The 133964-nt window shown below is 46.5% G+C and overlaps 1 long non-coding RNA gene across 2 annotated transcripts; it reads left to right on the plus strand.

The window, feature by feature from the left end:
* The first annotated feature begins 25338 nt into the window (after nucleotides 1-25338).
* Nucleotides 25339-121536, plus strand: LOC132207583 (uncharacterized). 2 transcript variants are annotated; one of them, XR_009443595.1, is made up of 7 exons: nucleotides 25339-25790; nucleotides 68212-68421; nucleotides 72030-72191; nucleotides 76988-77047; nucleotides 78560-78724; nucleotides 83145-83257; nucleotides 121360-121536. It is a non-coding gene; the product is annotated as an uncharacterized LOC132207583 (long non-coding RNA). The 2 variants fall into 2 exon arrangements; XR_009443596.1 differs by lacking the exon at nucleotides 68212-68421.
* The last annotated feature ends 12428 nt before the right edge of the window (nucleotides 121537-133964 follow it).

Here is a 133964-nt window from a genome sequence, read left to right on the forward strand (position 1 = left end):
TCCAGAGCAAGTAATAGGACAAAAAGTTTGGAAATGTTCATGACTCTCACTTCAGGTGCAGCAGATAAGAAGGGTGGCTGTAAATGCCAGACTGAAGATGTTGTATTTAATTGCAGGGAGTGTATGAAACTAAGTGAATGAGTTTGTGGTGCGCATTGAAATTGACAGATACATCACTCTGGGTATCACAGAGACAAGGTTGTTCGGGGTAAGTGTTAGGAACGAAATATCCAATGATTCATGTCCGATAGAAAGAACAGGCAAATGGACAGAGATAAGAAAGTGTGGAACTGGATGAGCAGAGCAGGCCAAGCAGCATCTCAGGAGCACAAAAGCTGACGTTTCGGGCCTCGACCCTTCTACTTCTGTGTGTTCATCCTGCTGTGTTCATCCAGCTCCACACTTTGTTACCTTGGATTCTGAAGCATCTTCAGTTCCCATTCTGTCTGATACAAATGGACAGAGATGCCAGGGTTGGCTTGTCAGTAAGAAATGAGGTCGCGCTGAAGGAACCACAGCTCTTGTGCTTGTTTATTAATGACTTGGAGGAAAGAGGTGCATGTGCTGTGGCTAAATTTGTAGATGATTCAAAAATATTTCGAAAGACAAGGCATGACAGAGAAACAGAGATTTACCAGGATGTTACTTGGATTGGAATGTATTAGCTACAAGGAGGGTTTGGTGGAAATGTTGTATCATGATAAATGCAATGAGATCAACAATGACCTCACCGAATGATGGAGGAAATTCAATGGGCCAAGTAACTTTTTTAGTGAGTCTTCTTGTTTGACAATGCATTCATAAGGGTGTTTTTTTTCTCTCTTGAATGAAATGTGAAAATGAAATGTATACACTTCCTTTTCATCTGGGAATAAATAATTGTTCTGAACGATTTCCATTGACTAATAGCAATCTGACAAGCATCACAATGTAAAGAGATTTTTAGCTTCTTTTTAATTGTCAAGTTATTCTTTGGAATTAATTGGGCATATATTATTTGCATCTCAGGAAGTATGTTCATCACTGCACCTCAAAAAGTGCTCTGTTGTATGACAACAGCTTTTTAAAGATCACTTCAATGGTTGTGATTTTCAGTTGCCATAACACACATTAGATTACATTGTTGGCCAATCTGTCCATGATGATTTCATTATCTTACGTTTCAAACAGACAAGGAAATATTGGTGATGCAATGAAGAGTTTGATTCGCAAATATAATTGCTGTTATAGTTTCCACTTGGAAGAAAGATTCACATCAAATTGACTGGTCAAGGAAATGGGACACTGACTGTGAGTACTTTGAATGTTCGAGTTATTCCTAAAATGAAAATCATGACCTTGATGATTTTTCTTGCATGCAGATATGAAGAGACTCTTTTAAAATATCCTCTAGGTTAGTGGTTCAGGCATAAAAGTGTTATATGTATATTTATGTATATACATGTACATGCGTAATCTGAAAAGAAAATGACGAGAAATCACTTGTTGCAAGGTGAGAATGAGTTATCCAGATGGTAAGACCTGCCAATGTTGGTGTCTGAGATAACACATTGTGGAGCTGGAGGAACACAGCAGGGCAGGCAGCATCAGAGGCTCAAGAAAGTTGAGGTTTTGGGTCAGGACCCTTCCTGAGAAATGGAGGGTGGAAGGGAGCTCAGAAACAAATAGCGTGGAGGGGGAGGAGGTGCTGGGGAAGGTAGGTGGGATGGTGATAAGTGAGTACTATCCAGATGAGTGAAATGGGATGCAGTGACTGAGTGAAGTGGGATGCAGCGACTGAGGGCAATGGGATGCAGCGACTGAGGGCAATGGGATGCAGTGACTGAGGAACATGGGATGCAGTGACTGAGGGACATGGGGTGCAGTGACTGAGGGACATGGGGTGCAGTGACTGAGGGACATGGGGTGCAGTGACTGAGGGACATGATGTGCAGTGACTGAGGGAGATGGGATGCAGTGACTGATGGAAATGGGATGCAGTGACTGAGGGAAAGAAGATGCAGTGACTGTGGGAAATGGCATACTGTGACTCAGGGTAATGGGATGCAGTGACTGAGGGGAATGGGATGCAGTGAGTTTTGGAATTTGAATACAGCGTCTGAGAGATACGGGAAACTGTGACTGATGGAAATGGGATGCAGTGACTGAGTGAAATGGGCTGCAGTGACTGTTGGAAATGGGATGCAGTGACTGTGGTGAAGGAGATGCAGTGATTGAGTGAAATGGGATGCAGTGACTGAGTGAAATGAGGTGCAGTGACTGAGGGAAATGGGATGCAGTGACTGTGGTGAAGGAGATGCAGTGATTGAGTGAAATGGGATGCAGTGACTGAGTGAAATGCGAAGCAGTGACCGCCTTAAATGGGACGCAGTGACTGCGTGAAATGGGACGCAGTGACTGAGTGAAATGGGATGCAGTGACTGACTGAACTGGGATGCAGTGACTGAGTGAAATGGGATTGCCATGACTGTGGAAATGGGATGCAGTGACTGAGGAAATGGGATGCAGTGACTGAGGGAAATGGGATGCAGTGACTGAGTGAAATGGGATGCAGTGACTGAGGGGAATCGGATGCAGTGACTGAGTGAAATGGGATGCAGTGTCTGTTGGAAATGGGATCCTGCAACTGAAGGTAATGGGATGCAGTGACTGAGGGTAATGGGATGCAGTGACTGAGTGAAATGGGATGCAGTGACTGAGTGAAATGGGATGCAGTGACTGAGGACAATGGGATGCAGTGACTGAGGACAATGGGATGCAGTGACTGAGGACAATGGGATGCAGTGACTGAGGGCAATGGGAGGCAGTGACTGAGGGGAATGTGATGCAGTGACTGAGGGAAATGATATGCGGTGACTGAGGGAAATGGGATGCAGTGTCTGTGAGACAGGGGAAACAGTGACTGAGGGACATGGGATGCAGTGACTGTGGTGAAGGAGATGCAGTGATTGAGTGAAATGGGATGCAGTGACTGAGTGAAATGAGGTGCAGTGACTGAGGGAAATGGGATGCAGTGACTGTGGTGAAGGAGATGCAGTGATTGAGTGAAATGGGATGCAGTGACTGAGTGAAATGCGAAGCAGTGACCGCCTTAAATGGGATGCAGTGACTGCGTGAAATGGGATGCAGTGACTGAGTGAAATGGGATGCAGTGACTGACTGAACTGGGATGCAGTGACTGAGTGAAATGGGATTGCCATGACTGTGGAAAGGAGATGCAGTGACTGAGGAAATGGGATGCAGTGACTGAGGGAAATGGGATGCAGTGACTGAGGGAAATGGGATGCAGTGACTGAGTGAAATGGGATGCAGTGACTGAGTGAAATGGGACGCAGTGTCTGTTGGAAATGGGATCCTGCAACTGAAGGTAATGGGATGCAGTGACTGAGGGTAATGGGATGCAGTGACTGAGTGAAATGGGATGCAGTGACTGAGTGAAATGGGATGCAGTGAATGAGGACAATGGGATGCAGTGACTGAGGACAATGGGATGCAGTGACTGAGGACAATGGGATGCAGTGACTGAGGGCAATGGGAGGCAGTGACTGAGGGGAATGTGATGCAGTGACTGAGGGAAATGATATGCGGTGACTGAGGGAAATGGGATGCAGTGTCTGTGAGATAGGGGAAACAGTGACTGAGGGACATGGGATGCAGTGACTCTGGTGAAGGAGATGCAATGATTGAGTGAAATGGGATGCAGTGATTGAGTGAAATGGGAAGCACTGACTGAGTGAAATGGGATGCAGAGGCTGAATGAAATGGGATGCAGTGACTGAGTGAAATGTGATTCAGTCACTGAGTGAAATGGGATGCAGTCAGTGAGTGAAATGTGTTGCAGTCACTGAGTGAAATGCGATGCAGTGACTGAGGGGAATGGGATGCAGTGAGTGTGTGGAAATTTAATGCAGGGTCTGAGAAATACTGGAAACAGTGACTGATGAAAATGGGATGCAGTGATTGTGTGAAATGTGATGCAGTGACTGAGTGAAATGTGATGCAGTGACTGAGTGAAATGCGATGCAGTGACTGAGTGAAATGGGCTGCAGTGACTGTTGGAAATGGGATGCAGTGACTGTGGTGAAGGAGATGCAGTGATTGAGTGAAATGGGATGCAGTGACTGAGTGAAATGAGATGCATTGACTGAGGGAAATGGGATGCAGTGACTGAGTGAAGTGGGATGCAGTGACTGAGTGAAGTGGGATGCAGCGACTGAGGGCAATGGGATGCAGCGACTGAGGGCAATGGGATGCAGTGACTGAGGGACATGGGGTGCAGTGACTGAGGGACATGGGGTGCAGTGACTGAGGGACATGGGGTGCAGTGACTGAGGGACATGGGGTGCAGTGACTGAGGGACATGGAGTGCAGTGACTGAGGGAGATGGGATGCAGTGACTGAGGGAAAGAAGATGCAGTGACTGTGGGAAATGGCATACTGTGACTCAGGGTAATGGGATGCAGTGACTGAGGGGAATGGGATGCAGTGAGTTTTTGAATTTGAATACAGCGTCTGAGAGATACGGGAAACAGTGACTGATGGAAATGGGATGCAGTGACTGTGGGACATGGGATGCAGTGATTGAGTGAAATGCGATGCAGTGACTGAGTGAAATGGGCTGCAGTGACTGTTGGAAATGGGATGCAGTGACTGTGGTGAAGGAGATGCAGTGATTGAGTGAAATGGGATGCAGTGACTGAGTGAAATGCGAAGCAGTGACCGCCTTAAATGGGATGCAGTGACTGCGTGAAATGGGACGCAGTGACTGCGTGAAATGGGACGCAGTGACTGCGTGAAATGGGACGCAGTGACTGAGTGAAATGGGATGCAGCGACTGACTGAACTGGGATGCAGTGACTGAGTGAAATGGGATTGCTATGACTGTGGAAAGGAGATGCAGTGACTGAGGAAATGGGATGCAGTGACTGAGGGAAATGGGATGCAGTGACTGATGGAAATGGTATGCAGTGACTGAGTGAAATGGGATGCAGTGACTGAGGGTAATGGGATGCAGTGACTGAGTGAAATGGGATGCAGTGACTGAGGGGAATTGGATGCAGTGACTGAGTGAAATGGGATGCAGTGTCTGTTGGAAATGGGATCCTGCAACTGAAGGTAATGGGATGCAGTGACTGAGGGTAATGGGATGCAGTGACTGAGGGTAATGGGATGCAGTGACTGAGTGAAATGGGATGCAGTGACTGAGTGAAATGGGATGCAGTGACTGAGTGAAATGGGATTGCTATGACTGTGGAAAGGAGATGCAGTGACTGAGGAAATGGGATGCAGTGACTGAGGGAAATGGGATGCAGTGACTGATGGAAATGGTATGCAGTGACTGATGGAAATGGTATGCAGTGACTGAGGGAAATGGGATGCAGTGACTGAGTGAAATGGGATGCAGTGACTGAGGGTAATGGGATGCAGTGACTGAGTGAAATGGGATGCAGTGACTGAGGGGAATCGGATGCAGTGACTGAGTGAAATGGGATGCAGTGTCTGTTGGAAATGGGATCCTGCAACTGAAGGTAATGGGATGCAGTGACTGAGGGTAATGGGATGCAGTGACTGAGTGAAATGGGATGCAGTGACTGTGGGAAATGGGATGCAGTGACTGAGTGAAATGGGATGCAGTGAATGAGGACAATGGGATGCAGTGACTGAGGACAATGGGATGCAGTGACTGAGGACAATGGGATGCAGTGACTGAGGGCAATGGGAGGCAGTGACTGAGGGGAATGTGATGCAGTGACTGAGGGAAATGATATGCGGTGACTGAGGGAAATGGGATGCAGTGTCTGTGAGATAGGGGAAACAGTGACTGAGGGACATGGGATGCAGTGACTCTGGTGAAGGAGATGCAATGATTGAGTGAAATGGGATGCAGTGATTGAGTGAAATGGGAAGCACTGACTGAGTGAAATGGGATGCAGAGGCTGAATGAAATGGGATGCAGTGACTGAGTGAAATGTGATTCAGTCACTGAGTGAAATGGGATGCAGTCAGTGAGTGAAATGTGTTGCAGTCACTGAGTGAAATGCGATGCAGTGACTGAGGGGAATGGGATGCAGTGAGTGTGTGGAAATTTAATGCAGGGTCTGAGAAATACTGGAAACAGTGACTGATGAAAATGGGATGCAGTGATTGTGTGAAATGTGATGCAGTGACTGAGTGAAATGTGATGCAGTGACTGAGTGAAATGCGATGCAGTGACTGAGTGAAATGGGCTGCAGTGACTGTTGGAAATGGGATGCAGTGACTGTGGTGAAGGAGATGCAGTGATTGAGTGAAATGGGATGCAGTGACTGAGTGAAATGAGATGCATTGACTGAGGGAAATGGGATGCAGTGACTGAGTGAAGTGGGATGCAGTGACTGAGTGAAGTGGGATGCAGCGACTGAGGGCAATGGGATGCAGCGACTGAGGGCAATGGGATGCAGTGACTGAGGGACATGGGGTGCAGTGACTGAGGGACATGGGGTGCAGTGACTGAGGGACATGGGGTGCAGTGACTGAGGGACATGGGGTGCAGTGACTGAGGGACATGGGGTGCAGTGACTGAGGGACATGGAGTGCAGTGACTGAGGGAGATGGGATGCAGTGACTGAGGGAAAGAAGATGCAGTGACTGTGGGAAATGGCATACTGTGACTCAGGGTAATGGGATGCAGTGACTGAGGGGAATGGGATGCAGTGAGTTTTTGAATTTGAATACAGCGTCTGAGAGATACGGGAAACAGTGACTGATGGAAATGGGATGCAGTGACTGTGGGACATGGGATGCAGTGATTGAGTGAAATGCGATGCAGTGACTGAGTGAAATGGGCTGCAGTGACTGTTGGAAATGGGATGCAGTGACTGTGGTGAAGGAGATGCAGTGATTGAGTGAAATGGGATGCAGTGACTGAGTGAAATGCGAAGCAGTGACCGCCTTAAATGGGATGCAGTGACTGCGTGAAATGGGACGCAGTGACTGCGTGAAATGGGACGCAGTGACTGCGTGAAATGGGACGCAGTGACTGAGTGAAATGGGATGCAGCGACTGACTGAACTGGGATGCAGTGACTGAGTGAAATGGGATTGCTATGACTGTGGAAAGGAGATGCAGTGACTGAGGAAATGGGATGCAGTGACTGAGGGAAATGGGATGCAGTGACTGATGGAAATGGTATGCAGTGACTGAGTGAAATGGGATGCAGTGACTGAGGGTAATGGGATGCAGTGACTGAGTGAAATGGGATGCAGTGACTGAGGGGAATTGGATGCAGTGACTGAGTGAAATGGGATGCAGTGTCTGTTGGAAATGGGATCCTGCAACTGAAGGTAATGGGATGCAGTGACTGAGGGTAATGGGATGCAGTGACTGAGGGTAATGGGATGCAGTGACTGAGTGAAATGGGATGCAGTGACTGAGTGAAATGGGATGCAGTGACTGAGTGAAATGGGATTGCTATGACTGTGGAAAGGAGATGCAGTGACTGAGGAAATGGGATGCAGTGACTGAGGGAAATGGGATGCAGTGACTGATGGAAATGGTATGCAGTGACTGATGGAAATGGTATGCAGTGACTGAGGGAAATGGGATGCAGTGACTGAGTGAAATGGGATGCAGTGACTGAGGGTAATGGGATGCAGTGACTGAGTGAAATGGGATGCAGTGACTGAGGGGAATCGGATGCAGTGACTGAGTGAAATGGGATGCAGTGTCTGTTGGAAATGGGATCCTGCAACTGAAGGTAATGGGATGCAGTGACTGAGGGTAATGGGATGCAGTGACTGAGGGTAATGGGATGCAGTGACTGAGTGAAATGGGATGCAGTGACTGAGTGAAATGGGATGCAGTGACTGAGGGAAATGGGATGCAGTGTCTGATGGAAATGGTATGCAGTGACTGAGGGAAATGGGATGCAGTGACTGACGGAGATGGGATGCAGTGTCTGTTTGAAATGGGATCCTGCGACTGAAGTTAATGGGATGCAGTGACTGAGGGTAATGGGATGCAGTGACTCAGTGGAATGAGATGCAGTGACTGCGTGAAATGGGATGCAGTGAATGAGTGAAATGAGATGCAGTGACTGAGGGAAATGCGCGCAGTGACTGATAGAAATCGGATACAGTGATTGATTGGCCTGGGATGCAGTGACTGAAGGAAATGGGATGCGGACTGAGGGAAATGGGACGCAGTGACTGAGTGAAATGGGACGCAGTGGCTGAGTGAAATGGGACGCAGTGACTGAGTGAAATGGAATTGCCGTGACTGTGGAAAGGAGATGCATTGACTGAGGAAATAGAATGCAGTGACTGAGGGAAATGTGATTCACTGACTGAGTGAAATGGTATGCAGTGACTGAGTGGAAAGGGATGCAGTGACTGAGTGAAATGGGATGCAGTGACTGAGTGAAATGGGATGCAGTGACTGAGTGAAATGCGATGCAGTGACTGCGTGAAATGAGATGCAGTGGGGAATGAAATGGGATGCAGTGACTGGTGGAAATAAGATGCAGTGTCTTCGGGAAATGAAATGCAGTGTCTGTGGGAAATGGTATGCTGGGACTGAGGGTAATGGGATGCAATGACTGATGGAAATGGAAGCAGTGACTGAGTGAAATAGGATGCAGTGACGGAGGTACTGGGTAGGAGTGACTGAGTTAATAGGGATGCAGTGCCCGAGCGGGCTTGGGGTGCAGTGACTTAGGGAAATGGGATACAGTGCCTGAGTGAAATGTGACGCACTGACTGAATGAAATGGGATGCAGTGACTGAGTGAAATGCGATGCAGTGACTGAATGAAATGCGATGCAGTGACTGAATGAAATGCGATGCAGTGACTGCGTGAAATGAGATGCAGTGAATGAGTGAAATGAGATGCAGTGACTGATAGAAATCGGATACAGTGATTGATGGAACTGGGATGCAGTGACTGACGGAAATGTGATGCGGTGACTTTGTGAACTGGGATGTGGTGACTGTGTGAACTGGGATGCGGTGACTATGTGAACTGGGATGCAGTGGCTGAGTGAAATGGTATGCAGTGGCTGAGTGAAATGGGATGCAGTGGGGCGTGAAATGGGATGCAGTGACTGCTGGAAATGAGATGCAATGACTAAGGGAAAGGAAATGCAGTGTCTGTGGGAAATGGGATGCTGCGACTGAGGGTAATGGGATGCAGTGACTGAGGGTAATGGGATGTACTGACTGATGGAAATGGATGCCGTGACTGAGTGAAAGGGGATGCAGTGACTGAGTGAAATGCGATGCAGTGACTGAGGTACTGGGAAGGAGTGACTGAGTTTATAGGGATGCAGTGCCCGAGCGGGCTTGGGGTGCAGTGACTGAGTGAAATGGGATGCAGTGACTGCGTGAAATGGGATGCAGTGAATGAGTGAAATGAGATGCAGTGACTGAGTGAAATGCGCGCAGTGACTGATAGAAATCGGATACAGTGACTGATGGAACTGGGATGCAATGACTGACGGAACTGGGATGCGGTGACTGTGTGAACTGGGATGTGGTGACTGTGTGAACTGGGATGCGGTGACGATGTGAACTGGGATGCAGTGGCTGAGTGAAATGGGATGCAGTGGCTGAGTGAAATGGGATGCAGTGGGGAGTGAAATGGGATGCAGTGCCTGGTGGAAATGAGATGCAGTGACGAAGGGAAAGGAAATGCAGTGTCTGTGGGAAATGGGATGCTGCGACTGAGGGCAATGGGATGCAGTGACTGATGGAAATGGATGCAGTGACTGAGTGAAATGGGATGCAGTGACTGAGTGAAATGCGATGCAGTGACTGAGGTACTGGGAAGGAGTGACTGAGTTAATAGGGATGCAGTGACTGACGGAAATGGGATGCAGTGACTGAGTGAAATGAGATGCAGTGTCTGATGGAAATGGTATGCAGTGACTGAGGGAAATGGGATGCAGTGACTGACGGAGATGGGATGCAGTGTCTGTTTGAAATGGGATCCTGCGACTGAAGTTAATGGGATGCAGTGACTGAGTGGAATGGGATGCAGTGACTGAGTGAAATGGGATGCAGTGACTGAGTGAAATGCGATGCAGTGACTGCATGAAATGAGATGCAGTGGGGAATGAAATGGGATGCAGTGACTGGTGGAAATAAGATGCAGTGTCTTCGGGAAATGAAATGCAGTGTCTGTGGGAAATGGTATGCTGGGACTGAGGGTAATGGGATGCAATGACTGATGGAAATGGAAGCAGTGACTGAGTGAAATGGGATGCAGTGACGGAGGTACTGGGTAGGAGTGACTGAGTTAATCGGGATGCAGTGCCCGAGCGGGCTTGGGGTGCAGTGACTTAGGGAAATGGGATACAGTGCCTGAGTGAAATGTGACGCACTGACTGAATGAAATGGGATGCAGTGACTGAGTGAAATGCGATGCAGTGACTGAGTGAAATGCGATGCAGTGACTGCGTGAAATGGGATGCAGTGAATGAGTGAAATGAGATGCAGTGACTGAGTGAAATGCGCGCAGTGACTGATAGAAATCAGATACAGAGATTGATGGAACTGGGATGCAGTGACTGACGGAAATGTGATGCGGTGACTTTGTGAACTGGGGTGTGGTGACTGTGTGAACTGGGATGCAGTGACTGTGTGAAATGGGATGCAGTGACTGAGTGAAATGCGATGCAGTGACTGAGTGAAATGCGATGCAGTGACTGAGTGAAATGGGACGCAGTGGCTGAGTGAAATGGGACGCAGTGACTGATGGAAAGGAGATGCAGTGACTCTTTGAAATTGGATGCAGTGACTGAGGGAAATGTGATGCACTGACTGAGTGAAATGGTATGCAGTGACTGAGTGGAATGGTATGCAGTGACTGAGTGGAATGGGATGCAGTGACTGAGTGAAATGGGATGCAGTGGCTGTGTGAAATGGGATGCAGTGGCTGTGTGAAATGGGATGCAGTGGCTGTGTGAAATGGGATGCACTGGCTGTGTGAAATGGGATGCAGTCACTGTGTGAAATGGGATGCAGTGGCTGTGTGAACTGGGATTCTGAGACTCAAGTGAATGGGATGCCGTGTCTGTGGGGAATGGGATGCAGTGACTGTGGTGAAGGAGATGCAGTGATTGAGTGAAATGGGATGCAGTGACTGCTTCAAATGGGATGCAGTGACTGAGTGAAATGGGATGCAGTGACTGAGTGAAATGGGATGCAGTGACTGAGGGTAATGGGATGCAGTTCCTGAGTGAAATCGGATGCAGTGACTGAAGGCAATGGGATGCAGTGACTGATGGAAATGGGACGCAGTGACTGAGTGAAATGGGACGCAGTGACTGATGGAAAGGAGATGCAGTGACTCTTTGAAATTGGATGCAGTGACTGAGTGAAATGGGATTGCCGTGACTGTGGAAAGGAGATGCAGTGACTGAGGAAATGGGACGCAGTGACTGATGGAAAGGGATGCCTTGACTGTGTGTAAAGTGAAGCCTTGAGTGAAATGGGATGCAGTGGCTGTGTGAAATGGGATGCAGTGGCTGTGTGAAATGGGATGCACTGGCTGTGTGAAATGGGATGCCGTCACTGTGTGAAATGGGATGCAGTGGCTGTGTGAACTGGGATTCTGAGACTCAAGTGAATGGGATGCCGTGTCTGTGGGGAATGGGATGCAGTGACTGTGGTGAAGGAGATGCAGTGATTGAGTGAAATGGGATGCAGTGACTGCTTCAAATGGGATGCAGTGACTGAGTGAAATGGGATGCAGTGACTGAGTGAAATGGGATGCAGTGACTGAGTGAAATGGGATGCAGTGACTGAGAGACATGGGATGCAGTGACTGAGGGACATGGGATGAAGTGACTGAGTGAAATGGGATGCAGTGATTGAGGGAAATTTGATGCAGTGAATGAGTTAAATGAGATGCAGTGACTTAGGGAAATTGGATGCAGTGACAGAGTGACATGAGCTGCAGTGTCTGATGGAAATGTGATGCAGTACCAGAGGGAAATGGGATGCGGTGACTGAGGTACAGGGAAGGAGTGACTGAGTTCATGGGGATGCAGTGCCCAAGCGGACTTGGGGTGCAGTGAGTGAGGGAAATGGGATACAGTGCCTAAGTGAAATGTGACGCGCTGACTGAGTGAAATCGGATGCAGTGACTGAGTGGAATGGGATGCAGTGACTGAGTGGAATGGGATGCAGTGACTGAGTGAAATGGGATGCTGTGACTGAGTGAAATGGGATGCTGTGACTGAGTGAAATGTGATGCAGTGACTGAGTGAAATGGGATGCAGTGAATGAGTGAAATGAGATGCACTGACTGATGGAAATTGGATGCAGTGACAGAGTGACATGAGCTGCAGTCACTGAGTGAAATGAGAAGCATTGATTGCACTGTCTGTGAGATACGGGAAACAGTGACTGATGGAAATGGGATGCAGTGACTGTGGTGAAGGGGATGCAGTGACTGAGTGAAATGGAATGCAGTGACTGAGGGTAATGGGATGCAGTTACTGAGTGAAATAGGATGCAGTGACTGAGGGCAATGGGATGCAGTGACTGATGGAAATGGGACGCAGTGACTGAGTGAAATGGGACGCAGTGACTGATGGAAAGGAGATGCAGTGACTCTGTGAAATGGGATGCAGTGACTGAGTGAAATGGGATTGCCGTGACTGTGGAAAGGAGATGCAGTGACTGAGGAAATGGGACGCAGTGACTGATGGAAAGGGATGCCTTGACTGTGTGTCAAGTGAAGCATTGAGTGAAATGGGATGCAGTGGCTGTGTGAAATGGGATGCAGTGGCTGTGTGAAATGGGATGCACTGGCTGTGTGAAATGGGATGCAGTCACTGTGTGAAATGGGATGCAGTGGCTGTGTGAACTGGGATTCTGAGACTCAAGTGAATGGGATGCCGTGTCTGTGGGGAATGGAATGCAGTGACTGTGGTGAAGGAGATGCAGTGATTGAGTGAAATGGGATGCAGTGACTGAGTGAAATGGGATGCAGTGACTGAGGGACATGGGATGCAGTGACTGAGTGAAATGGGATGCAGTGACTGAGTGAAATGGGATGCAGTGACTGAGGGAAATGGGATGCAGTGACTGAGGGACATGGGATGCAGTGACTGAGGGACATGGGATGCAGTGACTGAGGGACATGGGATGCAGTGACTGAGGGACATGGGATGCAGTGACAGAGTGAAATGGGATGCAGTGATTGAGGGAAATTTGATGCAGTGAATGAGTTAAATGAGATGCAGTGACTTAGGGAAATTGGATGCAGTGACAGAGTGACATGAGCTGCAGTGTCTGATGGAAATGTGATGCAGTACCAGAGCGAAATGGGATGCGGTGACTGAGGTACAGGGAAGGAGTGACTGAGTTCATGGGGATGCAGTGCCCAAGCGGACTTGGGGTGCAGTGAGTGAGGGAAATGGGATACAGTGCCTGAGTGAAATGTGACGCGCTGATTGAGTGAAATCGGATGCAGTGACTGAGTGGAATGGGATGCTGTGACTGAGTGAAATGGGATGCTGTGACTGAGTGAAATGTGATGCAGTGACTGAGTGAAATGGGATGCAGTGAATGAGTGAAATGAGTTGCACTGACTGATGGAAATTGGATGCAGTGACAGAGTGACATGAGCTGCAGTCACTGAGTGAAATGAGAAGCCTTGATTGCACTGTCTGTGAGATACGGGAATCAGTGACTGATGGAAATGGGATGCAGTGACTGTGGTGAAGGGGATGCAGCGACTGAGTGAAATGGGATGCAGTGACTGAGTGAAATGGGATGCAGTGAATGAGTGAAATGGGATGCAGTGAATGAGTGAAATGGGATGCAGTGACTGAGTGAAATGGGATGCAGTGACTGAGTGAAATGCGATGCAGTGAATGAGTGAAATGAGATGAACTGACTGATGGAAATTGGATGCAGTGACAGAGTGACATGAGCTGCAGTCACTGAGTGAAATGAGATGCATTGTTTGATGGAAATGGTCTGCAGTAACTGACGGAAATGAGATGCAGTGACTGAGGGAAATGGGATGCAGTGACCGAGTGAAATGAGATGCAGTGACTGAGCAAAATGGGATGCACTGTTTTTGGGAAGTAGGATGCAATCACTGATTGAAATGAGATGCAGAGACTGTGGGAAAGGAGATGCTGTGTCTATGGGAAATGGGATACATTGAGTGTCGGAAATTGAATGCAGCGTCTGTGAGATAGGGGAACCAGTGACTGATGGAAATGGGATGCTGTGACTGTGGTGAAGGAGATGCAGTGATGGAGTGAATTGGGATGCAGTGACTGAGTGAAATGTGATGCAGTGACTGCGTGAATTGCGATGCAGTGACTGCATGAAATGCGATGCAGTTACTACGTGAAATGGGATGCAGTGACTGCGTGAAATGGGACGCAGTGACTCAGTGAAATGTGATTCCATCATTGAGTGAAATATGATGCACTCACTGAGTGTACTGTGATTCAGTCACTGAGAAAACTGTGATGCAGTCACCGAGTGAAATGGGATGCAGTGGCTGAGTGAAATGGAATGCAGTGACTGACGGAAATGGGATGCAGTGACTGAGGGAAATGGGATGCAATCACTGAGTGAATTGCAATGCAAAGACTGAGGGAAAGGTGATGCTGTGACGATGGGAAATGGGATGCAGTGAGGGTGTGAAATTGAATGCAGCGTCTGAGAGATACGGGAAACAGTGACTGATGGAAATTGGACGCAGTGACTGTGGTGAAGGAGACGCAGTGATTGAGTGAAATGGGATGCAGTGACTGAGTAAAATACGATGCAGTGACTGAGTGAAATGTGATGCAGTGACTGCGTGAAATGGGATGCAGTGACTGTGGTGAAGGAGATGCAGTGACTGAGGGAAATGGGATGCAGTGACAGAGTGACATGAGCTGTAGTGTCTGATGGAAATGTGATGCAGTACCTGATGGAAATGGGATGCAGTGACTGAGGTACTGGGAAGGAGTGACTGAGTTCATGGGGATGCAGTGCCCAAGCGGACTTGGGGTCCAGTGAGTGAGGGAAATGGGATACAGTGCCTGAGTGAAATGAGATGCAGTGACTGAGGGAAATGGGATGCAGTGACTGAGTGAAATGAGATGCAGTGACAGAGAGAAATGGGATGCAGTGACTGTGGGACATGGGAAGCATTGACTGAGTGAAATGCGATGCAGAGACTGAGGGAAAGGAGATGCTGTGACTATGGGAAATGGGATGCAGTGAGTGTGGGAAATTGAATGCAGCGCCTGTGAGATACGGGAAACAGTGACTGATGGAAATGGAATGCAGTGACTATGGTGAAGGAGATGCAGTGACTGAGTGAAATGGGATGCAGTGACTATGGGAAATGGGATGCCTTGACTGACGGAAATGGGATGCAGTGATTGACGGAAATTGAATGCAGCCTCAGTGAGAAACGGGATGCAGTGACTGATGGAATTGGGGTGCAGTGACCACATCAGTACTGGGTGATGATCCTGGCCAGGTGTTAGATTTCAAAGTCGTTGATCACCTTGGTGATAGCGATCACAATTCTGTTATGTTTACTTCAGTGATGGAAAGGGATAGGTGTACACCACTGTGCAAGAGTTATGGCTGGCGGAAAGGCAATTACGAAGAGATTATGCAAGATTTAGGGAGCATAGGATGGGGAAGGAAACTGCAGTGGATGGGCACAATAGAAATGTGGAGCTTATTCAAGGGAAAGCTCCTGTGTGTCCTAGGTAAGTATGTACCTGTCAGGCAGGGAGTAAGCTGTAGGGTGCGGGAGCCGTGGTTTACGAAGGAAGTGGAATCTCTGGTCAAGAGGAAGAAGAATGCTTCTGTTATTTTCAGATGTGAAAGCTCAGTTAGGATTGAGGGTTACAAGGTAGCCAGGAAAGACCGAAAGAGAGAGCTCAGAAGATCCAGGAGGAGACATGAGAAGTTGTTGGCGGATAGGATCAGGGTAAACCCTCAGGCTTTCTCTCGGTATTTAAGGAATTAAAGAATGACAAAAGTAAGATGAGGCCCAATCAAGGATAGTAGTGGTAAGTTGTGTGTGGAGTCAGATGAGATAGGGGAAGCGCTAAATGAATATTTTTCAACAGTATTCACTCTAGAAAACCACAATGTTGTCGAGGAGAATACAGACATACAGGCTACTGGACTAAGTGGGATTGAGGTTCACAAGGAAGAGGTTTTTGAAATCCTACAGAGGGTGAAGATAGCTATGTCCCCTGGGCCGGATGGGATTTATCCTCGGATCCTCTGAGAATCCAGGGAGGAGATTGCCGAGCCTTTGGCATTGATCTTTAACTCATCATTGTCTACAGGAATAGTGCCAGATGACTGGAGGATAGCAATTGTGGCTCCCCTGTTCAAGAAGGGGAGTAGAGACAACCCTGGTAATTATCGGCCAGTGAGCCTTACCTCACTTGTCGGTAAAGTGTTGAAAAAGGTTATATGGGACAGGATTTACAATCATCTAGAAAAGAATAAATTGATTCGGGATAGTCAGCACGGTTTTGTGAAGGGAAGGTCGTGCTTCACAAACCTTATTGAGTTCTTTGAGAAGGTGACCAAACAGATAGATGAGAGTAAACCGGTTGATGTGGAGTATATGGATTTCAGCAAGGCGTTCGATAAGGTTCCACATAACAGACTATTGTACAAAATGCAGAGGAATGGAATTGTGGGAGATATAGCAGTTTGGATCGGAAATTAGCTTGCTGAAAGAAGACAGAGGGTGGTAGTTGATGGGAAACGTTCATCCTGGAGACCAGTTACTGGTGGTGTACCGCAGGGGTGGGTGTTGGGTCCACTGCTGTTTGTCATTTTTATAAATGACCTGGATGAGGGCGTAGAAGGATGGGTTAGTAAATTTGCAGACGACACTAAGATCGGTGGACTTGTGGATAGTGACAAAGGATTGGTTGCAGAGGGACATAGATAAGCTGCAGAGCTGGTCTGAGAGGTGACAAATGGAGTTTAATGCAGACAAGTGTGAGGTGATGCACTTTGGTAGGAGTAACCAGAACGCAAAGTACAGGGCTAATGGTAAGATGCTTAGTAGTATAGATGAGCAGAGAGATCTTGGTGTCCATGAACACAGATCCTTGAAAGTTGCCACCCAGGGTGACAGGGCTGTTAAGAAGGCATACAGTGTTTTAGCTTTGATTAATAGAGGGATCGAGTTCCAGAACCAAGAGGTTATGGTGAAGCTGTACAAAACTCTGGTGCGGCCGCACTTGGAGTATTGCGTACAGTTCTGGTCACCGCATTATAAGAAGGATGTGGAAGCTTTGAAAAGGGTGCAGAGGAGATTTACTAGGATGTTGCCTGGTATAGAGGGAAGGTCTTAGAATGAATGGCTGAGGGACTTGAGGCTGTTTTCATTCGAGAGAAGAAGGTTGAGAGGTGACTTAATTGAGACATATAAAATAATCAGAGGGTTAGATAGGGTGGATAGGGAGAGCCTTTTTCCTCGGATGGTGACGGCGAACACGAGGGGGCATAGCTTTAAATTGAGGGGTGAAAGATATAGGACAGATGTCAGAGGTAGTTTGTTTACTCAGAGAGTAGTAAGGGAATGGAACGCTTTGCCTGCAACGGTCGTAGATTTGCCAACTTTAGGTATATTTAAGTCGCCATTGGATAAGCATATGGGCGTACATGGAATAGTGCAGGTTAGATGGGCTTGAGATCGGCATGACAGGTCGGCACAAGATCGAGGGCCGAAGGGCCTGTACTGTGTTGTAATGTTCTATGTTCTATGGCTAGCTCTCCCTGTGCTCCGTGTGATTTAACTTCCCTCTTGGAGTACCGTGAGGAACCACCTTGAACGCCTTCCTGAAGCCCGTATGCGTCCATCTTTCTGCCTTCGTCAATGCTCTTGATTACGACTTTAAAAAACTCAATCAAATTACATGAGTTATGATTTCCTGTGCACATGTGTCCTCGGATCCCATGGACTGTTTCCTGTTCTAACAGTCTTCAAATGGGGGATCTTGTCAAAAGCTTTGCTGATGCCCAAGTAGACTGTATCAAATGCATTGCCCTCATGCACACACCTAGTTAGCTCTTCAATCATAGATTCATAGAGTCATACAGCACAGAATGAGGACCTTCAGTCCCAATCATCTGTACTGATCAGGTGTCCCAAACTTAACCGGTCCCATTTGCCTGTGCTTGGTATCCGTCTAAACCTTTCCTAATTGTGTACCTGTCCAAATGTCTTTTAAATACAGCAATTTTATCTGCCTCGACCACATCTGTTGGCAGCTCCTTCCATTCACGAACCCCACCCCCCCACCCCTTGTGGAAAGTTGGTTGAAAGTCAAAGCTGTGAATGTTAGAGATTCATCAACAAACCTCTTGCTGTCAACTGAAAGAAACCAGAGCTGATAAATCTCATTGGTAAACAAAATCATAGTTCTCCAGATTTAGTAAACATTATTTAGTAATTCCTCTTTTAATAGCTCTCACACAGTTGGCTGTCACTGAGGGGACTTCTCCTTGTACATTTCCTGCCATTAACCCAGTGCACTCTACAGGGACAGAAGACAGTAAAACTAAATAAAGAAACTCTAATTGAAAGAAAGAAGAATTATGGAAATGTCCTGCCCTCACCCCTTCTTTCCTCACAACCGCTCCCCACCCCTTTCACAAAGAACGATCAAACGAATGCTGTTGTAACATCTTACTTTGTTCCAATCCCAGTTTATTTGTTGCTGAAACAGACTTTCTTGCAATTGGTCCCTTTGCACTTAATTATTCCAATGCACCCTGCGCACCTCCCGTTTTCTCTTCTCGATAAAATCAGGGTCTTCTGCTGTTTATGTTAACCGTTCATAGCACATCCTGTGCCCCTTGACCTGCATCAATTCCAAGTTCAGCAAATCCTCAATTTTAATATTAATTAATAAACTCTAGTTTCGGTTTCAAATCCCTCCACGGTCTTGAATCCCTCCCCTAATCTCTGTAATCCCCTCCAGTCTCCTAGTTTTCAGAGCTATCTACAGTCTTACACTAACTCATTCCTGAACATTTCCAGTTGTAGTTAGCTCACAGGTGGCATTGCTGTGAGCTGCCAAGGTACTAACACTGGAATTTCTTTCCTCAACCACTCTGTCCCTCAACCAGTTATTCCTCATTTCGTACACTGAGCATGAGTGACCTGCAGTGAGGTCTCAAGGAATTGGTGCCAGTTCACCAGAGGATGAAGTCACACTCCATTTCAGCTACAGGGGATTCAGATGAGAACTGCAATGGGGATGGGGTGGCCGACAGAAGAAGGATTGGTGCATTGGCAGGTTAGAAAGCCTGCCATTAATGTCACGGAGCAGGAAAGACTCTGGCTTCAATCTGGCGCAGTGTTTGGAACCCATCCACTCCAGCACTGAGTTGTGGCCAACCTGATGGGAACAGTTACAGATTGAGTCATGATTGGTATCTCTGCTCCAGAAAAAGCAGAAGCTGTTGTGGTACAGTCGTGGGTGGGCCCTTCTGGAGCTAGAGTTACTCAGGATAAACACAATAAAAATCATCAGCTTTCACCTGCAGTGCCACAGTCACAGGGATCGCACTCTGTGGGAGCATTAAGCAAGAAAAAGGCACCTGTAATACTGGTATGAAGGAAATAAATGAGGGCAGTTGATATTTGCATGCATTATGGCATAGATTGTTCAACATTATTGTTTTGAAATATCGATATTGTGATGGCATTTACTGTTGTTTGTAGACAAGTGGTGCAGTGGTAGTCAACAGCCAAGGAGAGGGAAGGTTCAGCCTTGTTAGTGGAATTTGAGCTTACATTTACCTGTATTACAGTTGGTCGAGTGGATCACAGAAAGTCTGGCAACAAAAAAGCTGCAATGGTTACCTCGTCACTGCTTCCAACTCCTCCTCTTTCTCAGCTGGTGCCCGATCACTGGCAGCGACAGCGTACCCTCATGATGCCAAGGTTGGAGACTATCAAGAATCATGACGACACCGGCCCTTCTCTGTACTGCAGGACTGCCCCAGAGTGCTCCAGGCAGCAGAAGCAACATTGAACTACTCCAGTGGTCTGCACCATTACATTTCCTGTGGTACTTTATGCAGCCCCTCTGAGTGTGTAATACACACTCCCATATGGACCACGTCATCAAACAAAGGCTCTTGTCACCTCCTCATTACTTCAAGTTGTTCAAATGAGGATGGCAGGGCAGAATATTGAAGAATTATTACAAAGTCTTCTGTTCAGTATCCTGCTGCTCTCTGACAAGGAAAACTGAAATGTACTTGATTTTCATGTAATTTTGATTCCCATTACAGGTCCTTATGGGAACAGGAAAAATGACAAGCTGGAAAATTTTGCAAGTAATCTTTGGGCCAGCCTGGAATCTTCCCATCCTCTGGCCATGACCTTGTGACCCTGCTTGGAGGTTGTAGTTACAGTTTCAGAAGTGATCAATTCCAGTGAGGATGTCTGTACTAAGGTGAAAGCTCACGCACAGTTCTTCACGACGGGAAAAATGGCTCCATTCAGACTCTGGAGATTCAGGTATCCCACTGAGAATCGTTGTCTCCTTCATCATTCACCTTATTCCAGTCACCTGTCCTGCTCTGTGTGATTTCTGTCCATTCTCTCAGTCATGCTTGTCTGAGGGGATAGCCACTACTGTAGCCCTGTTGTTGACTTGTGCAGTATCCTCACAGTCAGGGAATGCTTCCCCATTCCTGAGAGATTTCAGCTGGCTTAAACAGCTCTGAAAACCACTAAACACTTTTACAAGAGTCAGCGGAAATCCACTTGCATCTAACCTGTAAGTAGTTGGTGATATCTCTATCCTCACTGCACTGGATTAAGAGAGGATTGTAACTGGAATACTGAGGTCAAAACATATACCATTAGCATCCAAGCAGCATTACGCATACTTCCATCAGAATGTGAATCAGATGACAGGGATTATACCTAGCACTTGGAGAACTGACAGAAACCCCAGGTTACCGTGTCAGGAAAGTTCCAGTGAATGAAGTGCCAACCGAGCACTTACCATTCGGGGGCAGTCTGTGGCTAAAACCCCACTCACTGAGAGATGCTGGCCAAACAGAGACCAGTGTCTCGCCATTGCAGGTGGTGCCACCAGGAAGGGTGGCTGATGCTGGTACTGCAATTAATCCAATGCTATTAGTGAGTCATGAACAAATTGGGGTCGTGGGAGAGGTTTTCTGGCCAGGGAATCAGGAGGTTGTAAGAAAAGGTAGTCAGGTGCTATCTGTTTGCCATCGCTACTAATATGGCATGGCGGATCAATGGTTAGCACTGCTGCCTCACAGCTCCCGGGACCCAGGTTCAATTCCAACCTCAGGTGACTGTCTGTGTGGAGTTTGCACATTCTGTATATGTCTGCATGGGTTTCCTCTGGGTGCTCCAGTTTCCTCCCACAGTCCAAAGATGTGCAGGTTAGATGGCTTGGCCATGCTAAGTTGCTAAGAGTGTCCAGGTATGTGTGGGTTAGGTGGGTTATAGTGGAATGGGTGTGGGTGGAATGCTGCAAAGGTCAATGCTGGGTCAAAGGGTCTGATTGTACACTGTAGGGATTCTATAATTAAGAGTTTTACTTCTCAAACTTTCTGTGTGATATTTGTTCAGCCTCAGTTATTAATTGCCCACTCAGGGGAGTAAAGACCATTTACCAGCCTTCCCAATCGAGACTGCATCAGGGTAAAACTTGAAAGACAGTCAGGTCCGTACTTACACTCTCCAGCTCAAACCCCGCATAAAGAGAGGGGTGTTAAATTCTACCCGTCATGTACAAAATCCAGCACCTACGTGATTGCCTGCAAAAATGCCATCCATCACTGCCCACAACAGAAGAGTGAACCTGGCAGAAACGCAGAATTGCTACAACGCAGAAGGAAGACATTCAGCCCATCATACTTGCCAAGCTCTCTGAGCACTCTAATTTAAGGCCAATCTTCTACCTTTTTCCAAAAACCCTGCATGTATTTTTTTTTCTGTTTAAGTAACCATCCCTCTTGCGTGCCTTCGCCGAATCTGCCACCACCACATTTCCGGGCAGTGGATTCCAGGCCCAGATCACTCACTGGCTGAATAAAGTATTTTTTTCTCACTGCCCATTTGCTTCTTTTGTTAGCATCTTTGAAACTGTGCCCTCTGGTTCTAGATTCATTTTAGGAGTGGGAACATTTTATTCCTAGATAACAAGGTGTACAACTGGATGAAGAGCTTTCTGAACTTTCGTCAGAAAAATGAAGAAGGGTCTAGGCCTGAAATGTCAGCCTTCCTGCTCCTCTGATGCAGCTGGGCCTGCTGCGTTCATCCAGCTCAGCACCTTGTTATCTCAGATTCCCCAGCATCTGCAGTTCCTACTATCTCTGAAGCATTTTATTCCTATCTGCTTTCTCCTGAGCACTCATGGTTTTGGAAAGTTTCTATCAAGTTTCCAAGGAAAGCAGTCCCGGTACCTTGAAAAAATCCTCATAACTGAGTTTCTCATCCCTGAGAATCATTCTCATAAATGGAGGCGTTGTGACAACATCACTGGACTAGTAATCCGGAGATTCAGGTAATCAGAATCAACTTTCACCATGACGCATGTTTGAATCCAATTTCAATTTAAAAACAACACCCAGGAATGAAAGTCTAATGGCGCCCATGAAATGGACCAACGACTGTGCTGTACATTTCTATGACTCTATGTCTCATAACAGGTCGCAGTACATTGGAGTTTTGTGTCATCTGCACAGTACAATGTTGTCCCCTGCACACCCAAGCCTAGATCATTTATGTCCGTATCAGGAAAGCAAGGGTCTCAATACCAGCCTCAGGGGAACTCCACAACAAACATCCTCTCAATCAGAAAAACACCCATCACACTCTCTTTCTTGTGATCAGAGATAATGGGAACTGCAGATGCTGGAGAATCCAGGATAACAAAGTGTGTAGCTGGATGAACACAGCAGGCTGAGCAGCATCTCAGGAGCACAGCAGCTGACGTCAGCTTTGGTGCTCCTGAGATGCTGCTTGGCCTGCTGTGTTCATCCAGCTACACACTTTGTTATATTACACTCTCTTTCTTATCCCTCAGACAATTTTGGATCCCTTTCATTCTGAGATTTTCTTCAAAAATTGTACAAAATGCTTTTGGATAGCCCATGCACAGCACAACAGCATCTTTGTCCTTTTCAACCTTCTCTGTTACCTGCGACTATCTCAAGCATCCAAATGATGTGGGCAAGTGGATACTGACGTTATTGGATCTTAAGACACGGAAAATAACTCATTGATAATGTGGTATCCCAAATTAGAACCATCAGAGATTTACATGTCGGTGATAATTTACGCACATGAGAGGGGTGCAGACACTTAGAGCCATTCAGCCGCTAGGTGAAAACATTTCCGAGTTAATTGCCACCCTGCGCAGAGTGCACATACAAATCTTGATGACAAGCATGACCCCAAGTCAGACAGCATCATTAGCATTGCTTCCAGATTAAAAATAACCCAGGGAGAACAAGACACTGCCTTTCAGACAGGTGTGGAGATAATTCCCAAATAACTAGCTTGATCCCAGACCATAGATGGGATGTACAATTATGGATTGACCAGATAAGGAACCAGCCAGGGTGCTCAATGATAACTGGTTAACATGGCGGGGAAGGGAGTGAAAAAATAACGAGACGTGCTAATCGGAATTGAGCTGTATTTGTGTGTTAAGTATAATTGAAGGGGCGTAAGAAGTGGGAGAGGGCTGTGGTGGCGGGTGCAATGATTGATGGAAGCCGCATTTGCTTCTTGTCCAAGTTTAATTCACTTCCGGAGACGCCGGTATTATTTTCAAATTGGCGCTATTTGCAGCGTAAAATTGCAATCGCCAAATGTTATGCTGACTCCTGAGACAGCAGGTTGGCAACCCCCAGTGAAAAGGGACCAGGTACCAACGCTGCATCACCTTGCAGTTCTTAATCCAGGATGATAGAGAGTTTGGAACAGTCCCGGCCAAGTTGAAGTTACAGCATCCATTTCCATCAGTTAATATTGTGACGAGCATAATGTTTAAATGTGCAGTTTCACCTGTTCAATTCTTGTCTATCGACCAATAAATACAGATATTGCAATGGTGGGAAGGATTAGCGGGATGTTAGAAAGCAAAGCGGTGTTATTTTCAGAAAATGGTTACAAACCAGAGATTTTAAAAGGATTAGTTCCACCCCTTTCCCACCCCACCCCCAACACGCACTCTTTGGTAGGGGTTTCCTTTAAGAGCGCTTCCAGAAATAAACCTGCCTTGGCCCAGGATCTGTCCTATTTGGTATGAGAGGGATGTGATGATTTGGCTCCTGTACAATCTTCCTCCGCCATGCGGCAGGGTAGGAGCATTGAAAGCAGATCTCAGCTCTTGTGGAGAGAGAGAGAGAGCGTGAGGCAGCGGCTGCGAAACGCGATGGGGGTGAGGACGGACTGAAGAACCATGGCATCGCCGCTGTGTACTTAGTGCAGCCACCAGGCTCTCGGGGGAGGACAGCAACGAGAATTTTGTGTTGTCCTTTTTATTTGCAATAATCCGGGGTGGGGAAGGGGAGAGAGCTGAGATAATGGGAACTGCAGATGCTGGAGAATTCCAAGATAATAAAATGTGAGGCTGGATGAACACAGCAGGCCAAGCAGCATCTCAGGAGCACACAAGCTGACGTTTCGGGCCTAGACCCTTCATCAGAGAGGGGGATGGGGAGAGGGAACTGGAATAAACAGGGAGAGAGGGGGAGGCGGACCGAAGATGGAGAGTAAAGAAGATAGGTGGGGAGGTAGGGAGGGGATAGGTCAGTCCAGGGAAGACGGACAGGTCAAGGAGGTGGGATGAGGTTAGTAGGTCGATGGAGGTGCGGCTTGTCGGGGGGAGGAAGGGATGGGTGAGAGGAAGAACCGGTTAGGGAGGCAGAGACAGGTTGGACTGGTTTTGGGATGCAGTGGGTGGGGGGGAAGAGCTGGGCTGGTTGTGAGGTGCAGTGGGGGGAGGGGACGAACTGGGCTGGTTGAGGGATGCTAAATCTCCCCTTCCCCCACCGCATCCCTCAACCAGCCCAGTTCGTCCCCTCCCCCCACTGCACCACACAACCAGCCCAGCTCTTCCCCTCCACCCACTGCATCCCAAAACCAGTCCAACCTGTCTCTGCCTCCCTAACCTGTTCTTCCTCTCAGCCATCCCTTCCTCCCACCCCAAGCCGCACCCCCATCTACCTACTAACCTCATCCCACCTCCTTGACCTGTCCGTCTTCCCTGGACTGACCTTTTCTCTCCTCTCCACCTTCGGTCCGCCTCCCCCTCTCTCCCTATTTATTCCAGTTCCCTCTCCCCCTATTTATTCCAGTTCCCTCTCCCCGTCCCCCTCTCTGATGAAGGGTCTAGGCCCGAAACGTCAGCTTTTGTGCTCCTGAGATGCTGCTTGGCCTGCTGTGCTCATCCAGCCTCACATTTTATTATTTTAGGAGAGAGAGCTGTTTTGGTTTGTGATACAAGAGACGAGGCTGTCTATGCCTTTCACCCATCGGTCGCTCTCCTCCTGTCCCTGCCTCTATGCACACACTCTGCCAGGCATAGTCTTCCTCCCTCTGTGTGTGTGTGTCTCTCTCTCGCTTAAGCTCCTAAAACCTAAGATGCATCGGATATAAAAACACGCACATAAACACACACACACACACACATCAACAAGCCATGGAGAAAGATCAGGAATTACTGCAAGCTGTCAAAACCGAAGATGTAGCTGCAATGCAGAAGCTGTTGCAAAGGCCGAAACAAGGCAAAGCGAGTGAGTACCCTTTACACACTGTTCCATTGGCTGATGTGAATGTGCCTGCGTTTTTTTGTGTGTGTGTGTTTTGCAAATGTCCTGTTATTGTGGAGTAGGAGGGGAGGGAGTTTGGTCTGTTGTTCAATATGGGCTCTCCTATCTTGACCGATGCTGTTCGTGACTCTTGATACAGTGCAATCGGTGGGAATGTAGCATTAGCCTGAATAGTGCGTTCTCTCTCCCTCAGACAGCTCCCCTGCATCCCTTAGCTTCACAAGCCGGCGCTTTCTGCTCCTAACAGCGCAGATTGGACGTTGAGGATAGATAAGGTCAATACTGGGAATCCTAGATTCCCTATCAACCGGGCAAGAGATTGCAGATGGTTTGTAGCGAATCCACGGTTGAGATACAACGCACAGAATCAGTTCGTATAAGGGGAAAGGTGGTTCTGGAGGTTTGCACTGTTCTGTTTCGGCAAAAAAAGTGCCCGACCAGAGAATATCAGGCCAGTGACTAAGATGGTTAAACAGCTAATTCTAGTGGAAAGCTGTCAAGAAGGTAATAGCTCAGAGTCTCGCTTCTGAGGAAGTGCAAACTGGAGATCTTGTTTGACCCACTCTGTGCAGGTTGTTGTTGCTGTGTTGCAAAGAGAGCCTAGAGACGTGAGGGGGGACTTGGATGTGACAAATGCAGTGACTCCACACCCGGGCAGTGGTTTGGCAACATGATTCGGACCCCGTTAGCTTGCAGCCCTCTGACGCTGTTCCCTGACTGCCGGATGCTCACTGGCTCGCACGCCCCAAACAACCGGGGCTATTTTAAATTTAACCCCTTGATTGACGGGCTGACAAGTGCCTGTTGATGACAAAGCAATAGATGCTGCAGATCTGGTAATTAGAAGCAGTTTTGCTGGGAGACGCTTTAATTGATAGATTTCAATTCTAAAATTAACCAGGATTAAACGGGGGAGACCTCGAGCTGGCTGATCTATGATGTAGTAATAACAGTATTTTCGGAAAGATTGTCTGAGACGCAGGAGTGATGTCTCTCCCAGCTATCCTGGCTGCAAGGAGGAGGAAAAGGCAACCCTTTCCGAACAAGGCACAGTGAGGATTTCTGAAACATTTATGTATCGCTTAACTGGAAACTTGATAATGTACGCCACAATGTGGGAGGGGGAATCTTATTCATTTCTATATTTGCCTAAAGCTTCACTCCAGATATTTTGTTAAAAATAAAAGAATAATGGGATTTGAAGGGTACACTGTGAGTAAATCGTGGGAAAATGTTAATTTATTTTGATGTGACTTGCTCCTACATGAGTAAAACATATTGTGATTAAGGATGATGGAATAAACTAAAAGCATTATTTGCCAGGATGAGATTCTGTCATAGTCTGGAGATGCGCTGCTCTGCTATCCAGTTATGAAGAGCTGCTGTAGTTGTGTTCTACAAGACTCCAATTGTTGGATGCAGTGGAAGTCTTTGAGGAGAAGACACCATGTCCCTTTAAAAATAGTTTCTTACTGATTTATCATGTCACACACAGTACTTTGATTTGTAATTTTCTGGCTTATTCTCTGGTGTTGAGAACCTTTGTGGGTTGACTTTCCCTTTGACCTCATGATCCCTGTTGAGTTTAGATTTTGAATGTGTGGCCTGTGCATTTGTTGGATTTCTCTCTATTGGTTCTCTAAGTTCACTGACTGAATGCAACACTGTATCAATGTTTACCAATAATGATCATATCTGTGATGATGATGCTATTTTCCTTGGGACAGATAATGAAAATCTCCATGCTTCACAAAGTCTGTCTTTGTGTCTATTGGTGCTCCATAATTGGTGACCATGCCTTCAGCTGACAATGCCTTAAGCTCTGGAATTTCTTCCATAAACCTCACCACTCCTTTACCACCCCCCCCCCCCCCGACCATGTTCTCCTTTACATTATTGGTTATAAAATACCAGAGCGGTTACCTGTGTTGATATCGCCAGTGTCACGTTTGATTAGATCATTCCTCCTATGAAATATTGTGAGACATTTTACTTTTACCAATGCAAGATGCATACATGCTGTTGTTATTAGACAATAAGTCGAGGTGGGAGGGTGCGGTATCATTGGGATTTAAATGGCTGGAGAGGCCTAACGCCAAATACCCAGCAGGTAGCTGTGTTGGGGCTGGGTTTGAGGGTGGGGTGGCAGATGGTGACTGTCTCTTCTAAATTAGCCCATGCTCCCATTAGAGGATCATATGTAATGCCTTGCTTATCACCAGTCTTCAAAATTCTGACAACACCCCAACTCCCCAACATATCCTCACTAGGGCCTACCAATTCTTCTCACTTGGTGAGCTGAATCTGGAACAATCGTCTAAGTCCCAAGTGCAATACCAGTAATGATCACGTCTTCTGGTGGTGCTGTTGGTACAGTGCTGGAATGCTGCCAATCTCTTACTGGCCTGAATCTCTCTGAGGCAGGACATCTTCATGTATAAGCGGAGCAATCAACCCATCAGATGGTTGCAGAGCTTGGCAGACTTCCCCACCTCTGTGCTTGTAGTCAAAGAGGTGGGGAACCCAGAGTCTTGTGTCATTCAGCCCTGAGGCAGTTGACCCTTACTTGCCTTCTGAAGTAGTATAGCAAATAGTTCATAAAAATGGGCAATAAAATGGTGACTTTGCCAGCATAATCCACATAATTAGAACTTTTCTTTATTAAATTGGGAACTCTGTGTGGTGTGTGCAATGCTAATAGAAGTACAGATCCTGGCTAAGCCCAGTGTTCTGTCTCCACCTCCCATGATAATACAAGGTACTGACTGATTGGTTTCTTGGCTGAGACTGTGGTCACTTAGTTGGCAGCCAAAAACACGAAGCAGTGTTTTTAGGAGAGGATGAGACAAAATATTTAGAGTGTCGAGAGGGTCCATAAAGTTTTGCAACTGAAGACATAAAAGCTGCTAGAGTTTAAAAATAACTTGGATCTGTATTTGAACTAACGTTAATGTAGAGGGCCAAGAGCTGGAAAAGAGGATTCAACTTGATAGTTTTAATTTGGCTGGCAAAGATGCGCTGGGCCAAATGCTCTCCTTCCATTGCTACAAATTTCCACGATACTCCAAAATCATGTCAAAGATTTCTGAAGAAGGGTCTTGGCTTGAAACATCAGCCTTCCTGCTCCTCTGATGTTGCTTGGCCTGCTGTGTACATCCAGCTGTACACCTTGTTATCGCTATTGTAGAGCATCTATGTGTCCCACTGTTATTTTACTATCGTGCCAGATGTGTAGTACATGATTTCTCTGCAAGTTGGTATGACAAATTAAAATCATGAGACATTTTTATTCTCTTAATGATAAAACTCAAAATTCCAACTGCACCTATGTCAACTCCTGTGCTGTAACATGTCTTTACAGATTGAAAGGTGCATTTTATTTCAGTTGGGCTGATTCTTGGATTTCTGCCAGACTTCAGCAGTTTGAGGTTTGCTGTGACAATTCCATGCCTTTTGACCTTCAACACAATCACAATGAAAATGACGTGGAAATTACAATATGGATACTGTGTGTGTGTGTGTGTGTGTGTGTGTGTGTGTGTGTGTGTGTGTACCTTGTGATATTTGATATAATCATTTGATATAATCAGTGGCGTTACTTTGGAGAGGTTTTGGTCTCCCCTTTGAATATTGAAGTAGAATGTAAAGCTCTTCCAGAAGTTTCGCGAATGACATAGAGCATCAGTCTGATGAAAACCTACCTCTTCCCCTTGCTACTATCTACTTGTTATTGCAGTATCAGTTTCTGAGACATGCCTTAGAATCCATTAAAGACGTGAATAAAGGCAAACAGTTGCCACTCACTCTAACCAACGTTTTTGTATAAAGATTTTACCCTCTACATGGACATGAGTCTTAATCCCATGTGCCCACTCTGTTCCAGTGAATGCTTTATTCATCCTTACTTTGACCACTTGCTTAACCTATTCCTAAATATTGACTTGGCTGCCTGTTCAGTCATTAATTCTGGTTGCACATTTTGAACTCTATGTGTTTGATGCAGCAGTTGGAAACAAGCGCTTGTGCTGCTTTAGTTATACCATCAATAGAGACTTTAAATAGTCATTAAAGAAAGGAAGAACTGGCACTGAATAAATTACCTGGGGTTTTTTTGTATTCATTCTTAGAATGGAGCTGCTGCTGGCTGGCCAGTATTTATTGCCCACTCATAGCTGCCCTTGACAAGGTGTTGGTGAGCTGCCTTCTTGAACCATGGCTTGGAGGGCAACTTGCAGGTGGTGGTATTCCCATAAATTTGCTGCCCTTATCCTTCTAGATGGTAGTATTTATGAAAGTGTTGGTTTCTAAAGAGCCTTGGTGAATTTATGCAGGGGATTTTGTAGATGATGTGCACAGCTGCTACTTCCCATCACTGGTGGAGGGAATGATTTTTTCTTGCTGTTGCTTTGTTAACTGTAGCAGCTTGCTGTGCCTAAATTGACTGCTGCATTTCCTGACATTGCAATCGTGACTACACTTCCAAAATATGAATACTGCTGAGAAAAGGCATATTTTGCTCCAGTTTTTCAACTTGCACTTAACAGGACAATTCACATCAAATACAATGTAAAAGGATCAACTATTACAGTAAATAAGAAGTGAGTCCTGGTGTTTTCCCTGTGGAAACACCTCAGAGTCCACTGTAATTGCTTTATTCATCTTTACTTCAACCATTTGCTGTACCTGTTCCTAAATATTGATGTGGTTCCACTTCCAGATGAATCAGCACTCTCTTTGTGTACAGCTTTTCCCTTCACTTCTTGCAAATTGCCCCAATAAGTGCAAGATGAAAAGGATAAACAAAATGTATTTTTTTCAAGTTCTGTATTACCAACTGATGACTGCCAAAATACTTCATTGGCTGTAAAGTGCTTTGGAATGTCCTGAGGCCATGAAAGGGAAGAAAGAGAAGGCTTTCTTTCTTAACATTGTGCATTTCACAGCTTTAGGATATCCCAAACAACTTCTGGCCAAGAGAATAGTTGAGAATTGGAGTCACTGTCGTAATGTGGAAACACGGCAGTCCATTTGTGCACAGTGAGATCTCACAAACGGCAACATCACAGTGACCAGAAAACCCCTTCAGTAATATCAGTTCAGAGCTTAGTATTGACCAAAACACCAGGATAACTCTGCTTGACAACAGAGGCATTACATTACCTGAGAGGGAATACGAGTATTTAACAACTAGACACCTGAAGCCACAATTTCAATGGGTAGAGTGTTGGTTCGAATGGTATCATCCAAAGGTCAGCACCTCCAACAATGGACCACTGGGTATGTTAGCCTAGATTTTCTTCTCAGGTCTATAGATCCTGACTTGAACAATGACATTCTGTCTTAACGGTTGGAGTGAAACCCACTGAGCTGCAGCTAATATAGAACATAGAACATAGAACATAGAACAGTACAGCACAGAACAGGCCCTTCAGCCCACAATGTTGTGCCGACCATTGATCCTCATGTATGCACCCTCAAATTTCTGTGACCATATACATGTCCAGCAGTCTCTTAAATGACCCCAATGACCTTGCTTCCACAACTGCTGCTGGCAACGCATTCCATGCTCTCACAACTCTCTGCGTAAAGAACCTGCCTCTGACATCCCCTCTATACTTTCCACCAACCAGCTTAAAACTATGACCCCTCGTGCTAGCCATTTCTGCCCTGGGAAATAGCCTCTGGCTATCAACTCTATCTATGCCTCTCATTATCTTGTATACCTCAATTAGATCCCCTCTCCTTCTCCTTTTCTCCAATGAAAAGAGACCGAGCTCAGTCAACCTCTCTTCATAAGATAAGCCCTCCAGTCCAGGCAGCATCCTGGTAAACCTCCTCTGAACCCTCTCCAAAGCGTCCACATCTTTCCTATAATAGGGCGCCCAGAACTGGACGCAGTATTCCAAGTGCGGTCTAACCAAAGTTTTATAGAGCTGCAACAAGATCTCACGACTCTTAAACTCAATCCCCCTGTTAATGAAAGCCAAAACACCATATGCTTTCTTAACAACCCTGTCCACTTGGGTGGCCATTTTAAGGGATCTATGTATCTGCACACCAAGATCCCTCTGTTCCTCCACACTGCCAAGAATCCTATCCTTAATCCTGTACTCAGCTTTCAAATTCGACCTTCCAAAATGCATCACCTCGCATTTATCCAGGTTGAACTCCATCTGCCACCTCTCAGCCCATCTCTGCATCCTGTCAATGTCCCGCTGCAGCCTACAACAGCCCTCTACACTGTCAACGACACCTCCGACCTTTGTGTCGTCTGCAAACTTGCTGACCCATCCTTCAATCCCCTCATCCAAGTCATTAATAAAAATTACAAACAGTAGAGGCCCAAGGACAGAGCCCTGTGGAACCCCACTCACCACTGACTTCCAGGCAGAATATTTTCCTTCTACTACCACTCGCTGTCTTCTGTTGGCCAGCCAATTCTGTATCCAAGCAGCTAAGTTCCCCTGTATCCCATTCCTCCTGACCTTCTGAATGAGCCTACCATGGGGAACCTTATCAAATGCCTTACTGAAGTCCATATACACCACATCCACAGCTCGACCCTCATCAACTTTTCTAGTCACATCCTCAAAAAACTCGATAAAGTTTGTAAGGCATGACCTACCCCTCACAAAGCCGTGTTGACTGTATTTGATCAAGCCATGCTCTTCCAGATGGTCATAAATCTTATCCCTCAGAATCCTTTCTAACACCTTGCAGACGACAGACGTGAGACTTACTGGTCTATAATTGCCGGGGATTTCCCTATTTGCTTTCTTGAAGAGAGGAATTACATTTGCCTCTCTCCAGTCCTCAGGTACGACTCCAGTGGAGAGCGAGGATGCAAAGATCTTCGCAAGTGGCGAAGCAATTGCATTTCTCGCTTCCCAAAGCAGCCGAGGACAAATCTGGTCCTGGCCTGGCGACTTGTCGATCTTAATGTTTGACAAAATTTTCAGCACATCAGCTTCCTCTATCTCTATCCATTCCAGCATGCACACCTGCTCTTCAAAGGTTTCATATCCAATGATTGATCTGTATAGTGAGTGAAAGGAAAATGGTGTAAACACCACACTGTGCAGCCTGCTCTCATTCACTCACTCGGAGCAAATTTTCAGAAACTTGCCAGTAGATAGTGAGTGCACCTTCTTATTAAGCTGCTGCTTGTAGCCGCTCCTGCCAGGAGACCTGCTGTCATGGTGTGCCAATTCTGTCTGTCTTATGCCACCCTCATACATCGGTTGTGGTTTGTTGGCAGCCATTCTGTGACCTGTTCCTGGGAAGATAGGGTTCTTCTGTGAGGAAAGGTTGGATCTGTACCAGTTGGAACTTAGAAGAATGAGAATTGATCCTATGGCAATATATAAAATCCTGAGGGAACCTGATACATTGTGTACAGGGAAAATGTTTCCTCTTGTGAGGGAATCTCAAAAAAGGGGTACAATTTAAGAACAGGAGGTCTTCTTTCTATGATGGAGACGAGGAGGATTTCCATCAGAGGGGTATGGGTCTGTGGAATTCTCTTCCCCAAAAAGTAATGGCGGCTGTACCATTGACTTTATTCTAGGTTGAGTTAGATGGTTTTTTGATAGATGTGGGAGACGAGGGGTTGGGGAAAAGGGACAGAGGGGCTTGAGTCCACAAGCAGATCAGCCACTGAATGGTGGAGCAGTGTTAAAGGGCTGAATGGCTTTCTGTTGCTCTCAAATGACATGTTCCTATATTCCGTTCTAACATCCATCATCCAACTGCACATAGGTTGACCCCTCTTCCTGCTGCTGTCCAGAATCTCTTAGCTTGTAAGCTCAGATCAAATAGCCAAAATTGTGACTCTTTTTTTCTGGGTGTCACTTATTAAACTTGGAGAGAGGAAAAAGGAATATATGAGTACCTTTCGTTCTGCTCATTTTAGATTCAATCTTTTTATAATATTTCTGAGAACTGCTTGAGAAACAGAGTCATAGAATCATACAGCATGGAAACAGACTCTTCAGTCAAACCAGCCCGTGCCAAACATATTTTCGAGCTAAACTCGTCCCACCTGCCTGCTCCTGGTCCATAACTCTCCAAATCTTTCCTGTTCATGTACGATTCTAAGTGTCTTTTAAGTGTTATAGCATCTAACTCAGGAAATGAATAGTTTTTTTGTGGGTGCATGTGGAATGTACTGTATCATGGTGAGGGAAAGTAAAAGGTGTATTCAGATTGAGGAAATGAATGCTGGCCTGAACAGAATTGGTTGCTTTGTATGGCCTTATTGATTTTGCTTGCCTCTCGTACCTTGTCATAAAACTGCTTATAACTTCAAGGAAGGAGAATAGCAATTGCTGTGGGTTTTGCAGAACACATTGTAAGTACATACAGATTTATTTTTTAAAAAAGCTATTAAACCAAAGAAATGGAATTGCACAATAAATCAGAAAGTAATGTGGCAGCCTAGCTGCTTGTTGAAGCACTTAGACTTTGTATAGATGGCTTTGTGCTTTGCCATCCACTTTCCACAATGGTTAAAATCATAAAATTGTACAGCACAGAATGAGTCCATTCAATCCGTTATGCCTGGGTTGACTGGCGAAAAGAGATTTCTGATCTGCCCCACTTCCCACTGTTTTCTCTGCACCACTGCAAATAGTTCCCATTTTAAACTACTTCATTCCTCCTGCCTCAGAGCACCTTGCTTTCATTGTGCTGCTTGGGTTGCCCTAGAAACACTATTGGCAAAGTGGGTGGCAAGAGAGGTGATTCATTCTGAATGCCTCTTTTTAAAATATTATTTATTTATTGAATGTGGGCATCACTGATACGGGGCCAGCATTAATTGCTGATGAGCAAATGCCCCTGAGCTGCCTTCCAAAACCACAGTATTCCCAAAGCGATGATAAGGAGGGAGCTGCAGAATTCTCAATCAGTAAAGATGATGGAATGGCAACAGTTTCATGTCAGGATTGTGTGTACATCCAAAGATTGGAGGGAAACTGAGAAGTGATGCCCCCGTGTGCCTGCTGTCCTTGCCCTGCTGGTTGGTCGATGTTGTGGGTTCTGGAGAAACCTTTGAAGAAATGTTGTTGCGTTACTGCACTGTATATTGTAGATTCCAGTTGGAGCATCCACATTAAGGCATCTACTTGCATCCTCATTCGAGATTCTCTATTCTGAGTGTAGGGAGCCACTTACTATGCTAGTATTGTATGGTGCTGACTGTTTGCAAGCTGCCAATCAAGATGAAGTCATGGAGAAAAGAAATAGCTGTGATGTGAAGGTACATGACAGATTCCATTGTTACTGTATTGGCTTAGTAGAAATATCACCATTGCGTCAAATGGTTGTGGATTCAAGTCACTTTCTAGAAATATGAGCACGTTTCACTGCAGTATTGAAGGAGTGCTGCAATGTCAGAGGTACTTTTTTTTGGGTGAGAAATTAAGTTCAGGTTTGGCCTTCACCAAATATTGTACTTATTTGGCTGAAAAAAATGCTTTGGAGATGTCCTGAAGCTCAGAGAGAGATTATATAAAGGCAAGTTATTTGTGGATTTCTGTCGGAGAGTTGGCTCCAGTTATATTTTCTCAACAGCTCATTCTTCTGTGTGATTTGAAGCTAATATTCGTAACTTTCAAATTTTACAATCTATTCCTGAAATGTTTGATGCCCTATAAGGCACTCTGTCTTGTTCATCTTTTTAAAAATGAAAGAAGAGGAATTCTGTTGCATGAGGATTCTCCAGTGGCTTGTATAATATTGGACATAGTATAATTTCATTTAGAAAAATGATGAGATTACAACCATATTTAATAACTAAATACCATGCTTCACTTTGCAGAAGTCATGATAATACAAATTACATGCTTTTTAATAATGTGGGGTACATCGAGCAGTTAAGTGTAATTTGGATGAGTAGGTGCAGCTTTACAGAGTCCTCCTATGATCTAAAATACAGAGATGCTCATTGTATTTGGAGTGGCGATTGGATGGGAGGAGGAGGCTGGCCTTATTTTATCTGTATTTATTATTATTTCCAGAAGCCTGGAGCTTATCAAACCAGAGTAGTGCTTGATATTTCAATGTGTTGACCTATCTACCAGTGGAAAGAAAAGTTATGAAAGTACCAGATGCTGTAATAAAATGAATGAATTACATGTAATTTCTACCCCACACTCTCACAATCCTGATGGTTAATGTGGGTTATAGTTCAGTGAAGAATTTCTGGCAAAGAAAACAAAGTGCTTTATTCTATTGAACTATCAGACAAACATCAGATGAGTTTGTATCATTGAGTGACATGTTTTATTGGTGTTTGAGGAGTGAATGATCCTCCCTGACAGAAGCAAGAGACTCCTGCCCATTGATGCTTGATGACTGGCTGTAGCCAATTACTTGTGAGTGAATTTGAATGACTGTGACATCCAATAGGCAGAGCTGGTGGATGTGTCTTTTTAATATCGCAATTGCATTTCATAACCATATTGGAACACATGTATGAAGGCACAAAACCAATCCTTTTCCCTGACTGAAGACACTGGCATTTACCAGAGCTGTGGTTCATGATGAACCAATCACTATCAAATGACAGAGAAATAATACCATTTCAAAGCGAAGTTCACCCAGCTTTCAGCTGCATTGAAGATCCTTTCTTGTGGAGTGAAATAGAAGTTCTATGTTAAGAAACGATGATTAGTCAAAACATAGCCTTTTACAATTAAATTACAAGCTGAAATGAGGCAGTACTGCAAAGTATGAGCAATGTATTTTTTCACGAGTAAAGCTGAGTCTGCAGTCTTAAATACTAATGTGCATCATTGCATTATCCCTTTGTATAAGTTATTCAAGATTAAGGTTAAGAGTCATGGTATTTGAATGTAGCAGAATGCACACTCATCCAACAAACATCGGAGGGCTCGCATATCTTTCACACATCTTATATGAGGCCAACATTTGAGAAAGAACACCAGCTGCCAGGATTTGGTTCTCCAATTGAGCACCCACTACTTGCAGGAGTGTCATGAGACCAAGAATTGACTTGTTCTCAGTGGGAGCATCACAGGGCACAGAATAGTGACCATACATTCTATCAGGGCTGTAAATCTGAAACGTCAATTTTTCTGCTCCTCTTATGCTGCCCGACCTCTCATGTTCCTCCAGCTCCACACTATGTTGACTCTGACTCCAACATCTGCAGCTCTTGATATCTCCGAGTGACTGTGCATAGCAACCTTTTGAAAAGAGATATCACTTATGAGCAGCGGTTGTGGGTAGCTCTGATTCCCATTCCTTCCTTTAAATCTGGCATGCAGAGATTACTAGTAATGTCTTCTTCATCACTTAGATCCGATAACATATCACAGACTGGTCTGTGTCATTCAATTCCAAACCAGACAGTTTTTGTACTGCCTGAGCCTTTGGTGGATATAAAATAAAGATGGTACTGGGGAAGGATCACCATAGCCTTTTAGCTATTCTACCCTCGTGGCCAAAACGACATAGATTCCCGAAGGTTGTACGTTTGGCATGGTATGTATGAAGTAAATACTAATAGGACGGAAATTGCTCTGAGATGCCTCAGAGCGGAATATGTTGTAAGGAGGAAAGTTGAATTCTAATGCACTTTCCATTACATTCAACTTGAAATATTTCAGCATATACTTGGTTGGTTAGCTGAGTTGGCTGGATGGCTGGTTTGGGATGCAAAAGGATACCAATAGTGTGAGTCCGATTCTTGTACCGGCTGAGTTTACCGTGAAGGACTGTATGCCAGGGAGAAGTTGTAATTTCAATAATATTTGAAAAAACAAAGCTGTCAATAGGAAATTCTGCATTTTCACCGAGTTATCTCTTCAAAAGTCAGGAGGATACAGCGCAGAAACAAAAAGAAGGGGAATGGGTCAAAGCATCGCAATGTGGGCAAGTCTGAGGCCGATCTCCTTAATGATGAGACCAGCAGCTTTAAAAGATTGGTGTGTCAAGACAAACAGACTATTACAGGATAGAGTTCAAGTAGAAAAGATTGCTTTTATCTCAAGGCAGTTCAAATTCATGAAGCTTGGCCAGACTGCATCTGGAATTCAATGTTCAGTTTTGGTCAGCATGCCTCAGAGAAGGCCTTTTGAGGAGGTAAATTGTAGATTCACCAGAATGATAGCAGGGCTTAAAGAGTTAAGTTATGGAGACCGGTTGTCTGGACATAGCTTATCTCTTCAGTTTAGATGGTCCACATTGATCTCAACAAAATATTTAACATGATGAATAGATTCATTAGGATAAATATAGAGGAACTGTTTCGTCTTGGGGTGAATCCAGAACACAAGATTAATACTTAATATTGGAACCCAAGCTGAGCAGGAGCAGCTGTCTATACAGAAGAGAGGGGAAATCTGAAATTCTCTCCAGAAGGCTGTGTTTGTGCATCATTTTAAATTTTCTGATAACATGGTGTGAAGCTGAATGAACACAGCAGATTCTCCAGCATCGGCAGTTCCTACTATCTCTGAAAAAATTTTCTGAGAGTTTTCTTTTGTTCAGTGAGGTTTTGAAGGAATTTAGAGCAAAGCGTGGGAAGATGAAGTTGAGCTGGGATCATCAATAATCCAATTGAATGATGGAGCCGGCCTATTTGAATGTTTTAATGAACATTATTTGTGAAGCGTGTACATCACATAGAGGTTTCAAGGTGATGACGTCTTGCTTTAATCTCTTCAAACTGAGAAAGACAGAACTTTAAAATAAAGCAATGTAAACAAATTAACTCAGTATGTACTCGGGCTCAGATACAATAGTATTTTCAATTGGCAACATCAATGTGATATAAAACCCATGATAATCTCAACGGACATAAGATGAACTGACTACTCTGACACATATCAGTTATGGTCAATAAAACTTGTGATCAGCAGTCAACCCACAATTGAAACTGATTCATGTCATTGGGTGCCTTTGTTTCCGATTAGTAGTAAACCAAAGGACATCTACATGCTACTGTAAATGTCAGCAAAGAAATCACTGGTGAGGAGTGAAAAAGTTGACGATGTGAAGACTAAATGCAAGGGTGCCCGTTATAATACCTTAAATTACAGGAAGAATAAAGTATTTGTTTTTCTGTGATATAAGATGCTCAAACAATGTGTGTACGATACATAGGTCAGGGTGTTTTCGATTGCATGCAAATACCATAGACTTTTGCCTTTATTCGGAAAAGATAAAAAAAAAGGTGTGCAGTAGTATTTCAGTGGGAGGACTCTGCTTTGCTCCTGGAAAACATATTATTCATACACCACTGTAGAATATTGCCAAATTTTCCCTGTAGCTCGAGGTTAATTTCAAAGACTATGTTTTGACAACTTAATATGATGCTTTTCGTTATATTAATTTTTAAAATTATATTGGGCCAAATTTTTACAGTAGAACTAAAATAGGTGAACCTGGATTTTAGATGTTATTTTCTCTCTATTTGATTGCTTTATAATTCTGATGGAATTACTGTGTGCCCTGTGTCTGCTTCATATGCTCTTCAGGCTCCAAATGCCTCAAGTATTATATTTTAATTATAGGAATAGGACAATCTAACTGTTGTTCAGTATGATATTTATATAGATTGAAGGAATTACTCATGGATGATGATTAAGTACTATCGATGGAACGCCCCCCTCATTTGTAATGACTGTCAGGCTCTATCTCCTTATCACTATGAATTCTCACATTATTTTACTGTTCTCTGTTCATTTAAACCCCAGTGGATCACTGAATCAATTGAACAGGTAATGGCAGGAAGGCAAACTGCTCAGACACACACAAACTGGTGTTTCTGTATCATAGGAGGCCTTACAGCTCCTTAAGCTTATTCTATCTTTAACTTAGATAACGGACAAACTGAATCCGAACTCCATTGACCTGCCCTGATTCCATCTTGCTTCATTTTGCCAAATGAAAATCTACCAGTCTCTCAGTTCTGAAACTTTCAATTGAAATTTAACCTTTTTGGATGTCAGAGTTCCAGATTTCCGTCACACTGTGTACAACGCTGCTTCCTGACGGTGCCCAAGATCGGCCTAGCCCTGATGTTACGTTTATGCTGTGTCGTTCAGAATTCCCAAACCAAATGAAACAGCCGGAACATTGGAACAGGAAGAGGCCATTTAGTCTCTCAAGCCTGTTCTGCCACTTTGTGAGATCATAGCCAATATGTGACCCAACTCTGTCTTGCCACCTTTGCTCTATGTTCTTTGATACCCTCAGCTAACAAAAATAAATCAATCACTTTTTAAAAAAAATTGACAATTGTGAAGTAAGGTCTAAATGCAGCCACCCTTTGTATAAAACAATTATTCCTGAAAGGCCTGACTCAAATTTTTTGAAGACGCTCGCCGCCATAGACTTTCAAATGAGCAGAAACATCTTTTTACGACTTTTCCCCTTATTATTTGAAAATCTTCAATCAATTTATGCCTTAATATTTTTGAATTATAGCAGGTACAGCCCTTGTTTGTGTAATCTCTCTTCATTATTTCGCCCTTGTAGGTTTTTAGAAGTATTATTCTGATAAACCTACATTTACAAGGTTAGAATATCCTTTCTAAGACATGGTGTCCAAAACTCCTCTTGAGATGTGGTCTGTCTGGAGCTTCGTATCACTGAAGCATGATTTCTATCCTGTTGCATTCTAGTAAGGCCATTAGCCTATTCAATTATTTCATTTTCCCCTGTCTACCCAATAGAGTGCTTTAATCACCGCACATACCAGGAAGCAATGGGAGATCTGTTGATTCCCCTCAGCAAAATGTTTTGCCTCAAGTTGGTACCTTTGGGTGGAAGGTATTCGAAACTGAGGCAGATATTGAACCTGTAATGTTCTGTCCATGACATGGACTTACCTGTGGAATAATTTGCCTCTTTTTGAAATTAAAGTTCAAAACACATTCTCTCAGCTAATTCACTCCTTCTTCAATGCAATGAAATTGTCTTTAGCTTTCCCAGTTTTCTATTTCTTTCACAAGTTGAAAACCCAAGTCAGCCTCCTGCTGCTTATGGACTGGGCCGTATCATGCAGTACATGCTGTGGTTGCTGATTGGTTTGTGGAATTGTGACTAGTTGTGGATGCTACAGGTCATCAGCCTGACGACAGCTCTCTGGTTCCTGGGAAAGTGAACAGCTTGTGGGTGTGAATGATACCGTGGAAGCCTTCAGGCCTCAGAAATGGAAGGTAGAGTCTCTCTTTGTCTCTGCAGTAAATAATACTTGGAACTAAAAGAAAGCCAGTTGTTTCGCTCAACACTTGTTGTAAGCTGTTGCTTTTAACCGATAAGCCAAAGACTTTGTAATTTGTGAACTGGTCGCTCTGTGCCTCCTATGAAGCAGTGAAGGAAACAAAAAGAAAGATCAGAGAACTGAAGGATTCGGGAAACAAAATTTTTATTTATTCATTCACAGGGTGGGGGCGTTGCTGGTTAAGCCAGTATTTATTGCCCTTCCCTCTTTGCCCAGAGGCCAGTTAAGAGTCAACCATGTTGCTGTGGGTCTGAAGTCACGTGTAGGCCAGACCAGGTAAGGAAAGCAGTTTGCTTCCCTAAATGACATTTGTGAACCAGACGGCTTTTTCCGACAGTCAACGATGGATTCGTGGTCATTGTTTAGACTCTTAATTCCAGATTTTTAAATTACATTCAAATTCCACCGTCTGTCACGGCAGAATATGAATCCAGGTGCCCAGAATATTACTCGGGTCTTTGGCTACACAGTCCGAGGCCCTCCTTGGCCCCATTCCTCCTTATCTTGGTCAATCCCTCCAAATCTAAAACTCTCTGTGATTCTTTCATTCCTTCAAATCTGGCTTCTTCCACATCCTTAATTTCATAGAATATAACATAGAACATTACAGCACAGTAGAGGCCCTTCGGCCCTTGATGTTGTGCCGACCAGCCAGACCAATCTGAAGCCCATCTAACCTACACTATTCCATATGCTTGTCCAATGACGTCTTAAATGTACTTAACTTTCCTTTGTCTTCACTGTTCCAGCAGTTTTAGCTTCAGGTTCCTACTGCCTTACCATTGTAATTCCCTCACAAACCTCTCTCTGAATCTCCACTATCTGTTTCTGCTCACTTAAAGTGCTCACCTTTTGGTCACTTGTCCTAATATATCACGATGTAGCTCAATGTAAAAAATTACCCAATGACTTCTCGTGAAGCAACTTGGGACTCTAAAAACACTACATATTAACAAGTTATTCTTGAGTGATAATGGGAACTGCAGATGCTGGAGAATCCAAGATAATGAAATGTGAGGCTGGATGAACACAGCAGGCCCAACAGCATCTCAGGAGGGTCTAGGCCCGAAACATCAGCTTTTGTGTTCCTGAGATGCTGCTGGGCCTGCTGTGTTCATCCAGTCTCACATTTTATTAACAAGTTATTCTTGTTGTATTTAACAGCATTTACATCCAGTATGGACTGGCTTTATTGAAGTTCTTGTCTCCCATCCCATATTAAAATAGAATGTTCATGTGTTAAAACACTTCCAGATGGAAACCATTGTGCTAATTATATGCAGCATCAATCTGAGAAAAAATTGACTTATTTTGATCGGGTAACATTCTGTGAAATATGTGCCCATTGTAAAGGAGTGTGTTATGATCCCGTGACCCTGTCACACATGCAACACAAATTTAATTGGCTCCATGATTCTTGTGTGTTTCACCTTATTGCTTGATGACCTAGCCATTCATTTTAATCAATGCATCAATGTGGCTTCTAGTAGTCAGAACCTTTTGTATTTAAGTTAATTTGAGCTTGCCTCTACTTTTACTTTTATCATGGTTTTAGCCTTATACAAAAAGATGAAAAAATGACAATTCTTGCATTTATTTGGCATATTTCATGATTTTGGGATGTGTTACAACCTAAGAGACACTTCTGAAGTGTAGGTGCGGTTGTGATGGAGGAAATGTAGGTTGACAGGGCTGCACACAGCAAGATCCCAGTAATAGCAAGGATACCAGGAAAAACTTGACATCAGCAGCCATGGGATCCTTTATGCCAAGCATCATCATACAGAAGTGCTGAGAAAATGGGGAGGCGGCAAGGCGAAGACAGTCTTACTGTCTGAGGAGTCCCGAGGACGAGGGCAATGTACTGAGGTCGTTGGTTCAAAGCCTGCCATGGCAGTAACTGAAATGGAATTAGTGGCAACCACGTTGAATGTTGTGAAAACTCATTTGGTTCACTAGTACCCTTTTACTGCTATTCTTAGCTGGTCACTTGCCCCCTGCTTGTGACTTGATACCCACAGCGATGGGTGCCTGCTCTCTGGGATGGCTTAGCAAGGCACCCAGTTACATCAAAATTTGACAAAACCTAAAGAAAAGAATAGACCACTGTATGGTCAAAACAACGAACCCTGGACTGTTTCTGGGTCTCCCTATCTGGATCAAAACCATTCTGCCTATACTTGCAGAGGGCCGAGCAGGACTTGATTTGTTCTTTCAACACGTCAGAGCAAAGCATTAATGTCTGTGATTGGTACTGAGGTAAAATGGGGCTGGTCTTCTGGCAGTTCCTTGAAAATAGAAAGGCACAAAATTTCAGTCCCTTGTCCAACTCAAGATAGCTACTGTACTTAACCCCTTAGAAGTGTAAATTTTGTAATTGATACCACAGAATCCCTACGGTACTGATAGAGGCTATTCAGCCCATCAGGTCAGCACCAACTCTTTGCAGAGTATCGCACCTGCCTTATCCCTGTAACCCAGCATTTACGAAGCCTGCTCATCTCTGGACACGACAGACAATTTGGCCCCCACACCTCAGGAAGGACATACTAGCCCTGGAGCGTGTCCAGCGGAGATTCACACGGATCATCCCTGGAATGGTAGGTTTAACATGTGGTGAACGGCTAAGGATCCTGGGATTGTGCTCATTACAGTTTAGAAGTTTGGGGGGAGATCTGATAGAAACTTACAAGATAATGTGTGGTTTAGAAGGGGTGGACGCTAGGAAGTTGTTTCCGTTAGGTGGGGAGACTAGGACCGGTGGGCACAGCCTTAAAATTAGAGGGGGTAAATTTAAAACTGAAATGAGACGACATTTCTTCAGCCAGAGAGTGGTGGGCTTGTGGAATTCATTGCCACGGAGTGCAGTGGAGGCCGGGACCTTGGATGCCTTCAAGGCAGAGATCAACAAATTCTTGATCTCATAAGGAATCAAGGGCTACGGGGAAAGTGCAGGGAAGTGGAGTTGAAATGCCCATCAGCCATGATTTAAATGGTGGAGTGGACTTGATGGGTCGAATGGCCTTACTTCCACTCCTATGTCTTATGGTCTTACGGTCTTAATTTACCATGGCCAATCCACCCGACCTGCACATCTTTGGACTGTGGGAGGAAGCTGGGGCACCTAGAGGAAGCCCACGCAGACAAAGGGCAGAATGTGCAAACTCCACACAGACATTTGCCAGAGGTTAGAATTGAACTGGGTCCCTGGTGCTGTGAGGCAGCAGTGCGAACCACTGAGCCACTGTGCCATATTAATAGTGATGTCAAACAGATAGCCACATTTGTCTAAAACTGGAGTCTGTGGCTGGTGTACACACTGGGAACTGAGTTAGGATCCAATGAGCCAGTGCTCCTTAAACATCTTGCCACTGTGACCCATTTTGAGGCCTAAAACAGCTTGCATCCCCTCTGTGAGGCATGTATGGGTGCGGGGTCATTGGGGGAAGTTGTGAGTTGTTGGGTGGCCTGTGAGAACAGGAAACTGTTAGAATAGGCACACAGTTGATAGAACATGGTCAGAACTTTGTGAATATCATTCCTACCTCAGAACCTGTAGCCTCAACATTTCAGATCATTTTGGGAAAGATCACATGGAGTGCTGCGCTAAAGCTGCAGCACTGAGTTTCTGCCACTAGTTGTCCTCAGTGAGCAACGGGAAGTCAGAAATCTTTTACAATGATGGAAGCCAATGAACATGTTCCAATGTCTTCCATAGAGCCAGCCGGTTTCGAAGGAAAAAAAAACATGCCTAGCCCTCAGAAATCTTTCAAAGTAACTCTTAGAGTAGATCATCTTACAGTACAATGACAATTCGTAGACAAAGCTGGTGGCTACCCATGCACAGAAAGATCCCACAAATAGGGAATGGAGTGATTTAACATTTACATAGATTTTTACAGCATAGAAACTAACTATTCAGCTGATGTGGTCCATTTTGGTGCATTTGGTTGATGCTTATTTCAGATGGGGAGGATAGGATGCTAGTTGAAAAAGAACAGTGGTGAAAACCACCAAATATATGCAATTAGATTATTCATTGGTCCACATAAAGTAAACCATTGCTGCTGTAATTCTGATTTGGAATTACTTGGCATGGCATTGGCAGTCTTAGAATCTCTAAAACAATAGTTCATGTGATGGATAATGTCATACATTTTCAGTATGGAACCAATTCCCTACTATCAACCCATATTCTACCTGACCTAGGAGTGCTTGATATTGGTACAAGATGCAAGGTCTGGAAAGCCTTTCCTTTTCTCAGCTGAGACATCCTGGCATATAGAAAACATGATAATTTCTGGGAAATGTTGCCAAGTACGCTGTCAATTTGAAACTTCCCTCCTGAAGAAATACATTCTTAAGCAACACTTATGCAAGTTTGCTATTAGTTTTAATTGTTCTATTCAGAAATAAGCTTCATGCTGGCAGAAAGGCTATTTCATTTTAAAGGGTGACTTCTCTTGCAGCCATATTTGCTGACAACAACATCATTGTCCTTGACTTCAGATCAACCACAACTTCACTTTTGTTGGAATTTCCTAGAATCATAGAATCCCTACAAGATTCTGCCGAGTGAATCTGCACCGACTTTCCAAAGAGCATCCCACCCAATTCATCCTATCCCTATAACCCTGCATTTCCCATGGCTAGCCCACACACCCCTGGACACTATGGGCAACGTAGAATAGCCAGTCCACCTAACCTGCACATCTTGTGGAAGGAAATTGGAGCACCTGGAGGAAATCCACACAGACATTTCATTTCAAATAAAGCAGCATTATATTTTTAAATAAACAAAAATGTACCTACTGCAGGGTTTGGGATGACACTCTAATACATGACAACTCCCACGAACTAAAGTTGCCTGAAAAAAAATCATCTGTCCATGTTTGCCATTGTTCCTTTAAGAGGTGAGTCCACTCTTCTCTGGCAGGCTATTAAAATTCTGTCTTTTTTTTAATGAAGCAGCTTTTTATCACTCTTTCTCCCCAGCACTCGATTGGAAAAGAGCTCTCTACAGCTAATTGACTTGAGGAGTTGTTGATAAGAATGGTCATATTTGCGACTGCTGTCACTTAATCTAATTACAAATTGAAGCTTCTCCTTTCATGACAAATAAGATGTGCAGCTCTCCCTCTTTCTCCCCCCAGTCCCCCCACCTTTCTAAACACCACTCTTTTCTTCCGGCTTTTAAATGCCAAGAATAATTATAGTTTTGCAGACGTAGCGGGGAGGACAGATTTGGGAAGAAACATAGAATTATGTGTACCCAACCTTGGAGCCTGATGTTTTTCGACTCGGCTCACTCGTGACCTTAAACAGATGTCTGAATAAATGCTCTCTGATGAAGGGTCTAGGCCCGAAACGTCAGCTTTTGTGCTCCTGAGATGCTGCTTGGCCTGCTGTGTTCATCCAGCCTCACATTTTATGATCTTGGATTCTCCAGCATCTGCAGTTCCCATTATCACTATGAATAAATGCTGATCTCCCACCTCAGTAGTTCTTTTAAAGAGTGTTGCAGAATTGGTGTTTTGTAGTAATGGGGATAATTTTAACAGCCAGGTTTGACTGATGGTCTGCAAACAAATTCTTGCACTTGAAAGGACACCATCTGATGGAAATTAAATACTTTGCAGTGGTGCCTATAAGCTCTACCAGCCTGTTAAAGACTTTGTGGGATTTTGGAGTGCAACACTGCTTTTGTATAATGGCTGTGCCTACACTGCACTGCTAGATGCATATTGACTAAAAAACCTCAAATCATGGCTAACTTGCTGCCTTTCCTTGTCTGACATATGAACTGGTGTAGGCCAATCAGCTTTTCTGTTTGTTATTACAGAGATTCCAGCGCAGACAGGCAGTGTACCTTTAAAACAGTTACTTGACATCATGTGTAACACTCTTGCATAAAGATACCCACCTCACCTTCAGTCAAGCTCTCAGACAATTAGGTCAGTCTGGCATGTTCAGTCAGCTACGTGCATGTAATTTGTAGTAACATCAATAAGCACTGAAACCAGACTATGAGTACGAGATGCTATAGCAGTGTAAATAGTTAGTGTTGTTAATGAACTTCAAGACATCTGTCTCAAGGAGTACCCAGTCTTTGTGGTATATGTTATGTGAGCTAACATATAGGACAGCACTCAGACCATATCATATCTAGAAGACACATCATTCTAAAGCTGGTGCTATTATGCAGTTAGATTAAGGTTGATTGGCCTTAAATCCCAAGGCAGCAGATGGTGAAATTTTAATTCAATAAAATCTGGAGATAAAAAAGAGACTAATGGCAGCAATCAAATTATTGCTAATTGTCATGAAAATTCAGCTGGTTTGCCAGTGTCCTTTAGGATACGACATCTGCTGTCTTTACCTGGACTGGCTTACATGTGACTCCAGACCCATTGCAATATGTTTCACTCTTGACTGCCCCCTGAAATGGCTCGGCAAGCCAGTCAAACTACTACAAAGCCCATACAAAGGGACTAAAGTAGATTGACTGGTCAGCGTCAAACCAATGGTAAACCTAACCCCCCCTGACGCTGCAAAGCCTTCCTTATTAACATCTGCACCAAAATAGGGAGAGCTGTTCCACAAACGAGGCAATCAACAACCTGTCATTCTCATGCTCACTGAGTCATAGCGGACAGACAATAACCCAGACACCACCATTACCACCCTGGGTGTGCCCGGTCCAACAGGACAGACCTGACAGAGATGGTAGCACAGAAACTACAGCCAAGAAGCAATTACCCTGCGAGTCCCTGGTTTTGATTCTAGCCCATATGAAGTCTGATGGCGTCAAATCAAACATGAGCAAGGAAACATCCCACTGATTACTCCCGACAACCACTCCTCACCCTTTCTCCACAGCTGCTCCATGTTGAACATCACTTGGAGGTGGCATCGAGGGTGTTAAAGGCACACAGGGCTCTCTGGGTGAGGGACTTCACGACTAACTCTGCTCTGGACTGTTTCATTAAGTACCCTACTGATCGAATTGGTCAAGTCTGAAAGGACGAGCCTGCTTGACTAGATCTGTGGCAGGTGCTGAAAGAACCAACAAGAGGGAAAAATCTATTTGATCTTGTTCTCACCAAGAGGTGTCTGTCCCTGATTGTATTGGTGAGAGAGACCACGGCACAGTCTTTGCGGAGACAAAGTCTTGTTTTGGCTTTGAGTTTACCCTCCATTTTGTCATGTGGTACTAACACCATGGTAAATGGGACAGGCTTCAAACACATCTAGCAGCTCAAGACTGGGCATTCCAAAAGGGCATCAGCTTAAGACAGGGCATTCAGAAGGGGCATCAACAGCAGCGGAATTTTACTCTTACATAATCACATCCAGACATATCCCCCACTCTACCCTTACCATCAAACTAGGGCAACAACCCTTCTTCCGTGAAAAGGGCAGGAGGACATGCTAGAAGCAATGCCAGACATACCTAAAAATGAGGTGTCAACCTGGTGAAGCCACAACATGGGACTACTTGCATGCCATTCAGTGATAGACAGAGCTAAGGTCAGCCCAGAACCAAATCAGCTCTAAGCTCTGCTTTCCCAACACATCCAAACAGCTGACAGCAAACTGGGGCCACTGTCTTGATTAGTATAACCCCAACAATACTTGAGCAGTGTGACTCCAGCCCAGCTAAAACAACCCATTTGATTGGTACCCCATCCACCAACTTCAACAGTCATGCCCTCCAACCACAGGATGGACAGTGACAGCTACCATGTGGAAAAAGCAGTGAAATACTCTCTATAGCTCCTTTTGACAGTACCTTCCAAATCTGCGACCTCTCCCAGCTCGAAGGATTGGGCCAGTAGATACATAGGATCACCACCACCTGCAGGTTCCCCTCCGAGTCACACATGATCCTGACTCAGAAATATTTATCATTATTCCTTCACTGTCAACTGGGGCAAAATCCTGGAAATTCCTTTCATGTGGTGTTTCTACATTTCAGAACATGCAGTGATTCAAAAAATGCTTCTCACTACCTTCGCTGGTAGTCAAAGGTGATTATCGATGAACAATCAATGTTAATGTAGCCAGAGATTCCCAGGTCCCGTGAATGAATTTTAAAATAATAGATTTCCTAACTTGATTCTGTATTCCTTACTACCCTTACCTAAATAAATAAACTCAGATTTGAGATTTTCAGTTGATCCTCACATTTAACAGCTTTTTGAGGGGGTTTGAGTTGGTGGGGGTGAGGTCCCAATTTCAGGATTCAACTCTGCAGTGGGTGAAGAAATGCCTTCTGACATCAGCCTGAACAGCCTAGCTCTAAGTTTAACATTATATTCCCTTATTTCAGACTGTATGACCAGAAAAAAATAGTTTCTCTTCATATACCTCATCAAATCATTTTAAGCAGATCAATTTGTAAACTCCCTAACCTTCTAAATTTGGGAATTAAGCCAAGTTTTTGCAGCCTGCCCCACACTTTAACTCTTGTAGCCCCAATATAATTGTGCAGACAAAAACATCCCAAATACCCTCTGATAATCTGGAATTGTTAAGCAAAGCTGAGAGAAAAATATTGACCTACACTGTATTCAAACTTGGGCACTGCTACTGAATTTCTTGAAATAATACCATGAAATATTCAATCCAATGTTGAGGTTGAAATTGACTGATTCCTGGGATGACAGGATTGTTGTATGAAGAGAGTCAAGATCAATTTGAACTGTTTTCAGAGCTGTTCAGCAGATTGGGGGTGGGGGGGGGGGGGGGCGTGGGGGGAGGGGTGCGTCCGAAACACCTGTAAAATTCTAACTGGAATAGGCAGAGTAAACCCAAGAAAGGATATTTCTGAGGAGTGGGGAGTTCAGAACCAGGAATGATAATGTAAAGATATGGGTAGGCCATTTAGGACTTAGATGAGGAGAGATTCCTTCACGCAGAGAGTGGTGAACCTGTGGAATTCACTGCCAAAGAAATCAGCTGGGGCCAATACGTTGAATATTTTCAAGAAGGAGACAAGCATAGTTCCTGCAGTGAAAGGGATGAAACAGTATAGTTAAAAGAGGGAACAGGGTACTTGAGTTGGATGACCAGCACGATCATAATGGCAGAGCTGGCTCAAAGGGCTGAATGGCCTACTCCTATTCCTATTTTTTTGTGTTTCTATCCAGAAAGGGTATGATAGAACAAAAACAAAGATGCTGGAAAAGCTCAGCAGGTCTGGCAGCATCTGCAAAGGGAAAAACAGAGTTCATGTTTCGGGTCCAGTGACCATTCCTCAGAACTCTTCAGGTTTTTTTAATATGGGAGTATGATAGAATTGGTTTTTGCCAGCTCAGTCTCATCATGGCCTTCTCAATGTTTCATCGTACAGGATATATTTCCTGACTCCTGTGTAGAATTATGTTGAATTTACAGCACAGAAACAGGCCATTCTGCTCAACTAGGGTAAGCTGCTATTTATACTTCGTATGAGTCCTCATACCTTCCTCATCTTCACTTTATCAGCACGTCCTTCTGCTCCTTTTTTATTCATGTACTTGTCTAACTTCCATTGTAAGCCCACCATTGTTAGTCACCATCATCAGCTATCCCTGCATTTGAGGATGATGTCTACTCAGGATTGCAAATTTCTGCTGTGGGTCTTCATGTGGCTGAACTGTAATCAACATGGCTTAGAGTAGGATTTCCAACCTTCTCGGATTTCTCTGGAATTCCTTGAGGATTGAAGATTGTGAGAGAAAAATCCAGGGACGTTGAAAATGGTGTTTCTTTGAATACTTCAATTTCTTAATTAAACAAATTTTGGAAATAGAGGAAAACAGTCCAATACTTGGACATCTTGTGTGATTATAGTCCAAGAATATGTTCAGTGGCAATTCCGGTTGACAGTCATGCGGTAAAAGATCTTTATCCTGGTAAAAGAAATTTCAATGTTTTGCAATGTGTTTTTGTAAAAAAATAACTCATGGGATGTTGGTGACAAAGTCGACATTTGCTGATCATTGTTTATTGAACTTGCGAAAGGGGCTGCCTTGCTGAATTGCTGGCAGTTTGTGCAGTGCAAGTGCTCTCAGTGATGCTGATAGATGGGGTGGTTTCCGAACTCATTGCAAAACATGCATTTACAATGCAATTTCTACACATGGAGCTCTGAAACCAGCTGGAACTCACTGATGTCAGGCCCAGCGAGCTCAGGACCTTCAATGTCAGTTTCATCCTATTGCAGCTCAAGGAGCGTGTAACCTTGAAATCAGAGCTAGGCTGTTCCAGACGTACTTCTTGAACAAAGGTTGCTGAAAGCATTGGAAAGCTCTTCTTCTCAAAACCTATCGAGGTGGGAGATCAATCCTTTTTGTCTGTTTGAGTTTGGAATGCATATTTATTGTTCATCCCTATCTGCGCTTGAGAAAAAGGTCATGAACTGCCTTCTTGAACGTCTGCTTTTGATGTGGTGTAGGACATCACAGTGTTGTCAGGGAGGGAGTTTGAAGGATCTGACTCAGCAGCAAAGAAGCAGCGATATAGTTCCAAGTACGTATGGTGAGTGATTTCAAGGTGGTGCTCCCATGAGTCAGTTCTCCTTGTTTCACTAAATAGTAGTGATCACCAGTTTGGAAGGTGATTGAGATTTTATAAGAGTCTTGTTGAAGCAAGTTGGGCTTTTGGAGTTAAATCAGAGAACAGTCATGATGTAATTGAACAGTGGAAGAAGTTCAAGGACTGAATGACCTCCTGTTCTTATTTTCTGGACAGATAAAACAGAGCACGTGCACACACAACTCAACTTTCCTGTATATGACTGACCGCCTCAGTCAAAAGGTTGAAAATTAAGTGTGAAGTAAAAGTGCCATTATAATTCACACAAAACCAAAGCAATCAATTTGTACGATTAAGCACCAACTTCCCTGTTTGAGTGCAAGTGTTCCTTCTCTTCATTGTTGAACTTTGATTGCATTTTTAAATTTTTTAAAATGACCTTTGTTTTGCTTTGTTCTTCAACTAAATGAGACATTAGATTTTCATCCCAAGTACAGAAAAACCTCATGCATAGATTCTTATGTGGCCTATTTTCAACCAGCTATTGTTTCAAATCTGGCCTTGCTACTGTTCCAGGCTGTCAGAAATCTAATGACTTTGATATAGTATTTTATTCAGGAAAGCTGCTGCTGTTTCTAAGACACAAGGAGCCTAAAGGTTTACGGTGACTTAAATAGACCTGGCAACAGCAACACAGCAATGTCACATGCTGACTATCAGTTGTCACCCTTCTATTGACAAGTGTTTTTGTTTCCCATTGTAATTAGTTCCGTTCAATGCAATGTGGTTTCCTAGCTAGCTCAATGACGAGGTGAAGATCTCTGCCCTTAGAGTCCTGGATGATTGTCAAATAAACAGATATTCTGATCTGTCTTTATGAGAGCAGATTTTTCTTTAACTCTTGATTTATTTCTGTTTTGTTAAATCAACAAACTTCTGGTTTGGCAACATTTTTTGTTTCTCTCCGAGTGTGAATGTTATTGATAAGTGGACCAAAATGATGCTTTCCAGGATTGAGTAAATGCAGTCAAGCGTCTGGATGATCCTAAGGGCTAATCTTTAGGAACCTATCAGCAGAGCTGCTAAAACTGGCACGAACTAACAGATTCTGTACACTTCACATTCACTTGTCATCTGTAATCAAAGTTGCATTTGTATAGTGCCTTTGCCATAGCTACCAAGCCCCAAGGCATGTCAGAGGAGCCGAATCAAACAGGGAGCCATACTGAGTGAAAGAAAGTGTTTGAGAAGTATCTTATAGGAGGAGACAGGGATAAAGAGGCCTCTGGAATGAATTCCAAACCTCAGGTTGGAAATGGCTAAATGCTTGACCAGCAATGGGTCAAAGGAGTAAGGCTTGCACACAAGGCCTGAGTTGTAGGAGATCAGAGATCTGCTTGTTTAAGAGGAGGTTGTAGAAGTAGTGTCCTCATCAACTGACCAAATGCAGCTTTGCAGAATACCATACTGCCTACATGAAAATCTGTTGGATGTACTTCTTCTACAGACCTAAAGCCAGTAATCAACAGTAACAATGCATTTAGCTGTAGCTGCTCTTGTATGCTAAATGCTGATTTCTAATATGTGCTCATTTATCAGAGTGTGGCTAGAAGATGTTTTGATTTATCTCATGTAAAGTTTGAAGATCAGGTCCTCCTCACTGATAATTCAGTTCATAGAATCCCCACAGAATGGAAGCAGACCATGCGACCCATTGAGCTCACACTGACCTTCCAAAGAGTATCCCACCCAAACCCAACCCCCTATCACCATAACCCTGCATTTCCAGGAGATCAGATTTAATGCAAAGAACGGCACAGATCCATAACCATCGGCTTAACGGAGCTTTCATCAACTTAAGTTCAGAAGACTATTTTTAACTTCTCTCTCATCTGTCTATATTGCAGTATAATATTTTTTCTCATGTTTCTACTGTAAAAATGCACTTGTATCCAAACAATGCAACATTGTTTTCCATTACCACTTAATGAATATATGGCAGAGATCCTGAAAGCTTGCAATCACGTCATTGTTATTATATTTTCGTTATATGAGGAATCCGATATTGTGCTCGATTTTTCATCTCCCTTTTGTCGTGATTCTATTCTGTATTGCAAACCATTATCTTCAAACCCAAAACAAACTACGCTTCCTGGCCACAGATTCCTTTTCCTGGCGTCTGTCAGAGGCTGGAGCCTGTTTGCGCACTCGGTGGTGTCATATGTGACTCTGAGATGAGCTTCCAATCACTTATCCACAACGTAGAGTCAGACCTGCCCAATTCCCCCTTTGTAACATCATTTGATTTTGTCCCTCTGAGCTCTTTCCTACCACCAACATCACCTCCAACCCAAGATAATAAAATGTGAGGCTGGATGAACACAGCAGGCCAAGCAGCATCTTAGGAGCACAAAAGGTGACGTTTCTGAAGGGTCTAGGCCCGAAACGTCAGCTTTTGTGCTCCTGAGATGTTGCTTGGCCTGCTGTGTTCATCCAGCCTCACATTTTATTATCTTGGAATTCTCCAGCATCTGCAGTTCCCATTATCTCTGATACTATTTTCACCTCCAACCCACTCCTTTTTTGTGTCTCTGTTTGATTAAAACCTGTATAATTTTTTTTAGTTCCCCACCGCATCCCAAAACCAGTTCAGTTCGTCCCCTCCCCCCACTGCACGACACAACCAGCCCAGCTCTTCCCCTCCACCCACTGCATCCCAAAACCAGTCCAGCCCGTCTCTGCCTCCCTAAACTTGTGGGATGCAGTGGGTGAAGGGGAAGAGCTGGGCTGGTTGTGTGGTACAGTGCGGGGGGGGGACGAACTGGGCCCAGTTCGTCCCCTCCACCGACTGCACCACACCCATCCCTTCCTCCCACCCCAAGCCACACCTCCATCTCCTACCTACTTACCTCATCCCACTTCCTTGACCTGTCTGTCTTCCCTGGACTGACCTATCCCCTCCCTACCTGCCCACCTGTACTCTCCTCTCCACTTATTTTCTTTTCTCTCCATCTTCAGTTTGCCTCCCCCTCTCTCCCTATTTATTCCAGAACCCTCACCCCATCCCCCTCTCTGATGAAGGGTCGAGGCCCAAAGCGTCAGCTTTTGTGCTCCTGAGATGCTGCTGGGCCTGCTGTGTTCATCCAGTCTCACATTTTATGATCTTGGATTCTCCAACATCTGCAGTTCCCATTATCACTTGACTTTGTGAACTGGCTGTGGTATGAGACCAACTCTAGTTGAAGAGATGCATTTCATAGGCATAGAGATAGAAAGATTGCAGGAGATTTGTCTTGACATGGTCGGGGAAGAAAATCCATTGAGATAGACTTTACTACTCCTGGTGGATTAGGAAACTATAAAAATTGAGGGAAGTACCTGGAGAGGGCCACTTGAAGCAGCTAGAATGTAAAACATGGAAATACAAATCCATTGTAGGGTTGGAGCTACTGCATATGGTTTACAATGTGCATGGAATGTGCAATGTGTGGGTAAGTTTAAAAGGCAAATGATCCTTTTTGTAGTTCAAAATCTAAGTTGTCTTTCATAATAATGCTTAATCAATGGTGTTTTGGTCATCTGTTGCAGTACAGGTTTTAAAATATAAGTTTCAGTAGTGTTACTGTTTTTAACGATTAAATGGAATTCTGACTTTCTTTTTGAATGTCATTGAGCTCAACAGTTATCATAATGCAATCAAAATTTGTGTTTTCATGGGCAAAACAAGGTTACATTGTTGCTTGCAGTAGTTTGCTGTTTTCTACCTTACAATGGTGACTACAATTCAGAAAGTATTTCATTGGCTTTGATTGCTTTGAGATGCCCTGAAGTTGTGAAAAGCATTGCACTAATGCAGTTTTTCTTTAAGACTGTTCCAATTAGTCTCTCAGGATGGTTGGATGACAAAAGGTTGTTGAATACTGATTCAAGGCAGTGGAACTCTAAGTCTGGGAGTGGGAAATAATGGAATCATAACTGCCTAGATTTTTTCCCCTTTTTGCTTTCTTTCTTCTCATGGGGAAATAAAGCACCCTATCCCCTGCAGTGCCCACTCTTTTGGTCCATTTTTTAAATAGAAATTATGATTGACCTACTTTTCTAATCAAACTGTTCAGAACTGCCTAACTTTCTAATGCTAGAGATAAACAGCTGACAATGATACACAAAGTCTGCTTTTCTTTTCCCATATTCAAAGTTCTTCACCTTGCTCAGATTTAAACAAGCTGGATGATCTGCAGTTCTGAATAAAGTTGCTGTGATAGGTACATTAGTATGATATAAGGCCCATAAATGCAAAATTAGTAGAGGGTTAGCGCAGAGCAGTCAACATCTCAGCAATGCCAACAGAGGCATTCATGACCAGCAACAGAAGCATCCACTGGAAACCTATTTAAACACAGAGAGCAGGATTCACCTTTTTAAGAGCTGCAAAGATCCAAATGGGTGATGTGAACGAGTAAATATCATTCTTAACAATTCTCATGTGTTGGCTTTTACAGGATGTTTTAATCTTTCAGATCTGGGTCAGATTGTTTTGCAACAATGCTTGTTATGAGAGCAAATTGGCCAATTAAAGCTGAATTAATGCAAAAATGTTCACGCATTCTGAATTGATGTTTGAAATAATTCGTGTATTAAAAATGAACTGTACTCATTACAGTGCACTCCAAACGTGAAATAATAAGCAGGAACCGTCCATTGTGCAGTGAGAGCTGCTGATTGTGGCTGCGTGTTGGAGCTTTTAAGGTTGAAAACTGCCCTTTGCTTCACCTTAATAATAAAATGTGAGGCTGGATGAACACAGCAGACCCAGCAGCATCTCAGGATGCTGCTTGGGCCTGCTGTGTTCATCCAGCCTCACATTTTAGTATCTTGGATTCTCCAGCATCTGCAGTTCCCATTATCACTTTGCTTCACCTGCTGGTCTATTTTAGACATGACTGGCAGAACACTCCAAAGACATGAGCCCCTGGCATTGCCTTCAATGTTCCAAGTGTCTTTCATGGAAACCCGTGGCTCCTTCATGATTGAAAATCAGTAAGTAAGTGGTCTCTCAGTGCATGCTGGAAACAACAGACTGGCATCAGGAAATGACGACAAAAGCTTTTGGTTTGTCGCAAACTCTTAAATGGCATCCTGATATCTGTCAGGCAAGCCACCACGCTAGTCTGCATTTGTTGTATTTTCTGTACTGAACAACATTTCCACACAAGATGGTTGACATAAGCAGTAGGAACTGCAGACGGTGGAGAATCTGAGATAACAAGGTGTAGAGCTGGATGAACACAGCAGGCCAAGCAGCATCATAGGAGCAGGAGACCTGATGTTTCGGGCCTAGGCCCTTCTTCAGAAATTTCTGAAGAGGGGCCTAGGCCCAAAACATCAGCTTCCCTGCTCCTATGATGCTGCCTGGCCTGCTGTGTTCATCCAACTCTACACCTTGTTATCTATGGCTGAGATAGGAACAGGAACTGGACCTCAGCCTGTTACTCAAACTCTTCAAGTGCCTGAAACCACTGCACTCCTTCTAGGAGGGAGTAGCAGGGTTGTGTCTGGGCTCTTGCCTGGGGCTCACCCACTCCCATCTGTTTTCTTTCACTTTTTATTTCTGCTTTTTTTTCCTGGATTATCTTTTTGGCGTGTGAGTCACCCGGATTGACGTTGCAGTGAGCACGGGCCACGTGAAGACTGGCAGCTGCTTCCTGGCAGTCAGAAACCATGGCAATGGCATCAGGGATGTCGTCACGTGGGGCCAGCAGCTGCTGTGCACGCTTCAAGATGGCGGCACCGGCAAGACAACACCTTGGGTGAAGGCAGCCAGAGCGAGGCTCTTGGCGAGGTGGTCGCCAGCAGAGCCAGGGACTCCTGGATGTGGTGGGCCTAGAGTGGGAACTCCTGGCATCATCAAGGTGGCAGTGTGGGCAGGCACCGCTGATTGCAGGCCTGGAGCAGGGACCCCTGGTTATTGGCAAGGTGGCGACGGATTGCAATCGGGAATTCCCGTATGTGGGGCGATTATGTGTTGAGCACGGGACTTGGTGACAGTGATATGAGCCCCGTGGCAAGGCTCCTGAAGAGTGGCGACACCTATGTTGGTGGGCCTGGCACAGATGGTGCAAGACGGCGCAAGAGGGCTGGCAGTGCAGATGTCTTTGGTGAGCCGGCTCAGAGTCATCCTGGAGGTAGTGGAACAAAAACTTTCTTTTTACTCTTTTTATTCTCAGACCATCCATAATGGCACTGTATTGCGGAAACAGTTGGAGCTTTTCACTGTATCTTACCGTATTATTCACTGCAAGTGACAATAAATAATTCAATACAATTCACTGCGGGCAGCTAGAGGTGGGCTTTAAATATGGGTATAGCTACCATCACTGAAAACCCACCAATTAATAATGGACCAGGAGCTGTATGAAAATCTATCATGCTAGTACAGCTATAAAATACAAGACACAAACCGTTCAGTGTTGTTTTTTTTCTTCGCTTAATGTCCATCACTTCCATTAAATTCAGCGTTCAGTATAATACTGCAATTGTGCTTTTTGTGTTTGAATTTTCATTTGGAACGTTTTTGCATTTCTCACTGAAATTTCTTCACATGGCGATTTCATCTTTTGGTGCTCTCTCTCTCTCTCTCTCTCTCTCTCTCTCTCTCTCTCTATCTGAGTCTCTCCAGCAGTGTTAGCTGTTGCTTGTCCTTTGAATGCAGAAACTTGGTCATTTCTGCACAAACATGATGAAAAGGTTCTGTGTCGAAGGGGAAATCCATTGATACATCAGGATAGTTTCTGCAAGTTATTATCTCCTACCCTCAGAAGTGAAATTTATGAGATATATTGCCTGGTAGTTCAGGGGTTCAAATCCCACAGCAGGGGACGACATATAGAGTGCTACACTGCCTGAGGTATTGTAATTAAGATGAAACATTAACCCTCTCAGCTCGATGCAAAAAATCCCACATGTAATCATGGACATTCTTCTTGCTAATCTGGCTGGGATTTATTCCCACAATAAGTATCATGAAAGCAAACAAAAAAGAAACAGATTTTCTAGTCGTTGTCATGTTACTGTGTGTGTGTTCTTATGTTTATTTTTATTCAGTTGTGGGACGTGGGCCATCACTATCTGGGTCAGCATTATTGCCCGTCCCTGGTTGCCCTTGGGAAGGTGGTGGTGAGCTGCCTTCTTGAACCACTGCAATCCGCATGCTGTAGGTTGACCCACAATGCTGTTAGGGAGGGAATTCCAGGCTTTTGACCCAGCAACAGTGGAAAAAAAACAGTGATATATTTCCAAGTCAGGATGCTGAGTGGCTCGGAGGGGAACAGGCATGTGGTGGTGTTCCCATGTATTTGCTGTGCTTGTCCAAGATGGAATTGGTAGTGGATTCGGAAGGTGCTGTCTGAGAGTCTTTGGTGAATTTCTGCAGTGCATCTTGTAGATAGTACAGAGTGCTGCTACTGAGTGTCAGTAGTCGTGGGAAAGGATATGGGACCAATCAAGCATGCCGCTTTGTCCTGGAAGGTGTCAAGTTTCTTGAATGTTGGAGCTGCACCTGTCCAGGCGAGAAGGGTGTATTCCATCATATTCCTGACTTGTGTCTTGTCGACGATGCACAGGCTTTAGGGAGTCAAGAGGTAAATTATTCACCACAGTATTCCTCGCCTCTGATGTGCTCTTGTAGCCAATCTATTTGTGTGCCAAGCCTAGTTGAGTTTCTAGTCAGTGGTAACCCCCAGGAGATAATGGGAACTGCAGATGCTGGAGAATCCAAGAGAATAAAGTGTGAAGCTGGATGAACACAGCAGGCCGAGCAGCATCTCGGGCGCACAAAAACTGACGTTTCAGGTGTAGACCCTTCATCAGAGAGGGGGATGGGGAGAGGGTTCGGGAATGAATAGGGGGAGAGGGGGAGGCGGACCGAAGATGGAGAGAAAAGAAGATAGGTGGAGAGGAGAGTATAGGTGGGGAGGTAGGGAGGGGATAGGTCAGTCCAGGGAAGACGGACAGGTCAAGGAGGCGGGATGAGGTAGTAGGTAGGAAATGGAGGTGCGGCTTGAGGTAGGAGGAAGGGATGGGTGAGAGGAAGAACAGGCCAGGGAAGCGGAGACCGGCTGGACTGGTTTTGGGTTGCAGTGGGGGGAGGGGATGAGCTGGGCTGGTTTTGGGATGCGGTGGGGGAAGAGGAGATTTTGAAGCTGGTGAAGTCCACGTTGATTCCATTGGGCTGCAGGGTTCCCAAGCGGAATATGAGTTGCTGTTACTAGAACCTTGGGGTGGCATTATTGTGGCACTGCAGGAGGCCCAGGATGGACATGTCGTCTGAGGAACGGGAGGGGGAGTTAAATTGGTTCGCGACTGGGAGGTGCAGTTGGTATACTGTATCCATTGTACCCTGTGTGGCTTCCTCTACATTGGGGAAACCAAGCGGAGGCTTGGGGACCGCTTTGCAGAACACCTCCGCTCGGTTCACAATAAACAACTGCAACTCCCAGTCGCGAACCATTTTAACTCCCCCTCCCGTTCCTCAGACGACATGTCCATCCTGGGCCTCCTGCAATACCACAATGATACCACCCGAAGGTTGCAGGAACAGCAACTCGTATTCCGCTTGGGAACCCTGAAGCCCAATGGTAACAATGTGGACTTCACCAGCTTCAAAATCTCCCCTTCCCCCACCGCATCCCAAAACCAGCCCAGTTCGTCCCCTCCCCCCACTGCATCACACAACCAGCCCAGCCTGTCTCTGCCTCCCTAACCTGTTCTTCCTCTCACCCATCCCTTCCTCCCACCTCAAGCCGCACCTCCATTTTCTGCCTCTGAACCTCATCCCACCTCCTTGACCTGTCCGTCTTCCCTGGACTGACCTATCACCTCCCTACCTCCCCACCTATACTCTCCTCTCCACCTATATTATTTTCTCTCCATCTTCGGTCCGCCTCGCCCTCTCTCCCTATGTATTCCAGAACCCTCTCCCCATCCCCCTCTCTGATGAAGGGTCTAGGCCCGAAACGTCAGCTTCTGTGCTCCTGAGATGCTGCTGGGCCTGCTGTGTTCATCCAGCCCCACATTTTGTTGTCTTCCTTTAGTTTGTTGTTTGATTACGAAATATACATGGTGAAAGGATTACCACATAGCACATTATGCAGCATACCACATTAGTGGCGCCGATACGGTCATCAATGTAACGGAGGAAGAGATGGGGTTTAGGGCCAGTGTAGGTACGGAAGAGGGATCGTTCCATGTAACCTGCAAAGAGGCAGGCATAGCTTGGGCCCATGTGGATACCCTGGCCACCCACTTTGCCTGTAGGAGGTGGGAGGATTTGAAAGAGAAGTTTTAGTTTTCAAGGACCGCAACTACCCCCCACCCCCCCGCAGTGGTCGAAAACACCCTCGACCGGGTCACCCACATTTCCCACAACTCACCCCTCACACCCGCTCCCCGTAACAACAACCAAAACAGAGTCCTCCTCGCCCTCACATACCACCCCACCAACCTTCGGATTCAATGCATCATCGCCGACACTTATGCCATCTGCACTCTGACCCTACCACCGAATACATTTTTTCCCTCGCCACCCTTAGGTGACTCCCTTACGCGCTCCACACTCCCCTCCAGCACCCCGTACACGCGGCACTTTTCCCTGCAACTGCAGGAAGTGCTTCACCTGTCTCGATACCTCCCCCCTCACCCCCATCCCAGGCCCCAAGAAGAAATTTCCACATCAAGCAGATGTTCACCTGCACATCTGCTAATGTGATATACTGTATTCGCTGTTCCCATTGTAGCCGCCTCTACATCGGGGAAACCAAGCGGAGGCTTGGGGACCTTTGCAAGTCACTAATGCACGAAAGAACTGCACCTACCAGTTGCGAACCGTTTCAACTCTCCCTCCCAATCCTCAGATTATATGTCCATCCTGGGTCTCCTGCAGTGCCACCAGAAGATTGCAGGAGCAGCACCTCATATTCCGCTTGGGAACCCTGCAGCTCAGTGGTATCAATGTGGACTTCACAAGCTTCAAAATCTCCCCTCCTGCTCCCGCAACCCAAAACCAACCCACCTCTTCCATCCTGCCACCTCCAGCCCCACCCCCACCTCCTACCTACTAGCCTCTTCCCGCCCCCTTGACCTGTTTGTCCTCTCTGGACTGCCCTGTCTGCTCCCTGACTTCCCACCTGCACTCCATCCATGCTTCTTTGACCTGCCTGTCTCCTGTCCACCTATCTTTTCCTTTATCCAACTTCTATCCGCCTCCCGCTCTCTCCCTATTTATTTCAGAACCCCCTCTCCCTCCTCCATTTCTGAAGAAGTGTCTAGGCCTGAAACGTCAGCCTTCCTGTTGCTCTGATGCTGCTTGGCCGGCTGTTTTCGTCCAGCTGTACACCTTGTTACTTCAAAGAAAATCTCAGTGGCCCTGACCAGTTTTTCAATTCCTCTCACAAGGGAAGTACCAGAGGGTTGGAGAACAGAATGTGGTTTGACTTATCAAGATAAATGCAAAACTATTCAATTCCAGTGGAGGTTTGAGATGCAGTGTTGATGTTTGTTCTATGTAGTAGCCTGGCCTTAACTTGTCCTGTGGTGAGATGTAATTTGAAGGGGATGCTGTGCTTTTTTTTTCTCGTTTTGGTACGGTATGTGTTACTTTACCTTGTCAGCCTATTTTATAGAGTCATAGTCGTACAGCGTGGAAATGGGCCCTGAGGTCCAACATAATCCCAAACTAAACTAGTCCCAACTGCCTCTTCGTGGCCCATATCCATTCAGCCTTGTCCTATTTATAAACCTCGATCAGGTCACCTTTTATCCCCTTTGCTCCAGTGAAAAAAGTTCCAGCTGACCCAACCTTCCTTTATCACTGAAACCTTCCATGCTCAGCAACAATCTGGTAAATTTCTTCTGTGCCCACTCTTGCTTAATAATATCCTTCTAAAATAGGGCAACTGTAAATTTGTACTGTAGAAATCTTCAAGACTAGAAAAACATAAAAGCAAACAAACCAGGAAATGAAGGGATCAAATTGTAGTTCAGGAAGTGGAAAAATGGAAGTGGCTTGAGTGCAGCAGGTTCTGGACTAACGTGCACTGTAGTTCTGAAAGGGCATTTCACCGGTGTGAGTGGAAAGTTGTAGATGAAATAGTGACTTGAATCTTCAAGTACGCTCTCTCTCCAATTGATGTTGGAAACTCCTTCATGTTTCTAATGACGAATCCCAGGTTTCGCTGCTGTTGTCTAGCTGATAGCCAGCCTTCAAACTGTTTCAAAGAGGAAAAGAACAAAGAAAATTACAGCACAGGAACAGGCCCTTTGGCCCTCCAAGCATGCGCCGTTCCAGATCCTTTATGTAAACCTGTCGCCTGTTTTCCAAGGATCTGTTCCCTTTGCTCCCTGCCCATTCATGTTTCTGTCTAGATACATCTTAAATGACGCTATTGTGCCCGCCTTGAACGCCTGCGTTGACAACGCGTTTCAGGCACCCACGACTCTCTGCATAAAGAACTTTCCACTCATATGCCTTAAACTTTTCCCCTCTCACCTTGAAATTGTGACGTCTAGTAATGCCCCCACTCTGAGATGGAAAGCTTCTTGCTATCCACCCTGCCTATACCTCTCATGATTTTGTCGACATCAATCAGGTCCCCCCCCTTCAACCTCCGTGTTTCTCATGTAAATAATCCCAATCTACTCAACCTCTGTTCATAGCTAGTGCCCTCCATACCAGGTAACATCCTGGTGAACCTCCTCTGCACCATCTCCAAAGTATTCACGTCCTATTGGTAATGTGGCGACCAGAACTGTACGCCGTATTCCAAATGTGAATCCAAGTCCTATAAAACTGCAACATGACATGCCAACTCTTATACTTGATACCCCGTCTGATGAATGAAAGCATGCCGTATGCCTTCTTGACCACTCTATTGACCTGCGTTGCCACCGTCTGGGTGCAATGGACCTGAACACCCAGATCTCTCTGTGCATCAATTTTCCCCAGGGCTTTTCCATTTCCCGTACAGTTCGCTCTTGAATTGGATCTTCCAAAATGCATCACCTCGCATTTGCCCGGATTGAACCCCATCTGCCATTTCTCCACCTAACTCTCCAATCTGTCTATATTCTGCATTCTCCAACAGTCCCCTTCGCTATCCGCTACTATCTGTTTTGCATCGGTTTTGCACAAAACTAGATTTCTGTTCTATTTTTGCAAGTGAATTGTTTCAAATTAGTTGCTGTTCTTTGTAAATCACAATCATGAATGCACATCCAAGCAGTGGGGAGAGGGGGAGAATGGATTTGAGACGTCATGAAGTCGGAGATTTGTTACAATCCGCAAATATTGTCATTATAATTTTTAAAATTCACGAGCATGTCATTGATGTTGCTTTCTTGGGCTGCATTTGCTATCCATCCAGAATTGCTGTTGAGAAGGTTGTGGAGAATTGGCCTGTTGAATAGCTGCAATGCACGTGGTATGAATATATTAATGAAATACTGAGGACAGGAGATGAATTGCTTTTACTCAGTGGAAATGAAGTAACAGTCATACAGTTCCAGATCAGGATTCTGCTGATTTTGACAGGGAACATGCAGATTCTGGAGCTGCTGTTTAAATATTTTTGGGTGGTAGGGTTCACACAATTATCAGGTACTGTGGAAGGAGTTTGATGAATTGGTGCATTGTCTCATTGTAACTCCTCATCTCAAACAACAGTTCATTCTCGATCCATTGTTAATTGTAAATTTTCAGTTCGACCGAAAGGAAAAACAGTATTGAGGGATATGGACCAAAGGCAATATGGAGGTAGGCCACAATTAAGTTATAACCTCATTGGATGGTAGAAAGTGTTTGAAGGGTTGAATGGCTGACTTGTTTTCCTATATCCTTACGTAAGAAGGGGGATCAATCAATGGGATGATTTGACTGCATTGCTGTCGTTTATCGATAGTGTTGTCGGAGTCGCACTCGTTCAGCTGAGTGAAGAGTATTTCATTGACACCCGGATTTGGAGTTTATCGGCAGTGGACAGATGTTGAGAAGTCTACTTGCTGTAGAATCTATTGTCTCTGATCTACGGTTCCAGTCACATTGATTAACATAGATCCAAGAACACTTCAGCAGAGGAACAGGCCCTTTGGCATGCAATGTTGTGCCAAACATGATGCCAAATTTAGCTAAACCCTTCTGAATGTCCTTGATTCATATTCCTACATTCCTTGTATATTCATGCATGTATATAAAAGTGTCTTAAACGGCCCTATTGTATCTGCTTCCACAGCCACCCCGGCAGTGCTTTTCAGACTCCTACCACTCTCTGGATATAAGAATTGTCTCTGACATCTCCTTTGAACTTTCCTGCTCTCACCTTAAATACATGCCCCCAGTTTTAGACATTTCAAATCTGGAAGAAGGGTTACAGTCAGAATCTGTCTCTGCATGTCATAAATTTGTAAACCTCTATCAAGTCTTCCCTCAACCTCTGCCACTGCAGAGAAAACAGCCTGAGTCTTTCCAGCCTCTCCTTTCTAGCTCAAGCCCTCAAATCCAGGCAACCTCTTTTGCACCGTATTCAAAACCTCCACGTCCTTCCTGTAACATGACGACCAGAATTGGATACAATTCTTAAGAGTGCAATACTTAAGGCCTAACCAAAGTGTTCTAAAGCTGGAACATGACATCCTGATTCTTGTGCTCGATTCCCGAACTAATAAAGGCAAGCATGCCATGCGTCTTCTTTGCCACTCTATCAACTTGTGTGGCCCCTTTCGGGGAGCTATGAACTGAATCCCAAGATCCCTGTGTCCACAAATGCTGCTCAGGGTCCTGCCATTAACTGTGTATTTTTCCTTAACATTTAATTTCCCAAAGTGGAGCACTTCACACTTAATGGATTAAAATTCACTTGCCATTTCTGCAATGGATCTGTATCCTTCTGTATCCTTTTATGACTTTCTACCCTAACTACCACTCTACCAATCATTCTATCGTCTAAAAACTTACTAACCCATCCATCTATCTTGTCACCTCAGTCATTTTATATATATACCACAACAGCAGAGGTCCCAGTACAGATCCCTGCAGAACACAATAGTCCTGGATCTGCAGCCTAAAAAGCACGTTTCCACCACCACCCTCTGCCTTCTCTGGGCAAGCCAGTTGTGAATCCAAGCAGCTAAGTGACCACGGACCCCATGGATCTTAATCTTCTGGATGATCCTACGGTGAAGCACCTTGTTGAAAGCCTTGCTAACATCCATGTCAACAATATCCACCACTCTACCTTCAATGATCACATTAGTTACCTCCTCAAAAAATTCAATCAATTTAGTAAGACATGACCTGCCCTGCACAAAGCCATGCTGACTGTCCCTAATTGGGCCATGCTGTTCCAAATACAGATAAATACAACCCCTAAGAATTCTGTCCAATAGCTTCCCAATGAACGATGAGAGACTCTCTAGTCTATAGTTTCCTGGATTGACCCGATTTACCTTCTTGAACAGAAGAAGAACATTTAGCAACTTGCTCGTTCTCAGCACATCTCCAGTGGTTACCAAGGATACAAAGATATTGCTGAATGCCCCGACAATCTCCTCTCTCAACTCGCTCAAAATCCTTGAGTAGATACCATTGGGTCCTGAGGACTTATCCACCTTAATGCTCTTTCTTGATCTCAAAATGCTGTTATCATATGAGCATGCTCCACACAAATCCCACTATCCTCCACACCCTTCGCCTGAGTGAATAGTGATGCACAGTACTCATTTCGGATCTTGCCCATATCCTCTGCTTCCGTACACAAGTTCCCTCCTTTATCCTGAATGATCCTACTTTCTCACTATTTATCCCCTTGTTTTTGATGTATGCACAGAATGCCTTGGGATTTCCTTCAACCCTCCTTGCCAAGGTCATTTCATCGCCCTTTCTTTTTCTGCTTTTTCTAATGTCGGCCCTGTTCGATTTTAGTTTCCTAAACCTGACATATTTCTGTTTTTGTCCCTTTTGACTAACTTCACAACCTCCCCAATTATCCAAGGGTCTTTACCTCGCCATCCTTGTCCTTCCTCCTTCCTGATCCTAAACTCATAAGCAGGCCTTTAAACAATTCCCATATGGCAAATGTGACAGCTCCCCCCAATTAACACTCCCCAGCTCCTACCTAAAATTGATATAATTTACTCTCCCCCAAGGTCCTGACTTATCCTTCTTCATAGCAATCTTAAAATTGAAGGAGTTGTGATCACTATTTCCAAAATGCTTTCCCACACTTCTCACCAGTTACCTGACCAGGACAAAGTCCAGCATGGCCCATCTTCTATCCATATACTGTGTCAAGAAACTCTCTTGGATAGACTTAATTAAATTCTTAAGTTCACGGATTCTGTGACAGACAAAGAGAAGCAGTGAATTTTTCTAACCTCATTTCCAACACCTGGCGCATAGCCTTGCATGGCTTGGATAGCACTTGTACATTTAAAACAAAAATGTAAGGATGATGTTCAGGTAAGGACATGGAATTTTGTGATGTGGTCATATTCTCTCTTGTTGGAGCTGATTGCTGCTTAGCACTTGTGTGGTGCAAATGTTACTTATCCTTTATCAGGCCAAGCCTGATCGTTGTGCAAGTCTCACTGTATTTTCTCATCGTTGATTTCACTATTGGAAAAGTCATGAATTCTGCTGGACACCTGGACAATATTCAATGAACATTCATGTCTCCACTTTGGTTCAAATGAAGACATGACTTCAGCCAGTGCAGGTATCCAGTGAATGCCACTGACTCAATTTTCTATTCCTCTGCTTAACACCACATTCAATCAGAAGTTGGCTTGGTGGAAATGACAGATTGCAGTTTCCTTCCTTTTCAAGCTCAGGATCTCTGATCGTATTTGTGGGAAATCCTGAATGAGGTTATGAGAAGTGTGAGCCTGACGAAAAGTAAACTGAGCCTTAGTGTGCAACTGTTTGACAGCACTGTCATCCAGATGTTGCATTACTTTGCTGATGATTGAGAATACATTGAGGCCATAATTGGTCAGCACAATTTGTCTGACTATTACATGATAGGTCATCTTTCTCTGAAATGTGAGTGTCGCAAGTGTTTAAAAATGTACTGGAAAACATTTACTGTTGGTGTGCTGACCTTGGGGCACATTGTTCCAATACAGTTTGTCGGATGCTGCCAGGTGCCATGGCATTTGCAGTATCCGGAACATTCAGTCTTGTCATTGCGTGAAATAACTTGAATTGCGCGGAAGTTAACATCTGTGATTCCTCCTCAGGATGAGGGCAAGAAGATCATCCAGACTGATGCTCTGAATGGTTTCATCTGCCTCTTCACCTTTTGTTCGTAACATCTTGTAATAACTGCCATGTAGCCTGATGAGAAACTTAAGCTCATCTTGATTCATTTGCATTCGAAGGTGCCTATTTTTCCCAAACAAAAGGACCCATCACTGAGCGGGAACTATGGAGCATGTTCTAGACATCAGTGGTGAGACAATGGTGGATCTTGACCAGAAAACCATTGTTATGTTGGTGAAATGCAAACAAAAATCTATATGATGTAAACTTTATTCTCAGCTAATCCCTTTCTCAAATGACAGATTGTGATGTTGGTAACGGGAAAGCCTCCATTGTTGGAGGACGAGAAGCCGTATCCACTTGAAGCAGCATAGGCTTTTGCGATGACTGTGGAAACCACTGCTTATGCCTTGCTTCAAGCATTGTCAAGGAATGATATTGACTACGCAACACCGATTGCGAGGTGGCGAACGATGCAACAGAACTATGGTGGTGGATTTCACTCGACGCAGGTAAATGCTTGAGATCACAACAACAGGCATTCAGATATTTCCATGGATCAGGTTACTAACTGGTGGTTGTTGCAGTTTGCAATCAAACTGGACACTGCATTTTCATCTGCAGGTTTGGTGCATTGGCACAAATTCCAGTTCTTCAATGGTGTTAATCCTTGGTTAAATTCTTACATGCACTTTGCCTGTGCATCACTTTTCCTCTTGGCATTGTCCTTGAAAACTACCTGTTTCTGGAAACCTTCACTTGCTTGTCATAGGATCATTGAGGGACAGCATAATAGAGTGCTATGGCAATGGAACAGACCCTTCAGCAAATTGTATGTGCCCTCACAAGATGCAAGTCCCGAACTATTCTCATCACATTTCCCAGCACTCGACCCAGAGCCTTGTATGCCTTGGCATCGCAAATGCCCAATCAAAGACTTGTTAAATGTTATCATGCTTTCTGCCTCTACCACCCACACAGTCGGTGCGTTCCACATTCTCACCACAGGTTGGGTGCAAAAACAAGTAAGTTTCCTCAAGAGATAGTAGGAACTTGCCAATGCTGGAGAATCTGAGAGAGCAAGGTGTCGAACTGGATGAACACAGCGGGCCGAGCAGCATCAGAGAAGCAAGAAAGCTGACGTTTCAGATCGAGACCCTTCTTCAAAACCCAGGGAGGAGAAGGGGATTCTGTAAAAAATAGTGAGAAGTGGGGAGGCAGACAGAAGATGGAGAAAGGAGAAGATAGGTGAACTGTCCCGTGCTGTCCACTCACTGTCCCCTGCTCCAGAATCATAGAATCAGAGAATTCTACAGAATTGAACAAGCACTTCATTCCATTTGTGTCTGTAACCACTGAAGCCACACTAAGTTCACATTCGGCTCATGTTCTAGCAATAGGCCTATTGCCTTGAATGTTATTTCATTTTACATGCTGTACCAACCCTTTTTCTTTAACGTGAAAAGATTATCCACCTCAACTGAAGTCCCAGACAATGAATTCCAAACCCCCAGCACCTTCTGGGTGTCTTTTCTTTCCTGAAATTCCTTCTGAGCTTTTAGCTTAAATGTATGTATCTCTTCTTCTACCACCACCGCCCCCCGACCGACTCCATTATCGACCTTCTTTTTACCTCACCCCTACCCATATTAATCTAAACAATTTTTTCAGGACCTCCTTCAACCTTCTCTACTCGAAAGAAAACAATCCAACCTTATCCAGATAAAACAGTGATGCTAGAGACAATGGGAACTGCAGATGCTGGAGAATCCAAGAGAACAAAGTGTGGAGCTGGCTAGACACAGCAGGCCAAGCAGCATCTCGGGAGCACAAAAGCTGATGTTTCAGGCCTAGACCTTTAATCAGAGATCGGCAGCAGTGATGCTGCCCGGCCTGCAGTGTTCCTCCAGCTCCACACTGTGTGATCTCAGACTCCAGCATTGGCAGTTATTGCTAACGCAAACTTATCCAGACTCTCCAAAGAGTTAAAATGCTTCACCCCCTCAGAACATCCTGATGAATGTCCTCCACACATGCTCAAATGCAAACACCTCCTTTCTATAATGGAGAGACCAGAACTGCACTGAGCACTTCAGCTGGGGCCTAACAAAAGTCCTGTACAGCTCTTGAGCCATATGCTTTCTGAACTGTCCCTTTAAGCTGCCATTCCATGTTCAGGAATCTGTGGACAAGCACCCCAAGATCACACCATTCCTCTGATCTTCCTAGTGTCCTGGCATTTCTTTGAATGATTCCTTGCCTTGTTAGTTTGTCCAAATTGCCTTATTGATCAGGGTTAACATTCCATCTACCGTTGACCTGCCCATTTGACCAATCTGTGACTTTGGATTCAACTTGCTGTATTTTCCTGGACCCCCCGAGCTTTACCTTCTTTGCCACGCTCCCATTTGGGACCCTGTCCAAGTCTTTGCTGAAATCTATTTTCACTACATCAACTCCCATCTGCACACTCTGTCACCTCTTTGAAAGAATCATCTAAGTTTGTGAGGCGTGACCTCCCTCTGACAAAGCTATGCTGACGGTCGCTGATCAGACCCCACTTCTTGAAATGGAAATTACATCTGCCGTTCAGAATTTTCTCCAATATTTTCCTATCTACTGATGTGATACTCACCGGTCTGTAATACTCTGCTTTCTGTTTGTCACGCATTTTGATAAGTGGAACTATGTTACCTGTTCTCCAGTCCTTTGGTACTTGTGAAAGCTCTGTATGAGGGCGAGTGGCATTTTTTCTCTCATCTCCCTGGGCATCGTGGCATACACCTCATCCAAACCTGGGATTTGTCCAATTTTAAGTTCACCAAAACACCTAACATCTCCCCAGTCTCTGTTAATTCTGTCCGACAATTGTGTGCTCCTTCTCACATGTAAAAGCTGATGTGAAATTCTCGTTTAACACCTGACATTGCCCTCCAGTTCAAACCGTTCATTTGCCTCTTCATCCCTAATGAGACCTGGTTTTCCCTGGGTTTTCTCTTTCCCTCTGAGACACTTGTAGAAGATTTTGAGATTCTCCCTCATCCTAATCTTGGTCACCAGTGTTCTGTTGCCCTGTATTTGTTCTCTGATTTGCTGTGATGAGATGCCCCTGCACACTATACATCATCATCATCATGACATCATCATCATCATGGTGGTTTCTCGCAGATATGGATGACACTCTCCCACTCTCAGGCTGAATTGATTGCTGGCTGCACAGACCGATGCAGCTCCCGTCGGCTCTGTTGCACTCGGGGCAGAAGGCAGTCGTGGGAAGGGGTGAGGGAGGTGTTGGTGTGGCTGCATGGCTTCCGCTGCTTCCAAAGGCAAGCCGCAAAGTGTTTGATGCCTTCCCAGGTGCTCTTCAGGCTTTAGGCCGTCTTAGGCCGGCGATTCCCAGGTGTCTGCAGGAATGTCGCACTTCACCATTGAGGACTTGAGTTTATCACCGAGTGCTTCCTCTGCACATCTGGGTCTCGCCTGCTTTTTTGAAGCTGGGATGAGAACATGCGGAGAGTCTCGTGTCAGTCATACAGATGAAGTGTCCAGCCCATTGTAGCTGATCGAGGATGGTCAGTGCCTCAGTGCTGGGGATGTTGGCCTGGTTGACGTTAGTGCGTCCACAGGGACTCTTGTTCCCTTGATGACTGTTATACACCTCCCTTTTCCTTTTTATGTGGTCAAAGAACAAAGAAAATTACAGCACAGGAACAGGCGCTTCGGCCCTCCAAGCCTGCGCCAGATCCTATTGAAAGCCGTGTGTTGATGCATTTGTGTAATGATTGTGTTTTGTTTGAGCCCTAACACTCAAAGCAGTGTAAGAATGTCTTTGTGCAGCAGGCAAGGTGTCATGAGATTGAGCCTTCATACACTTGCAAGATGTTGAAAATTTGCCATTATTTATTAAAACACTGATAAATGTCCATGATCAACATTTCTGTTACCCTGCAATGATTATCCCGTGGCATGTAAAATCAGAAAGATTCGATAAAATGAGACTGGGTCATGCCCAAGCCTTGCGGAGTTGGGTCAGCATGCAGGGAGAATGTTTGCATTTCATGTATGTGGAAGTACTGAAATATTTCCATGAATCTAAAAGTCACTTTTCCCTTCATTGAAGGACACAATCATTGCCTTGGAAGCTTCATCATGATAGGACATTGCATTTCTGAAGAGGGAAGAAGAAATCAACATGCAAATTCAATTCCATGGTTTTGGAAGTCCCATTGAGAACACGATTCATGTGCGCTGGCATAATGCTCTGACCGAGAAAGAATCGAAGGTGAGTTTGTAGTTTGGAAGATCGCAGCAATTTATGCATCAACTTCTTCATCAATAATGTTCCATTGCTTTCAAACTGCATTTTCCACTCTGCAAGATAATAACTGTTAGAACAAGCAACAGGATGGGTAGATGGGCTGTGGGGAATGCAATGGCACAAAACCCAATCCATTCGACAACATATTTCAGATATGTCAACAAATTAAATATTCCAGCAGAGGGATAAAACATGGAAGATGAGAGTGAGGAGCCAAGAGTTCTGATGACAAAAGAACACGAACTTAACTTGATCCATTTGAGCAAAAAAGCAGGCACACAAACAAATAATCAGCTAACAATGCACATGTGCAACGGAGGCTACAGGGGGACTAAGAATGCCGAATTGTTGTCATGCGTATTGCTGAAAGGGTGATTGAAACAGATTCTGTGGTAAATTTGAAGAAATACAGATAATGCATCTCAGGATGTTGGAGAAAGAACATTTATGGACTGAGGCAAATTGTATTGCCCTTTTCAGGAGTTATTTGGGTCAAAATGAATTCAAAGACTTTCTTCTGTGCTGAAAGCTTTAGCTTAGTTGCAGCTGGATCACAATTTCTGTTCCTGGTAGTATTTAGCAAACTGTTAAAAGTGAATGTCACTGCACAGAATTCCAAACATGACTCCAATCAGTAGAGAAAATATCCAAGGGGTATGATGAGTTGTATCCTCTCATGTTGAACAATGCAGCTACAGATACAATGGAGGCACTGATGATAATCTTCCAAGAATCCTTAGATTGTGGAAAATTCTCAGAGGATTGAAAGATTGTGAACATAACACCTTTATTACAAAGATACTTCAATAAAATAGTGAGCAAGTATTGCCAATTTAGGTCAACCTGGGAAGATGTTCATGCCGGCAATGAAAGATGAAATAACAGGGTACTTAGTGTACTATAACATCCTACAGAGTTAACATCCTTTCATAAAGGGGAAATAATACTTGACAAACTTGCTACAGTGCTTTGAGAAGGAAACAAACATTACTGACGAAGGACCACCAGTTGATGTCGTACATTGAGATTTCAACAAAGCATTTGATAAGGTACAGCTCATAAGGTGTCTCAAAAGAAAAGAGCCCACGTGTTCAAGCGTAGTATGTTAGGATGGACAGAGGGCTGCATCGTACATAGAAGTAGAGTCGTAGCAGCAAGATGGTAACTGACAAGTCATGTACGGCCACAGACTGAATGCTGCGGAGGCCGTACACCTCATGTTGACTGGGTTGATTTCGGAAATGGCGTAGGGGATTGCCATGCTTAGGAAAGTTGGGCGGGCTGGGACGACATTCATTGGAGTTTATAAGATTGAAACAAATCTTATTTTTTCAACATTTAAGATGCTTAAGAGGCTTGATAGTGTATATCCGTAGAGATTACTCCCATTGTGAAAGATTTTACGACCAGAGGCCACATTTTCAAATTGGTTGCCTATTAATTTAGGGGAAGAATTACTTCTTTCAGGTTGTAGCAATCTATTGAACACTTTGACAGAGAAGGTTTGAGAGGTAATGCCATTAATTATATGCTCGGCTGAGATGGCCAGGTTAATTTTTAAATCAAGGAACAACGACAATGAGAAAAGGGTAGTCTTTACAGCGGAAGATACTTCAAGGATCCCCTTATTACTAAAGAATACAGGGAGGAATTAAACACATCACTACCACACCATCAGTACCATGAGAGAAGTAGCAGTAGACAATCTAATGGAGTGAAAGCAGATTAGACTCTTTGCCGTGATGGTTTACTTTCTAAGATTCTGAACAATGAGCTTCAGAGTCGGTGTATGCATTGATTGTAATTTCCCAAAAAGTTTTAGATTCGAGAGTAGCATCTGAGGGCTGGAAAAATGCTGATGTGACATTCCTATTTAAAAAGGAGAGAGGCAAAAAGAAGATAACTACAACCGAACCAGCCTAACATCTATTGTTGGAAATATGTGGTGATCAACTGTGAAAAAAATAATAGCAGGACATTTGGAAAATCAGAATCTAATCAAACAGAATCACCACAGCCTGCTGAAAGAGAAATTATGTCTGGCTAATTTGTTTTGGTTTTTCGAGGAAGTTTTGGAAGGAGAATTAATAGAGGAAAACCAGTAAATGTGTTGTGTTTGGACTTGGAGAAAGCATTTGAGAATGTACCCAAAAGTAATAAGCTGAGAGCTGAGGTTTTTAAGGTAGTATATTGCGATGGTTCAGTATGCTTTGCATGTTCTGGAAGTAGAGATCACATCTCGAGTGAAATGCACCAAATGAATATATATTTTGGGGAACTTGGTGGCAATGTGGCAAGTCAGCGCAGAGGGTAAGAGGTGCCATTTGCTTGCTTTTTTTTGCCTGATAGTTCGTAAGCAGTTTTTCTTGAGACAGGGTGAATTGAAGCCAGAATCAGGGACCTAGAGGGTGAACCAGGTTCATTGGTTGGTGATCGCTACTGGTTTAAGAATCTATTATCGGTAGCTTTCAGATTGAAAGTAAATCGGAGAAATATTTACAGGCTCCAAACTAAAAGACCAGAATGTTTTCAAATCAAATTAAGATCCAAGTAATTGAAATGGAGATGCCAGGCCAGATGATGATTTATTCCTACATGACGGGGGAGTGGTCAGACCCCATACTCCAGCTCAGGGTTGATGAACTGGAATCTCAGTTTCGACCAATCAACAAATCATGTGGGGCAGAGTTACCAGGGAATGCTGTGCTTCAGGAGGCATTCACACACCTTAGATTAACTAGCTGAAACTCAGTCAGTGGCCAGAGACGTGAGAGTGTGACAAAGAACAGGGCAGGTGGAAGGATCCAGGATGTAGTGCAGAAGGAACCTTGGCCTTTGATCTTATCTAACAGGTTTGAGATTCTTTCTTCCTGTGTGGATGAGAGTGCAGGGTTTCGGGAAGATGAGTAAACTGACTGTAGCACTGTGGTACAGGGGGGACATTCAGGAGGGGATAAAAAGTGAAATGTAGTTATAATCAGAGGTAGTGTAGTTTGGGGAATGAACACTGTTCGTTGTGACTAGGATCGAGAGTCTCGAAAGTAGTGTTGCCTGCCTGGTGCCCAGGTTCAGGATATTCCATCTCGGCTACAAAGGAACTTGAAGTGGGAGGAGTAGAAATCCAGCTATCGTGGTCCACACAGGTACCATTGATATGGAAGAAAGAGGAAAGAGGTTCTGCTGAGGGATTATGAGCACTGAGGTGCTGAATGAGAAAGCAGAACCAGAATGGTAATAATCTCTGGATTATTATCTGAGCAATTTGGCACGGTGTGAGCATAATTATAGATGCAAATGCATTGTTCAAATGGTGGCATGGCAGAAATGTGTTTGAATTCATGGGACATTGGCATCGGTATGGGGAAGGAGGGAGTCGTTCTGTTGTTATAGGCTCGACAAGAATCATTTTGGGCCAAGTATCCTGGCAAAATACAGAGCTCGGTCTTGGGGTAGGGTGTTAAAATAAAAAGTGTGGAGCGGGTGAGCTCAGTTGCATGGAAAATTGTGGAAAGAGTTAGAAGCTGGTAAGTGCTCAGCAAAGTTTCCAGAGCAAGTAATAGGACAAAATGTGTCGAAATGGTCAGGAATCTCACTTCATCTGCAGCAGATAAGAAGGGTGGCTGTAAATGCCAGACTGAAGATCTTGTATTGAATTGCAGGGAGTGTATGAAACAAAGTCAATGAGTTTGTGGAGCAGATTGAAATTGACAGATACATCACTCTGGGTATCACAGAGAGGTGGTTGTTAGGGGATAAGTGTTGGGAACAAAATATCCAATGATTCATGTCCGATAGAAAGAACAGGCAAGTGGACAGAGATAACAAAGCGTGGAGCTGGATGAGCACAACAGGCCAAGAAGCATCTCAGGAGCGTAAAAGCTGACGTTTCGTGCCGAGACCCTTCTACTTCTGTGTGTTCGTCCTGCTGTGTTCATCCAGCTCCACACTTTGTTATCTTGGATTCTGAAGCATCTGCAGTTCCCATTATCTCCGATACAAATGGACAGAGATGCCAGGGTTGGCTTGTCAGTAAGAAATGAGGTCGTGCTGAAGGAACCACAGCTCTTGTGCTTGTTTATTAATGACTTGGAGGAAAGAGGTGCATGTGCTGTGGCTAAATTTGTAGATGACTGAAAAAATATTTAGAAAGACAAGGCATGGCACAGAAACAGAGATTTACCAGGATGTGACTTGGATCGGAATGTATTAGCTGTAAGGTGGGTTTGGTGGAAATGTTGTGTCGTGATAAATGTCATGAGATCAACCATGATCTCAGCGAATGATGGAGGAAATTCAATGGGCCAAATGACTTTTTTCCTGAGTCTTCTTGTTTGACAATGCATTCATGAAGGCGTTTTTTTTTCTCTCTTGGATAAGATTTGAAAATGATATGTATACACTTCCTTTTCATCTGGGAATAAATAACTGTTCTGAACGATTTCCATTGACGAATAGCAATCTGACAAGCATCACAATGTGAAGAGATTTTTAGCTTCTTTTTAATTGTAAATGTATTCTTTGGAATTAATTCGGCATATATTATTTACGTCTCAGGAAGTATGTTCATCACTGCATCTCAAAAAGTGGTGTGTTGTGTGACAACAGCTTTTTAAAGATCACTTCAATGGTTGTAACACGCATTAAATTACACTGTTGGCCAATCTGTCCATGATTATTTCATTATCTTATGTTTCAAACAGACAAGGAAATATTGGTGATGCAATGAAGAGTTTGATTCTCAAATATAATTGTTGTTATAGCTTCCGCTTGGAAGAAAGATTCACATCAAGTTGACTGGTCAAGGAAATGGGACACTGACTGTGAGTACTTTGAATGTTCGAGTTATTCCTAAAATGAAAGTTATGACCTTGATGATTTCTCTTTCATGCAGATATGAAGAGACTGTTTTAAAATATCCTCTAGGTTAGTGGTTCAGGCATAAAAGTGCAATATGTATATTTAAGTATATACATGTACATGCGTAATCTGAAAAGATAATGAGTATAAATCACTTGTTACAAGGTGAGAATGAGTTATCCAGATCGTAAGAACTGCCAATGTTGGTGTCTGAGATAACACATTGTGGAGCTGGAGGAACACAGCAGGGCAGGCAGCATCAGAGGCTCAAGAAAGTTGAGGTTTTGGGTCAGGACCCTTCCTGAGAAATGGAGGGTGGAAGGGAGCTCAGAAAAAAACAGCGTGGAGGGGGAGGAGGTGCTGGGGAAGGTAGGTGGGATGGTGATAAGTGAGTACTATCCAGATTGGAACAGATTTCCCCCAGCGGGTATTGAATATGAATTCCAAATCACTCTCAAAATCTTAGTGACTGTTAACATTCATGTTTTTTGTCTGTGTGTTTCAGTAATTGCATGACAGTTTGAATGGTTCGTTGAGAGTGAGGAACCTATGGACTCTCACACACCAAGATGGAATTTAGCTCAAAGAGTGACTTCAAAATAGTTGCTTGCTTTTAAAATCTTGACCATTTTTGCTGTCCAGTTGAATGAATTTAGCTTCATACTGCTTCAATAGGAATTAGTGTTTAATAGGAACATATTTGTGAAACTTACAGTTCCGTAAGTTTTAGCATAAACTGGTGCAGCCTTTCGGTGCTTGCGAAAAGGCTCACCTCTCCGTTAATACCGAAGGAAAATTGGAGTTTAAAAGTAAGTTCACCCACTGTCAGGGAATGAAATGATAATGTTGACTCAAATATAATTTTTAAGAAAGTAATATATTTGTGAAACACCAAACTCCAATTAAAATTTGGATCTGCTTGTTTTACACATGGTTGGATATTGGATTCATTTTAAATGAGGGTGAAGATCACTTTAAATCCAGCATATTTGTGAAGAAAAGAAATAGCATGTCAAATAAAATTAACTGCATGACTCGACATAGCCCTATATGTAGAATTTCGTTCTGAACTATGAGACAGTTATGATCCCGTACTCCCTCAGTGCTCATGGCAAGAGTAAGACTCCTGTTTGACGTGCTATGCACTGCATGGAATGGCGGCGACATCAGATTCATTGATGCTTGAGAATCAAAAGAATATGACGATAAGATTTAAAATCAAAATCTCATTGAACACTTCAAGGAATGTATTACAGGAAGAGGGGGAAAGCATGTATGACTAATAGAAGGTGGTGGCACAGATCAAGTAGACCTGTGTGCTAAAACTTATGACAAATTTCACATTGAATGGAACAGTTTAAACAGGCTGGAGGAAGCAGACATGCCAGCTCAAACTTGTTGAATTTGTGCATTCTGTTCGTAAACATCAGCAAAATTGTGGGAAACATGTTTATTCTTTCTCTTTTATTGCACAGAACCATACAATTAGACTGTTTTGATGTGGAACCTAAAGATTACGAGTCCCGTCCGTTTGACTCAGAGTTTGGTACCATAGGTTGGTACGATCTTCGTTGGAGAAGGAAAAGGGATGTTCCAGATACAGAAAATAGTCAAACCATTTACTACAAAGTCCGTTTCTGGTTAGTATTAATTAATGCAGTTAACATTTTTAGATCGATATGATTGCACAATGGAGTCAATAAGAAAATTCCATCTGATATTCCACAAATTTTAACCGGATATTAAAGCCGCTGATTTCTTTTTCATGCTGTCTGCTGCTTTTAAGAATGGTTGTCTTACTGTCGAAATGTTTAGCTTTGACTCCATGGCTTCTTCCATTAGCTCACATTGAAACACATGTTTCTTCAGCCAAAAATGTACGTTTACCCGGTGTAGCTCGACCAACCTTCCCCTGTGGTCGTTCCCCTGAAATCCCCTGCGGTCGCTCCCCTGAAAAACAAGTATACCGTTTTGGATACTGTTCCGGGGGACGACTTACCAGGGGCATGCAGTAGGGTGCAGGTCTCTGGCACAGAGTCTGTCCCTCTTGCACAGAAGGGAAGCGGGGATAGGAAGAGAGTGATAGTCATTGGGGACTCAATAGTTAGAGGGACTGATAGAAGATTTGCCGGGAACGAAAGAGACTGACGATTGGTGTGTTGCCGACCAGGAGCCAGGGTCCATGATGTCTCGGATAGTGTGTTTAGGGTCCTGAGGGGAGACGGTGACCAGCCCCAAGTCGTGGTCCACGTAGGCACCAGCGACATAGGTAGAAAGAGGGATAGGGATGCCAGGCAGGATTTGAGGGAGCTAGGGTGGAAGCTGAGAGCTGGAACAAAGAGCGTGGTCCTCTCTGTTTGTCACCCGTACCACGTGATAGCGAGGCAAAGAACAGGGAGAGATTTCAGCTGAAGACGTGGCTGCAGGGATGGTGCAGGTGCGAGGGCTTCAGGTACAATGTCAATTGGGGCTCATTCTGGGGAAGGTGGGACCTGTACAAACAGGACGGTCTCCACTTGAACCAGAGGGGCACGAATATCCTGGGTGGGAAATTGGCTAGTGCCATTCGGGTGGATTTAAACGAGCTCAGAAGGGGGATGGGAAACTGAGGTGTAGTCCTAGTACACAGGAGGATGAGCGTAGGGAGGACATGGTCAGGACCTCACTGTCACAGGAGTGTGCTGGCAGACAGCAAGCTGGATTGAAGTGTGACGACTTCAATGCCGGGAGTATCCGGAATAAGTTAGGTGAGGTTGCAGCTTGGATAGGTACCTGGGACTTCGATGTTGTGGCCATTTCGGAGACATGGATAGAGCAGAGTCAGGAATGGATGTTGCGGGTTCCAGGGTTTAGATCTTTGATTAAGGTCTGTGAAGGTGGTAAAAGATGGGGAGGTGTGGCTTTGTTGGTCAAGGACACTATAACGGCGGCTGAAAGAACCTTTGAGGACTCGTCTACTGTGGTGGTATGGGCTGAGGTTGCCAAGGAAGGTTTGTCGACTGAGTCAGTGTGGGTGGAAGTTCGGAACAGCAAGGCAGCAGTCACCTCACTGGGGGTTTCCTACGGCCCCCAAATAGCAGTTGAGAGATCAAAGAACTCATTGGCCGGCAGATAGTTGAAAAGTGCAAACGTAGCAGGGTTGTTGTTCAGGGTGACTTCAACTTTCCCAATATAGATTGAAACCTCCTGAGTGCAGATGGTTTGGATGGTGCCGTTTTTGTCAGGTGTGTTCAGGAGGGTTTCCTTACTCAGTATGTGGACAGGCCGAGGAGGGAGGCCGTTTTGGATTTGGTGCTCGGCAATGAGCCAGGACAGGTGTCAGATATCGTGGTGGGAGAGCACTTTGGCGACAGTGACTACAACAGCCTCACATTTACCATAGCCATGGAAAGGGAAAGGAGCAGTTACCAGGGGAAGACATTGAACTGGGGAAAAGGAAACTCTGATGCTATCAGACCGGAGTTGGGAACTACAGATTGGGAGCAATTGTTCCACAGAAAGGGCACAGCAGACATGTGGAGCTGTTCAAGGAGCAGTTGTTGCGAGTGATGTATGAATTTGTTCCTCTGAGACAGGTAAGAAGGGGTAAGATTAAGGAGCCTTGGATGACGGGTGCAGAGGTGCTTCTTGTCGAAAAGAAAAAGGCAGCGTACGTAAGGTTTAGTAAGTGAGGGTCTAGCACAGCTTTAGAGTATTACAGGCCTGCTCGGAAGGAGCTCAAAAGATATTGCCTGTACAATTGTTACCTGTTACAACCTTTGCATCCACGCTTGCTCATTCAATGGTGTCAAGATGCCAGCAGTGAGTGTACCTTCTCCATCCCCTAATGCCGTCAGCTCACACAAGACATAGTCCTTACTTAAAATCTTCTGATCAAACAAAGTTCATTGTTTTGGACATTTTAGTTACCTGTCATGAAACGAAAACTGATTCTGACTGGCGTGAACTGCAGTGCAAATGAATATAATCTGCGAAACGAGATTCCTTATGGGCTTGCATCTGCTAGAAATGATTGCTTTTCAAAGACGTTGCATACATACATTTATTTCTCCTATCACCTTAGATTATATTTTTGTTTGTGCGTGTTGTGTGGGCTTCCAGTCAGGCCCATAAACACAGGTTGATGCAGTCACTGTTATAACACGGTATTGAAGGAGAATTTGTGATCTTTGGAGTTTCATTCCAGTGTATGAAGGAGTGCATCATCAAACCACTCCAGATCTCTACTGGTGACTATATTGTTGCAAGTTTTCAAGTGTTACCGATGGTCACATAAAATATGGCCTTTTTGTTGTTGCGCTATTCATCTTAACTGCACCATATCTAGTATTTAGGCTTGGAAACAATTTCTGTTTTTTTGATTTACTTATTCAAAATCATTTATGATTGTTGTCATGATATCTACGATATGTTATTTTGATTGGACATAGAGGATTGGATCTGTCTTACCCCAACTATTAATGGAAATAATGTATGCGCTTATAAAACCCCTTCTGGGCAAGGTAGTTGCTCAGTGGTTAGAGCTGCTCATGCACTGGGGAGCCAATTGAGATTCCAGTCTTGGGTAACGATCTGTGTGGAATTGACATGTCCTCCCCGCGTCTGCGAGGGGCTTCTGCCAGGTGCTGCAGTTTCCTCCCATTGTTCAAAGATGTGCAGGTCCTTATATGTGATTTGTGAAGCATTTCTTACATGTTTCAATCCTGCCAGCATCCAGTGCCTTGGACAAAATAACTGGAGGTGAATAAAAGATACAGTGCCTTTTGACACCATTTCCTGCTGGATTTTCATCAATCCTGCTTTATATCGGTGACAACTTCCATGACCTTTTTTGATGCTATGTCTGAATTGACAGTCTAGTTCCAAATATTTGTTGTGTAGTATTACAAGGTCTCTGTTACAGCATACCCATGAATGCCCACTTCAAAAGATACTTCCATATCATAGAATCCCTACAGTGTGGAAACAAGCCCCTTTTGACCCAACAAGACCACAGCCACCCTCCAAAGAGCATCTCACCCTGACTCATTCCCCGACCCTTTCCTCAGTAACCCTACATTTCCCATGACTAACACACCTAATCTACACATCCCGAAACACAATGGGCAAGTTTGGCATGGCCCATACAACTAGCCTGCACATCGTTGGACAGTGGGAGGAAACCAGAGCACCCAGCAGGAACCCATGCAGGCATGGGCAGAATGTACAAACTCTGCACAGAAAATCACGCAACGGTGGGATCGAACCTGGGTCCCTGGCGCTGTGAGTCAGCAGTGCTAACCACTGAGCCACCGTGCTGCCCTTGGAGTTAGACAGAGCTTGCTTGTTCTTGGGTGGCCTCAAACTGCCAACCTCCACTTAGTGGCAAAAGTGCTGACCAACTGCACTCATCTTCACTGGTTTTTGCTTTGTATCATTGAATTCAATCCTTCAAACTCGATGATAAATATTTAACTTTCCGTTGATATGTGAACGTTGTTTTTAGTACACAGTATTGGTTTATTATGTTTCATTGGTACATCATGAATACTGTATGTATATGCAAATGGGCAAGTTGGTAACGATGCAGTCCGCAGACCTGGAGGATAATAACACTGTCCTTCAATCGCCCACGATGCCCTCTGCAAATTGGTAGAAAACAAAAATTTCTATAAAATTAATCTCTCCTCCCGTCAGTTGATCAAAATTAATTCAGAATTTTGTACAGGCCAATAACTGTAAGATTACATGGGCCTAAACAAAACTACTGGCTCATATTAGTTCAGTAAAGTGAAAGGGCAACAATAGAGGCAGTAGGAACTGCAGATGCTGGAGAATCTGAGATAAGAAGGTGTAAAGCTGGATGAACACAGCAGGTCAAGCACTATCATCCAGCTCTACACCTTGTTATCTCAGATTCTCCAGCGCCAATTTTCTGAAGTAGGGTCTCGTCCCGAAACATCAGCTTTCTTGCTCCTCTGATGCTGCTTGGCCTGCTGTGTTCATCCAGCTCTCCACCTTGGGCAACAATAGAGTATGCTTTAAGTCACTAGATATGTTACGTGGGTTTGTCTTCCTTAGGGTGGAGTTAGTGGAACCGAAAAAGATGTCTCCCTCACAGCGTTTGTGACAAAAGAATTGCATTGTTCCTTGGCGGCCTTTCAACAGAAGAATATTCAGAGATTTCACGAGTGGTAAGAATGTAACTTCTTTTACTTCTCTTTATCTCACTTTTTCCAAAATTGGAAAATAGATTTTAGAAACAACATCGAGCTGATGAAGTGTGAAAAGAAGAATAATTCCAAGCAGTGGTGGGAGTTGGTCAGTGAGGTGGGAGGAGTGGATAGGTGGGAGAGAAGCCGGACAGGCCATGGAGGCGGGGATGAGTGGAGGAACTAGTCTTGGGATGAGGCTGACGGGTGGGGAGATTTTGAGGGTGGCAAAGTCCATATTGAGGCCATTGAGTTGGAAGCTCCCGAGGCGGAATATGAGGTGCTGCTCCTCTAGTTTCTGGGTGGTGTGATTGTGACACTGGAAGAGGCCCAGGATGGACATGTCATTCAGGGAGTGGGAGGGGGAGTTGAAGTGATGCAATGATTTGGATATGAAAATAGAAGGTGTGGTTAGTAAGTTTCCCAATGATTGAAGGTGTAGTAGCCAGCCAAGAAGGTCACCTCAGAATGCAATGGGACATTGACAAGGGCCAATAAACTGAGGAGTGGCAGATGGAGTTGAGGTTAGATAAATGTGAGGTGCTCCCTTTTGGAAAGGCAAATCAGGGCAGCACGTATACACTGAAGGTTGTGGGGAGTGTTGCTTAATAAAGACGCTGGTGTGCAGTTTCGTAGTTCCATCAAAGTACAGCCACCGGTAGAAAGGATATGAAGGAGACATTTGGTGTGCTCGCCTTTATCGGTCAATGCATTGAGTATAGGAGTTGGGAGATCACTCAGCAGCCATATAGGATGTTGGTTCGGCTGCTTTTGGAATACTGCAATCGCTTTTGGTCTCCTTGCGAGAGGAAGGATGTTGGCGCAACATTGAGGGCCGAAGGGCCTGTTCTGCGCTGTATTGTTGTATGTTGTAAACTTGAAAGGGTTCAGAGAAGATCTACAAGGATGTTACCAGCATCGGAGGTTGAAGGTATACCGTGGGCTTGAACAGGCAGCGATTACTTGGAACTTTGGAGTTCAGGGCTGACCATATAGAAGTTTATACAATTACGAGGGACGTGGATAGAGCGAACAGCCAAGATCTTTTCCCCGGGTTGCTGGAATCCAAAACTGGAGGGAATAGGTTGAAAATGAGAGAGGGAAGATTTAAAATGGACCGGATTTTTTTCATAGTGGTGCATGTGTGGAATGAGCTGCCAGAGGAAGTGGTGGAGGCTTGTACGTTTAAGAGGCATGTGGATGGGTATATGAATAGGATGGGTTGAGAGGAATATGGGCCAAATGCTGGCAAATGGGACTAAATTAATTTAGGATATCCGGTCAACATAGACAAATTGGGCCAAAGGATCTGTTTCCCTACTGTACATCTCTCTGACTCGAAGTGTCTTTTTTCTGAACCACGTGGCCCATAATTAGAAAAACTTGAATCAGGATTTGGGAATGTGACAATTCTAATTGGATCTGTTTGTTGAAATTAACTCTGTAGGTAATGGTGGATGAATTATGATTTATAAAATTTGAGTTTATAGCAGCATCTTATAGAATAGAGGAGACACATGTAATCAAAATTGAAAATCAAAACTTGGTAAAATTTTGCATTGGAAATACATGACCAGCCATTGGAGGAGATTCATGACCATTGCATTCAAGTGAGAACAACAAATGCGATTCAGTGACTCAGTGAAATGGGATGCAGTGACTGAGATAAATGGGATGCAGTGACTGAGGTAAATGGGATGCAGTGACTGAGTGAAATGGGATGCAGTGACAGATGGAAATTGAATGCAGTGAGAGAGTGAAATTGGATGCAATGACGGTGGGAAATGGGATGTAGTGACTGAGAGAAATGGGATGCAGTGACTGAGGGAAATGGGATGCAGTGACTGAGGAAATGGGATGCAGTACCTGACGGAACTTGAATGCAGCATCAGATGAGAAATGGGATGCAGTGACTGTGTGAAATGGGATGCAGTGACTGGGTGAAATAGGATGCAGTGACTGAGTGAAATGTGATGCAGTGACTGAGTGAAATGTGATGCCGTGACTGCGTGAAGTGTGATGCAGTGACTGCGTGAAATGTGATGCAGTGACTGCCTGAAATGTGATGCAGTGACTGCGTGAAATGGGATGCAGTGACTGCGTGAAATGGGATGCAGTGTCTGCGTGAAATGGGATGCAGTGTCTGCGTGAAATGGGATGCAGTGTCTGCGTGAAATGGGATGCAGTGACTGCGTGAAATGGGATGCCCCGACTGAGTGAAATAGGATGCCCCGACTGAGTGAAATAGGATGCCCCGACTGAGTGAAATAGGATGCCCCGACTGAGTGAAATAGGATGCCCTGACTGAGTGAAACGCGATGCAGTGACTGACGGAAATTGCATGCACTGACGGATGGAAATTGAATGCAGTGAGAGAGTGAAATTGGCTGCAACGACTGTGGGAAATGGGTTGTAGTGACTGAGTGAATTGGGATTCAGTGACTGGGTGAAATGGGATACAGTGACTGCGTGAAATGGGATGCAGTGACTGCGTGAAATGGGATGCAATGACTGCGAGAAATGGGATGCAGTGACTACGTGAAATGGGATGCAGTGACTGACGGAAATGGGATGCAGTGACTGTGGGAAATGGGATGCAGTGACTGTGTGAAATGTGATGCTGTGACTGTGTGAAATGTGATGCTGTGACTGTGTGAAATGTGATGCAGTGACTGTCTGAAATGGGATGCAGTGACTGTCTGAAATGGGATGCAGTGACTGTCTGAAATGGGATGCAGTGACTGTCTGAAATGGGATGCAGTGACTGAGTGAAATGGGATGCAGTGACTGTGGGAAATGGGATACAGTGAATGAGTGAAGTGAGATGCAGTGACTGATGGAGATTGAATGCAGTGTCTGATGCAAATGGGATGCAGTGACTGAGTGAAATGGGATGCAGTGACTGAGTGAAATGGGATGCAGTGACTGAGGGAAATGGGATGCAGTGACTGAGGGAAATGGGATGCAGTGACTGAGGGAAATGGGATGCAGTGACTGAGGGAAATGGGATGCAGTGACTGAGGGAAATGGGATGCAGTGACTGAGGGAAATGGGATGCAGTGACTGAGGGAAATGGGATGCAGTGACTGAGGGAAATGGGATGCAGTGACTGAGGGAAATGGGATGCAGTGAGTGATGGAAATGGGAGGCAGTGATTGAATTAAATGGGTGCAAGTGACCGTGGAGATGGGATGCAGTGACTTGGGGAAAGGAGATGCAGTGACTGTGGAAACGGGATGCTGTGACTGAGGGTGACGGGTTGAGGCGGCTAAGTGAAATGGGACGCCGTGTCTCTGTGAAATGTGATGCGGAGACTGTGGGGAAATGGATGCAGTGACTGAATGAAATGGGATGCAGTGACTGAGTGAAATGTGATGCGTTGACTGATGGAAAGGAGATGCCGTCACTGTGGGAAATGGCATGCAGTGACTGAGTGAAATGGGGAGCTGTGAATGAGTGAAATGGGGAGCTGTGAATGAGTGAAATGGGGAGCTGTGAATGAATGAAATGGGAAGCTGTGAATGAGTGAAATGGGCTGCAATGACTGAGTGAAATGGGGTGCAGTGACTGAGGGAAAGGAGATACAGTGACTGAGGGGAATGGGATGCAGCGACTGAGTGAACTGGGATGCAGTGACTGTGTGAAATGGGATGCAGTGACTGTGTGAAATGGGATGCAGTGACTGACTGAACTGGGATGCAGTGACTGACTGAACTGGGATGCAGTGACTGACTGAACTGGGATGCAGTGACTGACTGAACTGGGATGCTGTGACTGAGTGAACTGGGATGCTGTGACTGAGTGAACGGGGATGCAGTGACTGAGAGTCCTGGGATGCAGTGACTGAATGAAATGGGATGCAGTTCCTGCTAAACGGGCTGCAGGGTCTGTTGGAAATGGGACGCACTGACTGAGGGGAATGGGATGCAGTGACTGAGGGGAATGGGATGCAGCGACTGAGTGAACTGGTATGCAGTGATGAGTGAAATGGGATGCAGTGACTGATGGGAATGTGATGCAGTGACTGAGGGAAATGGGATGCAGTGACTGAGGGAAATGGGATGCAGTGACTGAGGGGAATGGGATGCAGTGACTGAGGGGAATGGGATGCAGTGACTGAGGGGAATGGGATGCAGTGACTGAGGGGAATGGGATGCAGTGACAGAGGGGAATGGGATGCAGTGACTGAGTGAACTGGAATGCAGTTACTGACTGAAATGGGATGCAGTGACTGACTGAAATGGGATCCACTGACTGAGGGAAATGGGATGCAGTGACTGAGGGAAATGGGATGCAGTGACTGAGGGAAATGGGATGCAGTGACTGAGGGAAATGGGATGCAGTGACTGAGGGAAATGGGATGCAGTGACTGAGGGAAATGGGATGCAGTGACTGAGGGAAATGGGATGCAGTGAGAGAGTGAAATTGGATGCAATGACTGTGGAAATGGGATGCAGTGACTGAGAGAAATGGGATGCAGTGACTGAGAGAAATGGGATGCAGTGACTGAGAGAAATGGGATGCAGTGACCGAGTGGCATTGGGTGTGGTGATTGATGGAGATACATTCACTGTCTCAGTTGAATAGGATTCACTGTCTCCGTTAAATGGGATGCAGTGACTGAGTGAAATGGGATGCAGTGACTGAGGGAAATGGGATCCCGTGACTGAGGGAAATGGGATGCAGTGACAGATGGAAATTAAATGCAGTGAGAGAGTGAAATTGGATACAATGACTGTTGGAAATGGGATGTAGTGTCTGAGAGAAATGGGATGCAGTGACTGAGGGAAATGGGATGCAGTGACTGAGTGAAATGGGACGCAGTGACTGAGGGAAATGGGATGCAGTACCTGACGGAACTTGAATGCAGCATCAGATGAGAAACAGGATGCCGTGACTCTGTGAAATGGGATGCAGTGACTGCGTGAAATGGGATGCAGTGAATGAGTGAAGTGAGATGCAGTGACTGATGGAAAGGAGATGCAGTGACTGATGGAAAGGAGATGCAGTGACTGATGGAAAGGAGATGCAGTGACTGATGGAAAGGAGATGCAGTGACTGATGGAAAGGAGATGCAGTGATTGAGTGAAATGTGATGCCGTGACGGAGTGAAATGTGATGCCGTGACTGTGTGAAATGTGATGCAGTGACTGCGTGAAATGTGATGCAGTGACTGCCTGAAATGTGATGCAGTGTCTGCGTGAAATGGGATGCAGTGTCTGCGTGAAATGGGATGCAGTGTCTGCGTGAAATGGGATGCAGTGTCTGCGTGAAATGGGATGCAGTGTCTGCGTGAAATGGGATGCAGTGTCTGCGTGAAATGGGATGCAGTGTCTGCGTGAAATGGGATGCAGTGACTGCGTGAAATGGGATGCAGTGACTGAGGGAAATGGGACACCGTGACTGAGTGAAATGGGACGCAGTGACTGAGGGAAAGGAGATGCAGTGACTGAGGGAAAGGAGATGCAGTGACTGATGGAAATGGGATGCAGTGACTGATGGAAATGGGATGCCGTGACTGATGGAAATGGGATGCCGTGACTGATGGAAATGGGATGCCGTGACTGATGGAAATGGGATGCAGTGACTGAGTGAAATGGGATGCAGTGACTGAGTGAAATGGGATGCAGTGACTGAGTGAAATGGGATGCAGTGACTGAGTGAAATGGGATGCAGTGACAGATGGAAATTGAATGCTGTGAGAGAGTGAAATTGGAAGCAATGACTGTGGGAAATGGGATGTAGTGACTGAGAGAAATGGGATGCTGTGACTGAGTGAAATTGGATGCCGTGACTGTGTGGAATTGGGTGTGGTGATTGATCGAAATACATTCAACTGTCTCAGTTGAATAGGATTCACTGTCTCCGTTAAATGGGATGCAGTGACTGAGTGAAATGGGTTGCAGTAACTGAGGGAAATGGGATGCCGTGACTGAGGGAAATGGGATGCCGTGACTGAGGGAAATGGTATGCAGTGACTGCGTGAAATGGTATGCAGTGACTGCGTGAAATGGTATGCAGTGACTGCGTGAAATGGTATGCAGTGACTGCATGAAATGGTATGCAGTGACTGCATGAAATAGGATGCAGTGACTGAGGGAAATGGGATGCAGTGACTGAGGGAAATGGGATGCAGTGACTGAGGGAAATGGGATGCCCTGACTGAGGGAAATAGGATGCCCTGACTGAGGGAAATAGGATGCCCTGACTGAGGGAAATAGGATGCCCTGACTGAGTGAAATAGGATGCCCTGACTGAGTGAAATAGGATGCCCTGACTGAGTGAAATAGGATGCCCTGACTGAGTGAAATGCGATGCAGTGACTGACGGAAATTGAATGCACTGACGGATGGAAATTGAATGCAATGAGAGAGTGAAATTGGCTGCAGTGACTGTGGGAAATGGGTTGTAGTGACTGAGAGAAATGGGATGCAGTGTCTGAGTGAAATGGGATACAGTGACTGCGTGAAATTGGATGCAGTGACTGAGGGAAATGGGATGCCGTGACTGAGGGAAATGGGATGCCGTGACTGAGGGAAATGGGATGCCGTGACTGAGGGAAATGGGATGCCGTGACTGAGGGAAATGTGATGCCGTGACTGCGTGAAATGTGATGCCGTGACTGCGTGAAATGGTATGCAGTGACTGCGTGAAATGGTATGCAGTGACTGCGTGAAATGGTATGCAGTGACTGCATGAAATAGGATGCAGTGACTGAGGGAAATGGGATGCAGTGACTGAGGGAAATGGGATGCAGTGACTGAGGGAAATGGGATGCAGTGACTGAGGGAAATGGGATGCAGTGACTGAGTGAAATAGGATGCCCTGACTGAGTGAAATCGGATGCCCTGACTGAGTGAAATAGGATGCCCTGACTGAGTGAAATGCGATGCAGTGACTGACGGAAATTGAATGCAATGAGAGAGTGAAATTGGCTGCAGTGACTGTGGGAAATGGGTTGTAGTGACTGAGAGAAATGGGATGCAGTGTCTGAGTGAAATGGGATACAGTGACTGAGGGAAATTGGATGCAGTGACTGAGTGAAATGGGATGCAGTGACTGAGGGAAATGGGATGCCGTGACTGCGGGAAATGTGATGCCGTGACTGCGTGAAATGGGATGCAGTGACTGCGTGAAATGGGATGCAGTGACTGCATGAAATGGGATGCAGTGACTGAGTGAAATAGGATGCCCTGACTGAGTGAAATAGGATGGCTGACTGAGTGAAATGCGATGCAGTGACTGACGGAAATTGAATGCACTGACGGATGGAAATTGAATGCAATGAGAGAGTGAAATTGGCTGCAATGACTGTGGGAAATGGGTTGTAGTGACTGAGAGAAATGGGATGCAGTGTCTGAGTGAAATTGGGTGCAGTGACTGAGGGAAATTGGGTGCAGTGACTGAGGGAAATTGGGTGCAGTGACTGAGGGAAATTGGGTGCAGTGACTGAGGGAAATTGGGTGCAGTGACTGAGTGAAATGGGATGCAGTGACTTAGTGAAATGGGATACAGTGACTGAGGGAAATTGGACGCAGTGACTGAGGGAAATGGGATGAGGTGACAGATGGAAATTGAATGCAGTGAGAGAGTGAAATTGGATGCAATGACTGTGGGAAATGGGTTGTAGTGACTGAGAGAAATTGGATGCAGTGACTGAGGGAAATGGGATGCAGTGACTGCCTGAAATAGGATGCAGTGAATGAGTGAAGTGAGATGCAGTGACTGAGTGAAATAGGATGCCCTGACTGAGTGAAATAGGATGCCCTGACTGAGTGAAATAGGATGCCCTGACTGAGTGAAATGCGATGCAGTGACTGATGGAAACTGAATGCAGTGACGCAGTGAAATGGGATGCAGTGACTGTGGGAAATGGGTTGTAGTGACTGAGTGAATTGGGATGCAGTGACTGAGTGAAGTGGGATACCATGACTGAGTGAAACGGGATGCAGTAACAGAGTGGAATGCATTGCAGTGACTGATGGAAATTGAATGCAGTGACTGATGGAAATTGAATGCAGTGACGGAGTGAAATGGGATGCACTGACTGCGTGAAATGGGATGCAGTGACTGCGTGAAATGGGATGCAGTGACTGCGGGAAATGTGATGCTGTGACTGTGTGAAATGTGATGCTGTGACTGTGGGAAATGGGATGAAGTGACTGTGGGAAATGGGATGAAGTGACTGTGGGAAATGGGATGAAGTGACTGTGGGAAATGGGATGAAGTGACTGTGGGAAATGGGATGAAGTGACTGTGGGAAATGGGATGCAGTGACTGTGGGAAATGGGATGCAGTGACTGAGTGAAATGCGATGCAGTGAATGAGTGAAGTGAGATGCAGTGACTGATGGAAATTGAATGCAGTGTGTGATGCAAATGGGATGCAGTGGCTGAGTGAAATGGGATGCAGTGACTGTGGGAAATGGGTTGTCGTGACTGAGTGAATTGGGATGCAGTGACTGAGTGAAGTGGGATACCATGACTGAGTGAAACGGGATGCAGTAACAGAGTAGAATGCATTGCAGTGACTGATGGAAATTGAATGCAGTGACTGACGGAAATTGAATGCAGTGACGGAGTGAAATGGGATGCTCTGACTGCGTGAAATGGGATGCAGTGACTGTGTGAAATGGGATGCAGTGTCTGAGTGAAATGGGATGCAGTGTCTGAGTGAAATGGGATGCAGTGTCTGAGTGAAATGGGATGCAGTGTCTGAGTGAAATGGGATGCAGTGTCTGAGTGAAATGGGATGCAGTGTCTGAGTGAAATGGGATGCAGTGTCTGAGTGAAATTGGATGCAGTGACTGAGGGAAATTGGATGCAGTGACTGAGTGAAATGGGATGCAGTGACTTAGTGAAATGGGACGCAGTGACTGAGGGAAATGGGATGCAGTGACTGCGTGAAATAGGATGCAGTGAATGAGTGAAGTGAGATGCAGTGATGGAGTGAAATGTGATGCAGTGACTGCGTGAAATGGGATGGAGTGACTGCATGAAATGGGATGGAGTGACTGAGGGAAATGGGATGCCCTGACTGAGGGAAATGGGATGCCCTGACTGAGTGAAATAGGATGCCCTGACTGAGTGAAATAGGATGCCCTGACTGAGTGAAATGCGATGCAGTGACTGACGGAAATTGAATGCAGTGACTGATGGAAATTGAATGCAGTGACGCAGTGAAATGGGATGCAGTGACTGTGCGAAATGGGTTGTAGTGACTGAGTGAATTGGGATGCAGTGACTGAGTGAAGTGGGATACCATGACTGAATGAAACGGGATGCAGTAACAGAGTGGAATGCATTGCAGTGACTGGTGGAAATTGAATGCAGTGACGGAGTGAAATAGGATGCACTGACTGCGTGAAATGGGATGCAGTGACTGCGTGAAATGGGATGCAGTGACTGCGTGAAATGGGATGCAGTGACTGCGTGAAATGGGATGCAGTGACTGCGGGAAATGGGATGCTGTGACTGTGGGAAATGGGATGCAGTGACTGTGGGAAATGGGATGCAGTGACTGAGTGAAATGCGATGCAGTGACTGTGGGAAATGGGATGCAGTGAATGAGTGAAGTGAGATGCAGTGACTGATGGAAATTGAATGCAGTGTGTGATGCAAATGGGATGCAGTGACTGAGTGAGATGGGATGCAGTGACTGAGTGAAATGAGCTGCAATGACTGTGTGAAGTGGGATGCAGTGTCTGAAGGAAATGGGATGCAGAGACTGAGGGAAATGGGATGCAGTGACTGTTAAATGGGCTGCAGGGACTGTGGGAAATAGGATGCACTGACTGAGGGGAATGGGATGCAGTGACTGAGGGGAATGGGATGCAGTGACTGAGGGGAATGGGATGCAGTGACTGATGGAAATGGGATGCAGTGACTGAGTGAAATGGGATGCAGTGACTGACGGGAATGGGATGCAGTGACTGAGGGAAAAGGGATGCACAGACTGCTGGAAATGGGATGCAGTGACTGAGGGTAATGGGATGCAGTGACTGAGGGTAATGGGATGCAGTGACTGAGGGTAATGGGATGCAGTGACTGAGTGGACAGGGATGCAGTGACTGATTGAACTGGGATGCAGTGACTGTGGGAAATGGGATGCAGTGACTGAGCGTAATGGGATGCAGTGACTGATGGAAATGGGATGTAGTGACTGACTGAAATGGGATGCAGTGACTGAGTGAAATGGGATGCAGTGACTGAGTGAAATGGGATGCAGTGACTGAGGGAAATGGGATGCAGTTACTGAGGGAAGTAGGATGCAGTGACTTTTGGAAATGGGATGAAGTGAGTGATGGAAATGAGAGGCAGTGATTGAATGAAACAGGTACGAGTGACCATGGAGATGGGATGCAGTGACCTGGGGAAAGGAGATGCAGTGACTGTGGAAACGGGATGCTGTGACTGAGGGTAACGGGTTGCAGTGGCTAAGTGAAATGGGACGCCGTGTCTCTGTGAAATCTGATGCGGAGACTGTGGGGAAATGGATTCTGTGACTGAATGAAATGGGATGCAGTGACTGAGTGAAATGTGATGCGTTGACTGATGGAAAGGAGATGCAGTCACTGCGGGAAATGGCATGCAGTGACTGATGGAAATGGGATGCAGTGACTGATGGATAAGGGATGCAGTGACTGAGCTAAATGGGATGCAGAGACTGAATGAAATGAGATGCAGTGACTGAGGGAAATGAGATGCACTGATGTAGGGAAATTGGATGCACTGGGTGAGTGAAATGTGATGCAGTGACTGAGGGAAATGGGATGCAGTCACTGAAGGAAATGGGATGCAGTGACTGAGGGAAATGGGATGCAGTGACTGACTGAAATGGGAAGCTGTGAATGAGTGAAATGGGAAGCTGTGAATGAGTGAAAGGGGATTTTGTGACTGAGTTAAAGGAGATGCTGTGACTGAGGGAAATGGGATGCACTGTCTCAGTTCAATGAGATTCACTGTCTCAGTTAAATGGGATGCAGTGACTGAGTGAAATGGGATGCAGTGACTGAGGGTAATGGCACGCAGTGACTGAGTGAAATAGGATGCACTGTCTCCGTTGAATAGGATTCACTGTCTCCGTTAAATAGCATGTAGTGACTGAGTCAAATGGAATGCTGTGACTGAGTGAAATGGGATGCAGTGGCTGAGTGAAATGGGAAGCAGTGGCTGATTGAAATGGGATGCAGTGGCTGAGTGAAATGGGATGCAGTGACTGAGGGAAATGGGAAGCAGTGGCTGATTGAAATGGGATGCAGTGGCTGAGTGAAATGGGATGCAGGGACTGAGGGAAATGGGAGGCAGTGATTGAGTGAAATGGGATGCAGTCACTGAGTGAAATGTGATGCAGTGACTGAGTGAAATGGGATGCAGTGACTGAGTGAAATGGGATTCAGGGACCGACGGTCATGGGATGCAGTGGCTGAGTGAAATGGGATGCAGTGGCTGAGTGAAATGGGATGCAGTGGCTGAGTGAAATGGGATGCAGTGACTTGAGGGAAATGGGATGCAGTGACTGAGTGATATGGAATGCAGTGGCTGAGTGATATGGGATGCAGTGGCTGAGTGAAATGGAATGCAGTGACTGAGGGAAATGAGATGCATTGACTGAGGGAAATGAGATGCATTGACTGAGGGAAATGAGATGCATTGACTGAGGGAAATGAGATGCATTGACTGAGGGAAATGAGATGCATTGACTGAGGGAAATGAGATGCATTGACTGAGGGAAATGAGATGCATTGACTGAGGGAAATGAGATGCATTGACTGAGGGAAATGAGATGCATTGACTGAGGGAAATGAGATGCATTGACTGAGGGAAATGAGATGCATTGACTGAGGGAAATGAGATGCAGTGACTGAGGGAAATGAGATGCAGTGACTGAGGGAAATGAGATGCAGTGACTGAGGGAAAGGAGATGAAGTGACTGTGGGAAATGGAATGCTGTGACTGAGGGTAATGGGATGCACCGTCTCAGTTCAATGAGATTCACTGTCTCAGTTAAATGGGATTCAGTGACTGAGGGATATGGGATGCGCTGACTGAGTGAAATGGGATGCGGTAACTGAGGGAAAGGAGACGCAGTGACTGTGGGAAATGGGTTGCAGTGACTGAGGAAAATGGGAGGCAGTGATTGAGTGAAATGGGATGCAGTGGCTGAGTGATGTGGGATGCAGTGGCTGAGTGAAATGGGATGCAGTGGCTGAGTGAAATGGGATGCAGTGGCTGAGTGAAATGGGATGCAGTGACTGAGTGAAATGGGATGCAGTGACTGAGGGAAATGAGATGCATTGACTGAGGGAAATGAGATGCATTGACTGAGGGAAATGAGATGCAGTGACTGAGGGAAAGGAGATGAAGTGACTGTGGGAAATGGAATGCTGTGACTGAGGGTAATGGGATGCACCGTCTCAGTTCAATGAGATTCACTGTCTCAGTTAAATGGGATTCAGTGACTGAGGGAAATGGGATGCGCTGACTGAGTGAAATGGGATGCGGTGACTGAGGGAAAGGAGACGCAGTGACTGTGGGAAATGGGTTGCAGTGACTGAGGAAAATGGGAGGCAGTGATTGAGTGAAATGGGATGCAGTGGCTGAGTGATGTGGGATGCAGTGGCTGAGTGATGTGGGATGCAGTGGCTGAGTGAAATGGGATGCAGTGGCTGAGTGAAATGGGATGCAGTGGCTGAGTGAAATGGGATGCAGTCCCTGACGGAACTTGAATGAAGCGTCAGATGAGAAACGGGATGCAGTGACTGTGTGAAATGTGATGCAGTGACTGCGTGAAATGTGATGCAGTGTTTGCGTGAAATGGGATGCAGTGTTTGCGTGAAATGGGATGCAGTGACTGTGTGAAATGGGATGCAGTGACTGTGTGAAATGGGATGCAGTGACTGTGGGAAATGGGATGCAGTGACTGTGGGAAATGGGATGCAGTGACTGTGGGAAATGGGATGCAGTGACTGTGGGAAATGGGATGCAGTGACTGAGTGAAATGGGATGCAGTGACTGTGGGAAATGGGATGCAGTGAATGAGTGAAGTGAGATGCAGTGACTGTGGGAAATGGGATGCAGTTACTGAAATTGAATGCAGTGTGTGATGCAAATAGGATGCCGTGACTGAGTGAAATGGGATGCAGTGACTGAGTGAAATGAGCTGCAATGACTGTGTGAAGTGGGATGCAGTGACTGTGGGAAATGGGATGCAGTTACTGAGGGAAATAGGATGCAGTGACTTTTGGAAATGGGATGCAGTGAGTGATGGAAATGGGAGGCAGTGATTGAATGAAATGGGTGCAAGTGACCGTGGAGATGGGATGCAGTGACTTGGGGAAAGGAGATGCAGTGACTGTGGAAACGGGATGCTGTGACTGAGGGTAACGGGTTGAGGCGGCTGAGTGAAATGGGACGCCGTGTCTCTGTGAAATGTGATGCGGAGACTGTGGGGAAATGGATGCAGTGACTGAATGAAATGGGATGCAGTGACTGAGTGAAATGGGAAGCTGTGAATGAGTGAAATGGGATGCCGTGACTGATGGAAATGGGATGCAGTGACTGAATGAAATGAGATGCAGTGACTGAGGGAAATGAGATGCACTGATGTAGGGAAATTGGATGCACTGGGTGAGTGAAATGGGGTGCACTGGCTGAGAGAAATGGGATGCAGTGACTGAGGGAAATGGGATGCAGTGACTGAGGGAAATGGGATGCAGTGACTGAGGGAAATGGGATGCAGTGACTGAGGGAAATGGGATGCAGTGACTGAGGGAAATGGGATGCAGTGACTGAGTGAAATGGGAAGCTGTGAATGAGTGAAATGGGAAGCTGTGAATGAGTGAAAGGGGATTTTGTGACTGAGTTAAAGGAGATGCTGTGACTGAGGGAAATGCGATGCAGTCACTGAGTGAAATGGGATGCAGTGACTGAGTGAAAGGGGCTGCTGTGACTGAGTGAAATGGGCTGCTGTGACTGAGTGAAATGGGAGGTAGTGACTGAGTGAAATGGGAGGTAGTGACTGACTGAATTTGGGAGGGAGTGCCTGAGTGAAATGGGATGCAGTGACTGAGGGTAATGGGACGCAGTGACTGAGTGAAATAGGATGCACTGTCTCAGTTGAATAGGATTCACTGTCTCCGTTAAATAGCATGTAGTGACTGAGTCAAATGGAATGCTGTGACTGAGTGAAATGGGATGCAGTGATTGAGTGAAATGGGATGCAGTGGCTGATTGAAATGGGATGCAGTGGCTGAGTGAAATGGGATGCAGTGACTGAGGGAAATGGGATGCGCTGACTGAGTGAAATGGGATGCTGTGACTGAGGGAAAGGAGACGCAGTGACTGTGGGAAATGGGATGCAGTGACTGAGTGATATGGGATGCAGTGGCTGAGTGAAATGGGATGCAGTGACTGAGTGAAATGGGATTCAGGGACCGACGGTCATGGGATGCAGTGACTGATGGAAATGGGATGCAGTGGCTGAGTGAAATGGGATGCAGTGACTGAGGGAAATGGGATGCAGTGACTGAGTGATATGGGATGCAGTGGCTGAGTGAAATGGGATGCAGTGGCTGAGTGAAATGGGATGCAGTGACTGAGTGAAATGAGATGCAGTGACTGAGGGAAAGGAGATGAAGTGACTGTGGGAAATGGAATGCTGTGACTGAGGGTAATGGGATGCACCGTCTCAGTTCAATGAGATTCACTGTCTCAGTTAAATGGGATTCAGTGACTGAGGGAAATGGGATGCGCTGACTGAGTGAAATGGGATGCGGTGACTGAGGGAAAGGAGACGCAGTGACTGTGGGAAATGGGTTGCAGTGACTGAGGAAAATGGGAGGCAGTGATTGAGTGAAATGGGATGCAGTGGCTGAGTGATGTGGGATGCAGTGGCTGAGTGATGTGGGATGCAGTGGCTGAGTGATGTGGGATGCAGTGGCTGAGTGAAATGGGATGCAGTGCCTGAGTGAAATGGGATGCAGTGGCTGAGTGAAATGGGATGCAGTCCCTGACGGAACTTGAATGAAGTGTCAGATGAGAAACGGGATGCAGTGACTGTGTGAAATGGGATGCAGTGACTGTGTGAAATGGGATGCAGTGACTGCGTGAAATGTGATGCAGTGACAGAGTGAAATGTGATGCAGTGACAGAGTGAAATGTGATGCCGTGACTGCGTGAAATGTGATGCCATGACTGCGTGAAGTGTGATGCAGTGACTGCGTGAAATGTGATGCCGTGACTGCGTGAAATGTGATGCCGTGACTGCGTGAAATGTGATGCCGTGACTGCGTGAAGTGTGATGCAGTGACTGCGTGAAATGTGATGCAGTGACTGCGTGAAATGTGATGCAGTGTCTGCGTGAAATGGGATGCAGTGAGTGTGGGAAATGGGATGCAGTGACTGTGGGAAACGAGATGAAGTGACTGTGTGAAATGGGATGCAGTGACTGAGTGAAATGGGATGCAGTGACTGTGGGAAATGGGATGCAGTGACTGTGGGAAATGGGATGCAGTGAATGAGTGAAGTGAGATGCAGTGACTGAGTGAAATGGGATGCAGTGACTGAGTGAAATGGGATGCAGTGACTGAGTGAAATGGGATGCAGTGACTGAGTGAAGTGAGGTGCAGTGACTGATGGAGATTGAATGCAGTGTCTGATGCAAATGGGATGCACTGGCTGAGAGAAATGGGATGCAGTCACTGAGTGAAATGGGATGCAGTCACTGAAGGAAATGGGATGCAGTGACTGAGTGAAATGGGAAGCTGTGAATGAGTGAAATGGGAAGCTGTGAATGAGTGAAATGGGCTGCAGTGACTGTGTGAAGTGGGATGCAGTGAATGAGTGAAGTGAGGTGCAGTGACTGATGGAGATTGAATGCAGTGTCTGATGCAAATGGGATGCACTGGCTGAGAGAAATGGGATGCAGTGACTGAGGGAAATGGGATGCAGTCACTGAAGGAAATGGGATGCAGTGACTGAGGGAAATGGGATGCAGTGACTGAGTGAAATGGGAAGCTGTGAATGAGTGAAATGGGAAGCTGTGAATGAGTGAAATGGGCTGCAGTGACTGAGTGACATGGGGTGCAGTGACTGAGGGAAATGGGTTGCAGTGACTGAGGGAAATGGGTTGCAGTGACTGAGTGAAATGGGAAGCTGTGAATGAGTGAAATGGGAAGCTGTGAATGAGTGAAATGGGCTGCAGTGACTGAGTGACATGGGGTGCAGTGACTCTGTGAAATGGGTTGCAGTGACTGAGGGAAATGGGTTGCAGTGACTGAGTGAAATGGGAAGCTGTGAATGAGTGAAATGGGAAGCTGTGAATGAGTTAAAGGAGATGCTGTGACTGAGGGAAATGGGATGCACTGTCTCAGTTCAATGAGATTCACTGTCTCAGTTAAATGGGATGCAGTGACTGAGTGAAATGCGATGCAGTGACTGCAGGAAAGGATTGCAGTGACACTGGGAAAAGGGAGGCAGTGACTGAGGGAAATGGGATGCAGTCACTGAGTGAAATGGGATGCAGTGACTGAGTGAAAGGGGCTGCTGTGACTGAGTGAAAGGGGCTGCTGTGACTGAGTGAAATGGGAGGTAGTGACTGACTGAATTTGGGAGGGAGTGCCTGAGTGAAATGGGATGCAGTGACTGAGGGTAATGGGATGCAGTGACTGAGTGAAATAGGATGCACTGTCTCAGTTGAATAGGATTCACTGTCTCCGTTAAATAGCATGTAGTGACTGAGTCAAATGGAATGCTGTGACTGAGTGAAATGGGATGCAGTGATTGAGTGAAATGGGAAGCAGTGGCTGATTGAAATGGGATGCAGTGGCTGAGTGAAATGGGATGCAGTGACTGAGGGAAATGGGATGCGCTGACTGAGTGAAATGGGATGCTGTGACTGAGGGAAATGGGATGCAGTGACTGAGTGATATGGGATGCAGTGGCTGAGTGATATGGGATGCAGTGGCTGAGTGATATGGGATGCAGTGGCTGAGTGAAATGGGATGCAGTGGCTGAGTGAAATGGGATGCAGTGGCTGAGTGAAATGGGATGCAGTGGCTGAGTGAAATGGGATGCAGTGACTGAGGGAAATGAGATGCATTGACTGAGGGAAATGAGATGCATTGACTGAGGGAAATGACATGCATTGACTGAGGGAAAGGAGATGAAGTGACTGTGGGAAATGGAATGCTGTGACTGAGGGTAATGGGATGCACCGTCTCAGTTCAATGAGATTCACTGTCTCAGTTAAATGGGATTCAGTGACTGAGGGAAATGGGATGCGCTGACTGAGTGAAATGGGATGCGGTGACTGAGGGAAAGGAGACGCAGTGACTGTGGGAAATGGGTTGCAGTGACTGAGGAAAATGGGAGGCAGTGACTGAGTGAAATGGGATGCAGTGACTGAGTGATGTGGGATGCAGTGGCTGAGTGATGTGGGATGCAGTGGCTGAGTGAAATGGGATGCAGTGGCTGAGTGAAATGGGATGCAGTGGCTGAGTGAAATGGGATGCAGTACCTGACGGAACTTGAATGAAGCGTCAGATGAGAAACGGGATGCAGTGACTGTGTGAAATGGGATGCAGTGTTTGCGTGAAATGTGATGCAGTGACAGAGTGAAATGTGATGCCGTGACTGCGTGAAGTGTGATGCCGTGACTGCGTGAAGTGTGATGCAGTGACTGCGTGAAATGTGATGCAGTGTCTGCGTGAAATGGGATGCAGTGACTGTGGGAAATGGGATGCAGTGACTGTGGGAAACGAGATGCAGTGACTGTGTGAAACGGGATGCAGTGACTGTGTGAAACGGGATGCAGTGACTGAGTGAAATGGGATGCAGTGACTGAGTGAAATGGGATGCAGTGACTGAGTGAAATGGGATGCAGTGACTGAGTGAAATGGGATGCAGTGACTGTGGGAAATGGGATGCTGTGACTGAGGGTAACGGGTTGCAGTGGCGAAGTGAAATGGGACGCCGTGTCTCTGTGAAATGTGATGCGGAGACTGTGGGGAAATGGATGCAGTGACTGAATGAAATGGGATGCAGTGACTGAGTGAAATGTGATGCGTTGACTGATGGAAAGGAGATGCCGACACTGTTGGAAATGGCATGCTGTGAATGAGTGAAATGGGAAGCTGTGAATGAGTGAAATGGGAAGCTGTGAATGAGTGAAATGGGGTGCAGTGACTGATTGAAATGGGGTGCAGTGACTGATGGAACTGGGATGCAGTGACTGAGTGAACGGGGATGCAGTGACTGAGTGAACGGGGATGCAGTGACTGAGTGTCCTGGGATGCAGTGACTGAGTGAAATGGGATGCAGTGACCGTTAATTGGGCTGCAGGGACTGTTGGAAATCGGATGCAGTGACTGAGGGGAATGGGATGCAGCGACTGAGTGAACTGGGATGCAGCGACTGAGTGAACTGGGATGCAGTGAATGATTGAACTGGGATGCAGTGCCTAAATGAAATGGGATGCAGTCACTGTGGGAAATGGCATGCAGTGACTGAGGTTAATGCGATGCAGTGACTGAGGGGAATGGGATGCAGTGACTGAGGGAAATGGGATGCAGTGACTGACTGAAATGGGATGCAGTGACTGACTGAAATGGGATGCAGTGACTGAGGGAAAGGAGCTGCAGTGACTGATGGAAATCGGATGCCGTGACTGATGGAGATGGGATGCAGTGACTGAGTGAAATGGGATGCAGTGAGTGATGGAAATGGGATGCAGTGACTGTGTGGCATTGGGTGTGGTGATTGATGGAAATACATTCACTGTCTCAGTTGAATAGGATTCACTGTCTCCGTTAAATGGGATTCACTGTCTCCGTTAAATGGGATTCACTGTCTCCGTTAAATGGGATGCCGTGACTGAGGGAAATGGGATGCCGTGACTGAGTGAAATGGGATGCAGTGACAGATGGAAATTGAATGCAGTGAGAGAGTGAAATTGGATGCAATGACTGTTTGGAAATGGGATGTAGTGACTGAGAGAAATGGGACGCAGTGACTGAGGGAAATGGGATGCAGTGACTGAGGAAATGGGATGCAGTACCTGACGGAACTTGAATGCAGCATCAGATGAGAAACAGGATGCAGTGACTCTGTGAAATGGGATGCAGTGACTGCGTGAAATGGGATGCAGTGAATGAGTGAAGTGAGATGCAGTGACTGATGGAAACGAGATGCAGTGACTGATGGAAAGGAGATGCAGTGACTGAGTGAAATGTGATGGTGACTGCGTGAAATGTGATGCAGTGACTGCGTGAAATGTGATGCAGTGACTGCGTGAAATGGGATGCAGTGACTTAGGGAAATGGGATGCAGTAACTGCGTGAAATGGGATGCAGTGACTGCGTGAAATGGGATGCATTGACTAAGGGAAATGGGATGCAGTGACTGTGGGAAATGGGATGCAGTGACTGTGGGAAACGAGATGAAGTGACTGTGTGAAATGTGATGCTGTGACTGTGTGAAATGTGATGCTGTGACTGTGTGAAATGTGATGCTGTGACTGTGTGAAATGGGATGCAGTGACTGTGTGAAATGGGATGCAGTGACTGTGGGAAATGGGATGCAGTGAATGAGTGAAGTGAGATGCAGTGACTGATGGAAATTGAATGCAGTGTCTGATGCAAATGGCATGCAGTCACTGAGTAAAATGGGATGCAGTGGCTGAGGGAAATGGGATGCAGTGACTGAGGGAAATGGGATGCAGTGACTGAGGGAAATGGGATGCAGTGACTGAGGGAAATGGGATGCAGTGACTGAAGGAAATGGGATGCAGTGACTGAGGGACATGGGTTGCAGTGACTGTGGGAAAATTTTGCAGTGACTGTGGGAAAAGGGAGGCAGTGACTGAGTGAAATGGGAAGCTGTGACTGAGTGAAATGGGAAGCTGTGACTGAGTGAAATGGGCTGCAGTGACTGAGTGAAATGGGCTGCAGTGACTGAGTGAAATGGGCTGCAGTGACTCTGTGAAATGGGGTGCAGTGACTGAGTGAAATGGGCTGCAGTGACTCTGTGAAATGGGGTGCAGTGACTCTGTGAAATGGGGTGCAGTGACTGTGTGAAATGGGATACAGTGATTGAGTGAAAGGGGATTTTGTGACTGAGTTAAAGGAGATGCTGTGACTGAGGGAAATGGGATGCACTGTCTCAGTTCAATGAGATTCACTGTCTCAGTTAAATGGGATGCAGTGACTGAGTGAAATGCGATGCAGTGACTGTGGGAAATGGGTTGCAGTGACTGAGGGTAATGGGATGCAATGACTGAGGTAAATGTGGGAAATGGGTTGCACTGAGTGAGGAAATGAGGCGCAGTAACTGAGGGAAAGGAGATGCCGTGACTGTGGGAAATGGGATGCAGTGACTGTGGGAAATGGGATGTAGTGACTGAGTGAAATGGGATGCAGTGACTGAGTGAAATGGGATGCAGGGACTGAGTGAAATGGGATGCAGGGACTGAGTGAAATGGGATGCAGTGACTGAGTGAAATGGGATGCAGTGAATGAGTGAAGTGAGATGCAGTGACTGATGCAAATGGGATGCAGTGTCTGATGCAAATGGGATGCAGTGACTGAGTGAAATGGGATGCAGTGATTGAGTGAAATGGGATGCAGTGACTGAGTGAAATGGGATGCAGTGACTGATGGAGATTAAATGCAGTGTCTGATGCAAATGGGATGCACGGACTGAGGGAAATGGGATGCACGGACTGAGGGAAATGGGATGCACGGACTGAGGGAAATGGGATGCACGGACTGAGGGAAATGGGATGCACGGACTGAGGGAAATGGGATGCACGGACTGAGGGAAATGGGATGCAGTTACTGAGGGAAATAGGATGCAGTGACTTTTGGAAATGGGATGCAGTGAGTGATGGAAATGGGAGTCAGTGATTGAATGAAATGGGTGCAAGTGACCGTGGAGATGGGATGCAGTGACTTGGGGAAAGGAGATGCAGTGACTGTGGAAACGGGAAGCTGTGACTGAGGGTAAGGGGTTGCAGTGGCGAAGTGAAATGGGACGCCGTGTCTCTGTGAAATGTGATGCGGAGACTGTGGGGAAATGGATGCAGTGACTGAATGAAATGGGATGCAGTGACTGAGTGAAATGTGATGCGTTGACTGATGGAAAGGAGATGCCGTCCCTGTGGGAAATGGCATGCAGTGACTGAGTGAAATGTGAAGCTGTGAATGAGTGAAATGTGAAGCTGTGAATGAGTGAAATGTGAAGCTGTGAATGAGTGAAATGGGATGCCGTGACTGAGGGTAATTGGATGCCGTGACTGAGGGTAATGTGATGCAGTGACTGAGGGTAATGTGATGCAGTGACTGAGGGAAGTGTGACGCAGTGACTGAGTGAAATGGGGTGCAGTGACTGATGGAAATGGGATGCGTGACTGAGTGAAATGGGATGCGGTGACTGAGGGAAATGGGATGCGGTGACTGAGGGAAATGGGATGCGGTGACTGAGGGAAATGGAATGCGGTGACTGTCGGGAATCGGGTGTGGTGACTGATGGAAATGGATGCACTGTCTCAGTTGAACAGGATTCAACGTCTCCGTTAAATAGGATGCAGTGACTGAGTGAAATGGGATGCAGTGACTGTGTGAAATGTGATGCTGTGACTGTGGGAAATGGGATGCAGTGACTGTGGGAAATGGGATGCAGTGACTGTGGGAAACGAGATGAAGTGACTGTGTGAAATGTGATGCTGTGACTGTGTGAAATGTGATGCTGTGACTGTGTGAAATGTGATGCTGTGACTGTGTGAAATGGGATGCAGTGACTGTGTGAAATGGGATGCTGTGACTGTGTGAAATGGGATGCAGTGACTGTGTGAAATGGGATGCTGTGACTGTGTGAAATGGGATGCAGTGACTGTGTGAAATGGGATGCAGTGACTGTGGGAAATGGGATGCAGTGAATGAGTGAAGTGAGATGCAGTGACTGATGGAAATTGAATGCAGTGTCTGATGCAAATGGGATGCAGTCACTGAGTGAAATGGGATGCAGTCACTGAGTGAAATGGGATGCAGTCACTGAGTGAAATGGGATGCAGTGGCTGAGGGAAATGGGATGCAGTGGCTGAGGGAAATGGGATGCAGTGACTGAGGGAAATGGGATGCAGTGACTGAGGGAAATGGGATGCAGTGACTGAGGGAAATGGGATGCAGTGACTGAGGGACATGGGTTGCAGTGACTGTGGGAAAATTTTGCAGTGACTGTGGGAAAAGGGAGGCAGTGACTGAGTGAAATGGGATGCTGTGACTGTGTGAAATGGGATGCAGTGACTGTGTGAAATGGGATGCAGTGACTGTGGGAAATGGGATGCAGTGAATGAGTGAAGTGAGATGCAGTGACTGATGGAAATTGAATGCAGTGTCTGATGCAAATGGGATGCAGTCACTGAGTGAAATGGGATGCAGTCACTGAGTGAAATGGGATGCAGTCACTGAGTGAAATGGGATGCAGTCACTGAGTGAAATGGGATGCAGTGGCTGAGGGAAATGGGATGCAGTGACTGAGGGAAATGGGATGCAGTGACTGAGGGAAATGGGATGCAGTGACTGAGGGACATGGGTTGCAGTGACTGTGGGAAAATTTTGCAGTGACTGTGGGAAAAGGGAGGCAGTGACTGAGTGAAATGGGAAGCTGTGACTGAGTGAAATGGGCTGCAGTGACTGAGTGAAATGGGCTGCAGTGACTGAGGGTAATGGGATGCACTGACTGAGGGAAAGGAGATGCAATGACTCTGGGAAATGGAATGCTGTGACTGAGGGTAATGGGATGCACCGTTTCAGTTCAGTGAGATTCACTGTCTCAGTGAATTGGGATGCAGTGACTGAGGGAAAGCAGATGCAGTGACTGAGTGAAATGGGATGCAGTTACTGAGGGAAATGGGATGCAGTGACTGAGTGAAATGGGATGCAGTGGCCGACGGAAATGGGATACAGTGACCGAGGGAAATGGGATGCAGTGACTGAGTGAAATGGGACGCAGTGACTGAGGGAAATGGGATGCAGTGACTGAGGAAATGGGATGCAGTACCTGACGTAACTTGAATGCAGCATCAGATGAGAAACAGGATGCAGTGACTCTGTGAAATGGGATGCAGTGACTGCGTGAAATGTGATGCAGTGACTGCGTGAAATGTGATGCAGTGACTGCGTGAAATGGGATGCAGTGACTGCGTGAAATGGGATGCAGTGACTTAGGGAAATGGGATGCAGTAACTGCGTGAAATGGGATGCAGTAACTGCGTGAAATGGGATGCAGTGACTGCGTGAAATGGGATGCATTGACTAAGGGAAATGGGATGCAGTGACTGTGGGAAATGGGATGCAGTGACTGTGGGAAATGGGATGCAGTGACTGTGGGAAATGGGATGCAGTGACTGTGGGAAATGGGATGCAGTGAATGAGTGAAGTGAGATGCAGTGACTGATGGAAATTGAATGCAGTGTCTGATGCAAATGGGATGCAGTCACTGAGGGAAATGGGATGCAGTGACTGAAGGAAATGGGATGCAGTGACTGAGGGAAATGGGATGCAGTGACTCAGGGAAATGGGATGCAGTGACTGAGGGAAATGGGATGCAGTGACTGAGCGAAATGGGTTGCAGTGACTGTGGGAAAATTTTGCAGTGACTGTGGGAAAAGGGAGGCAGTGACTGAGTGAAATGGGCTGCAGTGACTGAGTGAAATGGGCTGCAGTGACTGAGTGAAATGGGCTGCAGTGACTGAGTGAAATGGGCTGCAGTGACTGAGTGAAATGGGCTGCAGTGACTCTGTGAAATGGGGTGCAGTGACTGTGTGAAATGGGATACAGTGATTGAGTGAAAGGGGATTTTGTGACTGAGTTAAAGGAGATGCTGTGACTGAGGGAAATGGGATGCACTGTCTCAGTTCAATGAGATTCACTGTCTCAGTTAAATGGGATGCAGTGACTGAGTGAAATGCGATGCAGTGACTGTGGGAAATGGGTTGCAGTGACTGAGGGTAATGGGATGCAATGACTGAGGTAAATGTGGGAAATGGGTTGCACTGAGTGAGGAAATGAGGCGCAGTAACTGAGGGAAAGGAGATGCCGTGACTGTGGGAAATGGGATGCAGTGACTGTGGGAAATGGGATGTAGTGACTGAGTGAAATGGGATGCAGTGACTGAGTGAAATGGGATGCAGGGACTGAGTGAAATGGGATGCAGTGACTGAGTGAAATGGGATGCAGTGACTGAGTGAAATGGGATGCAGTGACTGAGTGAAATGGGATGCAGTGACTGTGGGAAATGGGATGCAGTGAATGAGTGAAGTGAGATGCAGTGTCTGATGCAAATGGGATGCAGTGACTGAGTGAAATGGGATGCAGTGACTGAGTGAAATGGGATGCAGTGACTGAGTGAAATGGGATGCAGTGACTGAGTGAAATGGGATGCAGTGACTGAGTGAAATGGGATGCAGTGACTGTGTGAAGTGGGATGCAGTGACTGATGGAGATTAAATGCAGTGTCTGATGCAAATGGGATGCACGGACTGAGGGAAATGGGATGCACGGACTGAGGGAAATGGGATGCACGGACTGAGGGAAATGGGATGCACGGACTGAGGGAAATGGGATGCACGGACTGAGGGAAATGGGATGCACTGACTGAGGGAAATGGGATGCACTGACTGAGGGAAATGGGATGCAGTGACTGAGGGAAATGGGATGCAGTGACTGAGTGAAATGGGATGCAGTGACTGAGTGAAATGGGATGCAGTGATTGAGTGAAATGGGATGCAGTGACTGAGTGAAATGGGATGCAGTGACTGATGGAGATTAAATGCAGTGTCTGATGCAAATGGGATGCACGGACTGAGGGAAATGGGATGCACGGACTGAGGGAAATGGGATGCACGGACTGAGGGAAATGGGATGCACGGACTGAGGGAAATGGGATGCACGGACTGAGGGAAATGGGATGCACTGACTGAGGGAAATGGGATGCAGTTACTGAGGGAAATAGGATGCAGTGACTTTTGGAAATGGGATGCAGTGAGTGATGGAAATGGGAGTCAGTGATTGAATGAAATGGGTGCAAGTGACCGTGGAGATGGGATGCAGTGACTTGGGGAAAGGAGATGCAGTGACTGTGGAAACGGGAAGCTGTGACTGAGGGTAAGGGGTTGCAGTGGCGAAGTGAAATGGGACGCCGTGTCTCTGTGAAATGTGATGCGGAGACTGTGGGGAAATGGATGCAGTGACTGAATGAAATGGGATGCAGTGACTGAGTGAAATGTGATGCGTTGACTGATGGAAAGGAGATGCCGTCCCTGTGGGAAATGGCATGCAGTGACTGAGTGAAATGTGAAGCTGTGAATGAGTGAAATGGGATGCCGTGACTGAGGGTAATGTGATGCAGTGACTGAGGGTAATGTGATGCAGTGACTGAGGGTAATGTGATGCAGTGACTAAGGGTAGTGTGACGCAGTGACTGAGTGAAATGGGGTGCAGTGACTGATGGAAATGGGATGCGTGACTGAGTGAAATGGGATGCGGTGACTGAGTGAAATGGGATGCGGTGACTGAGGGAAATGGGATGCGGTGACTGAGGGAAATGGAATGCGGTGACTGTCGGGAATCGGGTGCGGTGACTGATGGAAATGGATGCACTGTCTCAGTTGAACAGGATTCAACGTCTCCGTTAAATGGGATGCAGTGACTGAGTGAAATGGGATGCAGTGACTGAGTGAAAAAGGATGCAATGACTGAGTGAAATGGGATGCAGTGGCTGAGTGAAATGGGATGCAGTGACTGAGGGTAATGGGATGCACTGACTGAGGGAAAGGAGATGCAATGACTCTGGGAAATGGAATGCTGTGACTGAGGGTAATGGGATGCACCGTTTCAGTTCAATGAGATTCACTGTCTCAGTGAATTGGGATGCTGTGACTGAGGGAAAGCAGATGCATTGACTGAGTGAAATGGGATGCAGTTACTGAGGGAAATGGGATGCAGTGACTGAGTGAAATGGGATGCAGTGGCTGACGGTAATGGGATGCAGTGGCTGACGGTAATGGGATGCAGTGACTGAGTGTAATGGGGTGCAGTGGCGGCGTGAAATGGGATGCAGTGGCTGCGTGAAATGGGATGTCGTGACTGAGTGAAATGGGACGCCCAAACTGATGAAAATGGGATGCACTGACTGAGTGAAATGGGACGCAGTGACTGAGGGAAATAGGATGCAGTGACTGACTGTAATGGGATGCAGTGACTGAGTGTAATGTGATGCCATGACTGTGGGGAATTGGGTGTGGTGATGATCGAAATGGATTCACTGTTGCAGTTGAATAGGATTCACTGTCTCCGTTAGAAGGGATGCAGTAACTGAGTGAAATGGGATGCAGTGACTGAAGGAAATGGGATGCAGTGACTGATGGAAATGGGATGCAGTGCCTGAGTGATATGGGATGCTGAGACTGAGTGAAATGGGATGCATTGACTGATTGAAATGAGATGCAGTGACTGACTGAAATGGGATGCAGTCACTGACTGAAATGGGAGGCAGTGACTGCGTGAAGTGGGACGCCATGACTGAGTGAAATGGGACGCCGTGACTGAGTGAAATTGGACGCCGTGACTGAGTGTAATGGGATGTAGTGACTGAGTGAAATGGGATGCAGTGACTGAGTGAAATGGGATGCGGTGACTGCGTGAAGTGGGACGCCGTGACTGAGTGAAATGGGACGCCGTGACTGAGTGAAATGGGACGCCGTGACTGAGTGTAATGGGATGTAGTGACTGAGTGAAATGGGATGCAGTGACTGAGTGAAATGGGATGCGGTGACTGAGTGAAGTGGGGTGCAGTGGCTGCGTGAAATGGGATGCAGTGACTGAGTGAATTGGGATGCAGTGACTGAGGGAAATAGGATGCAGTGACTGCGTGAAATGAGCTGCAATGACTGTGTGAAGTGGGATGCAGTGACTGATGGAGATTAAATGCAGTGTCTGATGCAAATGGGATGCACGGACTGAGTGAAATGGGATGCACTGACTGAGGGAAATGGGATGCACTGACTGAGGGAAATGGGATGCACTGACTGATGGAAATGGGATGCAGTGACTGAGGGAAATGGGATGCAGTTACTGAGGGAAATAGGATGCAGTGACTTTTGGAAATGGGATGCAGTGAGTGATGGAAATGGGAGTCAGTGATTGAATGAAATGGGTGCAAGTGACCGTGGAGATGGGATGCAGTGACTTGGGGAAAGGAGACAGTGACTGTGGAAACGGGAAGCTGTGACTGAGGGTAACGGGTTGCAGTGGCGAAGTGAAATGGGACGCCGTGTCTCTGTGAAATGTGATGCGGAGACTGTGGGGAAATGGATGCAGTGACTGAATGAAATGGGATGCAGTGACTGAGTGAAATGTGATGCGTTGACTGATGGAAAGGAGATGCCATCCCTGTGGGAAATGGCATGCAGTGACTGAGTGAAATGGGAAGCTGTGAATGAGTGAAATGGGATGCCGTGACTGAGGGTAATTGGATGCCGTGACTGAGGGTAATGTGATGCAGTGACTGAGGGTAATGGGGTGCAGTGACTGAGTGAAATGGGATGCGTGACTGAGTGAAATGGGATGCGGTGACTGAGGGAAATGGGATGCGGTGACTGAGGGAAATGGAATGCGGTGACTGTCGGGAATCGGGTGCGGTGACTGATGGAAATGGATGCACTGTCTCAGTTGAATAGGATTCAACGTCTCCGTTAAATAGGATGCAGTGACTGAGTCAAATGGGATGCAGTGACTGAGTGAAAAAGGATGCAATGACTGAGTGAAAAAGGATGCAATGACTGAGTGAAATGGGATGCAGTGGCTGAGTGAAATGGGATGCAGTGACTGAGGGAAATGAGATGCAGTGACTGAGGGAAAGGAGATGCAGTGACTCTGGGAAATGGAATGCTGTGCCTGAGGGTAAGGGGATGCAGTGACTGAGGGGAAGGAGATGCAGTGACTGAGGGGAAGGAGATGCAGTGACTGTGTGAAATGGGTTGCAGTGACTGTCAGAAATGGTTTGCAGTGACTGAGGGAAATGGGATGCAGTTACTGAGGGAAATGGGATGCAGTTACTGAGGGAAATGGGATGCAGTGACTGAGTGAACTGGGATGCAGTGACTGAGGGAAATTGGAAGCAGAGACTGAGTGAAATGTGATGCAGTGACTGAGGGAAATAGGATGCAGTGACTGAGTGTAATGGGACGCAGTGACTCTGGGGACATGGGATGCAGTGACTGTCTGAAATGGGAGGGTGTGACTCACTGAAATGGGAGGGTGTGACTCACTGAAATGGGAGGGTGTGACTCACTGAAATGGGAGGCAGTGACTGAGTGAAATGGGATGCAGTCACTGAGTGAAATGGGATGATGTGACCGTGGGAAATGGGATGCAGTGACTGAGGGTAATGGGAGGCAGTGACTGCGTGAAGTGGGATGTAGTGACTGAGTGAAATGGGATGCAGTGACTGACGTAATGGGAAGGAGTGAATGAGGTAATAGGGATGCAGTGCCTGACGGGCCTTGGGGTGCAGTGACTGAGGGAAGTGGGATGTAGTGACTAATGGAATTGGAGTGCAGTGACCGCATCAGATTTGGAACTGGGTCATGAGCCTGGCCAGGTGTTAGATTTGGAAGTAGGTGATCACCTTGGTGATAGCGATCACAATTCTAAGATAATAAACTGCCAACCTCAGCGATCACAATTCTGTTATGTTTACTTTAGTGATGGAAAGGTAGAGGTGTACACCACTGGGCAAGAGTTATCTGGGGGAAAGGCAATTCCGATGAGATTTGGCAAGATTTTGGGAGCATAGGATGGGGAAGGAAACTGCAAGGGATGGGCACAATAGAAATGTAGAGCTTATTCAAGGAAAAGTTCCTGTGTATCCTAGATAAGTATGTACCTGTCAGGCCGGGAGGAAGCTGTAGAGCGCGGGAGCCGTGGTTTACGAAGGAAGCGGAATCTCTGGTCAAGAGGAAGCAGAAGGCTTCTGTTACTCTCAGATGTGAATGCTCAGTCAGGGTGCTTGAGGGTTACAAGGTAGCCAGGAAAGACCGAAAGAGAGAGCTCAGAAGAGCCAGGAGGAGATTTGAGAAGTTGTTGGCGGATAGGATCAGGGTAAACCGTAAGGTTTTCTATCGGTATTTAAGAAATAAAAGAATGAGAAAAGTAAGATTAGGCCCAATCAAGGATAGTAGTGGGAAGTTGTGTGTGGAGTCAGATGAGATAGGGGAAGCGTGAAATGAATATTTTTCAACAGTATTCACTCTAGAAAACGACAATGTTGTCGAGGAGAATACAGAGATACAGGCTACTGGACTAGGTGGGATTGAGGTTCACAAGGAAGAGGTATTTGAAATCCTACAGAGGGTGAAGACAGCTATGACCCCTGGGCCGGATGGGATTTATCCTCGGATCCTCGGGGAATCCAGGGAGGAGATTGCCGAGCCTTTGGCATTGATCTTTAACTCATCATTGTCTACAGGAATAGTGCCAGATGACTGGAGGATAGCAATTGTGGTTCTCCTGTTCAAGAAGGGGAGTAGAGACAACCATGGTAATTATCGGCCAGTGAGCCTTACCTCAGTTGTTGGTAAAGTGTTGGAAAAGGTTCTAAGGGACAGGATTTATAATCATCTAGAAAAGAATAAATTGATTAGGGATAGTCAGCACAGTTTTGTGAAGGGTAGGTCGTGCCTCACAAACCTTATTGAGTTCTTTGAGAAGGTGACCAAACAGATAGATGAGAGGAAACCGGTTGATGTGGTGTATATGGATTTCAGCAAGGCGTTCGATAAGGTTCCCCATAACAGACTATTGTACAAAATGCAGAGGAATGGAATTGTGGGAGATATAGCAGTTTGGATCGGAATTTGGCCTGCTGAAAGAAGACAGAGGGTGGTAGTTGATGGGAAACGTTCATCCTGGAGACCAGTTTCTGGTGGTACCGCAAGGGTCGGTGTTGGGTCCACTGCTGTTTGTCATTTTTATAAATGACCTGGATGAGGGCAGTGAAGGATGAGTTAGGAAATTTGCAGACAACACTAAGATAGGTGGAGTTGTGGATTGTGACAAAGGATTGGTTGCAGAGAGACACAGATAAGCTGCAGAGCTGGGCTGAGAGGTGGCAAATGGAGTTTAATGCAGACAAGCGTGAGGTGATGCACTTCGGCAGGAGTAACCAGAAGGCAAAGTACAGGGCCAATGGTAAGATTCTTAGTAGTATAGATGAGCGGAGAGATCTCGGTGTCCATGAACACAGATCCTTGAAAGTTGCCACCCAGGTTGACAGGGCTGTTAAGAAGGCATACAGTGTTTTAGCTTTGATTAATAGAGGGATCGAGTTCCGGAACCAAGAGGTTATGGTGAAGCTGTACAAAACTCTGAAGCGGCCACATTGGAGTATTGTATACAGTTCTGGTCACCGCATTATAAGAAGGATGTGGAAGCTTTGGAAAGGGTGCAGAGGAGATTTACTAGGATGTTGCCTGGTATGGAGGGAAGGTCTTACGAGGAAAGGCTGAGGGACTTGAGGCTGTCGTCATTAGAGAGAAGAAGGTTGAGGGGTGACTTAATTGAAACATATAAAATAATCAGAGGGTGAGATAGGGTGGATAGGGAGAGCCTTTTTCCTAGGATGGTGATGGCGAGCACGTGGGGGCAGAGCTTTAAATTGAGGGGTGAAAGATACAGGACAGATGTCAGAGGTAGTTTCTTTACTCAGACAGTAGTAAGGGAATGGAACGCTTTGCCTGCAACGGTAGTAGATTCGCCAACTTCAGGTACATTTAAGTGGTCATTGGACAAGCATATGGACGTACATGGAATAGTGCAGGTTAGATGGGCTTGAGATCGGCATGACAGGTCAGCACAAGATCAAGGGCCGAAGGGCCTGTACTGTGCTGTAATGTTCTATGTTCTATCTTCTATGGCTAGCTCTCCCTGTGCTCCGTGTGATTTAACTTCCCTACTGGACTACTGTGAGGAACCTTCTTGAACGCCTTACTGAAACCCATATACGTCCATGTTTCTGCCTCAATCAATGCTCTTCATTCCTACTTTAAAAAACTCATTCAAATTACATGAGTTATGATTTCCTGTGCACATGTGTCCTCGGATCCCATGGACTGTTTCCTGTTCTAACAGTCTTCAAATGGGGAATCTTGTCAAAAGCTCTGCTGAAGCCCAAGTAGACTGTGTCAAATGCATTGCCCTCATCCACACACCTAGTTAGCTCTTCAGTCATAGATTCATAGAGTCATACAGCACAGAATCAGGACCCTCACTCCTAATCATCTGTACTGATCAGGTGTCCCAAACTTAACCGGTCCCATTTGCCTGCGTTTGGTATCCGTCTAAACCTTTCCTCATTGTGTACCTGTCCAAATGTCTTTTAAATACAGAAATTTTATCTGCCTCTACCACGTCTGTCGGCAGCTCATTGCATTCACGCACCACCCTCTGTGTGGGAAAAGTTGCCGGTCGGGTCACTTTTAAATCTTTCCCTTTCACATTTGAACCTACTCCCTTCTAGCTTTGGACTCCCCTACCTTGGTTATTCCCCTTATCAATGCCCATCATGATTTTTTACACCTCTGGAAGTCACCCCTTCATCTCCGATCCTCCAGGGAAAAAGTCCGAGTCTATCCACCACTCCTCGTAAACCCTCCAGTCCCGGCAATGACCTTTTGTAATTATTTTTGCACTCTGTATAGTTTAACAGCATTCTTCCTACGGCAGGGTAACCAGAATTCACTGAAGTATTATGACATAGAACATAGAACATTACAGCGCAGTACAGGCCCTTCAGCCCTCGATGTTGCACCAACCTGTGAATCCAACCTGAAGCCCATCTAACCGACACTATTCCATTACCATCCATATATTTAGCAATGTTCATTTAAATGCCCTTAAACTTGGCAATCTACTCCTGTTGCAGGCAGGGCATTCCGTACCCATACTACTCTCTGAATAAAGAACCTCCCTCTGACATGTGTCCCATATCTATCTCCCCTCAATTTAAACCTATCTCCACTCGTGCTCACCATCACCATCGAGGAAAAAGACTATCGCTGTCCACCTATCTAATCCTCTGATTATCTTGTATGTCTCTATTAAGTTGCCTCTTCACCTTCTTCTGACAAAAACAGCCTCAAGTCCCGAAGCTTTTCCTCATAAGACCTTCCTTCCACACCAGACAAGATCCTAATAAACCCCCTCCAAATCCTTCCAATAATGTGGCGATCAGAACTGTACGCAATAGTCCAAGCGCGGCCGCACCAGTGTTTTGTACAGCTGCAACATGACCTCATGGCTCCGAAACTCAATCTCTGTACCAATAAAACCTAACACGCCGTACGCCTTCTGAACAAGCCTATCAATCTGCGTGGCAACTTTCAGGGATCTACGCACATGGACACCGAGATCTCTCTGCTCATCCACACCACCAAGATTCTGGGCAGCACGGTGGCTCAGTGGTTCGCACTGCAGCCTCGGGCAACTGTCTGTGCGAAGTTTGCACGTTCTCCCCGTGTCTGCTTGCATTTCCTCCTGGTGATCCAGTTAAGGCGGATAAGGGAGGGAAGGGGAATATGTGTCTGGTGGCGGCATCCTGCTGGTGGTGGTGGAAATGGTGCCTGAGGTTGGTATGGATGTGGGTATGTGGGTTGATAGGTAAGGTCAAGTGGAACCTTATTGCTATCTTGGGAGGGAAGAGAAAAGGTGAGGGCAAAAGTGCTGGGTTGGACACAGTTGAGGGCCCTGTCGACCACGGAGCCGGAGAATCCTCAGTTGAGGAAGAAGATGGACATTTTGGAGGCTCCCTTGTTGATGTTGGCCTCATGAGAACATGTTCGATGGAGATGGAGGAAGTGAGAGAAGAGGTTGGAGTCTTTACAGAAAGTGGGGTGTGAGGATATATCGACCAGGTAGCTGTGAGAGTCAGAGAGTTTGTAATGGATATTAGTGCGAAGCCTACCCCCAGGAATGGAAGCAGAAATGTTGAGGAAGGGAAGGGTGGAGTCAGAGGTAGAGCAGGTGAAAGTGAGGGCAGGATGGAAATTGGAGGCGGAGTTGATGAAGTTTTCCAATTTCAGACAAGAGAGAGAAGCAGCTGGATGATATCATTGATGTATCGGAGAAAGTGTTGTGGGTGGGAATGTTCCACGTACCCCGTGAAGAGACAGGTTTAACTCGGGCCCACGCAGGTGCCCGGAGCTGCTCCTCTTACCCGAAGAAAATGAGAGGAGTTAAACAACAAGTTGTTGAGGGTGAGGATGAGGTCGACCAAGTGGAGGAGGGTGGTGGTGGGAGGGGCATGTACAGGTCTTTGCTCCAAGAAGAAGGGGACAGCCCTAAGAACCTCCTGGTGGGGAATGGATGTGTAAAGGAATTACACGTTCATGGTAAAGAGGACGCAGCTGGAACCGGCAAACTGATGTTTTTAAAACTGCGTAAAATGTCAGAGTATTTCTGGATGTATGTGGGCAGTGCTTGGACCAGGGGACAGAAGATTGAGTCAAGGTCGGAAGAGATGAGTTCTGTGGGGCAGGAACAGGCTGAAACAATGGGTCTGCCAGGACAGTCTCATTTGTGGATTTTTAGGGGGACATAGGAGCAACCTGTGGGGAGCTGTGGCCTTTCAGCTTGGAAACAGAGGGGGAAGATCACCAGATAGACCAAGATCAGTTACTGTAGTAGATACAGTGGCCCGGTGCGGTCATGGTCCAGGAGAAGTCGGAGGAGGTATCTGAGAGCTGGCGCTCAGCCTCTGCAAGGTAGACTTCAGCTCACCAGACCACAACAGCACCACCTTATCGGCAGGCTTAATAACAAAGTCAGGGTGAGATATGAGTGCGTGGAGGGCAGTCAGTTGGGCAGGACGTAGGTTGGGTTTGGTGCAGGGAACAGAGAAATTGAGGTGATAGCACGTCGACAGTTCTCAATGAACAGATTGAGTGCACCTGCATCCCCACCTTAACAATTCTGCACTGAGGGTGTCTGCACTGAGGGGTGCCATTAACTGTATATTTTTCTGTAATAGTTGATTTCCCAAAGTGGAGCATCTCACATTTAATGGATTAAAATCCACTTGCCGTTTCTGCAACTGATCTGTATCCTTTTATGACGTCGACACTCATCCTGATTCTCCCAATCATTCTATTGTCTGCAAACTTGCTAACCCATCCATCTATATTTTCACCTCAGTCATTTTGTATCGACCACAAACAGCAGAGGTCCCAGCACAGATCCCTGCGGAACACCAATCGTCCTGGATCTACAGCCTGAAAAGCACCATTCCACCTCTTGCCTCTGTCTTCTCTGGGCAAGCCAGTTGTGAATCCAAGCATCCAAGCCACCATTGACTCGGTGCATCTTAATTTTCTGGATGATCCTATCATGAGGCACCTTGTTGAAAGTATTGCTAAAATCCATGTCAACAATATCCACTGCTCTACCTTCATTGATCACATTCGTCACCTCCTCAAAAAATTCAGTCAAGTTAGGAAGACATGACCTGCCCTGCACAAAGCCATGCTGACTGTCCCGAATGAGGCCATGCTGTTCCAAATACAGATAAATACAATCCCTAAGAATTCTCTCCAATAGCTTCCAATGAACGATGAGAAACTCGCTAGTCGAGAGTTTCCTGGATTGACCCTATTTCCCTTCTTGAACAGAAGAAGAACATTTAGCAACTTGCTAATCCTCCAGTACCCCTCCAGTGGCTACCAAGGATACAAAGATATTGCTGAATGCCCCGACAATCTCTTCTCTCACCTCGCTCAAAAACCTTGAGGAGATACCATTGGGTCCTGAGGACTTATCCACCTTAATGCTCTTTCTTGATTTCAAAATGCTGTTATCATATGAGCATGCTCCACACAAATCCCACTATCCTCCACACCCTTCGCCTGAGTGAATAGTGATGCACGGACTTAATTTAGGATCTTGCCCACATCCTCTGCTTCCAAACACAAGTTCCCTCCTTTATCCTGAATGGTCGTACCTTCTTGCTATTTATCCCCTTGTTTTAGATGTATGCACAGAATGCCTTGGGATTTCCTTCAACCCTCCTTGCCAAGGTCATTTGATCGCCTTTCTTTTTCTGCTTTCTTTATGTCAGCCCTGTTCGATTTTAGCTTCCTAAACCTGACATATTTTTGTTTTTCCCTTTTGACTAACTTCACAACCTCCCCAATTATCCAAGGGTCTTTTACCTTGCCATCGTTGTCCTTCCTCCTTCCTGATCCTAAACTCATAAGCAGGCCTTTAAACAATTCCCATATGGCAAATGTGACAGCTCCTCCCAATTAACACTCCCCAGCTCCTACCTAAAATTGATATAATTTACTCTCCCCCAAGGTCCTGACTTATACTTCTTCATAGCAATCTTAAAATTTAAGGAGTTGTGATCACTATTTCCAAAATGCTTTCCCACCCTTCTCACCAGTTACCTGACCAGGACAAAGTCCAGTATGGCCCATCTTCTATCCACGTACTGTGTCAAGAAACTCTCTTGGATAGACTTAACAAATTCAGCCTCATGTAAACTCTTGTTGTAAGGGAGTCCCAGTCAATACCGGGGAGGTTAAATTCACTGACTGTGACAACTCTGACTTATCGCATTGTTTCAAAAGCTGCCTACATATTTGTTCCTCAGTGTGTCAGTGGCAAAAGGGGAGCAGGCTATTAGTTTAATCTGATCAGAGTGATTGTGTCTATCTTATTTTTGAACGCTACCTCTGTTGCCTCAGTGGGCAAGCCTTCCAGAATGTCCTTTCTAGGTACAGATGCAACATTTCCCACAGGTTAGGAGAGCACCTCCTTCTTTTATCTTCCCCTCTATCTTGTCTAAAGCAATGAAACCCTGGAACATTGAGCACCCAGTCCGGTCTCTGTCTCAACCAAGCCTCTGTAATGGCCTCAACATCAGAGTCCCATGTACTGATCCAGGCTCTAAGCTCATCTGCCTTACCTGTAATACTCCTGGCAGTGAAATAAACATATTTCAGCTTGTTCGTGCCATCATGTTCATGTACCTGTCTCTGACTGCCATTCTTTTCTGATTTATTGGTCCTAGCATGTACCTGCCATCAATTCATCTGCTTGCTGACCTGCTGCTCTGGTTCCCAGCTGCCTGCCAGTCTTTAAATCCTCCCAAGTAGCACTAGCAAACCTCCCTGTGAGGGTATTTGTTCCCGTTCAGTTTAGGTGCAACCCATCCCTCTTACACAGGTCACCCCTTGCCAAAGAAGCGGTCGCAATTATCCATGAACCTGAAAGCCTGCCCCCAGTACCAGCTCCTTCACCAATGCATTCTTCTCACCTATCTTTCTCTGACTTAACTCACTAACATGTGGCACTCGTGGCAACCCATAAATTATTACCTTCTAGGTCCTGCCTTTCAGCCTCTTTGCTAACTCCTTGTACACAGTCCACAGGATCTCATCCCTCTTTCTACCTACGTCATTGGTACCAATGCGCACAATGGCCTCTGGCTGCTCACCCTCCCCCTTAAGAATTTCTTGCAACCACTCAGAGATGTCCTTGACCTTGGTACCAGGGAAGCAACACACAGCCCTGGTATCTCAAATGTGGCTACAGAAACTATGCCCCCAACGAATGAGTCTCCAACCACGATCACTCACTTGGATTTGCCTGACCCTGTCCCACAGCAGGGCGGTTTGTACCACGGACCTGGCAGCTGCTGATTTTATAACCGTTCCAGTTTAGTTTTAGATCAGTGTTAACCTTGATTAATTGGATAGCCAAGCACCTCAGTGGGCGACAGTACAGGAGAATTAAATTCTTAGGCTCACGGATTCTGTGAGAGTCAAAGACAAGCACTGAATTGTTCGAACCTCATTTCCAACACTTGGCCCATTACCCTGCATGGCTTGGATAACACTTGCACATTTAAAAAAATGTAAGGATGATGTGAGGGTAAGGACATGGAATTTTGTGATATGGTCATATTCGCTCTTGTTGGAGCTGATTGCTGCTTCGCACTTGTATGGTGCAAATGTTACTTATCGTTTATCAGGCCAAGCCTGATCGTTGTCCAAGTCTCGCTGTATTTTCTCATCGTTGACTTCACTGTTGGAAAAGTCATGAATTCTGCTGGACACCTGGACAATATTCAATGAACGTTCATGTCTCCACTTTGGTTCAAGTGAAGACATGACTTCAGCCAGTGCAGGTATCCAGTGAATGCCACTGACTCAATTTTCTATTCCTCTGCTTCACACCACATTCAATCAGAAGTTGCCTTGGTGGAAATGACAGATTGCAGTTTCCTTCCTTTTCAAGCTCAGGATCTCTGATCATATTTGTGGGAAATCCTGAATGAGGTTATGAGAAGTGTGAGCCTGACGAAAAGTAAACTGGACCTTAGTGTGCAGCTGTTTGACAGCACTGTCATCCAGATGTTGCGTTCCTTTGCTGATGATTGAGAATACATTGAGGTCATAATTGGTCAGGACAATTTGTCTGCCGATTGCGTGATAGGTCATCTTTCGATGAAATGTGAGTGTTGCAAGTGTTTAAAAATGTACTGGAAAACATTTACTGTTGGTGTGGCGACCTTGGGGCACATTGTTCCAGTACAGTTTGTGGGATGCTGCCAGGTGCCATGGCATTTGCAGTATCCGGAACATTCAGTCTTGTCATTGCATGAAATAATTTGAATTGCGTGTAAGTTAAGATCTGTGATGCCTCCTCAGGATGAGGGCAAGAAGATCATCCAGACTGGTGAATGGTTTCATCTGCTCCTTCACCTTTTGTTCGTAACATCTTGTAATAACTGCCATGTAGCCTGATGAGAAACTAAAGCTCATCTTGATTCATTTGCATTCGAAGGTGCCTATTTTTCCCAAACAAAAGGACCCATCACTGAGCGGAAAGTATGGAGAATGTTATAGACATCAGTGGTGAGATAATGCTGGATCTTGACCAGCAAAACCATTGTTGTGTTGGTGAAATGCAAACAAAAATCTATATGATGTAAACTTTATTCTCAGCTAATCCCTTTAACAAATGACAGATTCTGATGTTGGTAACTGGAAAGCCTCCATTGTTGGAGGACGAGAAGCCGTATCCAATTGAAGCAGCACAGGCTTCTGCGATGACTGTGGAAACCACTGCTTATGCCTTGCTTCAAGCGTTGTCAAGGAATGATATCGACGATGCAACACCGATTGCGAGGTGGCCAACGATGCAACAGAACTATGGTGGTGGATTTCACTCGACGCAGGTAAATGCTTGAGATCACAACAGCAGGCATTCAGATATTTCCATGGATCATGTTACTAACTGGTGGTTGTTGCAGTTTGCAATCAAACTGGACACTGCATTTTCATCTGCAGGTTTGGTGCATTGGCACAAATTCCAGTTCTTCAATGGTGTTAATCCTTGGTTAAATTCTTACATGCACTTTGCCTGTGCATCACTTTTCCTTTTGGCATTGTCCTTGAAAAGTACCTGTTTCTGGAAACCTTCACTTGCTTGTCACAGGATCATTGAGGGACAGCATAATAGAGTGCTATGGCAATGGAACAGACCCTTCAGCAAATTGTATGTGCCCTCACAAGATGCAAGTCCCGAACTATTCTCATCACATTTCCCAGCACTCGACCCAGAGCCTTGTATGCCTTGGCATCACAAATGCCCAATCAAAGACTTGTTAAATGTTATCATTTCTGCCTCTACCACCCACACAGTCGGTGCGTTCCACATTCTCACCACAGGTTGGGTGCAAAAACAAGTAAGCTTCCTCAAGAGATGGTAGGAACTTGCCAATGCTGGAGAATCTGAGAGAACAAGGTGTAGAACTGGATGAACACAGCGGGCCGAGCAGCATCAGAGAAGCAAGAAAGCTGACGTTTCGGGTCGAGACCCTTCTTCAAAAATGGGTGAGGAGAAGGAGATTCTGAAAAAAGTAGGGAGAAGTGGGGAGGCAGATAGAAGATTGGTAAAGGAGAAGTTAGGTGAACTGTCCTGTGCTGTCCACTCACTGTCCCCTGCTCCAGAATCATAGAATAAGAGAATTCTCCAGAATTAGACCATAAGGCCATGAGACATAGGAGTGGAGGTAAGGCCATTCGCCCCATCAAGTCCTCTCCACCATTTAAATCATGGCTGATGGGCATTTTTACACCACTTCCCTGCACTCTCCGCGTAGCCCTTGATTCCTTTTGAGATCAAGAATTTGTCGATCTCTGCCTTGAAGGCGTCCAACATCCCGGCCTGCACTGCACTCTGCGGCAATGAATTCCACAAGCCCACCACTTTCTGCCCAAAGAAATGTCGTCTGATTTCAGTTTTAAATTGAACCCCTCGAATTTTAAGGCTGTGCCCACGGGTCCTCGTCTCCCCTGCTAACGGAAACAACCTCCTAGCGTCCACCTCTTCTAAACCATACATTATCTTGTAAGTTTTTATTAGTTCTCCCCTCAACCATCTAAACTGTAGTGAGTACAATCCCAGGATCCTTAGCCATTCATCGTAGGTGAAGCCTACCATTCCAGGGATCATCTGTGTGAATTGAACAAGCACTTCATTCCATTGTGTCTGTAACCACTGAAGCCACACAAAGTTCACATTCGGCTCATGTTTTAGCAATAGGCCCGTTGCCTTGAATGTTATTTCATTTTAAGTGCTGTACCAACCCTTTTTCTTTAATGTGAAAAGATTATCCACCACCTCAACTAAAGTCCCAGACAATGAATTCCAAACCCCTAGCACCTTCTGGGTGTCTTTTCTTTCCTGAAATTCCTTCTGAGCCTTTTAGCTTAAATGTATGTATCTCTTCCCCCCCGTCCCCCGGCCCCCCCGACCTCCCACCCCATGAATGGTCGTTCTGCTTCCCTCGCCTAGACCCATCAGAATGCAGACCATTTTTTCAGGACCTTTTTCAACCTTCCCTCTTCGGAAGAAAACAAGCCAACCTTATCCAGATAAAACAGTGATGCTGCCTGGCCTGCAGTGTTCCTCCAGCTCCACGCTGTGTTATCTCAGACTCCAGCATTGACAGTTCCTGTTATCTCAAACTTATCCAGACTCTCCATCGAGTTAAAATGCTTCACTCCCTCAGAAGATCCTGATGAATGTCCTCCACACATGCTCAAATGCAATCACCTCTTTTCTATAATGAAGAGACCATTAGAACATAGAGCATTACAGCGCAGTACAGGCCGTTCGTCCCTCGATGTTGTGCCGACCTGTCATGCCGATCTGAAGCCCATCTAACCTACACTATTCCATGTACATCCATGTGCTCATCCAATGACGACTTAAATGTACCGAAAGTTGGCGAATCTAAAACCGTTGCAAGCAAAGCATTCCATTCCCTTACTACTCTCTGAGTAAAGAAAGCGCAATGTCCAGTTTAGAATAACAAGCTCACAAGAGAGATGACCTGGTTTTAGATATCACTCGGGGCCACAGACTCAGAGACAAAGCAAGACGACTCTGCGATTTGATGTAGAAACTGCTGACACTCCGAAGCCTGCAGCCCTCCTCCAATTCTCAAGTCAGAAGTGTGTAAATGACGGTGCAGATCCAACAACACTGAAAACAATCTTGAGTCTAGGCCAAAGCAGCCCCTTGATTGGCACCGTATCCATTCTCTCCACAGCCAACTTCAAGAGACAATAATGTGTCCCTGTACAAGATGCACTGCCACATTTTTTACCCACTATTCTGACACACACCTTTCCAGACTTAGAAAACTCATCTTCAAGGGCAAGGACATCAGACATGGTAGCACTAACCCCAGTAAAAATCACCTCCAAGCTACTCACAAACTTTTTTGGAAATGAATGGTTGTGACTGAGTCAATCTTCGTAATCTCTTTTGGAACAGCATTGTGGGTCTCTGTACAGCAACATGAAGCTGTTCAAGAAGTCAGTTCATGCTGGACAATCAGCAACAGCTATGTCTCATTAAAGAATAAATAAATCGGAAAGAAATCCATCTGAGAGTCACAGGCAAATGGGTACTTTCTTTGTTCACTCAGCAGATTGTGGGCTATTACCAATTTTGAAAATGACAAATGAAGCTTTTGTTTGGGTGGGTATTGACAGCAGCTGCCCCCAAAATAAAAAGAAAATGGGAACTGCAGATGCTGGAGATTCCAAGATAACAAAGTGTGGAGCTGGATGAACACAGCAGGCCAAGCAGCATCTCAGGAACACAAAAGCTGACATTTCGGGCAGAGACCCTTCATCAGAAAAGAGGGAGGAGGAGACAGTTCTGAAATAAACAGGGAGAGGGGGAAGGCAGATTGAAGATGGACAGAGGGGAAGATAGGTGCAGAGGAGACAGACGAGCAGTAAGGAAGGAGAGGATCAAATATGAAGGTAGGCTAGCTAGTCATATTAGAAATCACAGTGAAAGCTTCTTTCAATACATAAGAAACAAACATGAGGCAAAAGTAGACAGTGTGCCGCTCCAAATTGATGCTGGAAGGCTAGTGATGGGAGATAAGGAAGTAGCTGAAGGACTGAATAAGTACTTTGCATCAGTCTTCACAGTGGAAGACATGAGTAGTATGCCAACACTTAGGGAGAGTCAGGGGGCAAAGTTGAGTACGATAGGCATTACAAAAGAGAAAGTGCTAGAAAAGCTAAAAGGTCTAAAAATTGCTAAATCTCCTGGCCCCGAAGGGCTACATCCTAGAGTTCTGAGGAAGGTGGCTGAGGAAATAGCAGAGGCTTTGGATGTGATCTTTCAAAAGTCCCTGGAGTCAGGGTAAGTCCCAGATGATTGGAAAATTGATGTTGTAACCCCCTTGTTTAAGAAAGAATCAAGGCAAAAGGTGGAAAATTACAGGCCGATTAACCTGACTTCGGTAGTTAATAAAATTCTTGAATCATTGTCAAGGATGAGATTTTGAAATTCCTGGAAGTGCAGGGTCAGATTAGAACAAGTCAGCATGGATGTAGTAAGGGGAGGTCGTGCCTGCCAAACCTGTTAGAATTCTTTGAAGAGGTAACAAGTATGTTAGCCCAGGGAAACCCAGTGGATGTTATCTATCTAGACTTCCAAAAGGCCTTACGTAAGTGTCTCACGGGAGGCTGCTGAGCAAGGTGAGGGCCCATGGTGTTCGAGATGAGCTACTGGCTTGGATTGAGGATTGGCTGTCTGATAGAAGGCAGAGAGTTGGGATAAAAGGCTGTTTTTCGGCATGGCAACCGGTGACGATTGGTGTCGCAGGTTTCGGTGTCGGGGCCGCAGCTGTACACCTTACGTATTGATGATCTGGATGAAGGGACCGGGGTCATTCTGGCGAAGTTTTCCGATGATACGAAGATAGGTGGACAGGCAGGTGGTACTGCGGAGGTGGAGAAGCGGCAGAAAGAGTTAGACAGTTCAGGAGAGTGGTCCAGGAAATGGCTGATGAAATTCAATGTGGGGTTTTGCACTTTGGTAAAAAGAATACGGGCATGGACTATTTTCTAAATGGTGAGAAAATTCGTAAAGCTCAAGTACAAAGGAATCTAGAAGTGTTGGTCCAGGATTCTCTAAAGGTTAACTTGCAGGTAGAGTCCGTAATTAAGAAAGCGAATGTAATGTTGTCCTTTATCGCAAGAGGGTTGGAATATAAAAGCAGCGATGTGCTTCTGAGGCTTTATAAAGCTCTAGTTAGGCCCCATTGAGAATACCATGTCCAATTTTGAGCCCCACACCTCAGAAAGGACATACTAGCCCTGGAGCGTGTCCAGCGGAGATTCACACGGATGATCCCTGGAGTGGTAGGTTTGACATATGATGAACGGCTAAGGATCCTGGGATTGTACTCATCAGAGTTTAGAAGGTTGAGGGGAGATCTAATAGAAACTTACAACATAATGTCTGCCTCGGAAGGGGTGGACGCTAGGAAGTTGTTTCCGTGAGGCCGGGAGACTAGGACCCGTGGGCACAGCCTTAAAATTAGAGGGGGTAAATTTGAAACGGAAATGAGATGACAATTGTAAAGCCAGAGAGTGGCGGGCTTGTGGAAATCATTGCCACGGAGTGCAGTCGGGGCCAGGACGTTGGATGCCTTCGAGGCAGAGATCGACTAATTCTTGATCTCACGAGGAATCAAGGGCAACGGGGAGAGTTCAGGGAAGTGGAGTTGAAATGCCCCTGAGCCATGATTTAAATGGTGGAGTGGACTTGATGGGCCGAATGGCCGTACTTCCACTCCGATGTCTTCTGGTCTTAAGTAAAAGGGGCGGACATGAAGCCAGTAGAGGTGAGTGTGGGTGTGGAGGTAGGGAGGGGTTAGGTCAGTCTGGGGAGGACGGACAGGTCAAGGGGGCGGGAAGAGGTTTGGAGGTCGGGAATGGGGGTTTGGCTTGAGCTGGGAGGAGGGGATCGGTCAGAGGAAGAACAGATTAGGGGACGAGCTGGGCTGGTTTTGGGATGCAGTGGTGGGAAGGGAGATTTTGGAGCTTGTGAAATCCACGTTGATAGCATTGGTCTGCAGAGCTCCCAAGGCTCAGTTAAGGAAGGACAATAAACACTGGCCAGTCAGTCATACATCCAGCAAAAAAAGTTTATTTTTTTTTAAAAAAAGGATGCACCTGTTAATCAAGTGGCAAAGCATTATCGAGTTTTGAGAAGATTTGTAGCTCAGGGTTGAGGTTCTGGATGTAAGATTGCTCACTGAGCTGGAAGGTTAGTTTGCAGACGTTTCGGCACCATTCCGGGTAAAATCTTCAGGGAGCATCCGGGGAAGCGCTGGAGTTAGGTCCCGCCTTCTCTTTCAGTGTTCCGGTTTCCTTGGGTTGGTGATGTCATTTCCGGTTCCTTTTCTCAGAGGATGGGAGGGGGATTTGGCGCCAACGTGTTCTCCCGAGTGTAGTTTGTGTGTGGCATGAACTGCCAGAGGAGTGGCAGAGGCTGTTATACTCACAGTATTGAGAAGTCACCTGCAGGGACACATGAATAGGAAGGGGCTGGAGGGATATGGGCTCCAGGCTGGCAAACAGAACTAGTCAGTTACGGTGTCTGGTCGGCCTGGAGGAGTTGGACTGAAGGGTCTGTTTCCCTGCTGTACAACTCGACGACTCTGTCTCTCTCTCTCCCATTTTCTCCAAACCCACCCCCCGCCACACACACAATCTCTGTCTCTCCATCTCTCTGTGTGTGCCTCACTGTATGTCTCTGTCTCTCTCTGTCATCTTGTCTCTGCCACCTCGCTGTGCACTTCTGTCTCTCTCCTCTCTCACTCTGTCTCTTTGTCTATGTGTGCGCCCCTCTCTATCTCTCGTCTTGTATCTGGCTCCCTCTGTGTGTGCTTCTGCCGTTCTCTCTCCCCTGTCTCCCCTGTCTCTCCGTCTCTCCCTGTGAACCTCTCTCTGTCCCCTCTCCCCCGCCCCCCTGTGTCTCTCTTCCTCTCTATCCGAGCCTCTCCACCCGCTCAGCAGGGAGCATTGTGAGTTTTTTTGAACGAAGTTTAAAAATCTCTATTTAAACCCAACCCATCCGCAATCAGACTGCATTTCTAATCCCCTCTCTCTCTCTCTCTCACACACACACACACACACACACACACACACACACACACACACACACACACACACACACACAGAGTCTGTCTCTTTCTCCCTCTCAGTAAATCCCCTTCCTCTCCTGTTCCTACTCACGCCTTTCCCCCGCTCTCCCTCGGCGACGAGTCCGCTGTCTGGATCCCTTTTCCCAGGAGGGTTCTGAGGACCCAGCTGTTCGGCAGCGGGGATCATCGCACCACGCTCCCGGACCCCTACAACCTCATGTTCTCCAGCGGCCTCCAGCATGACCACCGGGCTGGGAGCAGGCATCCGGGCTGCTGGAGCGCTCGCTGCTCAGTGGCTCGGCCCTGCGTCGGGAGCGGGGATCCAAGGTGGGAGAAGGCCTCTTCACCCGGCGCCTGGGCACAGCTGCCTGGCACCGAGCCCGAGCATCCGGCCACGGGTCCGCGACGCCTTCCGTAGCTGAGCAGCCTACAACTATGTCCTACTGCAAGGTAAGCTGGGGGTGGTGGTTTGGGGTGAAGGGAGGATTGGGGACATGAGCACGGTCCCTGTTTCACATCGTGCGCCGCTCCTATCCCAAAGCGAGGTGTTGGGAATGGATGTTTTGGGGGTGAGAATTCCCCTCCCCGGGTGAGGGGAAGGCTGGGGACATTGGGAGGGTGTCTATTATCCAGCCTTGCGCGGGTTTCCGTAGCCGACCAGCCTGCAGCTCTCGTACCACATGGTAAAGGGAAGGAGGCGGATGGGATGGGGTCGGGGTTGGAGGATAGCCGTCCTGGAAGTGCGTGGACATGGGGAGAGTCACTATTGTACAGCCCAGTGACTGAGTGGCCGACAGCTACTGCAAAAGGGTCGGATTAGGAGAGGGGTGTTGTAGGGAGGTTTGGGGTCACGGGCAGCGCCGCTTTCTGCAGCCGAACAGCCATTGCCACAAGATTGGATGGGAGGAGGTGTTTTAGGAGCGATGGGATGCCCCCTCCCCCTGCCGCTGTGGGAAGTAGGATCTTTATCGCACAGCCCTCCGTAGTCAAAAAGCACCCTGGCAACAAGGTGAGAAGGCAGGAGGGGCTCCCAGGGATGAGGGAAGGACACAACCACTGTCAGTATAAGGTTAGGGGGTGATCATACCCCTTCCAGGGGCTGAGGGGAGCTCCTGATGCCAAGCGAACAGCCGAGATGGAGCCGCAGCTCTCCGACCTCAAGGGGACCCTGTCTCAGAGGCTGGAGCATTTCGAGCCGGAGCTCTGAGGGAAAGGGTCATCGCACCCAAAACGCTACCTCGGGACTTTTTCTTCACAGATGCTGAGCATTTCCAGCAACTTGTGTTTGCATTTCCAACCGGAGGTGGGTTTGTGGAGAGACACCATGGGACGGGAATGGGTGTGGGGTTTGATGGGGCAGTCACAGAGACTGTCGAGAGAGAGAGAGGCAACCCCTGTGTCAGGGTTTGGAAAATCTCCGGCAGTTCTTCATTTCTCTCTCAGCCGAAGGCGCTGCGTGCTTTGGTTTCCTTTCCTCTTGTACTCTCTGTGAATAAAGCCAGAGTGAGTTTGTGGGCGGAGAGAGAGAGAGAAGGGACAGAAAGATGGAAATAAGGGAACATGACAAGGGAGTGAAATTAGAGCCAGCAGAGGTGAGAGAGGGGGAGAGAATCAGAGGGAGGGAGGAAGAGCAAGAAAACACAAACGAAGGAGAATGGGGGGTAACAAGGTGTTGATGTGGATGAACACAGCAGGACAAGCAGCATCAGGGACGCAGGGAAGGGGAGATTTTGAAACTGGTGAAGTCCACATTGATACCATTAGGCTGCAGGGTTCCCAGGCGGAATATGAGTTGCTGTTTCTGCAACCTTCGGGTGGCTGGCATCATTGTGGCACTGCATGAGGCCCATGATGGACATGTCATCTAAAGAATGGGAGGGGGAGTGGAAATGGATTGCGACTGGGAGGTGCAGTTGTTTGTTGCGAACTGAGCGGAGATGTTCTGCAAAGCGGTCCCCAAGCCTCCGCTTGGTTTCCCCAATGCAGAGGAAGCCACACCGGGTACAGTAGATGCAGTATAGCACATTGGCAGATGTGCAGGTGAACCTCTGCTTAATGTGGAATGTCATCTTGGGGCCTGGGATAGGGGTGAGGGAGGAGGTGTGGGGGCAAGTGTAGCATTTCCTGCGGTTGCAGGGGAAGGTGCCGGGTGTGGTGGGGTTGGAGGGCAGTGTGGAGCGAACAAGGGAGTCACGGAGAGAGTGGTCTCTCCGGAAAGCAGACAGGGGTAGGGATGGAAAAATGTCTTGGGTGGTGGGGTCGGATTGTAGATGGCGGAAGTGTCGGAGGATGATGCGTTGTATCCGGAGGTTGGTGGGGTGGTGTGTGAGAACAAGGGGGATCCTCTTTGGGCGGTTGTGGCGGGGGCGGGGTGTGAGGGATGTGTTGCGGGAAATACGGGAGACGCGGTCAAGGGCGTTCTCGATCACTGTGGGGGGAAAGTTGCGGTCCTTGAAGAACTTGGACATCTGGGATGTGCGGGAGTGGAATGTCTTATCGTGGGAGCAGATGCGGCGGAGGCGGAGGAATTAGGAATATGGGATGGAATTTTTGCAGAAGGGTGGGTGGGAGGAGGTGTATTCTGGGTAGCTGTGGGAGTCGGTGGGCTTGAAATGGACATCAGTTACAAGCTGGTTGCCCGAGATGGAGACTGAGAGGTCCAGGAAAGTGAGGGATGTGCTGGAGATGGCCCAGATGAACTGAAGGTTGGGGTGGAAGGTGTTGGTGAAGTGGATGAACTGTTCGAGCTTCTCTGGGGAGCAAGAGGCGGCGCCGATACAGTCATCAATGTACCGGAGGAAGAGGTGTGGTTCGGGGCCTGTGTAGGTGCGGAAGGGGGACTGTTCCACATAACCTACAAAGAGGCAGGCATAGCTGGGGCCCATGCGGGTGCCCATGGCCACCCCCTTTGTCTGTAGGAAGTGGGAGGAGTCAAAAGAGAAGTTGTTGAGGGTGAGGACGAGTTCGGCTAGGCGGATGAGGGTGTCGGTGGAGGGGGACTGGTCGGACCTGCAGGACAGGAAGAAGCGCAGGGCCTGGAGGCCATCTGCATGCGGAATGCAGGTGCATAGGGACTGGACGTCCATGGTGAAGATGAGGTGTTGGGGGCCAGGGAATTGGAAGTCCTGGAGGAGGTGGAGGGAGTGGGTGGTGTCACGGACGTAGGTAGGGTGTTCCTGGACCACAGGGGAGAAAATGGAGTCCAGATAGGTGGAGGTAAGTTCGGTGGGGCAGGAACAGGCTGAGACGATGGGTCGACCAGGGCAGGCAGGTTTGTGGATGTTGGGAGGGAGATAGAAACGGGCCGTGCGGGGTTGGGGAACAATGAGGTTGGAGGCGGTGGGTGGGAGGTCCCCTGAGGTGATGAGGTCATGAACGGTGTTGGAGATGATGGTTTGGTGCTCGGGTGAGGGGTCATGATCGAGAGGGCGGTAGTAGGTGGTGTCAGAGAGTTGGCGTCTGCCCTCGGCGATGTAGAGGTCAGTGCGCCATACTACCACTGTGCCACCCTTGTCTGCGGCTTTGATGGTGAGGTTGGGGTGGGAGCGGAGGGCTGCCCATTCTGCGGGGAAGAGGTTGGAGTGGGTGATAGGGGTGGAGAGGTTGAGGCGGTTAATGTCTCGACGGCAGTTGGAGATGAAGAGGGCGAGGGAGGTTAGGAGGCCTGGGGGTGGTGTCCAGGAGGAGGACTTGTGTTGGAAGAGGGTGAAGGGGTCAGTGGAGGGAGGGTTCGGCTCCCGGTTGAAGAAGTAGGCGTGGAGGCGAAGACGGTGGAAAAACTGCTCTATGTCCAATCGTGACTGGTATTGGTTGATGTGTGGTTGTAGGGGGACAAAGGTGAGCCCCTGACTGAGGACTGACCGTTCGTCCTCAGTCAGTGGGAGGTCTGGGGGGAAGGTGAACATGCGGCAGGGCTCAGTGCGTCTGTCTCCTCTGGGGTTGCTGGCTGTGGAGGCTGTGGGCGGAGCGATGAGGTTGTCGGCCGTGGGCGGGGTTCCGTCGGCGTCGGCCGTGGGCGGGGTTCTGTCGGCGTCGGCCGTGGGCGGGGTTCCGTTTGACGTGGGCGGGGTTCCGTCGGCGGTTGGAGGATCGGGGTGGGCGGCAGCAGCTGCGGTGAGCGTGGTGTGTGAGGTGTTGTACCTGGAAGTGGAGGTGGTGACTGCAGCAGCGGTTCCGGAAGTGGTGTGGCCGGCGGAGGCGGATGTGACGTCATCGGTTGGGTCTCCGGCCAGGTCTTCATGGTCAATGGCGGCGGGACAGGTACAGACTTGGGATTTGGGAGGCGCAGGAATCCTCTTGTGGGTGGCAGGGGCCCGTGAGTTGGTTGTACTTAGGATTTTTGGTGTCCAGTAAAGCTGAGTGGAACTGGGTGTTCAGTCTGTGGATCCTGCGGCGGATAAAAAACAGCAGGGGTCATGTGCAGGTCTGGGAGAGGGAGGCTCTGAGCTGGGGCAGGCTGGATTGCAGTGTGTGGAGGTGCCGGCGCGTGGCTGCGAGAGTCTGTTTCAGGAGTCGCAGGGAGAAACGCTTCTGAAGGGTCTGAATATTCTGGGTGTAGAGGTGATATCAGCCTGTCTGCTGTGTTCATCTCCCTTCCTCCTTGCGCCCCCCCCCCAGTCCTGCTCCTTCCCCCCCCCCCGTCCTGCTCCTTCCCCCCCCCCCGTCCTGCTCCTTCCCCCCCCCCGTCCTGCTCCTTCCCCCCCCGTCCTGCTCCTTTTCCCCCCCCCCCGTCCTGCTCCTTTTCCCCCCCCCCCGTCCTGCTCCTTTTCCCCCCCCCCCGTCCTGCTCCTTTTCCCCCCCCCCGTCCTGCTCCTTTCCCCCCCCCCGTCCTGCTCCTTTCCCCCCCCCCCCGTCCTGCTCCTTTCCCCCCCCCCCCGTCCTGCTCCTTTCCCCCCCCCCCGTCCTGCTCCTTTCCCCCCCCCCGTCCTGCTCCTTTCCCCCCCCCCCGTCCTGCTCCTTTTCCCCCCCCCCGTCCTGCTCCTTTTCCCCCCCCCCCGTCCTGCTCCTTCCCCCCCCCCCGTCCTGCTCCTTCCCCCCCCCCCCCGTCCTGCTCCTTCCCCCCCCCCCCGTCCTGCTCCTTTCCCCCCCCCCCGTCCTGCTCCTTTCCCCCCCCCCGTCCTGCTCCTTTTCTCCCCCCCCCGTCCTGCTCCTTTTCTCCCCCCCCCCGTCCTGCTCCTTTTCTCCCCCCCCCCGTCCTGCTCCTTCTCCCCCCCCCGTCCTGCTCCTTCCCCCCCCCCCCCGTCCTGCTCCTTTCCCCCCCCGTCCTGCTCCTTTCCCCCCCCCCCCCGTCCTGCTCCTTTTCCCCCCCCCCCGTCCTGCTCCTTTTCCCCCCCCGTCCTGCTCCTTTCCCCCCCCCGTCCTGCTCCTTTCCCCCCCCCGTCCTGCTCCTTTCCCCCCCCCGTCCTGCTCCTTTCCCCCCCCCGTCCTGCTCCTTTCCCCCCCCCCGTCCTGCTCCTTTCCCCCCCCCCCGTCCTGCTCCTTTCTCCCCCCCCCGTCCTGCTCCTTTCTCCCCCCCCCGTCCTGCTCCTTTCTCCCCCCCCCCGTCCTGCTCCTTTCTCCCCCCCCCCGTCCTGCTCCTTTCTCCCCCCCCGTCCTGCTCCTTCTCCCCCCCCGTCCTGCTCCTTCTCCCCCCCCCCGTCCTGCTCCTTTCTCCCCCCCCCGTCCTGCTCCTTTCTCCCCCCCCCGTCCTGCTCCTTTTCCCCCCCCCCGTCCTGCTCCTTTGTCCCCCCCCCCGTCCTGCTCCTTTGTCCCCCCCCCCGTCCTGCTCCTTTGTCCCCCCCCCCGTCCTGCTCCTTTGTCCCCCCCCCGTCCTGCTCCTTTGTCCCCCCCCCCGTCCTGCTCCTTTGTCCCCCCCCCCGTCCTGCTCCTTTGTCCCCCCCCCCGTCCTGCTCCTTTGTCCCCCCCCCCCCGTCCTGCTCCTTTGTCCCCCCCCCCCGTCCTGCTCCTTTGTCCCCCCCCCCCGTCCTGCTCTCTTTCTCCCCCCCCCCCGTCCTGCTCCTTTCTCCCCCCCCCCCGTCCTGCTCCTTTCTCCCCCCCCCCCCGTCCTGCTCCTTTCTCCCCCCCCCCGTCCTGCTCCTTTCTCCCCCCCCCCGTCCTGCTCCTTT

This window comes from Stegostoma tigrinum, unplaced genomic scaffold (assembly GCF_030684315.1).
Source record: "Stegostoma tigrinum isolate sSteTig4 unplaced genomic scaffold, sSteTig4.hap1 scaffold_104, whole genome shotgun sequence".
Taxonomy (NCBI): domain Eukaryota; kingdom Metazoa; phylum Chordata; class Chondrichthyes; order Orectolobiformes; family Stegostomatidae; genus Stegostoma; species Stegostoma tigrinum.